The sequence below is a fragment of the Pimephales promelas genome, chromosome 7 (genome assembly GCF_988280905.1).
Source record: "Pimephales promelas chromosome 7, fPimPro1.hap1.1, whole genome shotgun sequence".
NCBI classification, from domain to species: Eukaryota; Metazoa; Chordata; class Actinopteri; order Cypriniformes; family Leuciscidae; genus Pimephales; species Pimephales promelas.
The window spans coordinates 25841902-25984247 of NC_142775.1; the positions used below are offsets into that span (position 1 = coordinate 25841902).

The window sequence follows — 142346 nt, forward strand, 5'->3', positions numbered from 1 at the left end:
CTAGTAGAATGGGCCCGAACAGCCATAGTTGAAAGCTGTTCAGCCGCTTCATAAGCTAATGATATAGCCTCGACTATCCATTTGCTCATAACCTGTTTAGATGCAGGGGACTCTTTCTTGAGTGACCCAAAGCAGACAAATAATTGTTCAGACTTACGCCACAGGGCAGCTCTGTGAACGTAGGCATCTAATGCCCGAACTGGACATAACAGGTTCAGTTGTTCCTGATCTGGGGTATTAAAAGGTGGAGGATAAAAGGTCTGCAGCACTATAAGGCCCCCCAAAATAAACTGGGACCTAAGGAGTATAACCTGGTCTAGGGTATAGAAATGCTTTCACCATTTCCGGTGCAGATTCCAGGCATAAAGGAGCAACCGACAGGGCATGCTAATCTCCAGTAAATGAAACAGCAAGGAGAAATGTTTTCAAAGCGAGGAATTTTTCTGAAACCTCTTCGGGCTTAAAGGGAGCCAAAGCCAGACCCTCAAGTACAATGGCCAAATCCCAAGCCGGTGCTCTGAGTGCAGTGCAGGTTTCAACCTCATGTACCACCGAGAAAAACTAGTAATTAGAGGATCTCTCCTGATAGAAGTACCCCCCAGAAGGGTGTGGTAGGCCGATATAGCCGCCACGTAAACCTTTAAGGTAGAAGGAGATAATCCAGCAGAGAAACAGTCTTGCAAGAAATCAAGAACTGTCCCAACAGGGCAGTTAACAGGATCTTGGTAATGTTCGCCACACCAGATGGAGAATAATTTCCATTTATAGTTTATCTCGTGGAAGTCAAGTCAAGTCAAGTCACATTTATATAGCGCTTTTCACAATACAGATTGTATCAAAGCAGCTTCACAGTGATAACATGAAAGTAGCACAACACAGATCAACAACATTGCTAAACACTAAATAACCCCAACTGAGCAAGCTCAAAGCAAGCCAAAAGCAAGGCGACAGTGGCAAGGAACCAAACTCCATCAGATTGGATGGAGAAAAAACCTTGGGAGAACCCAGGCTCAGTCGGGGGCCAGTTCTCCTCTGGCTTACATTCATATTGTTTAAATATAAATATTAAATATAAATATTGTTTATGAATCAAACGGCGCCATAACATATCGCAGGCGTTGAGTCGTCTCATCACAGGCGTTGAGTCGTCTCATCACAGGCGTTGGGGCATCCGAAATCCCCGTGAGAGGCTGGACACAAAACTGGACCTGACGAAAGCCATTTTTCTCGGGACAAGCGTCCCGAGATAACAGCAGAAAGGCAGATGGGAAATAATTAGCATAGCTGATGTTCATAATGATTTCCGTTATAACTCACAAACTCTCCGTAACCCGAACTCTCCGCAACCCAACCATACGCGCCGACCATACGCGCCGACCCGTTTGTCTAAAAGGCTGTCGAGCCCCACTGGTGCGTTAAGCAGTTTCAGTGGCAAACGGTTCCGTATGGCATAACAGAGGACTAGAAGGTAAGCATTATGTGAATGCTTGACTAAAGAGATGCGTCTTTAATCTAGTTTTAAACTGTGTCAGCGAGTCAGAGGCTCGGACCGTATCGGGAAGGCCATTCCAGAGTTTTGGAGCTAAATGCGAGAACGCCCTCCCTCCTTTACTGGACTTCGATATCCTAGGAATGACCAGAAGCCTTGAATTTAGTGATCTTAAGGAACGCGGTGGATTGTAGGGCGAAAGAAGGTCCGTTAAGTACATAGGTGCTAAACCATTTAGGGCTTTATAGGTCAGTAGTAGTATTTTGTAGTTGATGCGGAACTTAATAGGTAACCAGTGTAGAGATGATAAAATCGGTGTTATATGATCATATTTTCTTGACCTAGTAAGAACTCTAGCAGCTGCATTTTGTACTAACTGTAGCTTGTTTATTGAGGATGCAGGACAACCGGCTAATAAAGCATTACAGTAATCTAGTCTCGAGGTCATGAATGCGTGAACTAATTTTTCTGCATCAGAAATAGATAGCATGTTACGTAGCTTAGCAATGTTTCTAAGGTGGAAAAAGGCTGTTCTTGTAACATATGAAATATGATTTTCGAAAGACAAGTTGCGGTCTAGTATAACACCCAGGTCTTTTACTGTAGTGGATAAAGTAACAGGACATCCGTCTATATTAAAGTTGTATTGTGAGAGGTTTTGTGAGTAGTTTTTTGGACCAATAAGTAATACCTCCGTTTTATCTGAATTTAATAGCAGGAAATTACGCGTCATCCAGCATTTTATATCTTTGAGACACTCTGTCATTTTAGATGAGTTAGTGTTTTCATCTGGTCGTGATGAAATATATAATTGAGTGTCGTCAGCGTAACAGTGGAAATTAATTCCATGTTTTCTTATAATATTACCAAGTGGCAGCATATATATTGAGAATAGCAGAGGGCCTAAAACCGATCCTTGCGGTACTCCATAGTCTACTGACGTTATCTTTGATTTTTTCCCATTTAAACAGACAAAATGAGAACGGTCCGATAAGTACGATCTAAACCAGCTTAATGCCTGTCCCTGGACACCGGTGAAGTTTTGTAGTCGATCCAAGAGTATTATATGATCTATAGTGTCGAACGCAGCGCTAAGATCAAGTAGGACTAGTATTGAGATACAGCCTTGGTCAGAAGCTAAAAGTAAATCATTTGTAATTTTAACTAGCGCGGTTTCTGTACTATGATGCGGTCTGAATCCTGACTGGAATTTTTCATAGATATCATTTTCTTGCAAAAAAAGAGCAAAATTGAGCGGACACTACTTTTTCAAGTATTTTGGACATAAATGGAAGATTTGAAATGGGTCTGTAATTTGCCAAGTTATTTGGATCTAATTGCGGTTTCTTAATGAGCGGTTTTATTACAGCCAGCTTGTATATTTTTGGGACATGACCTAAAGATAAAGACGAGTTAATAATATTGAGGAGAGGCTCTTCCACTACAGGTAATAGTTCTTTCAGTAGTTTATTGGGTATTGGATCTAATAAACAAGTTGTTGGTTTAGATGCAATGATAAGTTTATTTAGCTCCTCCTGTCCTATCGTTGTAAAGCGGTTTAGTTGTTCTAGAGGGTCCATAATTGAAGCTGAATCATAAGACACCATAGCGGATTGTACATTTATAATTTTGTTTCGGATGCTTTCTATTTTCGCATTGAAGTAATTCATAAAATCATTACTACTAAACTGTAACGGTATATTTTGCTCTGGTGATGTCTGTTTATTTGTTAGTCTAGCCACGGTGTTAAATAAAAACCTTGGATTATTTTGGTTATTTTCGATTAGTTTGCGGAGATGCTCAGCCCTGGCTGTTTTTAGTGTCTTTTTATAACGTGACATACTGTCTTTCCACGCGATTCTAAAGACCTCTAAATTAGTTTGTTTCCATTTACGCTCTAAGTTGCGAGTTTCTCTCTTGATAGCATGCGTAGCACTGTTGTACCATGGTGCTTTAATTTTCTCTCGAACCTTTTTTAATCTAATTGGCGCAACAATATCTAATGTGCTAGTAAGAATGGTGCTTAAACTGCTAGTCATTTCCTCTAATTCATCTGTTTGTTTGGGTTCACTTTGCAGCTTAGATAGATCAGGTAAGCTATTTGAAAATCCATCTATAGTGGTTGGAAGGATTGTTCTGCCTGGTCTATAACGTGGCGCAACATGACATATTTCAGCAGTACGTATTATGCAAGTCACCATGTAATGATCAGTGACATCATCGCTTTGCGGAAGGAGCTCTGGATTGGAGAATGGTCTTAACGACCTCAGTCGAGAGACAGGATTCTATGAGCCGGGCACCCTCAGAGGCCAAGCCACAGTATCCAAACTCCAAATGAGGGTGAACTCCCAGGAGCAAAGATATCGGGAAATGCGTACCGGTGAAGTGATAACCACACCTAATACGTCACATCCAGTCCAAGCAGAGCTGGATGTGTGAGGGAGAACCAAATAGAGCAATGCATTGTACCAATGATGTGAAATGTTGACTGACTTTAGTTTGACTTTAGTTCTCCCTAAGAAGCTCCACCACCTCGGGGGTGAGTCTCCATTCCCTGGGCCTCAGCCCCTGCCTCAACAGGATATCTGCTCTGATATACGAGACCATCAGTGTTTTATCCAAAAGGACAAACACATAGTGACCTCTAGGGTCTGGCAGGAAGTATTGAGATTTTCGGGAATACTGCCATCACTTTTAGCCAATTATGTGCTAAAAGGTAGATGGTCCTGCCAAGTACCATTCGCCCAGCGACCACTCATGATCACCCCCATCTTGTCAGGGAAGCATCCGTAGATAGCATTATGCGTCGACAAGAAGCCCCCAAACTGGGCTTGGGCGAGGGACCAAGGTTCTTCGATATGACCGAAGCTTGATGCGAAACGTTTTTCTCCTCGGAGAAAACCCCTTGGTCCTGAGCCATCACTGCATGGGTCTCATGTACAAAAGGCCAAAAGTAACTACGTTGGACACAGCTGCCATGAGAGACACCAGTCTAAAAAGTGCTTGACAGTGAGTAACTGGCCTAGATATACCCCCCAACTTGTGAGGGAAGCATCCGTTGATAACATTATGCGTCGACAGGAAGCCCCTAACAGTGGGTCTGGGCAAGGAACCAAGGTTCTTCCTCAAGACCGAAGCACGAAGGCAAATCCGCGTGACCTTGATCTGGCGAAAAACGTTTTTCTCCTCAGAGAAAACCCCTTGGTCCTGAGCCATCACTGCATGGGTCTCATGTACAGAAGGCCAAAAGTAATTACGTTGGACGCAGCTGCCATGATACATACCCCATTTACTGCTGTAAAAGGCTACACCTAGAAAAGTGGTCCTCAGAGCACACTCTTCTTGGCGTTGAGCAACAACCCCCAACATCTTAAAATGAGACAGAACAACATCTCAATGCCAAACTGCCACAGGCTCAAATTGAGCTAGGATCAATCAATCATTGATAGTATAATACGCAAATGCCCTGGAGTCCAGAGGAGCCAGAGCTGCATCCACGCATATTGAAAACAAAGGTGTGGGGTGAGAACCTTGGCTGAATAGGAGAACCCGATATTGGTATTCTTCGCCCCCGAAAGCAAACCTCAGGAACCTCCTGTGATGAGGATGGAAAGATAAGTAAGCGTCCCTTAAGTTTATTGAGAGAAACCAGTCCTCGGACTGAATCTGTGACACAATCATATTTAAGCATATTGAACTTAAGATTCTGAAACCTGCTGTTTAATTGACACAGGTCCAGAGTAGTATGCAACACCTTATCCTCTTTCAGAAACAATGAAGTAATGGCTGTCTGCTGGGAGGAGGAATCCCTTCTACAGCTCCTTTTACAGAAGTGTCAATACTTCCTGCTCCATAACCAAAGCCTGCTCGGGTCCACCACTACGAGGAGGACCCCTAGAAATCTGGGCGGACAAGAACCGAACTGAATTCTGAAACCCTTTTCTATAGTGTGCAGGACCCACTGAGAAATGTGTGGCAGTAGTTTTTACGCTGCCAGAAATTCTACTAGGGGAACCAGTCTCTCAAGACTGGCCTCTGGATTTGCTTGAACAATCATTTCGGTGCCCTGAAGTGGCGAACCGACAGGAAGCAACTAAACTGACCGCTCTACGACCCTCCTCGGAGGATCGTATGGGGACGGCGACACCTCGGTGTCCTGAACGGCGAACCGACAGAAAACAACCAAACTGGCAGCGCTGCGACCCTCCTCAGAGAGTCGCACCCCAGAGGTTGCCGAGGAGAAGCGATTTCTCAAAATCGTTCCTGCCCCGGAGGAGCCCTCAGAAGCCTGATAGCCTCATTTTCTTGTCTAAGCTTTATTAGAGATGATGACAGTCCTCAGATCTTGCCTATCTCTTAACTAGCTTAGTTCCTACGACCCTCCTCAGAGGACCGTTGGATAAAGCAGGCACCTCGGCTCCCTGAAACGGCGAACCGGCAGGGAAACCTAACTGACTGCTCTTTTTTAAGGCTCGTTTGGGGACACTGAGACCTTGGTGCCCTGAAACGGCGAACCGGCAGGGAAACCGAACCGTCAGTGCTGCGACCCTCCTCAGAGAGTTGCGCCCCAAAAGGCACTGAGGAGAAACAATTTCTCAAAACCGTCCCTACCCCAGAGGGGACCACCCTTAGAAGCCTGACCGCCTCAGCGTTAGGGCTTCTCCTTTGTCCAAGCTTTTTTAGAGATAAAACAGTCCTCAGATCTTGCATTTCTCTAACTGGCTATAGACTGTTCTTTTTTGCACCTTGTGCTGCGAGGAGCTTAATAGGCCGAGACTGCTCTCGTCCAGCAGTCTCAGGAACATTGGTGAGGAAGAAACCTTTGGAACACCGCTGAATGGATTATTTCATAGTTTTCTTGAAAGCGGAGCGTCCAGAAGAACAGACATATTTATATCTTTATTTTCCCATTATCTTTATATCGGAAAAACATATACAGTATGTACATATAATTATGTGGCCACCAGCGGGAACAACCGAACTGGCAGCGCTGTGACCCTCCTCAGAGAGTCGCTCCTCACACTCATTCCATACCCACCAGGGCTGCCTAATAAAAATCTATTCATTATCTATGATGGCTGGTGGGTAACATCGGGGTTAAAAACGATGACACTGACTCGGGAGAGAGAAAGCTTGCAAGAGTCTCTTTAACCCGAGGCACTAAAATACCCAAATATTGCTATAATTAGACATCATGGGGATTAAACACATAAAATATAAACCCAGACGAGGAGGTGGAGATACAGAGTTTTCTAGTTTTTAAGATAAATTTAATCTAAAAACTCTTATTTATTTTTCAATCTCATAATATTCAGCTAGCCAGTAAATTTTTAACTGGCAAAAGCATAAATAAAACCTCCTTTTAAAAGCTCCTCTTTATTCAGCTGATATGAGCTGATATTTATTTATTCATTTAAAAGTCAAACATCTGCCTTTCTCTTAACATTTTTATTTGTTTTGTAGCCTACTGTTTCTTTTTAAAACAAACACTAACGATACCAATTCCTCGGAACTGGAAATCGCAGTCCACTAGATCTGGCATGTGAAAGCTGAGATAGAGATGAGCTCGTCCCAACCGCTGTCAGATCCATTTGCGAACCCCGAAATGCGAGTCGTCTCCGTGCCTCGGCAACAGAGAGACCGGCGCGGGGAACGCGAACCGTCCTCCTCGGAGAACGCCCGGCGGGAGCGGAGCGTCCTCGCGGACAGCTTCTCGCAATGCCCACAGTCAGCTACCTCGAGAACTGACTGCTGACATGCTCCACTCCCAAACAAATAGCTGATGTGTGTCCCCACCCCTGATGTAACGAGGGCAGGGAACCACACAGCGTCTATAATCTTGCTTGCCATAAATATAGATAGTGATATATATTTATTTTCTTGGCTTTGACAAACAACAATAAATAGACAAGGACATAGTACAGAGATTGCTTGCTGAAGGCTACAGAAGCTGTCGCGGTCTGATCTCAAGGGTGCTTTATAGTTTCCTGGTCGATGACGTCACCTGACGTCCTACTCTCTCATTGGACTGATTGTACAGACGCTTCACGACGCAATCACACAGAGCGTTCCCATCGCGTTTGACAACGCAGCTCGAAGTTCCCTTGAAAGGGAACCCTGGAATGCATTCTCATCCCAAGGAGATATTACTGACACTTTTGACCATGCTTCAACATCCGACGCTTTAGGCACCCTTTAGCGTCAGTCGGATGACGCTATTTTGGGGCGTCATCTAACTGACACTTTACCTTCAGCGTCAGTAAGATGACGTGGGTTGGTTTAGGTCTGGGGTAGGGTTAGACCACTAGGATAGCGTCATAAAACTGACGCTTTACCTTTAGCGTCAGTTATATGACGTGGGTTGGTTTAGGTTTGTTGTAGGGTTAGGGTTAGACCACTAGGATAGCGTCATCTAACTGACGCTAAATGGTGCCTAAAACGTCAGATGTTGACGCATGGTCAAAAGCGTCAGTTAGGTGACGCCTTGTGATGAGAACGGGCTGAAAACCTGGTTATGTTCACCTAACTCAAATAATTTTGAGGCAAATGATTGCCTCTATTTTTTAAGTTTGCAAACTCAAATCATCATCAGAAAGTATTGCTGTTTTTTAAAATAACTGTAAATTACAAATAAACATTTATTTAAATCAAAATGTATATTTTGTGTTTTGTTCATCTTAATTTAAAGCTACTCAAAGTGTTAAGTACTGACAACTTTAATTACTTTACTTGCGCAACTAAAAATATCCCTTTTAGGGTTAGGGTTATTTTGCTTTATCTAAACTTAGTTTTTTATCTAAATGTATTAAATCACTTTAAATGTAATAAAATTAAATTATATAATTTAATATAACTTAAATTGTAGTAGCAATGTTACTTAAATCATTTGTTTAGCATTTACATTTTAAGTGTCATGGCAACTTAAATCTATGATAGATGTTGAATTCACTCAAAAATAATAGTTGTACAATGTAAATATCAAATTAATCCTCAAGCCGTATTCGGGAAAAATCTTTTTTTTTAAGACTTTCCTTAAACTGAGAGGTACAAGACTTTGCTACTTTTCCTAAGTTTGCCACCTGATCACACAATTTTTTTGACTCGATTCTACAATATTAAGTTGAAAACTTGACAAAAATGGGCAAGAATGAACGGGAAAATAATAATTCAGTACATTTAGTTTTTTATTTGTCGAATAAAAATCAATAGATCCAACACAATGCAGATCATAGGATACTGGTTTATTCTTACCTTTTTGGTACCACTTATTTTTTTTTTGAGTTATTGAAATCTTATGGGGTTTTTTTTTGTTTGAAATAAATGATAAATGATCTACTACCTTTTCCTTAGCATGGTTAGATTTGTCTAAGCATATTTTGGCATCTTTGTATAGTCTCACCCAACACAAATGTTTTTTTTTTTTTGTTTTTTAATTACAATTTTTGCTTGAGATAAAATCAAAAACTTAAGAGGTTAAATTTGTTATAACAATGGTTTATAGAGTTCAGCCTATATGCACCCATTGAGTACTACAGTCGTCAAGTGGCAATTGATATTATAACATATGACACCAAAGTCACAACATTTTTAGGTTTTGGCTGCCTAAAGCTACTGGATTGATTTTTACAAGTTAAATAAATATTAAATATAAAATAAAAATAAGCATAATTTACGTATAAAATATGGTAGTTTTAGAGGTAAATACATTTTTAAAAAGGCATAAATTGATACTCTTTATTTTATCGGAGAGAGTGATATAACATTTATTTTCAGATCACACCTGAGACCTTCGTGCCCAAATTTGTCCATACTGCTATGTGAATACGGCTTGAGGGTTCAAAAGTTGAAAAAATCCAGTTAATTCTGTTATAGATGCTGACAATTCAGTAAAACAAGAGTACTTTTTTATTACAAATATCATTTATTTATTTTATATCCAGGCACAAGAAGTGAAAAATCAAAATGTTTATAAACAGTTATGCTTATAAACAGGATATTAACAGTTCGTAGAAATTAGTGCAAGCAGAATAATGGCAAATGGCTAATAATCATTGACTCGTCTGAAGGAGCCCACAATAGCACAGGTAGCACACCAGTCTCGGTATCTCCTGTATTCCCCAGGTTTTAAGAAGTACTGCCTCCCTCTGTAGTTGGGATATTCATAGAAGATCCAGTAGCCATTCATCACATTACAGGAGTACACATGCCGATGGTGGAAACGGTCAGACACACAGGGGCAGTCGTCCATGAATTCCATCATGTGACCTCCGTAATCAGCCTTCTCATAGATCCTCATTCTGTATTGTCCCCTGTACTGTTGACATCAATATGCAAAGGAACGATTTAGTACACTGGCATCAAAGAAACTGTCATGTATACCCACAAAAGCAGCACGTTCAGTGCACCTCACCATTGGTATCTGGCGACAGGATCGAATACAGCTACTGAAGCCCATCCATCTCTGGTAGTCAGAATACTCGCCTCGCTTCATAAAATACTGGTGGCCCATATAATTTGGACGTTCATAGATCATGAAACAGCCACTCTCTACTCTGATGGAGTTGCAGCGACTGAAGTAAGTGTGTAGGTCTGTGCAGTCGTTGCTGCACTCATAACTACGACCTTGAAAATTTTTGTCCTCGTAAAAAACAATCTGAAAAAGTTAACAAAATCAACACTTCATTATAGTGCCGCTATCAGGAGAGTAATCTGTTTGCAGCAAAGGTTAGTATAAATAGGTGAGGTGCAATTCAATGTAAAAGTCATGAAAGTGGTGCCAAAAACCCTACCTTGCCCATGGTCACCGTTGGAGAGATTCCATATGCTTCCCAAGCTTTTTATACTGCCTCTTGACAAACAAAGTATTGTTATTCAAATTATCACAGGAATATGTCAGGGTACTGGCACATGTTACCTTATTGTTGGAGCACAATATTGGGTTCAAAATATGGATTTTACTTGAAAAAGGATATATAATTACGCTTGGTGTTTTCTCTGGCATGGTCCAGGGAAATGACTGGTACGCACCCTCACATTCACAACACAATGCTCACAGAACAATATGGAACATCCCTTTTGCATTAAAGAAGTTGCTCAACAGAGGGAGCGGTTACTGAGATTCCATTCTCAATAGGATTTTCAAATGCACTGACATACTTTACAGTTTGTTTGTTTTTTCCAGTAAATTCTTTCAATATGAAAAAAATGCAGAAATTACATGGAGAATTTACTAACTGTGTTTTGGGAATGATTAAACAAAAGTGTTACGTGAGCATTGTCTCATTCAGATGTCAATTCGTCTCTAGAACTGGGGTGTCACATTCAGTTCCCGGAGGGCCACTATCCAGAAGAGTTTAGCTCCAACACTAAATAAACATGAAACAGCTAATCAAGATCTTTAGAATCACTAGAAACTTCCAGGGATGTGTTTCGTTGCTAAAACCATTGGTTAATAAAACTTTTTGAAAAACTAGTTTGTTTTAGCTGTTAGTAAGGTTAGCAATATTAGCAACAAGCAAAAGGCCCAATTAAAGTATAAATGAATGAATAAATTGTGGCATGTAAAATATGCATAAAGTTTTGTTTTGGTTATCAATATGATGGTCATTTTTTGCTAACACCTACAGCTGTGGATCCAGCATAATGCAAATGTCAAGTAGAAAAACTTAAATGTAAAAATTACAGCAATATATCTAATTATATAATTTTATGTATGTGCTTGTTGTAAATCTCTTCAATGTGGATAAATAGCCTACATTTTTTCAAAAGTAAAATGCAAAACTTTTCAAGTGAAAAAAAATGCAAACATATTTTAGAAGAAGGCCTAGGATACACAGTAAAAAGCAATCAAGCAAGCAGTTATTACATGTTCTTGTGATATCATAAACTACCAATTGACTATGTGTGCAAATAGTTTTTATCAGTCGCACAAAAGTTATTCGAAAATGAGAAAGATTAATTTTTAGAAAAAAAAGAAAAGAATAAATTATTCACAAACCTGTTAGCATGAGTATCCCAAGAATAAAAATAACCACATAGGCCTAATCTCAGCCATACTTTCATAAATACATGAAAAGAAGGACACTTTTTCATCTCCCATGTTGTGAATATTCTTCCATTAGTAAAAAAGTTGTATTAAATTATTAAAATAAAATAGCACTGCATGACATTGATAGTAGTTACTGTATTGGGATACCTTAAAAGAAGCAGCAGCAGATATTGTCTGAAATTTATATCCACCCAATCACAACTTAAATTACTTACTTTAAAAATCCAGAATGACTTAATTGATTGATTATTCAGTCTTCATATTCAGTCTTCTTCTTTACATTATAAAGCTGAATAGGAGTTTACGAGAAAAAAAAACGTTGTAATTTGGTAGTTTATAACCACGATAACTTGCATGTGTAATAAATACGCCCTCTAATTTCGTTCAGGTCAATGTGCATTTAAATAGAAGAGCTGCTTTTGAATTTTGTCATGGTAGTGAAAGATTTACAGTATCTACAATGAGGACAGTTAATCCAGACTGAGCCCCACATTGTTCAGCCAAAAGCATAAGCTGTGTGATCGACAGTTTGCTCTCAGTTTTGCTTCACTGAATTTTTCAATGAATATTTTCCAGTCTGGTAACCAGATCTGCACTGATAGGTCAGTGAAGGAAATTACGTTTAGAATAACTATAGTTACAGTTTAATTATTTAAATGATTTTAAGTTCATATTAAAACACTACACCAGAATAATAGCCAGGCAAGCAAATATTTCAGTCAAGAGAATTTATTTAGTGCATATATGTCTGCACAATTCATGTCGTCTAGTTGAAAGTGGTTATTCTCCTGAGGGATCCAATTCTCGGGGCCGTTCCTCCCCACTCGCTGTACTTCCTGTATTCACCTGGTCCAAGGTAGTACATTCGTCCCCTGTAGTTGGGATGCTCGTATAGAAGCCAGTGACCGTCCATTACATGGCAGGAGTGGATGTCAGATGTATGGAAGCGTTCCATGATGTTAGGACAGTCTTCTGTGAGTTCAATCATCTGACCTCCCATATCAGCCCGGTCATATAGTCTCATTCTGTAGTTACCATTATGCTACAAGAAAACATGCATTTGGGATATACTAAGCAACACATTTATAATTTCATGTGGCAAGAACGTCAAAGTGTGTTTCAGCAGTCAAAAGCATTTGAATTTATGAACTAGAGCATGGTTATTTTTTTAATCATTTAATATTTTTTCCTTTAAATCACTTACCATGGGAATCATACGGCATGATCTGATATAGTTACTGAACCCAATCATACGCTGACAGTCAGAATAATCCCCCCTTCGCAGGAAGTACTGCTGTCCCATATAATTTGGGTGCTCATACACCATGAAGCACCCACTCTCTACCCTGATAGAGTTGCATTGGGTAAAATAGGGGTGTAGGTCAGCACAGTCGCTGCTGCACTCATGATGGCGGCCTTGAAAGTTCCTGTCCTCGTAGAAGATAATCTATTAAAGAAAGTGGCACAGTAAATCTACTATTCAAGTTTGCAATAATATGAGCTTTAATACATGCTGTGAACTGGATTCATGCTATAGCGTTAAAAAACATATTAGTCTGAGAGTGAGAAAAGTTACAATCTTACTTTTCCGATAGTCATGTTGGCATCTGGCAGGGTTATACTGCTCAACACTAGCATCCAGTTTATCACTGTCTTTTATAAAACCTAGAAGCATATGTGATTACACAGCATAAAGTATTGTCATTCAAATAAATTTAGCCCATAGGGGCTACAATCAGGGGGGCAATGAAAAAAAAAACTGATTATGTTTGGCTTGGCCTGGTGCAGTTTTTCCTTATTCAACAAAATGCTCCTGTCCTGCAAGCAGAATCTTTAATCTGGCTATAATCAGCACAATAGATCGATGCAAAAGATCTTTTATTGAATCAGTTCAGTAGTCTGGATGAAAGCTGAAATATTGTTATATGATTCATCTTATATAATGAGCAAAAATGCCAGTAAACTAACATGAAAGTAGAATATGGAATCATTTTACGGAACTCCTTTTAAAACTGTATAAAGAAAACATTATAGTTATATATAAGCAGTTTTATTTTGATTGATTGGTCGTAGAAACAAAATTACGTTTTGAAAAATATACTGTCAAGTATGAAGTAAAACATGCTATAGCCTAATTTAAAAAAAAAAAATGAAAGATTCATACTTTATAAACATTTATTTTAAGGTAACATAAGAGTTTGTCAAGGCTGAATGAGTTACTCAACATGCTTGATTTTCATAATTATCATGGCTAATAAATGCATGAATATTGCTAATTTGAAGTCGTTTGATAGAACCCACACGGGCACTCATGCCTCCCCATTCAGTGAATCTGGTGTATTCTCCAGGCCTTATGAGGTACATCCTGCCTCTGAAGTTGGGATTTTCGAAGAAGAGCCAGTTTCCACCAATTACCTTGCAGGAGAATATGTGGTTTGTTTGGAACATGTGCATCAAATCTGGACAGTCTTCCACAAGAGCCATCATTTGACCTCCATACTCAATTCTCTCAAAAATGTTCACCTCATGAGAAGATCCCTATGCATGATAGATGAACAAAACGTGTATGTAAATCAGCTACTATCCCATTTTTTAATAAAAATGTCTGAAATTCAAAAGAACCATAGGAGTGATAAAAAGGTGAAGTTTGTAATTTCTTTCAACGTACAGTATCAAGCATATATAATCAAGCATAATAAAGCATATATAATAGCATATAATCACCATGGGAATTACACGGCAGGAGCAGACAGAATCATTTTTGCCCAACCAGCTTTCAAACTCTGGATACTCTCCTTTACGGACCAGGAAGTGCTGGCCGTTGTAATTTGGTTGTTCATAAATCATGAAGCATCCACTCTCAACCACGATAGAGTTACAGCGGTTAAGATAGCTGAGCATATCCGCACAATCACCACTGCATTCATATTGATGACCCCCAAAATATTTGTCTTCATAGAAAATTATCTGTTAAAAAAGAGATAGAAGGGGGAAAAAGAAAGTCCACATACATACACAATTTACTGTAAACCATCATACATGTCTTCAATATACAAAACAAAAGCCTATTTTTTGTGGGTTAATCCAAACCCTAAACCCTTTCTCAATTTCCTCACAGTATTACCTTCCCCATTTTTGACAGTGCAGTTGTACCATGGGAGTGTCACACTGTTCATTACTTTGAGGACACTCTTTGGTATATATAGTAGACACGAAGTGCCGACACAGTGTGTGTCATTCATATTACAATTGCACAAAAAAGGGGGGGAAAAGGAAAAAAATGGTTTAAAGTTACATTATAATTATTTGTTAAAAAATATTGCTGATAAAATAGAGACTTTTATCACATTCATTTTTTTATATATATAAGATATATATATATATATATATATATATATATTTCTCTTTAGTTCAGTAATTAATTTTACTTAAATAACAATTAATAGGTAATTATCATTGCCATTTAAGTGTAATTACTGAACTTAAATATACAAGTTTGATAAAAATCATCATTAAAGAAGAAAATTTCAAATGGCATTTAGAGGCTTTTGCATCTGAACTCTTCATATATATATATATATATATATATATATATATATATATATATATATATATATATATACTTTGTATATTCCAAACACACATACACTATACTACAGTGGGGCCAAAAAGTACTTAGTCAGCCAATGACTATACTCATTCTCCTACTTAGAATGAGTATAATAAGTAAAGAAGACTACATACTTTTTAGCCCCACTGTACACACACAGATCACTTACGCCGGGGACACACTTAATGGCTGTAAGGCCGATTATGAGTTGTTCAGTTGGTGTTTAAAATCTACTCCACTCTTTGGAAACAGTCTATAAGTGTGTTCAGTTCAGTCAGAATGTTTTAGCTAGTTGTAAATTGTTTCCCCTGCATTAGACTACTTCACCTGAACTAAACTGTTCAGTGTATTGCTCAAGAGCCACTAAGTCGCACTCTTCTATTTAGATTATATACAAACTTATATACACAATCCTATTTTTTAATGTTCATCTACATGATTTCCATTACATGAGAGTAGATGTTAAAATTTCATGCTGGTTTGTATTTGGCTTTCGCCAAGATAAGCACAAACTAAGACGTACTGTAGCTTTACAGTAACCTATGCTTCTCCATCCATTTACGCTACCCTATTGAGATGTGAATCTCCTTTTGTCCGGCGTTAATGGCTGCAGTGTACTTGGCTGCAACTACAGTGTGGTCTCCCCAGTGGACCAGCATGACAACCATCTGGATTGAGCCGAGTAGAGGACATCTCTAGGGTCTTCAAGTGGGCACCTTCCATCCTCAGTGTTTTGTTGACTAGCTCACGACACCTCAAGAGGGCTTGACAGTGACTCTGGCCCCCACTCAACTCAGCCCAGCTGACTGACCTTTACGTCCTTCGTGCTGCTGAGGTTGCTCCTTCCTCGTAGTTCACATGTGACCTAACCATAGTCTCACAATCTCTCCGCAAGCCAGCCATACGCGCCAATCCGTTTGACTAAGGCTGTCGACTCCCACTGTATTCGATAAAGTAGGTTCAGTGGCAACGGTTTTGTATGGCATACTACCTAAACTACTAAAACACCATATCTGCCCAAACACCAACCCTCATTCACGCAATATACACAGGAACGTAATAACTGTAATTACTATCCAAACTATACAAATAAACCAACACACTCTTCAGGTTTTTCAAGAATTCTACGAAACCGTAGCACCTGAATATTTCCGTCTCAACCACAGCCAGTTGCTGCTCCTCTCTACTGCTTCGGAAAAGTGTTTTACTTTGCGACACAACTCTTGGCCACTGAATCCGATGTCTCTGAGAATCCGACAACCCACTTCAACTAGATAAACCTGCACTCTCCATCCTCGCTGTTCTGCTTCCGTGGCCAGATGAGTATACCGCAGTTTCTTCCTCTCATATGCCATATCTACCGCATCCTCCCATGGCACTGTTAACTCTATCAGTTGGACTGCTGATCCAGACCACAAATTAATATCTGGTCGGAGGTTAGTGGTGGCAATCTCAGGTGAAAAAATAAAGCCGTTGATCAAGATCAGCCAGCATTTTACAGTCCCTAGCAGCTTACAGTAGTCCTGGGTGAGAATTGGTTTTACCACCTTGCTCGCCTGAGCGGGGGAATATTGTCTTCTGTGTGTAATGTTTTGCTAGAACAGGTGGCAACTTATTGCCTTCCAATGCTAAAGCTAAACATCACAGTACTTGGTCATGACCCCTGATCCTTATCACCTTGCATCAGCCACAGACACAAACTTGGAATTCAATGACTTTACTAACTGCAGATCTTAGATCTTACTAGTCTTACTCTCCATACTCGTATCTTTTTCCATCTGTTTCCAAGTCATTAACCATGTTGCCCAGCATTGAGTCATCTTGCGCCCCCGCAGACTCTAGGGGTATTTTTCTCTTTAATTTCTCAGAAGCTTTGGGTGGGTGTCTCCAGCATCCTGTAAACACGGAGCTGGATACTGCTGACAAGGGTAGCTAACCCTTACCGGCCTCAATGGGGTATCTTTCCTCCTGTCAGCTGTCTCTCCAGGCTGTCACAAGGTATTTCCCTTGTTACCAGCATCACTATTCACTGTAGTCACTGGACGTATCCAGATCTTCATGATTTCCATTACATGAGAGTAGATGTTAAAACTTCATGCTGATTTGTACTTGGCTTTCGCCAAGATAAGCACAAACTAAGATGTAGCTTTACAGTAACCTTTGCTTCTCCATCCATTTACGCTTCTTTCCTTTGGCGTAGACCAGGTCCTTAGCAAGCAATGTGACAGTAGCGGTGTCTGCATGTTCTGCCTGAAGGTGGTGGTGGGGAGGATGAAGGAGAACTTACGGTAGAACTCACACTAAAGCTTTCATTTTTTTCCTATTCATCTGTTTATCATAAGTTATTCACAATGAGTGAGTTTAATGTGCATTACAATCAAAAAGAACACTCAACACCTGTCTCATGGAGAAAATTGTCTTTATAATTTTATTCAGGTTACTGAACAGTGTAAAGTAGTCTGGAAGCCTGTAGCAAGTCTCATCTTCAGGCAGTGACCCCCTCAGGTAGAGGGTGCAAGAACAAAACTGAATACACTTGAGCACAGACACCATTTTATTTAGTGTGTGAAAAAGGGCATACAGCAGACATTTCAAAAGGACTCCTTTCATTAGAGATCCATGATTCGTCTGATGGAGCCTATCTTTGAACTCATGCCACCCCAGTCACTGTACTTCTTGTACTCCCCAGGCCTCATGTAGAAGTGCCTGCCCATATAGTTGGGCTGCTCATACCCAAGCCAGTGACCATCCATCACATGGCAGGAATGGAAGTCGGACGCATTAAAGCGTTCCATAAGATTAGGGCAATCATCCATGAGCTCCATCATCATGTCAGAGCGTTCATAGAGCCTCATTCTGAAGGACCCATGATGCTAAATGGGTAACAAAACAGGAGTTAAAGGGTTAGTTCACCCCAAAATAAAAATTCTGTCAGTATTTACTCACCCTCATGTTGTTTCAACCCCGTAAGACCTTCGTTCATCTTCGGAACACAAATTAAGATATTTAGGATATTAAGATCGCTCCTGCATACAGTCCATAGGCTTCTTGAGGGACTGGCTCTTGCTGTCCTCGAAAAGTCATTAAAGACATCGTTAAAATAGTCTAAGTGACTACAGAGGCTCAATCTTAAGTTTATCAAACGACGAGAACACTTTTGTGCGCAAAAAAACAACAAAAATAACGACTTTATTTCAACTATTCGTTTATTTCTCCCTCTGCACGAGTCAGGATACTAGTTTAATAGCGTAAGCTTCTGTTATTGTACGTCACACGCATCACACACACATGACCAGCGTCGGCCAATAGTGAGCCTACGTGTGACGTAGCTCTACGCAATCACACTACGTTAACTGACTTACAGGCTTATGGAGAAGGAAGTGAATAGTTTAAATAAAGTCGTTATTTTTGTTGTTTTTTTGCGCACAAAAGTGTTCTCGTCGTTTGATAAACTTAAGATTGAGCCCCTGTAGTCACTTGGACTATTTTAACGATGTCTTTAAGGACAGCAAGAGCCAGTCCCTCAAGAAGCCTATGGACTGTATGCAGGAGCGATCTTAATATCTTAAATATCTTAATTTGTGTTCAGAAGATGAACGAAGGTCTTACAGGGTTGGAACAACATGAGGGTGAGTAAATACTGACAGAATTTTCATTTTGGGGTGAACTAACCCTTTAAGGCTGATTACTTAACCTCAATGTATTAAAACACAGCCCATTCTCACTCCCAAGGCGTCACCTAACTGACGCCTTGGGAAGCATTTGACCATGCTTCAATATCTGACGCTTTAGGCACCCTTTAGCGTCAGTTAGATGACGCCCTAGGATCGCGTGTACCCTACCCCCACCCCATACCTAAACCTAACCGGTCCTCTAACTGACGCTTTCCTTTAGCGTCAGTTAGATGACGCCGTAGGATCGCGTCATGTAAGTGACGCTAAAGGGCGCCTAAAACGTCAAATATTGAAGCATGGTCAAAGGTGACGCCTTGGGGTGAGAATGTGTTGCAAAACAAGACCATTGAGAACTTTAGATAATGATTTGCTTCAGTCTTTACCATTGGGATCATACGACAGGATCTGATGCAATTATTCATTCCCATCATACGCATGTAATCGGGATACTCGCCCCTTCTCAGAAAGTACTGGTGTCCCATGAAGTTGCTTCGGTCATAGACCATGAAGCAACCACTTTCCACTCTAATGGAGTGACAGCGATTGAAGTAGGAATGCAGGTCAGCGCAGTCACTCACGCACTCATGGTGACGGCCACCGAAGTTCCTGTCCTCGTAAAAGATAATCTAGAGAAAACAATATGTAGATAAGGAGAGAAGCAAAATAATAATTAATTTATGACTCATATGTTATTGTAATTCATTCAGACCTTTCCCATGTTTACAAGGGCTTTGAGATCCTTCCTGTGCAGGTGCCAAGCTGGAACTATACTAATATATATCCAAGAAGATAATGGTACTACTGTTTGCGTTGTCATTTAAATCACAGTGTACTCATGTCAGCAGAAACTGTACAGGAAATCTGCAAACATGACTGTCTGTTTTAGCTTAAACAATCACTTTGATTGCCTCCATAACATTAGTTTTTCCAGCAAAAGCTGCTCTGTTGAAAGCTGCTGGAAAGGTCTAGGAAAACAACACAACAATGGTGTTAGTTTTAGAATTAGACATTTTAAATAAAATAATTGAATTTAAACTGATAGTTTTGCTTCTAATATTGTGAAATGCCTTAAGGATAGCTGATAGTGAATGTTTATATAGGTTTCATGAGGATATCTGTTGAAAAGAAAAAAAAATCCATATATGTACAGTTTGATGTCAATGGCAATCCCATTGCCATTAATCATCTCACTATGTATTGGACCAATTAATGTTTTGCAGTACCGTGCCAGTGTTACATGTGTGTCCTGTGGTCCCCCATTCTTTGTGTATTTGGTTCAGTCCTGTTTCTAGTTTCCCGCTCCTCGTTTGTATTCAGTCCCTTCACCTGTGTTTGGTTAATTTTGCCCCAGCTGTGCCTTGTTCCCCTAGTCTGTTCTAGTGTATTTAAACCCTGTGTTCTCCTCACTCCTGGTCCGTTCTCGTTGATGTATAGTGTGGTTACTGTTTCCCTGGATTATTTGATTAAATTCCTGTTGACCGGTTCTCCTTGTCTCCTTGTGCTTCCTGGGCACCACACTACCGTAACAGCCAGTGTAGGATGGCTACTTCATTCAAATAATTGTCAATGACTAATTATGTTACCAGCATGGTATGATCTACATGGTAGCCTGTAGTGACATTTAGTTTATCATTACAATACAATCGTTAAAATATATAACGTATAACTTGCTTGATTCCAAAAGCAAAAGTGCAATTTACATTGATTATAATGCCTTATTATTTCTAAATAATTCACATAGGTAAACATAAAGAAATACTAAACTTGGGAACACTTTTTCTCCCGATGGTCTACTTTTGACAATCTACTAACCAGAAGTAACTTTGCAACTATATGTCAACTAACTCTTATTAGAGTATTAGAAGACTGTCTGCTTAATATTTGCTAACAAATTATTATGATGTAATAAGTACTTTTGTAACTACATATCAAATTATTTTAGTTACCACACCCTAACACTTAACCCAGTCTACTAATTGTCACGGAGAGGCGGAAGCGTGCAGATCCATGTGCAGTTATATTTATTAAGAAGAGTCAGACAGGCAGAAGTCAACGATCAGCATTCAATATAGAGCAGGCAATCCAGATCATAAACAATACCAGGCAGAGGTCAGGACAGGCGGCAACAATCGTAATCCAGAGAGACAGGCAAGGGTCGGGGCAGGCAGCAAACAGAGAATCAAAGTCCAGGAACAGTCGAGGGTCGATAACCAGAGAATCCAGATAATCACAGGGAAACCGCTCAGAAATGTTGCCAGGGCAAAACAAGACTTCGCCCTGATTGAGAGTCAGAGAGCAGCTTATATGGAGGGGTAAATGAGGAACACCTGTGTTGGTGATTAGACCTAGGTACGGGGCATTATGGGAAATGGAGTTCGTGGGAACCCTAGTCTATCTGGAGTGCCCTCTGGTGGATAAATAGGGCACTCCAGCTGGTAACCGTTACACTAATACTCTGATGAGAGTTAGTTGACAAGTTATTTGTAGTTGTACCATTCGGGAGGCAAAATAACATAACAAGCATGCATTTATTAACAGCCCAGCAAGCAAGTATTGTGATAATAATGTTCTTTGGCATATAGGCCCCAATAGCTTGCAATTCCGAGGGTACGGAATCTGCTTTTCCTCCCTGAAGACGAAATAGGGGCGCAGCCGACTCCCTGGGATGTATAGGAAGGGACTATCCCGGTAATAGGTAATAAATGAATTACCTGACGCTTTCATTTACTAGAATGTCTAAAGTGGACAATCAAAATAAAGTGTATCCCTCTTCTCTTTTAAAAATTAAAGCATCCCCCACAGATGCCATAAGTCTGAAATCTTGATCATGTACAGCTGTAATAATAAACTTAAGTGTGTGAATGACAGATCTGCAGCATGAATACAATGAAAACAATATGGTTTTGTGACATTTTATTGTAAAGGCACAATTATTTTAATAATGTGGAATTTAAAAATCAGTGATTTTGCAGAAGGAGCCAATGGTGGCACACATGGCATCCAAGTTGCTGGACTTGCGATACTCGCTGGTTGGCATGAAATACTGGCGGCCTCGAAAACTGGGGTGCTCAGAGGGTCCAGTATCCCTCCATGATATTCCAAGAGTGAATGCTGCAGCACAGGAAGCTTTCATAGATGGACCTGCAGTCATCACTGAATTCCATCATCTGGCCTTCTACAAATCTGGCTGATTGTAGATTCTTGTGCAGAATGGATCCGCCACTTTTCTGCAAGTTTCCAATAGTTACAGTCAAGAGTGCCATGTTAATGTGTACAACAACAAAATACAACAAGAGGCTTACACACTGTGGGCACTGAGAACGTTTTTGTGAGTCAGAACAGGAAACTAAAGATGGAATAATCATCGTTCACACGCATTACTCACATTGGAAAATGTACGGTATGAGCGAATAGTGTCATTGTAGCCCATCCAGCGCTGATATTCAGGATACTCTCCCCTGGTTAGCACATACTGGAAACCAGAGTAGTTGGGTCTTTCATACAGGACCCAGCAGCCACTCTCCACTCTGATATAGTTGCATCGACTGAAATGAGGGTGCATGTCTGGGCAGTCTGTTCCACAGTCATAGGAGCGACCCGGGAAGTTTCTTACAGTTAAGTATAACAAGGATTTGGCTAACAATTGTTCATAGTCAAATGCAAACCTAAAGTTTCCTCAAAAATGTAAGTCTTTGACTGTCCCATTCACCTTACTCGTTATGATGTGAACCTCAGGAAACAATCCCAAACAAGAGAAACAAACTAGGGCATGATGTCTGCTTTTTAAACCTCCATCAACATGGTGGATCAAACTTTATTTGTCCTCTCAATGACTGGAATTTGACATTCTGATGCTAGTGCTTACCTCTTAATCCTATCCATAGATGTAAAAGCCATGATTCATCAAATCAAAATTCCTACATGGCAAATTACTGACCTTAGCTGCCCTCCTCTGTTTTGATCCAGGCACTAATGAGATTCTTTATGTGATGGAATTATTGCTTAGAAATGGAATGCACCAACAGAATGAAATAGATCTGCAATGGAACTTTATTGATTACTGCATATTTAACATTGTATCTTCATTCACACGTACTAAAAAATGAGAATGCATGGGCAAAATAATTATACACACTTTCCATTTCTAAAAGAGACTGTGTGAACATGTTGGATAAAGTCAGTAAATAAGTAATCTTGATAGTTGATATTTATCAAATGGATTACTCTAAATGAATCATCTCTCTTTATTATTCCCTGGCTGTGTACAAAGTATTGGGAAATAACCAAAATTTTAACCATATAAGACAAACCACCTGCAAGGATGGTACATGTGTAATCAGTGTTTAATAAACCACATGCAAATTAATATTTGCTTGTTGGACAGCTGCTGTTTTCAGTCCTGCAGAGATTCTTGTGAGCCCTCATAGTGAGCGGTTTCATCTTTTAAAGAGTCCTCACTGTCCTGTTTATGTCAAAAGACATGTACAACAATTACATAATCTGAGCACATGGTGGCAGTAATTTTCAACTTTATGAGTGCATTGTTTTTTTTTTTACTGAGTGTTATAACAGATTGTGGTAGAATGTATCCGAGGAAAAGAAGACTTACACTCACACTAAATGAGGAGCTGGAAGAGGAGGACTCCAGTGTCTCTGTTACTCCAGAGACTTTCTGTTTACTGTGTTCTTTGATCCCGCGTTTCAGCGCCTGGGCTGGTAAAGAGACAAAAGGCAATGATAAACAATCAACATAACCTTTTGTTCTATTTTTTTTGTGATCACTTTCAATGTATGCAATAACAAATGTTATTATTAAAATAAGTAAAAGGTCACATACTGTGTTTTCTTGAGTGCTCTACTGCTTTGAATGAACTAAGCATAGCAAATGGATGATAAGAGAGGGAGAATGGGTGAACAATGTTGCCCTGTTGAGCAAAAGACATTGAAATAATTTTAAAACTAAGCCTTTTCTCATTTTCTAAAGTGAAATTTGATGACATGAAACTCTTCAGTTAAAGCAATTAAAGAGGGATTCTTTTCATGACTTCATGTTTGTTCATATGTCTGTATAAGGTATAAAGTATAGCGGCTCTCAACCTGTCTCAATTTGAAGGCCCTCTATTTACTGCATGATAAAATATTGATTTTGGTATTTCTGTGGTCATTATGACTGCTCTTTTTCAAGCTTTTTTTTATTAACCTAAACTGATATGTCATTTTTAATAATGTTTCAGTTGGTAATTTCAGAAGTGTCAAGAACTATTGGCCTATATTTATCAAGAAAAGAAATTGAGGAAAAAAATATATCATTACTATTATTTTTTTATTTACTATTTGTATTACATTTTTAATAATGCAGTTAGATTAATACATACATACAACTATAAATAAATAAAAAATAGTTACCTTTTTATATATATGAAGAGTTCAGATGCAAAAGCCTCTAAATGCCAATTGAAATTTTCTTCTAGAATGATCATTTTTTTCAAGCTTGTATATTTAAGTTCAGTGATTTCACTTAAATGGCAATGAAGATTACCTATTAATTGTTATTTAAGTGAAATTACTGAACTTAAATATACAAGTTTGATAAAAATCATCATTAAAGAAGAAAATTTCAAATGGCATTTAGAGGCTTTTGCATCTGAACTCTTCATATATATATATATATATATATATATATATATATATATATATATATATATATATATATATTAATAAAAAAAAACTCTTAGGTTTGTTGAGGTCCTCTAGTGGCTCCTGACCTCCTGGTTGAGAAGTATAATGTGAAATGACAGACTAAATGACAGACTAAACAACAATTAAAGGCTTTCTATTTACAGATCATGGGCCAGTACCATGATGGAAGTTGAACAAACAGGGTTACAGGTTACAGGATTAGTTTTGAGTTGACAAAACCAAACCAATCCAGTCAGGCTTTGCTGGTACCATTATGTTGAAAATCAACTTTCTCTGTCAACTCAGGCTTTGATCCTGAGTTTGGGGGTTTAGATGTGACATCGCTAGAGAACAGCCAATCACATGCTGTGGAATAGTGAAACTGCGATTCACTTTTCTCACTTCACTGCAAATTACGAGATTGAAAAAAAAAATGCATTTAAACAAATTTGCACAGCAAGAAGAAAAGAGCTGTATATTAAAGGACGACTAAAAGAAAAAAAAATCGTGCTATATCAATGCAAAAGTTGTTAACTTTATCTGTTGATCCTAAAGCTTATTTATTTTACCTTTATATGTTTATAAGTTAATCATTTAAAATAAGAGCATAATAATAGTTGTTCAACTAAATTTGTACATGTGTAATGGATGGGTATAATTCCAGTATCTCCAATACCAGTATCTCTTTATAATATCTAAATCATACAATATTATTACCATAAATAAGCATTGCTAAAAGCCAGATGATTTTTTCTTTAAAAATAATTTATATCTATTGACCTTTCATTTGGAGTAGAAACGGGGGACTTATTTTGCTCACAGCTGATTTTGTTCCAATTTTGTTTAAAATATCTTACCTGGAGCATAAGTTGCCCCAGAGCAGGTTAGCCGTGAAGCATAAGTCACTATGGCGATGAGCACAGCTAAAAGCCAAACCACTTTCATTGTGCCTGGCAGTGTTGGCACAAGCTAAACTGAAACATACCTGGCTAGCCACCTAAACCGGCTTCATGGTATACACTCCCGTATATCCCTCCCACTTTTATCCTGCGTGACATCTGCTCACTTGTGTGACAAACACACTCTCAAATAATAAATAATCTCTAATACCTTATAAGATGCAGATGGTTTGCAACTGTACAGAGACAGAATGTCTTCTATAGGTAAGCTGTTCTGAAAATGAGAGGACATAAACTTGTCAAAAACAGAATTTCTGTTGAAAATGGAATTCCAAAGCTGACAAATTAATATATATATATTGTCTGCTTTTATTTCCTTATTTAATTATAATTGTATTTTTTCCCCAATTTATTTATTTATTCATGTATGATTAATTTATTTGTGGTTCATTTGGTCACACCATAAGGTGTCACTGTGGCCTCAAAACTTCAGCATTGCCACCAGCACCTCATTGCAGAACACGAGATCCAGGGGGCGGAGTTGGATCCAGATCTAAGGGATGGAGATGGGTAGGATTAGAGGTGGGGTTAGGATCAAGGGGTGGAGATGGGTAGGATTAGGGGTGTGGTTATGGATCAGGGGGCAGAGATGGGTAGGATTAGGATCAGGGGGTGGAGATGGGTAGGTTTACGTTTATAAGGTGGATTTCCTTACCCTGGATTTCGTGTTGTGCAGTGAGGACCATCTCACTGCCAGTTTGAGCTCTGGTCTGTCTGTATGCTAATGAGGGGGGCGTTTTACCTCCAAAAAATGTAGAAATAAATGTGAAAATAAATTAAAGTATAAATAAATAAATAAATAAATGAAAGAAAAAACACAATCATAGTTGCAATAGAAAGAATTAAACCTCCAAACCAAACCAAGCATTTTCAGTTGAATTTTGGGAAACCACTTGAAAATATTTGTCAAGCAATTTTAATTATTTTTGTTTATTTGTATATTCATTTATTATTTTGTCAGCTTTGGAATCACATAGAAACTGGCAAATAATACTCTCCTCTGAACCTTACCAGAAGCATTCCAGCAAAGGAAGAAAGGATCATTGCTTCTCTTTCCAGGCGATTAGGGTACTGGCTAATATGTTGTAAACTTCCAATTCCTCTACAAAGATAGTATGATCAAATGTGATTGTATGCAAACACTGCAAAATAGCATTAAACATACACACATTTCAGTTATATAAATTACTCACATGTAGTTGTTCTCAACTAAATTCTTCTCATCATTATTGAGCCTCCACAAAGCCACACTTATAGCCAAATCATAATGGGCCTACAGTATGTGTAAAAAAAAAAAAAAAAAAAAAAAAAAAAATATATATATATATATATATATATATATATATATATATATATTTAGCAATACACAAATTTTTTTTCCCCCAGAACATTTATGATTATAACATAAAAAAAACATCAACTCACAACTAAATTTTCATCTCAATAGGACAATATAACCTTTGAAATTAAACGGATGTTTTAAAATTGACTTACCAAATCATCTAACATTGTAAAAGTGCTTTTCCCTTTTGGATCAAAACCATTTTCTCTGAGTCGCTGTCCAATATATTCACCACTAAAAGATATTAAAATATATACAGACATTTTCAGCAACAGTTAAAAGGTTTACGATTTTTTTGTTCTTCCTTTAAATAAAGTAAACTTATATTTTTTCCGGATACATTTTAGTGAATTTATTTCACACTTACAGCAATGTTTTAACATCCCTCTTCAATCGCTTGGCCTCCATAATGTATACCCTCAGTTGAGACACTTAATTCTTTATGCCAAAATTCAGTCTGGAAAAATCGTTGAAATTCTATTATAACAGTAATGTGATAAATTCAAAAATAAGCATTATAAGGTTTAAAAACGATCCTTTACCTATAATATTAATAATAATCTTTATTTACAAAGCACTTATAAAATCAACAGTACAACATTAATCCTCTCCAGGGGCAACACTAAACACAGGAAGCAAACTGCAAACTTTGGCTTCCAATGAACAGGAAAACTGAGACGAAAATTTGACAGAGTATCTAACAGACTTGTGTTAGGTTACCTGAGGCATCTAATTAGACTACAATGTACAAAAACATTGGGTTGATCCAACAAGTTACAAATGCCTAATAAAAAAATTAAAAAAAGAAGTTCATAAATATAAACCAATTACATTTTAATGTAATGCATCTACTTATGCCTTGACACAAAAATACTGATATACAAAACACATACAAATTGTTGTAAACTAAGAAAACATCTAAACTTACCTCAAACTAACACTTCCCGATAGCATAATAAGACAGTATATCAGAAGCTTCCATCTGCTTTCAGACAGCATAAACCCCTACTCAAACTCGGAATCGTAGTCCTCTCATGTGAACAGTCCTCTAAATAATTCATTCAGTCCTTTAATCACTTTAACACTGTCGGCCAGTGCTCGGTTACATAACACAGATACAACGTTCATTTATATATAAAATGAGTTGGGAAAGAGATTGGAGATTACTTCCATATGATCAGTAGGAACACAACTTAGGGTTGGAAAGCAGAATCAACTTAATAATAAACAGCGAATAGAGCAGGTTCTCTTTATTAACCACATAAATAAATCAAATTTAAAATTCAAACGAAATTGCCTAAATGCACAAGAATAAAACTATGCTGAGATCTGAAGGCTTAGTTTAAAGGAGTAGTTCACTAGTTTTTTTCAAAAAAAAAAAAAAAAAAACTTTTACTGATAATTTACTCACCCCCATTTCATCCAAGATGTCTGTGTCTTTCTTTCTTCAGTCAAAAAGAAATTAAGGTTTTTGATGAAAACAGTCCAGCATTTTTCTCCATGTAATGCACTTTACTGGGAACCAAACGGTTTAAGGTCCAAAAGACACTTTCAGTGCAAACTTCAAACAGTTCAAAGGGCTTTAAATGATTCCAGACGACGAATAAGGGTCTTATCAAGCGAAATGATCGCTCATTTATTAAATAAATAACAAAGTTTTCGTTTTATAAGCACAAATGCTCGCCTTGCTCTGTTCTGCGATGCATGTTCGTGACTTTCCTGTTTGAACTCGTTCATCAAAACGTGCAAATCTTTTTCCGAGTCAATTCGTTCGTTTAGTTCGTTGAATTAACCAAATGACTCGGAAAAAGGTTTCGTTTGTTTTGATGAACACGTTCGAACAGGAGAGTCACAAACGTGTGTCACAGAACAGAGCAAGGAGAGCATTTGAGCTTATAAAAGTTAAACTTTGTTTAATTATTTATTAAATGAGCGATCGTTTCGCTTGATAAGACCCTTATTCATCGCCTGGAATCGTTTAAAGCCCTTTGAACAGTTTGAAGTTTGCACTGAAAGTGTCTTTTGGACCTTGAACCGTTTGGTTCCCAGTGAAGTGCATTATATGGAGAAAAATGCTGAAATGTTTTCATCAAAAACCTTATTTCTTTTCGACTGAAGAAAGAAAGATATGGACATCTTGGATGACAAGGGGGTGAGTAAATTATCAGCAAAAGTTTTTTTTTTTAAAGTGAACTACTCCTTTATGATCAATCCATTAAACATTTTAATTGCATAAAAAAAGTCAATAAAACAAAATAGCAAACATGAAGATTAAATAAAAGACTGAAATCAATCAATGGGAAATTCACTCCTAGGTTTGTTTCTTCTTCTTCTGCTTCTTATCTTTGAACACCGGAGAGTTTAAGAATTTTGTATCAGAGTACTTGTCCCCACGCCTCATTTTGCTGCAAACAAATATATAAATAAATCAATGAAAGAAAATACAAAAGTTATCCAAACTTATAACAGATTATTTATCATAGCAGAAATAAATCATATACTATGTTATATCATTATATTATTTAAGTGTGACTCACCAATTGAGAGTTGGCTCTCTGTAGGAGACTGGTGCTGCTCTTCTTCGAGTTCTGCCTATAGAGTTAACGTCTGTATTTGTTAGACTCTTCATAACCCTGCTATCTTCTGTTCACAGAATAAAAACGTATATAAAAAAATACAAATATGTGAAATGAAAAAAGGAATTATTTGATTCTCCTTGCAAAATATAATAATTTTAACACATAAGGATTACCTGGAGTTTGGTGCCTCAATTCCGAATCCTGGTCCTGGTAAATGTTCATAGTTTGAGAGCGGGCCTCTGGTTGAGGGCTGTGGGCAGAGCTTTCGACTGAGAGCATTTCAGCGTAACCATCTATGGTCTCCCATGGAGGCCTCTCCTCTGTGAGCTGAAGGTCTTTTGTGTGTCCACTGAAACGGCCTGAAGTTGCATTACATGTTTCTATGATTAACATGCTTGAGTTCATGACAGGTGAAACATCATCCGTTTCATTTGTGAGATGATGATGTTCAGAAGATGATGTTCTGCTGGAAGCACCAAGGTCAGTGATTTCTGTATTTGTAGATTCATGAGAAGACGAAATTACATAGGTTTTTCTGCACCTGCTCTCATGAGCTTTGTTGGTTTGGTCCAGATCTATGTTAAGAGCATCCATATTGATATGGTCAGCCTGATCAAGCTTGTCAACAGAGGAAGGGCAGCGTATTTCAGGAGTTTCTGCATTATGTTCATCCCTGAGGTCCACCTCTGAGCAATGAGATATCCTTGTTAGTTGTAAAGTATTAGATAAAGACCTGTATCCTGCTCCATTCTGAAGATCAATCACATCTTGCTTTTCAGTCGACACATTTTTATCCATACTCACAGCACAACTGTTTTGTTTCTTTGTTAATGCTTTGGATTTTTCTTTTCCTGTAGCATTCCATTTTTTTATTTTATTTGCCCCCTCTTTTCTGTGTTTCTTAGCTTTACTGGGAACTGATGATGGAAATTCAGAGGCTTCCTGTATAGAGCTGATATGCACATCTAGTGTACATTCTGGATGATAGATGTTTTCCTTCAATATCTCATAGGAAATATTTTCAGGCTCCGTGTGCTGTTGTGCAATAGTATCTAAACTAATATCTTGAGCTGTCATTTCGGTTCCTGGTACAACCTCCTGTGATACTTCTGGATTGTTGAATGATTTACTTGGCTGTATCACAAATGTTCCTCTGTTTTTTTGTGCCAGAGTTTTGTTTTTATGTTTTTGAACTTGAACTGCACTCTGACCTGCATGCACATCAGTACCAGCAGTTTCTGGCCATACAGTCCCAGCAGACTCAACAGTTTCATGCACATTCAATGTACTGTGATCCATCATAAGGGATGAGACTTTGGTCCTCCTGCTCTTCTGAGATCTTAGCTCATCTAGAACTATAAATGTTCTCCTAGGTTCCTGGGTAGCATGAGACTCTTTTGCTTTGTTTTGAGCAGCTTTACTTGACATATTTCCATCTAAAGAAACTGTATTTCTTTTTTCAGAATTCTGAAGATCAAGATCACTGAAACAATCATTAAAAATGTCATTAGAAGGATCTTGGGAGATAAGGTCAATTTTCCTTGGATCAGGGTTTGGTTCTTTCCGTTTACATGTGCGCCTGCTACTTTTAATGCAACGAGAGGTGACGTGAGTCTTCCTGCGTGCAGTTATTGATTCCGTTTCATGCTCATTCACCAACTCGTTCTGAACAGTGGGACAGCACTGCTGTGTCACAGTCGTCAACTCTTTTGGCACAGCTGATGTATAATCTGACCTACTACATTTAATTGGTAAGTCTTCCTCTGCACATACATGCTCACGATCTTCTCCTGGATGACACAAATCCTTCTTTTCCTGATGTTCTTCTGTAGACGTTCTTCTTGCATTTTTGTCAACTGTTACAATTTCAGCAGCAGTGTCAGTTACAGTCATCTCCATTTCAGAGTCATATAGAGTGTTTTGCTGTGCTGGACTGTTTCTCTCTTGGCTGAGAACATCACAGGCTGTAGGATCTTTAACTGTATCCACTGGTACAGACACAACACTGCCCTGCTGTGGACACAACGGTCTATCTGGCAAATTCTCAACCTCTTTTTCCATTTCAAACATTTGAACTGAAAAATAAATAAATAGCTAATTAAAATGTATACAACAGCAGCATCAATATATTGCATCAAGATACATTGAAAATGCATTGCTTTTCTAACAGTGCCAATCATTCAAACTTTAATATATTTTACAAATTAACCTTGACTGACATTATTAAGGAAACTTGTATATAGTGAACAACTTACACTGTGTTCTCCTTCCATTACTGGTATTGTGTTCAGTATCTCCTTTACTGGTGTTGTGTTCAGTGTCTATACTGTCTGGAACCTTTACAAATAATATTAATTATTATCATGATTCATGTCTTTCTTATTATTATCAACAACAAGAAAAATAGCCATATAACTTAATTATTAGAAAATGATATCTTACCTCATCATTACTAAAAATGTCAACAGCCTTTGTCATGCAGTTAAGAGAAGAGTCATAAAACTCTCGTATAATGGAAAACTAGGAAAAGAAAAGAAACTACATTAACTTCATCTACTGTAAAAATAATAATATTAATAATAGAAATAAAAACAATAAGTTATGCATGTTCTTTAAAGCGTTTTTAAGTATGGTTCTTTGTGCCTAACTAACCTACAAAACAAACCAGAATCATATGTATATGTTCTATATAACCAGAATCAATCTAACAGTCTCACCAACTGTTTGCTTTTATGACGCTGATAAGCAAGTTCGAAATTAGTGGCCTGCGCATCTTTCCTCAGCCGCACCACTTCTTCCTCCAGCTCCCTGCTCTTCTTCTTCTGGGCAACCAGAGCCAGGGCCAGAGCCTTGTTGTTGCTTTTCAAAGAGCACTTGAAGAATGATGAGGTATCTGGAAAACATTATTAATACCTTCATTGTCATAATACAAGTTATGGTCATCGGTCAACTTATAAAGACCACAAGTAACTTCCTACTGCAAACAGAACAGATTACCCTATTTGGCATTTCTGAGTAACTTAAGTTATTTCTTACTGTGTATTTTCGTCTTTATCTTGGCTGCGTATACAGACGGCGCCTGTTTGCCCAGTCGTATGTTTTCCTTTTTATCATTGGAGGCTGTAGAAAAGACATGACTGATTATACAATGAATGTCATAATAAAACACAGCCGTTAAGAATATGATCATCATGCTAGCTATATTCTGACTAACGTTAACTTTACTCACCAGCAATAAAAGAAGACGACAAACTCGAGGCTAGATGTGGTTTATCTTTATTCTTATTATAATGCATTTCTATTCGGATAATAAATGCTGCGCACACAAATCAAATCGGTTTATACAAATTTAAAACCAAACATTACCGCGGAATCTTAAAATTCTTCTTCGCTCGCGGTTAATAGGGTTTAAACACTCAACTGTTGAGAAAATATCGCCACCCACTGGACTAAATCTGTTGCGTGACAGCCTAAATACAACATCACAGGAATTAACCACCTAAACTTCTGACGGACCTGAAAAAGGTCATAATATCACTAACATAAAACTAGAGTAGCCTTATGAAAGAATAATAAGAAGTAAATGATTAAATAATTACAAAGTACAAAAAGAGAAGATTTCAGAATAAAGGTTTTACCATAATATCTACTTTAATAGAAAACGGATGTGCATGTAAGCGTGGTGAGACTATCAAACATATTCGTGATACTAAAACATGAATGATGCTGCATAAAGGCACGTTGTCCCTAATATAAAATATCGTTCCCATGGTGACTGTGACTTTTATTTTGGAATTTAAGCCTGCATGGTCAGTCGCTGAATTCACATAAACACACGCGCGTGCGCACATGTTCCATTGAACTTCCCCCTCAGCTGTCAAAGCGTTCACACCATTGCTCGTGGAAGCAATATCATCTTTTTTTAATTTAGGATATCAAACGGGCTTAATCTGAGATGGAGGGCCAACGCTGGTTACCACTGGAAGCAAACCCAGAGGTATGAATTTCTCCCCGATCTCACGGTGACGGTCCTTCGCTGGTCATTTAATTTTATATCGTTCGTGGGTTCATTTTAGCAGGAACGGTAACTAAGCTGCAATTCATGTCTTTTACATCATATTTTATATGATACTGTTTTGTGTTCTGTGTCTGCTTTACAGGTTATGAACCAAGTGAGTAGATGTCGACTATCTGGGTGTGTCTAGGATTCAAAACTTGTGCCAAATGAATGAATCAGGTTTATTAAAGCACGCTTGTGATCAAGCTAATTATCAACTTTGAGTTATTATGTTTATCAATATAATACCGCGCTTGGTATATTGTTTGTAACTTTATTGCATTTGTACTGATGTAAAATGTATTTCATGTTCCTCATTAGTTTATTATTTATATGTTTAAATCGAAATGCTTTTGGATTGTGTAGGCCCTTTGGTGCCTGTGTATGTTCATTCACTTCAAATCCCTTTACTAGTATTATATGATTTTGTATTTAATCTACGTGTTGTGTTTTACTTTTGTTAAGTTTTTACGGCAGCTTGGCTTGGTTCCCACCTGGCAGTTTGGGGATGTGTACGGTCTCGAGCCCGAAGTTCTCAGTTTGGTGCCAAGGCCTGTGTGCGCTGTACTTTTGCTCTTCCCTATAACAGAGAAGGTAGGACTGTACTTTACACTCATATAGACTCCATGTCTGTACACAAGCTCTGTACTTATAGTTAGTTGTCTGTTTGTAAATCATGGTGGACATGAAACTGGATATGGTTGTTTCTGGCATCAACACTTTCCCTTTATATATATATATATATATATATATATATATATATATGTGTGTGTGTGTGTGTGTGTGTGTGTGTGTGTGTGTGTGTGTGTGTGTGTGTGTTAGAGATGCACTGATATGACATTTCTCAGCCAACACCGAGTTTGTTTTTTCTTATGGATAAAAAAAAATCTCTCCCGTTTATCGCAAAAAAAGTTTTTACACTTGCATGAGGGGGTTTTTCAGGCAATTCCAAAAAGGAATATTTCACAAAACTGCAATGGAAACACTCACCAGACTTGGCACAATGTATTTGGACATAACACGAGACAGAGTTCATTTGTAAATTCATAAAATAAAATAGAATTACAGGAATACTGGATTTTAAACCTCAAAGAAATGCCACAATCAAGACCTCAGCCTCTGGACCAGGACAGGCTGATCGGACATTCCACTCTGAAACGTGTTTACACTTCTTTTCAATGTGTATGTGGACAACATCCGGATACGGGTCGCATGTTAATGCCAAGTGTAAACGCTGCCAATGACACTCAAAACTGTCTTGTTACTGTAGATCACATTATAACAACAGCATATCTTAGTTCTGTGAAACATAGCAAAACCAATGTTACTTGTTAATCAGTCAGTAGAATGAAGCATCTTCATCATTTTTTTTTTTACTACATAATATTTACTGTAGATTTATTTTTAGTAATCTAATTCTTTTCCTCTATATAGTATGAAACCTTTAGACAGGAAGAGGAGGCAAAAATTAAGGCACAAGGACAAGAGGTGTCCTCGGATGTTTACTTCATGAAACAAACCATCGGCAATGCTTGTGGTACAATAGGGCTGATTCATGCTGTGGCAAATAATCAAAGGCATCTGGAGTTTGGTAAATATATCAGTTGCTCATTTTCAGAATGATTTCCCATATTTTGAGAAGTATATTATTTGTCAGTTTATTTGTATGTTTAATATATTTGTTTATGGTATGTTCATGAAATTCTTCTTTTACAGAGCCAAATTCATCCCTTAAGACATTTTTACTGCAATCTGCAAATATGAGCCCAGAAGAAAAGGCAGCTTTCCTTGAAAAAGACGAGGTGATAAAATATTGTGTATTTTAGTGCATCAGCTTGCTACTGGAACTGTTTTTGGAAGTTAAAAAAAAACATCTGTTTTCAGCAAACCTCTGATATTTTTATGATTTCAGAGTATCCGAGTAACACATGAGTCAAGCGCTCAGGAAGGACAAACAGAGGTTTGTATTTGCTAAATATAGTAGTTGATTAGTTGTTAAAACAGCATTCAAAACGGTATCTACAGTTAGTATCTACAGTACTCACATTTTGAAGTTTTATCCCATTGCTGAATGTTCCATGTTATGTTTTTGTTTTGTTGTAGAAGTAGACATTTTGAAATGTAGACTATATTGGAAATATTGAAGTATTAGTCCTTGTTTCTTTTAAGAAACAGAGGCAAAGAGGCCAAGCCTCTATTTCATTTAGCTGACGCTTTTATCCAAAGTGACTTACAATTGCTATGTGTGTCAGAGGTTGCATGCCTCTGGAGCAACTAGAGGTTAAGTGTCTTGCTCAGGGACACATTGGTGTCTCACAGTGGATTCAAACCTGGGTCTCTCACACCAAAGGCATGTGTCTTATCCACTGTGCCATCGCCACCCCTCTGCACCTGTACATAGCTCATATTGCAGTGTTTATGTAGCCTGGCTATCGCCAGACCATGTATCATTGAGAAGGAGACGTGGTCTGGAAACCACATGTTAATTTTCTATTTATGGCGTGGTTTAAGAATGCCCAGAGCCGTATTATTGGGTGCTACAAATGTCTAAATCAAATGCGCCTGTACATAGCTCATAGCTAATCGGTTCAATGATACTAGATGACGTGAAGGTAACTTCGCATCCGCTGCCAAGATGGGTCCATAGATATAAACAAAGTAACTGCTTCGGTGTGTCGCATGTATGTCGTCATCGTCTTGCTTCTCCCTCCCCGTTCTGTGATTGGTTCCCTATCTAAGGCGAAAATTTGGTTCATGGTGTCCAGGCTGCCGAGCAGCGTGAATAAAATTGCGTTAACTTCCCCACTGGCTCAAGGGTGGAACAGTAGAGTGCTGCAATGATTACCTACTTTTGAAGGCTAACCTGAAAGTTAGCATCACACTTTTTACACAATTAGCACAAAATATAAGCCAAAATGCTATTGCTAGGAAAAAAAGAAGGGGAAAAAAACTAATAAAACATAACAGCTTATCACTGTTCTCATCTTCCACTTACTAAATCTTGTTTCTGCCTTTGTTCCTTTGAACATGAACATTCCTTCTGTCTTACATGTAAGAGACCTACTTAAATGTGTCTGAAATTGCACAGCCACAAATCTTTGCTGCAGTCACCTACAGTATAACCCTGAATTATGTTTTAAGTTTCTGAAAAATATGTATGTGGATCTATCCATCATAAAAGGGCATCTATCTATAAAAAAATAATATAAAATATGAAAAATATTCATGTTCAAGTTTACGCTTTATATTTAAGTCAAATCCGTATGTCCGTTTGGCCGTAAGCTAGTTATTTTACTTTATAAAGTTTTAAATACGGATATTTTTCTTACATCTCGATCTTCCTCATCACTCCACATAAAGACAACATCTGCGATATTTTCATCAGCTATAAGTTCAGTGCTGAGATATGATGTCCATGACCCCTTCCAATCTGGTTTCACGTCTTTTCAAATGACTGAGATGACATTCCTAATTTTGAATGACCTTATTGTCCTTTAGCATTCTCTTTGTGTTAGATCTCAGTTCTGCTTTTATGCCTTGTTACTACTCCAGTCCAGTGTTCTAGAAAAAAAGTCTAACCTGCTAACTTATTTGTTCTGTTCACCTTTATAGGCTCCAGGTTTAGATGAAAAAGTGGATTTGCATTTCATTGCCTTTGTAAACGTTGAGGGAAATTTATATGAACTGGGTAGGTAAAATTTAATAAATATATTTTTGTCATTTTGTTTTAGGTGCTTGTCACTTCTACGATAACGATTAACAGTATCAACACCTATTTAAAGGAATATACTTCATATTTTTATACATAATTATTACATGTGTTAATGTTTTGTTCATTTGTTTCAGATGGACGTAAACCTTTTCCAATTGTTCATGGGAAAACCACAGACGACACATTTCTTGAGGTGTGATGTTTCTCATTGACTTTCTATAGATATATAGACTCTCTCTGACAAGGTCGTATATGTGGAACTTGTTTTTGTTCGTAGGCATTGTTTAAATTGCATCTGATCCACAGGATTCTGCAGAGGTCTGCAAGAAGTTCATGGCACGTGATCCCCAGGAGCTCCGCTTCACTGTGGTGGCTCTTTCCAAAGCATAAATGTTCTTATTTCACCTGAAAAAAAAAAAAAACTGCCAATCATTCAAAAGTGCTGAATACTTTAAAACTTTAGCATTTATACAGTATAGGTTAAATGTTGACTGATTAAAATAAAAAAATGTTTGTTAAAAGTTTCGACCAGAAGGCAAACGAGAAGCAAATTAGAATCAGCCAATATCAAGAAATGTACATGCACACACATTTTTTTTTATCTTGTTGACACTGACTAAAATACTTTTTTTTGTGTTCATTTCTCCAAAATGATATGAAATGATATCATTCTGTTAATGATACAAATTGACCTAAGGGTGTTGTTTTTCTGCCAGAGAAGAAGCCATTTAAAATAAAAGTTGTCATGATGAATATTATGTTATCATATTTTGACAAAAATAAATGTACTGTTCTCACAGAAGTGCTAGACTTTCTCTAAAACACCAATGGTTTCCTACTTCTAAACACAGTTTTCTGAAGAATACAGGAAAAAAAAAATCTGTTAAGACTAAGAGAATAAAGAACAAATGTCCCAATGTTTTCATCTCATGGTGGCCTCATTTCTGCATTATCAGTGACAACAGTTTATTTGTGAATCCTCAAGCAATGATTAAGTTCTGTCCTTTTTACATCCATACATTTTCCCTTTCAAAAGAGCAATGTTATCTAAAAAAATAATTAAAATGTTGACCATTGTTGAAATGTTGAAATTTATCACTTATTTGTATATTAACTAATATGTACTTGCACTTTAAAAATCAAAATGATGAATAAGTTAAAAGTATTTTAATTGTAGTCTATTGTGATGAAAAAATAATAAATCAAAACTTGTATTTAAGTGATTAAAAGTCGCCACCCTCAGCTTAAATTATATAATGTTTACCATAATGTATGCACTTCTGATCTTTAACTGTTTTCACTCTGTTTTTACTCTGTAATTGTAAACATGCCATTAGCTTATGCTTTTCTCCGGTGGCGCTTAATCCTACATTTGGCACCTCTAACGTAACCTGACTGTAGTTTCTGGTGTGTATGGTGTATCCTGACGCACTAGGGGGCGTATAAAGTGCACAACGCAACTCTAAAGTTCCTCTCGAGTAGGTAAAAGAACAAGGTGAGATTTAAGAGTTTGTCCTGCGTCCTGTATACGGTCGTTGACGTTCAATTCAGTGATAGTTTTGAAACTGGTAGTCGAATAAGAAAAGGGTTTCACCTGCTGACTTCATTTTTTTTTTTTTTTTTTTTTTTTTTTTTTTAAGGAAGCAGGTAGTATTGAAAATATTTTCACGCGACGCTGTACCGAAGAACAGAACTCTCGCGTCTTGGCTCTTTGATTGTAGACGCCCGGTTTTTTTTACAGCTTTACTACGGTGATGGAGTGGCGAGCGCAGTCTGCAGGAGGTTACGAGGCTGCTTACTCAGAAACACAAAGATGGATTGAGGTAAGAACTGTTCTCACTTTTACACGCCGTGCCCTCATTTAAATAAATTTAGTTCGGGAAAATGACAATTGACACTAAAAAGACAAAGCACTGAATATATTAATTTCCTCATGTTGAATTATACCCAGACACACCTGTTGAATTCGTCGTTAACAATGATTAGAATTTATTAAAAATCTGACAAAAACAGAACATTTGTATGGCAATGTAATAACTAAGTATACCAAAGTATATCCAAAAATGTGATGGTGAATGGGTAGCTAAATCATTAATGATTTAATCATGTTTATGATTAGTTTGGAGTGGGGGTTCAATCTTCACCTGGCTGGCAGGTCTATATATATATATATATATATATATATATATATATATATATATATATATATATATATATATTATATATATATATTTGTGTGTTCCTTCCTCTCTAGCTCTTGCGAATTACATTAATTTTTTTTTTTTTGTGCATCTGTTGATAATTATGTTAAACATGATTGGTGAGTTAGAGAATTTTATTGTAATTAAAACAGTCCTGGTTGGTTTACAGACGCTTCTCTGGCCGCTCAATCCAGCCAGCAGCGGATTAGCGGACAAATATAATATAGGCCTATATATGTACAAAAATAAAAACATATATTCATTCATTTGTAATAAAAGAAAAAACTTTCCATGAGAATCAGATTAAAGTAGGCCTATGAAAGTGAAAGGCAAACACAGAACTCATCATAAGGCTTAAGGAATTCAGCACATGCTTGTTGGAGTTTGCATCTTGGCCTATTTTATTACAGGCGTAAAACACGAGTGGCTGAATGAGAGTGGGAGGAACATAAGACCAACCAGTAGGGATCACGACCATTTGACTGCTTTATTTGTGATGCACCTCTCTAAAATTTTGATTGTTTAAATGAATGTATTCATAAAAATATATAAATAAATTATAAAATAATACATTTCCTTGCTGCGAGAGTGATCAGGAATGCGTTGGCTGGATTGAGCATCCTATCTGACTAATTTTAATTAATATAAAATTCTCTAAAACACCAATCATGTAAAAGAACATAATCATATCAAGAGCCAGCTAGTGTGGGATGAATACAAAACACAAAATCTGCCAAAAAAAAAAAAAAAAAAAAAATCAAAGGTTGCTGAAACTTGCCACGGCTGACTTGCCAGCCACCAGCCAGCACTGGCAGGTCACGTGACTCCAGCCAGCCAGCTGAAGATTAAACCCCTACTGCAAGTTTGAGATAATTGTCTGTTCTCGTTTACTTTTATCTGAAATTTTATTTTAAGAAAAGAAAGATTTAAAAGATTTTCTTTTCTTATTAACCTTTAAAGGTCACACTCACAAGTAACATTTCTAGTATCCTGTCCCACTTCATATCATGGTCAAAACAGATGCTCTTTGGATTTTATTATTATATTATTCTAAAAATGTATAAATAAAATAATTATCTTATATTTATTCATGAAATTAATGTAACTTTTGTATTCATTATTTATAAAATCATAACATTATAAAAATCATATTTATTAATTATTATCTTCTTGTCCATCAACAACAAATTTTGGGAATGTAATTAAGAGTACATGACAATGCATTATTGTATCTTATTCCACAAACGATTCAATTAAACAGTATAGTTGTCCCAAAAATGTAAATTATGTCGTAAAGTTATGTTACCCTCTTGTCGTTCCAAACTTGTGCAACTTTCTTTGTTACACAAAAGAAGATATTTTAAAAAAATGTTAGTAATCAATTTGGTGACCATTGACCTCTATTGGGCATAAAACAGTGAGACGTTCCTCAAAATATGTTCTAAACAATAAAGAAAATCATACAGGTTTGAAACAACATGAGGGTGAGTATAAATTACAACAGCATTTTAATTTTTGGGTGGAACTATCCCTTAAATAACTTTTTAGAAGGAAAAAAAATATCTGTTTTATTTTTTCATCAATCTCACAGTGGGGAAAAATGCAGTTTTCACACGCTTTACCAGGTTTATTCTTCCAACCCCTCTGGAACCCACTTACTCCAGGGAACAAATGATTAGGACTTTCCAATCCTTGTGAATTCCCTTCTCAGCGGGAGATGGCAGGGCCAAAGTACTGGCTGTAACTGAACAAATATTGTTCTTAATTCATGAGGGGTGAATCTAAATGCTTTCAGTGTGACATCAGTCTCTCACACACGCACACTGGTTCATTGTCACAGGCAGTAGACCTTGGCAGGGCAGTTTCAGCCCCAAGCCGATTGCTCTCCTGCAAAGGAAGGTGATGTGCCGTTTAGCGTCCAATCTGAATGACTAACGGGTACACTGAGCAGTGCTGGAGTCTGAGTGTGTGAGTGTGTAGCAGGGTGTTATAGTCAGCTGAACGATCTGGAGTTTGTCACATGTGCTCATTCTTGCACCCGGTCTGTGAGCAGAGACATTCCTTCTTTTTTTTTTCTCCAGGGGAGTTCTCAGCTTGTTAAACTCAAACCTAAAATTAGCCACCCTTTTGAAAATGCTTGGTATATCTAAGTGTAGAAAGTTGCCTTTAGCCACTGTGGCTAAATCAGTATTGTAGTGAAATCATATTAAGTAGAAGTTTTGTTAAATCGCATCCATTATTGTTTAGGTAAATTAGGCTCATCTAATTTGAAGTTGAACGTTTTTTTGAAAATGTTTTACAGATTTAAATTGATTGTTCTTTTTAGCCTGAAATGACCCTAGAGATGTTGATTTATTTTCTCCCTATATTCCTTCTCGCTCAGCAGACTTTACTTGGGCAAAGGGATTAAAGCTCTTTGGCACAATTAACGATGTACGGCATTCCGTGTGTCCAAACAACTTGGAATGCCTCATTGCTCTTTCATGAATGAACAATCGCTGTGTGCAAAAGTGCAGCTGAATTAAAATGATGTCTTGCATGATCAAAATATACTATTTAAATGAGTATGTGATCACATTATGTGAGCTTGAATGACAAATAGTTAGTAATAAAACCTGTGAATAAAATCGTGAAATTTATTATTACAATTTTAATTAATTGTTTTCTATTTTAATATATTTCAAAATGCTATTTATTCCTTCGATGCTGAAGCGGGATTTCCATCATAATTACTCACAGGATGTCACACGATCCTTCTGAAATCCCTCTAATATGCTGATTTGCTGATCAATAAACATTTCTTGTTTTTATCATTGTCAGTTGTGCTGCTTAATATTTTTTGTTGAAACTTTTTTTTCAGCATTCTTTTATTACCGTCACTTTTGATCCATTGGATGGATTCTTGCTATATAAATTCTGTTTTTACCTTTTAAAATTAGTATAGAATTAATAGTAGCCTAGATTCATATTTTTGTTCAGTTGTTTATTGGTTATGTTAGTGATTTGTTCAAGCTCTCAAATCGTTCTCCACCTGCTACAGAGATCTGTTTAAAAACAGTAAGCCATCATGGACATTACAATGACAGGAACAGCAGGGGTCAGGGTTTCATATGTCATTGAACACTGATGTTTACTTCACCATGCTGTGTGAATATGCTTCATACTTAACCTCTTGTCTCTTTACACTATATTACATCTGTGAGGGTTTGTGCAATGGTTACATAAATCTACATGATAGGGACAGGAAGCTATTTGATATTTTATTCCAAAAACATTGATCTTTAATATTCTGACAATTTACAACTTTTTGGCTGTATTACAAGATTATCTTTTTTTTTTTTTTTTTTTTTTTTTGCTTTGAAAGATTTAGATCAGTGTGACACGGAATACAAAATTCCTGTTGAAATAATCTACCTTTAGTTTGTAACTTGTAGTGTAATTGGATCTAGTAGGATCATAATATTTGTCCACACATTATTTTTGTCCTTGGTTTGTTCAGCAGACATAGAAAGTGTCCTTTGAAGTTCTGCTTCTAAAAGAGAACAATTGCAGTTCAAATCCCGCAGTCAATGCTGATCTCAACACAACCAGTGTCCTTTTACATGTAAGGCCCTCCACACCCTCTGTCTGAATACATGCCATGTTTTTGAGTGACAGTCAAGTAGAAGCAGTTTAAGAGCATACTCTTCTACACTACAGACATCAATAAGTGGTAACCCTTTATTGACATCTCTAACTTTCATATCTTTTGCATGATTTGTTTTTGCAAAAAGACCGTTTTGGAGATTACAATACAGTGTGTCTGGCCTGATTGTTTGTAGTCAATTTCTTAAATTTAATGTTATACCAGTAGCATATTATAAAACTTACCTAGTCTGTTTACCTAATACATAGGAGTAAGTATTACTTATAATGACATTGTCTCTGAGCTGAACTCTATCAAATGTTTTTACTGGCGTTTAAACTTGGAAATTGAAAACATTTGCATCGGAAAAGGGGCTTTAGTCATAGATTATGTTATATGAGGTGTGGAGCAACAGGGTTCGCATTGTAACAGTGTAGTCTGAGGGAATAAACACCAACATAAATGCTTCCCTGTGTGCGAGAAAAAACAATGGGCTGCCTGCCTTCTGTATCCTGCAGGAGTAGTTTGAGATCATTGGAAAGGCATGAAGGCTGTGTGTAGAACTGTGACATTCCTCCAGATGCTCTCGTTCTCTGTGGTTTGGCCACTGGGCTCCAGCTCTGATTACTGAATAACCCACGATTCTCCAAAAGAGGCTGTGTTATTGTACTGGTGTGCTAGACGCTTGGACTCAAAGCTCGGAAGAACAACTTTCCTCTCCTTTCCCTGGACATACTTCCCACTCACTGGTTCTTAGTGCTTCCTGTGTTTGTCCATGTCTCGCAGGCAGTCACTAAGAAGAAGTTTGGGAGCAGTAATTTCCGGAGTTCTCTGGAGAATGGACTTCTGTTGTGTGAGTAAGTAAAGCTATGTTTATTTGTACTTTTTAATTTTTTTTACTGTTTTTTTTTCTTTTTCTTGTTTAAACCATTAAAAAGGGTTTCTGCTATAAGTTTGTGGCTTAGGCTATCGTTTTGTAATGGTTTTTAATAATTATTGCACTTTTTGTGCACCACAAACATACTATAAAGGACAGTTCATTCAAATAGGGAACATTCAGTCTTCATTTACTTTAATTTGAAGAAAGTCTGATTTATTTCCCCTTACTATTAAATTCAAAGGGGTCCAAAAGTTTTGATGTACATTAAGGTAACGGAAAAGTAAACTGGTTTAAAGAAGTCTCGTGAATCAAAAATGACTTTGCTTAATATTATGACACAAGCACCATGGTTTGAATAACCACTTAATTCTTGCTCTGTTGATCATGCAATGACATTCACATATGTTACCTTTATGCCCTTTTTGGATTTAGATTTTTGGACCACTGACCTATGGCTCATTGTATGGAGTTATGGAGATAAACAAAAATAAACACCTAAACTAAACCATACTCTAAACCTAAGCAATAGTGTTAACAAAAACAAGTGTGAGTTGGGGAAAGTTACTTTTAATGCATTACAATATTGCATTACATTTACTTCCTAAAAAAGTAACAAATTGCGTTACTTATGGTGCTTTTCCACGTCATATAGTATGGCTTGGCATGCTTTGCTTTTCCACTGCGTGGTACGATTTGGCTCGAATCGATTTGATTTTCCACTGCAGTTTAGCACCTCTTCAAAGTGGGTGGGATTATAGACTGCTCATTAAAGTTTATTAAGAACTTTCCTGGTCGCTATATCCAATTTTCGTTGGATCTGCTCCTCGGCTAACAACCAGAGGAACGTCTGCCCCTCACCTAATGACCAGTCACCACGATTCAGCCATTACTTTTCACAAGTTTATTTTTTCAAGCAAGTCGTTTATAAAAATATTGCAAACAAATAAGACTTGGGTGGTTGTTGCTGACTATTTAAATCTAGCGAGTTTGCTGTCCCGTTTTGCAAATCTTTGGATCTCTCTGACCAATCAGTGATCTGTAGTGTTTTCACGTCACATTTTGTATATCGGTATGGTATGCTTGGAACCTCAACAGAGGTGGCTGTACAGTGGAAAAGTGCCATTAGTTACTTTTTATGGAGTAGTAACTTAGTTAATTTTTATAGTTACTTGCATTTTTGCATTACCTTTTCTCACCTGGGCTGGACTTATTTTTGGCAAATGTAAAGGCCAAAAGTGAAATGAATAAGCCTCAGGCTGAAGAAAATGCAAATTCACTCCTGTACAATTCAACACTCTTACTTCAGCAATAAAAGAAAAAGAAATAAATGTGATGTTTATCTAAAGTCATTTTGGTTATTAGTATGGTTGAATTTGATCATCGAGGGTCAGTTGCAAAGGCATTGGTTTATACATTAATTTGTGTTATTTAACATATTTAATTATTGCAGCTTTGTAACGTATTCTGAGTTTAAAATGCATTTCACTGTTTTTATTCATTTTGAGGAATAATACATTTGCTTTTATTTGTGCAAGTCACAATTGAGAAGAGTAAATGCCTGCTCGTAGTCTAGAACTACAAAACCCATCATGTTACACAACACCTCTGCACTTACTCCCGATTTCTCTCAACATAGTAACAGTCAATGAATGGGAGAACAAAGTAAATTTCAAAACTTTTTTGAAAAAGTAATTGTGTTAAACACAATATGTGGTTATTGTTTAGTTAACTTGTGTTAAACTGAGGTCACACTGGACTTTATTATGGAAAATTTCTTTAGAAATTTCTTTTTTTATATATAAGCATGAATTCAACATAAATCAAATAGTAATGCATTCAAAATGTAAAATATACAATCTACTAGGATTTACTGCAAAAATATAGTTCTTTTAGTTCAGTCAGCCAAGACGAGGTCACTGAGATATAGACCTATCAATTTTCTACTGGTCACGTGTCTTCAAGTGATGTGAATTTGCAGGTCAGAGTTCACCAAACTTGAACTTTAAAACTGTTTGTGAATAATGGAAGTCAATTGGACAGAAAGTGTAGAGTGACCGTCCATTTATTTTACTAGTTGCTTGAAAAAAAGTTATCCTTACTTAAATCACATTACTTGTAATGCATCACTGTCAAGACAGTAACCATTTAGCCTGCTTCTACAAGCTCTTTTATAAGTTATGTTTCACTGCACTCATACACTCTGCATTGCAAATGAAATGCAGATACCAGGTAAGTTACCAAGCAAGTTTACCTCATATAAGCCAAACATTTGGAGCTTAAAATTATGTAGGCCTACAGTAGTTTACAGATCATGCAGCATAGTAAAAGTGTTTGAGAACCGTGCAAAAATAAGTCTATCAATCAAAAATCTGTCGCTGTAATCGTAATTTGAAATGCGAGAAGGAATAAAGTTGTAAATGTGGTTAGAGGCACATTTTCCCAGTGAGCATATGTTGGTACTATCCCTTTAACTACTTTTCTATTATGCACTGAAACTGAAATGCACCTTTTAGCTGGTTTGCCAATCTCCATAAAACTCCAAAAGAAGAAGCACTGAAACTATATTTTAGCTGTTTGGCTGAAATGTGCTGCAAGCTAACACTACCTGAACTTTCTCATTTGGAATTTGCATTTAATTCCAGCTGGATGATAACGTGCATGATCCCATGCAGCTATTTTTAAAACAAATAATTTGTACCCTGCTGTCATAATCAGAGACTCTTCCATCCCAGGAAGCATTAGTAAGCCCAGCAGAGGAAAACATGGATGGCAGAGCATTTAAAAGGACAGCTGGGAAGAGGTGATCCATAGTGCCAGCTACTCTAGCCAGTTTCAGAAACCTGAGCAGAGGGCAGGCACACGGGGAGAACAGCTCTCAGCTCTCGGGCCTCTTGTGCTGTTTATGTAAAGAGAGCGTTGGATCGGTGGACAGGGCGTAACATGCTGCAAGCTCAGGGTTTTCAGTACATTTCTGAAACTGCCTGGATGGTTTTGGGGCAGTGCGTGGGCCAGTTTGACACGCTGGTGTCAGTTGAGTGATTCAGCAGACTAATTACCACAGTGCAGTGCAGAATGTCATCATCCTTCTCCTGTGCTCTCATGCTGGCTGCTTTCAGTCTGTATGCCGAGCCATTAGCTTAGCTATTTCCACATGAACTAACAAAAGCCATTACCTGAGGAGACTGTCACTCTGGATTTCACGTCTAAACAAAGAGTCCTGTGAAGCTACTGCTGGGGTCAGTCCAGCAAAGGCTTGACTGTAGCTTAAACTAAGAGTGTCAAAATACTTCTTAGACATGTGAATGGGTATGTGTTTTAGTGATTACAGACAGAGAAGAAATGGCCAACGCTATATATTCTTTAGATACTGTAGGCCTCTATACTTTTTTATTTATTTTTTTTCTCTCACACACACACACAATTTTTTTTTAATAAATAGCCTAAATAAATAACATTTTTGGGCCACCAATCTAATTTTAAAAAGTCTATTAGTCTATATACTGGTGTTAAAGTCGTTTTTTAACCCTTTAAGTGTCAATGTGAAGATCAATCACCAAATATGAAAACTACTACTAAAACTTTCAAATGATATCAATATAATTTTAGGTTTGTCAATATAATTTTTGTCAATAGTTTGTCAATATAAATATAGTTTGTCAATATAATTTTAGGTTTAGTATTACTGTTTTAAATAATGCCTATGGGCCCATCAGTGGGCCGGTGACACTTTTAAACAGGTGCACACATCATGTTATGACACAACTTTTTGAATGCTGCTGCTTCATTAACCAATCAGATTCCACATTTTAATTGCCTTTAATTGTAAATGTTACTGTTCAATTCAGCATTCAACCAATCACACATTTGCACATTATTTTGTTATTTTTTGCATGTTATTAAATGCACTACATTTGATATTGGTTCTAAAACATGTATTGACCTGTAACAAAAATGGCAGCTAATTTATTCTCTTAAAGGTTTTTCCCAGTTTTTTACTCGGTCTTTCTTCTACCACAGAAGGAATTGCGCATCACTACATGAGAGAAAATACACTGTATGAGATGAGTCATAAAACTGTTAAAGGATACTCCATCGTTTTTTTTTTTTTTTTTTTTTTTTTTCATATTAATTCCCTTAACTAAAACGAGTTGATACCTCTCTCGTCTCAGTGCATGCACTCAATCACTCTGGCGCGCGAGACACTCCTATTCATTCAATAGCAGCCAAGCAGACAAGCGACCAAACACCTCCACGTTTTCCCTATTTAAATACAGTTACACGAGTAGTGTAACTCGACCAAGAATGGTGACACAAAATAAAATGTTGCACTTTTCTAAGCGTGTTAAGTGTATAACTATAATGTATGGTGGAATATCACAGGAAGTGATTGCGAACTATCCCTTTAATGACTGCCTCTCCCTTTAATGCACATCAGTCAGAAATCAAGTTCCTCACATTTCACATACCTCACATTATTATTTCATGCTCATCACTCAGTCAGCCGCATGCCTTGTATTTTGCACTTCAATATTCCTGTGTATTTCCCCAAACCAGTTTTACACACAAAACTAGACTTGGAGGCTATTGTCTGTTTCCACTGAGAGCCGTTTTTTTTTTTTTTTTTTTTTTTTCTCAGGGCATAGATGGCTTTGTAAACTGAAGCCAGATGGTCAGAATAAAAAAAATAAAAAAAAAACTGGCAACTGACACGCAATGTAATTGTTTGTTGACTTTTGTTCTGTTTTTCTTTTTCTAGACTGATCAACAAGATCAAGCCTGGCATTATCAAGAAATTAAACAGATTATCCACACCTATTGCTGGCTTGGTAAGTTGTTGTTGTTTTGTACTTTGACATGCATACAGGATTTTTGCTGTAGTATGGGCTATATGCACGCATAAGTTCCGCATTTGACGTAAGGATGCTCGTCCATTTCCGGTTGTGTAGATTAAAGCGGAGGAAAACCAGAGAAAACGGGATTATGGCAGAGTCTTCAATATTTACTGTCCTCCCGTCTTTGAAACGAAACGTACATACGTTTAGATGTAATTTTATATATAGTTATGTTTATTTAATATAATTTTAAAAAGAAGCATAAACACAACGAGGGGTGTCTGTTTTATCTGTTTTTGTGACTAACGTTTCATTAGTATAACCATGGAGTATAAAATTCAATATAAATTCTCGGTATTGCATTGGACTCTATGATCGGCGGAAGTTATCGAGCATCCTTAATCCTTCACCGGAAATAACGCCGTGCATAGAGCCCATTCCTTCCTGATAATAACTTTAACTCTTAAAAAGAAGTTTGAATGATTTACTAAATGGTTAACATTTACATGGGTATTTAGTGTGAATTGCAAAAAGTTGATTTACTTCTGTCTGTTATTTAATAGAAATCATTTGTCACCATTTTCCAAACAGGAAACATTGAAATTTTCTATCATGAACGATCAATGCGCATGCATGAATAGAAGGGGAAATTAGATTTTGAAATAATATAAAATATTACTCGGACAGTACAAAAACCCGTGCTCTTTGCTCTTGCTATGGTCTATGCTTTTGCTTTTTTATGCAAGATCACTGACAAGTATCATTTGGGCCTGAATTAAGCTGTTTTGATTGAAACTTTTTGGCCTAATCTATGCAAAACATGCTAATTTAGTTTGCCCTTTGCCATTTAAAACTCTTGACCCAGGTAAGCTTACATGAGCATCTGCATGTCCAACAGCATCACAGCGGTATTTCCATAAAATGCTTCCAACCCCAAAACCTATCGAGCCTAAACTCACGATTGAGGGCTTACATGGCAAGGGCCAGGCAAAGGCATGCAAAGAAAAACACATAGTTTGGACTTTATTTTAGTTTTGCTAAATACTGCCGAGTCTGTAAAATATGTCCATAAGAGAGCTGTTTCTGAGCTACCAGCAAATCGTAAGATGCAAAAGAACATAATGCACTTATCCAACTATGTTTATAACTGATGAAAGATTTCTTTTTCCAAAGAATGAAAAGGCTCATTCAAGCCTCTGAAATTTTCCCAGCACCATTATTGTTCCCTCTGGCTGCTTGGCTTTTGTTAAACGCAGTTTTATTCTAATACTTTTTTATATTTTATATTTTGAGGTTTTATATTTTGTTCAATCAAGGCTCATTAGTGTAAGAGTTGAAATCTCTGGTTTTCTGGACTGTGTAGCGACTCTGGCTTTGGATCACTAAACTCCTACTCAAGGTTTTGGCTTTGGTTGATCTCTGGATCACTTTCCCATAGTTCCATCAAATCCGGAGCCGTGGTTTACCCTTGTGTTTCCCCGGATAGCTGATCCTCCTTTTAACAATTTGAAGAGAGGAAGCCTACACTTGTGTGGCACACTGGTCGGCCACATTAGAAAAGTCATTCTGGCAGGGCTTTGGCCTGAGGTTTAGCAGAGAGATGACTCTGTGGAGCACAGCCCTTCATAAAGCCCCCTATAATTGAGCTGGATGGATATATTTGCAATGAGTCTCACCACTGTGAAAAGAGAATTGGCAGAACTGATTATTTGAATAGAATTTTCCACAGGCCACCAGGCTTGTTTGCTCTTAAAAGTGTGCATTTAAGCATTTATATTTTATTATTTACTTCAATTAAACCCATAATTTCCAATTGTTAACTTGTAATTTCGTTTAGCATTATTCACATGTACTGAAAATAACATGATTCATATTTAGAAGCTTGATCTATGCTGACACGGTTTATCACAATAATGAACTTTAGCTTACCTCAGATTACATGCGTATCACCAGTAATGCCTGTGCAACAAACCAACAACCAGCAGTTACAATGAGTATTTCTGACAGGATTACTGTAAGTGCCCTAGCTGTAAAATTAGAGATTCAGTTTCACTGTCTCAAAGTTTATCTGTGCAAAATTATTTTATTAACAAAGATTAGTGTTTTAACAAGCCTTGTTGAGTAATTGTAGGTCATTTAAAATTCCAAGTAAAGGTTAAACATAGAAGGAGGCAGGAACCGGAGAACAATCAAATAAAACTTTATTTAAATGAAATAAACAAAATACCTGCCAGCAGTCCTATAAGAAAATAGAAACAAAAGCAGGCATGTTCCTCTCTGGATCATCCACGTCGTCGCTCCCTCTTTATGCTTCTGCTCCTCCGTGAGAGATGCGAGACCGGTGTGCCTCACGCCATTCTCTCAAGTCCCGCGGCCGTCCTGTTCGCCACAAACATGTAATAGTGTATTTGTTCCCAACCACCTGCTTCAAGAAATTTAGCATTCAGGTAAACAGGTGACTAGTTGGACCTTTTCACATCTCAGACATTTTGCATAAGTCTAGATTAAAGGTTAAGGACACAGGTCAAGCTGTTGGAGTGTGAGAATTTGGTTGAGGAGCAGAACAAGAGAAATGAACAGCACCTCGAGAAATTATTTAAACGGTAGACGAGGAGGTGATTCAGAAGTAGAGCTTCTCATTGCCATCTGCTAATAACCATGTTTGCTGTTTAAATATAGGCCAAAGAACCCTGTGATTATTTCAGAGCAAGTGGTAAAGCAGGAAAGGGTGGGCTGCAAGCTCTGAACTATCATCCAGATGGTTGATCAAGTCTAATTGAAATAATGTCATAACACGACTTCCTTCCCCACCCACCGAGCTATTTTAACAGTTGCTTGGGGGAAATACTTTGTCGTTTCAGTCACCTGTGTTTCATGGCAACCCCGTCTCCAAAATAATCCACCGCCCTGAAGATTCCTCAAATATTCTGCTGATTTGTGTGGCGGTTTCTGGGTGTGAAAAGTGAGAGTATGCTTTAGTTTATATGTTTGTTCACATGCAGGTATGTGTTTGGGTTAGTCTAGAGGGAATGCAAAGAAAGTGCGTGTGTGTTTGTGCCTGCCGTACATGTGCGGGGGAGGGTACTAGTGGCTTTGACACTCTGTGTCATACTTTTGCACCTCCCCGAGGCCAAACTGCTGCTCTTACAGGTACATTCACAGGTCAATCAGTGATATCCTGCCTTTATTCTTTGCTCTTGTGGTGTCACTTTTTATTTGCCACCTGCCCTCTTTTGTCTCCTCCCACTGCTTCAGCTCACTGGACTGAACTTTGGAAGCAATGATTTCTGGACTGTGTGTGCCAAATAATTCCTGTATGAGTGCTGTCTAACTCAGAAGGTGGACACATATTCTCTGTCGACAGGACAACATCAACCTCTTCCTAAAAGCCTGTTCAGAGCTTGGACTAATAGAAGCCCAACTTTTCCACCCAGGAGACCTGCAAGACTTCTCCACACGTGTGACTGTCAAGTAAGTTCTGCTTTTCTCAACTTACAATGTTCGGTAATATACTTGACCTTCCGCCAATGTGAAAATAGCTGTGGTTTAGCTATAACAGAATGTGTCCAACCACTGTTTATGGCTCACTAGATGGTGATTTTGGCAGATCTTATTGTCCTCTGGTCTCATATCCACATATTTTTGTAAAACAGGCTTGTATTACTAAACCAGTCATTTAAATTCAACTGAGCCAGTGTGAAACTCAATGTGAATGGCTATTTTAAAAAAAGATTCATGGACATGTTGTTGACATAATAGCTTAATAACATTTATCATACAGTCATGCCTGGCTTGAATATGAATTTGTCTCGTTTGTGAAAATGCATTGAATAATAAAATCATGAATTAGCAATGCACTCTTTGTCAAGTGACAAATAAAAGTTAGAGAAGACCCAATAAATGAAGAAAGAGCAGAGGTGAGTTACAATGAAACTAAAATCTGATCTTTAAAAAGGCAGAATCACCCGCATGAGTGAAGCATAAACTCTCATTATCACTGAAACACAAGCTGACTATGATGAAGAAGAGAGATTAAAGACTTAAAATGTGTGTGCGCTAAGGGTAAATTTGCCACTTGCAGATGTGCTGTGCATGCTGTAATCATGCTATATTGTTGTAGTTTCAGTGTTTCGCATCAGCCTATACCTGTGAAAAGGGTGGAAAAACATGGTATGTTGATCAACCTGTTCAGTATTGTCACAGGTGTGTCTTTGGGAGGTAGTGACGTTGTGAGATCTGTCAGTCCAGCTCTAACATGTTCATCACCACAAACACTTTAATATTTGTGAACAAAAACACAAGAAGTCCTGTGCTATTTTCTTTTCTTTGTGACTTAATTTAACTTGACCGATTCATAATTAATTGCAAAAGTTCACAGAAAAATGATATTTCTGTCATCATTTACTTTATCCTCATATCATTCAAAACCTGACTTTATAGTCTATGAAGCACAGAAGGAGAAATGTTGATAAATTTGCTGGTTGTTTTTTCTTTTTTTTTACCCGGTGAAGTTGAATAGGGACTGAAGCTGTCAAGCTTCAGAAAAAAGGAAGTAAAAGCACCATAAAAGTATAATAAAAGTAGTTTGTTTGAATTGTGCGCAATTTTCCAAGTCTTCTGAAGTCATTTAATAGCTGTGACTGACAATCTTTGCTGTGAGTGAATTATCTAGATCATTGAGTCAGTGAGTTGAACTTGAAAAGTTTAATTGGATCAGTTCAATTGTAAAATAATAATAATAATAATAATTCCGACTTTTATTATGTTTAATCAAATTCACTGAAAAGATCAATCACTACTACTCTCATAAGCTCGCATGATGAATTCGCATGACCTTGTTTTCCGATTGTTGATCCTTTTGTGAGCTTCATTTGACTAGGTTTGTTCAGCTCTGTCTTGAACTGGTCCAGCACAACATATTAGTGTGTGTTGGGGCATTGTGACATAGCTGTATTACGTCACATACAAATTAGTAACTATTCAAATATGTGAAATCAACCTGACCATATTGATAAGACTGCTTTGAATAGGGGAAGGGGAGGGCTTTGTGTTTCTGCCCGTCCTGTCATTGTCACCTCAACAGAAGTGACAGTACTGTCAGACTCTAACCTGTGGGCCGAGATTAAACAAAGCAAGCCTTGCTGCATGACGGTTACCATGCCACACCCGTACTGTCATGGAAACTGTACAGAGGCTCTGATTAAACAGGACTCATCCAATCCCTATAGGCTATAATTATAATCACTTACGCCACTTGTATATGTCTGTGGTTGTGTGTCTGTCAGCATGAGGTGCGGGTTTATCTGTGTCCACTCTGTCAGGTATTTGTCGGAAGAGTTCCAGGCCGGGTTCCTAATTTTAGAATTGAAAGGTCACTTTTTGACACTGTGCAGGGCATGCAGTGATATGATTCCTGACTGTTACTATTTTTAGCTTGTTTTCTCCTTCATTCTCCTGGTGTAACTTTACATCCTTCAGAAACATGTTTGTGTTTACATCAAGACCACCAGAAGATTCGGCTTTGCCATTTTTGCTTGTATTTCGTGAGCTTAGAATTATAAGGTTCTATCTCCACTTTTGGTCGAAATTGAGTTTTTGACATAATCTGATCCATTAGGTGTTTATTAATGCCTGTGTGGTGTTATTTTTGTAAAAAAAAGATTAATAGATAAAGCTATAATATAAAATTTTACTACATTACAGTTTTGCCAGGTGGGATGTAAAAACTTTGATGCTCAATATCTCAGAACTACCCTAAACGGAGATAGAACCTTATAATTCTAAGCTCACGATTTTCTGTTCTGGGATTGTGTAGACCATGCAATTTGCATATACTAACTGTAAGCTGGCCAAGAATTAGAATTAGACACCCTATCAACACTGTCCAACACCGATATATGGTAGGGCTTATTTTTTAAATGTTTTTATAATGACCCCCCCTGCCAAATCATTCTAGAAAATGTTATTTTAGTGTTTTAAAACAATACATACAAGCAGTAAACGATACATGGCAGTAAATCAGCTGTAATATGAGGGCAGAGTCCGCACGCCACATTTAAAGTTTTCAGATCTCTCACTCTGATCTGAAGTTTACAGCCCTTGTGGAGTTTGATGCCGACTGTTCATAGTCACACAGAAGGCGACGTGAGCAGATATTGCAGCCTGTAGCCGGCAGGCTTGAGATAAGCAGGGCCTACATTCATTATTACTCATCAGTCCATGAAAAACAAGTGTCTCAGAGAGGGAAACAACTCCAGGTCATCTGTCCCACTGGCAGCCTCTTCCAGCATGACAGCTGCTCTGTTTCATGGCCTCTATACATGTGCCAATAAACATGATCAACATTACTTTTACACACACACACACATACATGTATATGTGTGTCCTTATATTATATCATTTATTATATATATATATATATATATATATATATGTGTGTGTGTGTGTGTGTGTAAGCAATAAGGTACAAGAGGTTGTGCTGTATCGTGAATAAGTAATGGCTGAAGGGCATTGCTAGGCACGATTCGAACCCCTGCAACCCCTTCAACCGTTACTTATTCACAATACAGCACTTGCCTCGAATACCTTATTGCTTTTATAAAATGGTTACCAGACAATAAAAAATATAAAATAAAAAATTTTGTATTAGTGAAACATTCATGAAATAAAATCACTAAAATAGTTCCTCCCTCTAGAAAAAAATAGTCTCTGACCTTGAACAGCAACAATGTTCCAATAATATGAAAAATAAAAACAACATAGGAACTGCAGTGTTGCGCAGTAATAAATAGAACCGTTGGGTGAAGCGGTCATAGCCGGGTTTTATCATGAATAAAGCACAGCTATTGACCAATCAGAATCAAGGATTGGAACTAATATATATATATATATATATATATATATAGCAAGGTTAGATGTTGAAGATGGTTAGATGTTAGATGGGAAGGAGGAAGTGGGAATCAGCGAACATTCAAAGAGTTTTATAAACCTAAAATAAGCAAATACAAAACGAAAGGAAAGGCTGCTGCCACATAAAAACAAAACATCTAATGAAGTCCAGGCCTGGCCTATCTCAATCTTCACTGTCGTCGCTCCTCCGTGAGAGATTTGAGACCGGTGCATTGCGCAGGTTTCGCTCATAATCAATCACGCCACCGGCCTCGCGCCGTTCCCCCACGGCCCCCGGGTTCGTCCTTGTCACCAACACCAACATACATGCATACAATTGTCATTGTAAATGGTGAAATATAGTTCCTGTGTGAACTTTGTCTCTGTGTTTTATTATTGTCTCGTACAGTGAACATACTGTATTGCCATGTTACTAGCACTTACAAAATGTTAATGATAAAGAATTTTATCTCTTCCTGCATTCCAGTAGTTTATAGAGTTGTGCATTTGAACTGATTGGGAGTCTTGATAGCACTTCACTTTTCAATTTCAAACCATATTAATAATTATGGACAATCATCAGTTATTGACTTTTAAGAGAAGCCATACACATTGCTCCAAATACGAGAGCCAAATTATTCATAAAAGAAATGTGATCACATTTGCTTTCATGTCATTAATACAACCTGCTAAAACTGTAAGAGATATTGGGATGTCAATGCAACCAAACACAAGAGCAACACAACCTGGCTGTTTAGACCTTATTGGTTGTTTGCTTGTCAATGGTAGCACGCTGATTTATCGAAAAATCTGATAGGCTGTTATAAGATCTATGGGCGATGCGCATTCATTTTAATGAAAATAAGCGCAATATCTAACATTTTAGTGGTGACAATGGTGTACCATGGATAAATAGTACAGATACCGTTTTATTGCCCAGCCCGATTCTTTATCCGCTTCAGAGGTTTTTTTTTCAGCAGCAATACAGTGTGACAGTATTGTTCTCATTGACTGCAGATGCCATCATCTCATGCCCAAGCACCAAACTGATTGACCGAAATCACTTTTAAAGCAGTTCTCCTAGCACATGTAAATGTACTCTGGGGTTGGGTACGTTTAGCTGTTGAAAAATACTTGAAAATAGATGTGCTGAATGTTATACACCTTATTAGATTTAAATACACTACCGTTCATCATTATCGACAATCATCACAGCTTGTTTATTTTAACTCCCTCTAGTATATTGGAATAAGTAATCAAATATAAATCATCTTCAGATGGTTCAAAATGCAACTGCCAGACTTCTGACTGGCATCCACAAATTTGATTACATCTCCTCTGCATTATGCTCTTTGCATTTACTCTTTGAGTTAAATTTTTGGTGTGCTTTTTTCAACAAAAGAAAATCTTTAAAGCTCTTAGTGGAATGGCTCCTGAATATCTCTGTGATCTTTTAAATCCAAATTCATTGGTTAGATCTCTGAGGTACCTCTTCTGAGCAAAGAGTGTTAATGGTCCCAAGATTCTGATTAAAGTCGAAGGGTGACCGTGTCTTTTCTATTGTTGTTAAACTTTTAGCAAGGTTTTGTACAGCACAGTGGTCAACAACTGTTTTTTATTATTATTATTATTATTGTGCTTTATAAATCAATTTTTGATTTAATTTCATTTTGAATACCATTCAAATTTCAGTATGTGACATTTATAAAGTTAAAGTAAATATACATATACAGTAAATTCTGCTCTTTCGACATTCATTAAATTCTGGGGTGGAAAAAAATGTCCACAAAAATATTAAGGAGCACAGCTGTGAGTATAATATTATTTGCTGTGTGATAAGACACGTTTCTTGAGCAGCAAATCATCATATTAAAGTGATTGCTGAAGGATCTTGTGACTATGAAGTCTATGAAGTGTCTGAAAATACAGCTTTGCCATTACAGGAATTACATTTCTTTCAAAAACAGTAAATAATCATATCTACCACAAACTTTTAAGCGGTAGTGTACTGTAAGTCTGTTTGGTTCAGTGAAAAGTATTGGGTGGACTGTTTGTTTATATTATTTAAAATATCCACTTTTCTAGTGTTGTTGTGAATTGTAATATAATGTTTTCATTATAAGTGCTGTGGGAGAATGAACATGTCATTTGCTCAATGGTGTATGGCACTGGATGGCATCAGTGGTCTCTATGACAGGGACACTGGTATATTGTGAATTGCTCAATTGTCCATACCTTAAGCAGACAAACAAGAGCTGCATTTGTGGAACGCTCGGTCATCCGACTAGTGAAAATTATTCCTTACAGTGTTTTACTTGGGGGATTATAGCTGGTGAATTGGATAAGAATGAAACAAGCCTTTTGGGAGACATTAAATCAATCACAGCCAATGCCTCTATTTAAATGTACATGTTGTATCATAGAGCGGAGTAAAAACAAATAGAGTGATTGATGCAAGCTGGCATGACTAATTAGTGGCATTCGTTCATAAAAACAGGAACATTCTTTACCCGCTGAATGTTACTGAACTGGGCTGTGAGGTCTTACTCTCCCAGCTATGCACACACACCCGCTTTATAAATGAGGGGTGTTGATGTCATGAACCTGCCCATCCATTGTCACTGTGTCATTTTATTGCATTGCCCAAATGGGTATGGCAGGCCTTTTATGGAGTTTAAGTATTTCGAAATCGAGAACGGATATACAACTTGAAAATTCCAGAAATATGCTGTGGATATTGTGTAACTGGAGACTAGACTAGTGTCCTTGTGCAAGTATTTTACATTATGTGTAGGTGATATTCTATCTCTGTTATAGACTATCCTACTATTTTTTCACTCAGAACATCTTTGTGAGCCACTGTGGTTTGGACCTTTTTTAAAGGGGAAACAGCACAGTGCCATTTGGAAATTTCCATTGTGTTTTATTTTGAAATGTTCCAACTCAATCATACATACAGAAATGGTTTGGTTTCTAGTGAGAGACAAATCCTAATTGTGACACTGACTTTCCCACAGACTGGCACAATACTTGTTTATGACATTGACCTGCTCAGACAGTATCTTCAGGCTTAGGGCAAAAGAATACAGTTTTGGGGAATGTGACTTCGTTTCTGAGTTCATTACACATGAATATTAAAGAATGCAGCCGGTTGATGTCACCTTTTGTGAGAATGTAACAGTGCAAACATTATTCTCACAAATGGTCATTAGCGTAAACAACATTTTTTGCCTTGGGAACAGACGGGTGATTATAAGCAATTTAACGCAGTCTTGTACTTATTTAAACATTAGTTCAAAGCGTTTAAAGCCTGATGTGTGAATAGAGACCCTATTGAAAAGCATTTGTGCTCTGATTTTGTCTGACAGTGTTTTGAGTAGAAAAATGAGCTGTTGTAATTGGAATGTTCCTGTTCTCTTACTAAAAGATGGAGAATTAGGAGTGGCAAGAGCGGCTGGTTGGCTAGGAGTGGCATAAATACTTTAGTTGGATATGGGTTCGTTCACCCAAAAAAGAAAATACCATTAATATTTATTATTTATGTGGAACACAATAATGATTTTTTTTTTTTTTAAATAAATATTCTGCCCACTCTTTTTAATATAATGAATGAGGACAGGGGCTGTCAAGCTCCAAAATTATTTTAAAAAGCACCATAAAAGTATTAGAAAAGTGGTCTGTGCTTTACTGCATGTCTTACAATACATATTATAGCTTTCTGTGAGGAACAAAACCAAAATTGAAATATTACTGACTACTTTTATGATACCTTTTATGGTGTCTTTGCGTCCTTTTTGATGTTTGAAAGTTTAAGTCCTGATTTATTGTAATTGCAAGGAAACGAGGGCCAGTACATTTTTCAAAATGTCTTCTTTTGAATTTTGCAAGGAAGCCATATAAGTTTATGACAACATGAGAGTGAGTTAATACCACAATTTTCATTTTTGATAAACATTCTCTTTAATCAGATTGGATCATAAATGTTGATTTACTGTAGCTGATTTATCTTTCCCTTTCAAGATCAGTACATTCTCCATAAGATAACATCTCAAGAATTTTTTTTTTCAAATCTCAAGATTTGCTGTTAAATAAACGCCTCATATTCATGTGAGTGAACAGCTGATCAAAATACACCCTAGAGGTTCCCCTCCATCTCTTCTCACCCCAACAAAGAGTCCTTTTGCTTTTTCATGGATCATAAATTATCATTTGGTAACAAGCATTAGAATGTTCATGACTTTTTTTCTAACAGCTTTATAAATGTGGACTTTGTTCTGATGGCAGACACAGACCCTTTTTTTTTACCTCTCGCATCTTTTATTGGAGCAATAAATTGCTGTTATCGTGAGCAGGGAACGCCTTCATTCAGCTAGTTGAACATGTCATACAGGTTCACCAGCTTGAAAAACACAGGTTGCTGACTAGCATAATCCCTCTTTAACCTCTCAGCTGTTGAACTCTATGTCAAAACTCTTGCATCATGGCTGTCACAGCTAAAAATGTATTTGTATTTTGAAAGTGTATTGTTAGTACTGTAAGTTACAGTTAGACCAGTGTTGCTAAACTCTTTTGGAAATTGATAGGATTGCTAGATTGTTGTGGTTTGCTACTGCTGTGATGTCATGTGAGTTACAGGTGGTCCCGCCCTTGTGCCAGTAGTCATCAGAGAGGTGTCATTGCAAGTGGGAGGGGAAATCATTTTGAATTTAAAAATTAATTAAAAAAAAAATATGTGCAAGGGACAAATCATTTATAAAAAATAATCCAATATTCCATAAAAAAAAATAAGAATTGTTCATTTGTGATGTGATGTGCGAAAACCCACCACATGGTGAAATTTGACATATTACAGGTTTTGAGACCATATTAAAGCTGGATTCAAGCCCTTTCCAAATCTGTTTTTATTTATTTTATTGTTTGTCTGTAACAAAATTTGTTGTTAACTTGTTTTTATTTCTTTTATCGTTTGTCTGTAACAAAAGTTGTTGTTATCTGAAGTCGGCTGATCGCTACGATTTTCAGAAACGGAATTTTGAGAAAAAAACGGTTTAATTAACGGTCACATCCTGTTAGCGGGACGACTGGCACTCTTTATTTATTGCCTTTTTTCATATCACATATTTTAGTAATAATCATAGATTAGGTATCATTCGAAAGCTTAAAAACTCAAAATTCATCCTGTGAAAACCATTTTGAAATTGGACTATTGAGAGGCGAGCAAGATCTTTTAAGCGAGCAGCTTCAGACTTTTTTGTTATCTTGTGCTTCGCATCACACCACTCGATAATGCTGGATAAAAATACATAAATAAATAAAAACTTGTGTGCAGCCTTTGTAGTTCACCCAGGACTGGACTTTATTCTGTTATGTGGTTTTTTTTTGATAGGTGAACTGTCTTTTTAGTTTGTAGAGTTAAAAGGAGAGCTAAACAGGAGATATTGTCTTCTTGGCCCTCCGCTCCGCCTGTGTGTTCTTAAAGAGAAACACATTCTTTTCAGCTGGCCATTATACATCGCTATTTTTCTGCACTAAACTAGTGAATTTTCCCAAGATATATTCGGAGATGATAAACAAGATGTTATAGAATAATAATTTAATAAAAACACAATTTTGACAAAAAACTGACATTCAATCTATATTTAGACTTTACTGAAAACGTACCAGCGCGACATCCAACGGGTTTTCCCAGATCGCATCACATTTTGATTTCATGATGACTTTAAATAGCACCTATTATGGCATTTAAAATGTTCCTAATATTGTTCTGGGAGTCCCCAACAACAGTTTTACATGAATGCAATGACAAAATACACTTTTGTTGTCTCATAATATGCATTTCTTTTAATTCCAAAACAGTAATGTAGGCCACATACAGTATCTCACAAAAGTGTACAACCCTCATCTTTCAGCAAACATTAATATATATTCTCAAGGGACAATACTATAGAAATGGAACTTAGATATATTTTTGAATAGTTATTGTGTTGCTTGTATAGCAGTGTGTATCTACTGTCCTCTAAAAATAACTCAACATACAGCCATTATTTTCCAAATAGCTGGCAACAAAGTGAACATGTCAAAACAGTGTTCGTAGTGTCAATATTTTGTGTGAGCACCATTGTTATTTTGCACTGCCTTAATCCTCCTGGCCATGGAGTTCACCAGAGCTGCACAGGTTGTTGCTGGGATCCTCTTCCGCTCCTCCAAAATGATCTCACGGAGCTGCTGGATGTTAGACACATGGTGCTTCTCCACTTTCCGCTTTAGGATGCCCCACAGGTGCTCGATGGGGTTCAGGTCTAGAGCAGTGGTGGAGGAAACACTGAATCTCAGTACTTAAGTAAAAGTACAAATACAAAGATAAATATTTACTTTAGTAAAAGTAGAAGTAACACAATGACAACCATACTTAAGTAAAAAGTAAAAAGTACTTTATTTTAAATGTACTTTAAGTATTAAAAGTAAAAGTACTTGCATAACAATTTATTATCTTAATGTCTATTTTCTTATGATTAATAAAACATTTAATTCTAACTCATTCAACCTAATAGCCTACTCCTATAATGATGTTCAATAATGATGGAAAAAAAATGTCACCATTTCTGAAACAAGCTTGCAATTAGGCAATATCATGCTTATCCTTACTATATGTTAATAACTATGTTTGGCAGTAAACGCGATTCATTAATGGTGTAATTCTGAACCTCTTGGCTTGCCATAATCCTAACCAAACCAAACATATATTACACACGGTGTGTTTCCTATGCACGTAAAAACAAATTTTTGCGTATGAGTTGCATGATAAACACACTGCGTGTGAGACGCATTTAGTGTGACCGGGTTGATATAGGCTACTGTATCTATGGCAACCAAACGTCACTGGTGAGACAAACGTGCAACGAACGGACGGTCAGATTACGTTTTAGCAGGGGAAAAACTGATCAGAAAATGTAACGAAAATGTAACAGAAGTTGTAGAAATGTAGTGGAGTAGAAAGTATAATAATTGCTGCAAAATGTAACGAAGTAAAAGTAAAAAGTAGGCACTATTTATTGTACTTAAGTAAAGTAAAGATACGTGAAAAATGTACTTAAGTAAAGTAACGAAGTATTTGTACTTCGTTACATTCCACCACTGGTCTAGAGACATACTTGGCCACTCTATCTCCTTCATCTTCCACTTCCTCAGCACGGTTGTTGTCATCTTGGTGGTGTGTTTGGGGTTGTTATGCCGTTCAGCACAGTTTCTGAAGGGAGGGCATCATGTTCTGCTTCAGTATGTCACAGTACATACATGAATCCTTGTTTACCTCAATGAAGCTCAGCTCCCCAGTACTAGCAGCCCCAGACCATGATGCTTGATCGTAGGCAAGACACAATTTTCTTGGTACTCCTCACCAGGTGTCGCCCGCCATACATGCTGGACACCATCTGAGCCAAACAAGTTTATCTTTGTCCCATCAGACAACTGGACATGGTTCCAGTAATTCATGCTCTTGGACAGGTTGCTTTCAGCAAACTGTTTACAGGCTTTTTTGTGAGCCAGCTTCAGAAGAGGCTTCATTCTGGGGTGACGGCCATGCAAACCGACTTGTTGCAGAAATGGAAGGTCAGCTTGTCAGTGCTCAGACCATACACCACGCCACACAATGAAACATCTAAAGCAGTGCTGGCAGGACTCATACTGTACGTCTGTTTTTTGAAGCCCGCTTCTGCACCTGACGCACGGCACAAAGACTCCACTTCTTTGATTGACCCTCGTGAGGCCTGTCAAGCAGACAAAAACATGAACATGAGGAATAGGACATGTGGATTTGCATGGTTAAACGACGTACAGCTTTTATCACTTGGGGTGTTTTCACTTTTTTTGCCAGATATTTTGACAATAATGGCTGTATGTGAAGTTATTTTCAGAGAACAGTAAATATATACTGCTAAACAAGCAGCACATTGACTACTCTAAAATATATAATTTATTTATTTACTTTACATGCAAAGGGATGCCAAGAATCTTAAGTGCAAAATGCCATAGATATTTTACATCAATGAATGTGGTATTTTTATTGTGATCCTATTTAGGTTTTAACCTTAGGTGACAGTGCTCCTAAATAACAAGTCAAGGACAAGATAAGTGACATAAAAGTAGAACATACACAGTACGTATCTAATTTTTCTTCCGCTTATTTAGCTTGTTGCATTTACAAAATAAAATAATATTGTCAATTTAGAGTGGAGCTATACTGTTAATAGGGTTCTTTGGCCGTTGTTTTTCTGGTCTTTATATCTGCTGTCAACCGTCCCTATGTCGTAGGGTTTGTCAGTGTATTTGAGTGAACGTGTTTTTAGTGTGTAGCCTTTTGTATAGAGCTGCTGGGAGCCGGCCTGATGGGATTTTGCTCACACCTTCTAGCTCATTCACTAGGGCACACAGAAACCCAAAACACTGTTCTGTTATTGTCCTTTTCCCAGACTGTGAGTGATTAACCAAACACCTCTTCTCCCCTACAGACGCCAGGAGAGCAGCAGGAGGCTCAAAAATGTAAGTGAATTATTTGGGTTGATGTGAAATCATGTTTAACCCCTAATTTGCTCAATTGAAATGTGCTGTGGGCTTTTGGAATTTTTGCTTCATTACTGTGGTGTCAAACAAAATGCTCACTTAACAGATCCCATATTGCGGTTAGTGTTTGTCTGTTTATCTCTTAAAGTATCACAGTAGCATATGTCATAGTAACATTTCAAGATGTTTCATCTAAAACTCAAGGCCACCGATCAAGACATCTCTGTCCTCTATAGAGAACAACTGCAGTGGCCCAAAGAGTATCTGGACACAAGTGTGAATATCTGAACAAAATATCTAGGCAACCCTGTAATGAATTAAACAAAAATAAGTTAGATTTAAAGTTATAAAACAATAGATAAAGTACACTCCCATTCAAAAGTTTGAGGTCTGTATACATTTTTTAATGATTTAGTTTAGAAATAAGTTTATTATGCTCACCAAGCCTGTATTTACTTGATAAATATTTATATTGTAAAATATTATTATAATTTAAAATGTTATAATTGTACTGTTTTCAAATATAATTCACTCCTGTTTTCAGCATCATTACAGTGTCACATGATCCTTCTAGAATCTTTCTAATATGTTGATTTGCTGCACAAGAAACATGTCTTATTGTTATCAATGTTGAGAACAGTTGTACTGCTTAATATTTTTGTGGAAACCATGATAAAAAAAAATAAAACATTCTGGATTTGAATATAAAGATAAAAAGAACAAAATCTGTAAAATTCTTTACTGTCACTTTTGATCATTTTAATGCATCCTTGCTGAATAAGAGTATTATTTAAAAAAAAAAAATCTTACTGATCTTTGAATGGTAGTGTATGTTATTTACAATTAGGACAAACATAAATAAATAAATAAATATGTTTTATATGTTTTTCCTAATTGTAAAGAATGAAAAACTAGAATGACCACATGAGTAATTAGGGAACTTCTCAAAAAGAAAAAAAGTTCAATACTTTTTAGAGCTAGTGTATATAATATATTAAACTTGTGCAATGTGATTTATCTAGTTCCTGTTGATATCTCATGGTTTATTGGCATATACAGTACAATTTTGTTTCAACAAGTACTTATACAATTGTGTTGATTTGTCTCACAGGTTCTGATCACCATATATTGGCTGGGCAGAAAGGCACATGCTGATCCTTTTTACAATGGACCTTACTTAAAACTAAAGGCTTTTGAGGAATTACTTGGCACAGCACTATATAAGGTAAGATTATGCAGTATTTGACTAGTATTTACACTTAGATGTTACTGTACAGAGGAGTGTGTGAATAGTGGATTCTTCTAGGCTAGCTGACCATGTACAGTACATTTTTATTTTACATCCATTCTGTAATTTAAAATATGCAGCATGCTAGTCTCATGGTATGGAACACAGTCAGCCAATTAAAGGTGCAGTGTGTGATTTTTAGCGACATCTAGCGGTTCAGTTGCAAGTCGCACTAAGCAAGGGCTCAGCCCACTGCTCGCCCTTGCCTTTCAAAGAAGGGGAGTCTGAGACAGCAGAGAATAACCAGAGTAAGCCAAGAGTGTGTAACATTGTCACTGTTTTTGCACCACAGTCCAGTATAAACCACATCATGGATAAAGTTTACAAAGCCATTGTCAGGTGAGGATCAAGGGTCTTAATATACAATATAATGTAATAATAGTATCAGCTGATTGTGTCTTGTCTCACGAACGTTACCAGCACATTTCTCCCCACATAGCAAACCCATAATACAGCGAGGGAGAAGGACCACATGAAACTATGCAACTATATATTTTTTTCTAACAGGGTAGTAAAGGTTTAACTGGCTAATATGAGCTGTTACTGTGGCTGAGCTGGTTAAAGCACAAAGCCTTGTTTAAACTCTATGTGTCCGCGTGAGCCCAAAGGTGTGCTACAAAAATTACATGATTACCTACATCCCCTAGACACCATTTACTACACAAAAGGCTTTTTTTCTCTGATTTTGATTCTCTGATCGGCGAAGACCGATCTTCGCGATCGTCTTAAAATGCTTCCAAGATCGACTTGTTAACCGCGATCGACGGGTTGGTGATTCCTGTTACATACTGTTTTACGGTCGTTTTACGGTACTAATCACGAACGAACGAACGTAACCAACACATTTATCCCCACATAGCAAAGCCATAACACAATGAAGGAGAAGAACTAAGTTACAAGAAACAATCCAACTACATATTTCACACCACTGACAAGGGAAAAGTCACTGCTCATGGTGTCTATGGCTAGCTTCTAGCTTTCTGCTGCTTCTCTTTCAAGGTAGTGACGAAATACGCTCTTTAGTGCTGTTTGTTCACGTTCGGCTACGGTAGAAACATGATGTCACAATGTATCGGCCTTCATAGAAGGGGGTGCCTCATTCTGAGGTATTAAAGACATTACGGTTTATTAAGTAAGTTCTTTATACAACACTGAAAACATTGAACACTGAAAAGTTATTGTTGTCAAGAATCATCTGTGTAAAAAAAAAAACAGTTTGAACACTTCAGTGTAGCCGATTGGCTTCAATGGTATGACTTTCAATGGAAGAGACGGCAGATTCTCACGAGCAAGACTGTTTCTGGACTGAAAGAGGCTGTATGCTGTGTTTGTTGTTTGTGTTTTTCCCTTGTGCATGCTGTGTGTCGGCCTGTCTCCCTCACACTCACACCCTTGTGCTCGACAGACACTAGAGGATTGCACATCACTGCGGGGCAGTGCACGAAACGGCACTTGTAGAGATAGCTGTTACTCAGAGAAAGAAGAGCTCTTCCCGCTAAGGGCCGGACACAGGAGAGAAGACTCTCTAGATAGCCTCGATTCGCTGGGCTCCAGAACTTACAGCACATCATCAGACGCTACACTCAAAGGAAGCAGCGAGGGTAAGACTCTTCAATCTTGTGCATTCTAGCTTGACTTTGAGAGTCAGAGATGAGTAGTTGTACAAAAGGTGGAGGTGGTGGATATCTCATTTTGTGTCTTATTAAACAAAACATTATCCACCAGTGCAAGAAAAATATGCAGTCAAGTTTAAAAACCTGACCACAGATAGCTTTGGCTCAAATGTAGTTAATTGATTAAAGGATTAGTTAACCCCAGAATTAAAATGTCCTGATAATTTACTCGCCTCCATGTCATCCAAGATATTCATGTCTGTCTTTCTTTAGTGGAGTTTTTGGAGGAAAACATTCCAGGATTTTCTCCATATAGTGGACTTCAATAGGGTTTGAAGGTCCAAATTGCAGTTTCAATGCAGCTTTAAAGGGCTCTACATGATCCCAGCTGAGAAAAATGATCTTATCTAGTGAAATAATCGGTCTTAAAGCTACACTGTGTGATTTTTACCCCCATCTAGCGGTGTAAAGATATATGAGCATCCAGTGAATATTAGTTTCTGTTCCTCTCTATTCCGATTGCGTTTTAACTCCTACGGTGGCCAGTGTAGTCCAAGATTAACATGGCTTCCAGTTCGACCTCGTCCATGAGTGTTTTGGCGTCCATGAGTGGCGAAGCTTTAATTAACGGGTATGTCCCTCTTTGGCTAATGTACTTTCAAGATGGAGAGTCAACATGGCGACCAACATTAGAACCCCTTACGTGTATGTATTTTCAATGGCATATTATACACTCACGAGAATACTTGATATTACTTGAACAAAGTAAATATACATTAATGAGCACATATTTTTGAAAGAACTAAGTGTTTTTAGTTAAGAATACACTAAAAGAGTTACACAGTGTAGCTTTAAAAAAAAGTATATACTTTATGCTCATTTATGCTCAACCACAAATGCTCATCTCAACAAAGCAAATGTGCCAAGACAAAAAAAAAAGTAAAACAATGAGGTCAGAGATGGAGTTTTTCACCATACCCTACCCTTTTGAACTAGAACACACTTGACCTTTCCAACGTAATGTGTGGCGCATCGCAGAGCGCAAGACGAGCTTTTGTGGATTAAAAAGTATATTTTACAATTATTTTTTTAGAAAATGACAGATTGTTTTGCTAGATGATACCCTTATTTCTTGGCTGGGATCGTGTAGAGCCCTTTGGACATGGGGGTGAGTAAATTATCAGGAAATTAGAATTCTGGAGTGAACTCTTGCTTGTCAAAACAAATGCCTAGTGCCCTCTAGTGGTACTCGAACTATATACCTTTTAATGCTTTTAATGTTTTAATGAGCTATATTTTGTTGTCTGTGACTGTCAGCACAGCAGATACGGTTTTGATGGAAAGTGCAAACTCCCATCAATTCATCCTCTTCCACATGTTTGCATTTCAATGACATTAGCATCTTTTTACTCAGTCATGGTCCCAGGGGCTCAATTGCAGCTCATGAGGAAGGTGCTGATGTAATTAGCTGCTGATATAATTAGCCTGCTGGACTGTCTACACGTTCACCCCAGTGAGACATTTTTTTCTTATTCCCCACTGACCTGCCAATGAGTCAGACGCATCCCACTATCATGTTTACTACAGAGAAGTGTGTTAAAAAAGCTGTCATCTTTCCGTTTAAAAAATTTACTACAAAACATATATTGTGTAAATTATATTAGGATGATAAAATCTGACCTACCCCAATCTTTTGAATGGAATTCTCTGAAAATGTCTTTATCTTTTGAAAGAAGTATTTAATGCTCATAGAGCCTGCATTTGTTTGATCAAAAATACGGTAAAAACAGTAATATTGTGAAATAAAATTAGAATTTAAAATAACCGTTTTCTATTTTTTTTTAATAAATATAAAATTCAATTTCTTCCTGTGATGGCAAAGTTGAATTTTCAGTGTCACATGATCCTTCAGAAATTATTTTCTGCACAAGAAACATTTATATCACAATTGTGCTGCTTAATATATATATTTTTTTTCTAAGTTAGTTTTCTAAGTTAAAATAAAAACTTTTTTTTAAGTATTCTTTAAAAAAAAAAAAAAATCTTACTGCCACCAAACTTTTGAACAGTATTATATTACAGTGTATGGATTACATGTGTTTTCTTAACCATCAGCAAAGAGATTTTTTTTCTTGCTTAAAATGTTCTTAAAATCTAAATTCTAGTGAAGAAAATAAATTTTTACTCTGCATATTTTGTGTGAATTAAATTTAGTCTCAGAATAGAAAAGTGTGAATTAATCTAAGGGGACCATCCAGCAGTCCCTGTAAGAAAAATGAAAAACAAAATTCAAAAAGATTATTAAACTGTTACATTCTATAAGGTTTAGGGTTATGGGTTACAAAAACATCATTAGCTCAGTAAAAAAACAATAAAAGTCAATGGAAAGTCCCCACCAGGAAAGAAAAACAATCATGCATGCGTGTTCATACGCTCACACTTCTGGCTCTCTGTGCTGTTTCTCCAGGTTGTGGTAGTGACCCCGAAGCAGATCTGAGCTTCATGATGTCAGAACATAAGGAATACCGCCGTTCGTTGGTCTTAACACCTAAGACCAACACTCCGTTCAATCAGTTCCTGCCGTCAAAGGATAAGCAGTCGGGCTATGTTCCAGCACCATTACGCAAGAAACGTGCAGAGCGAAATGAAGACAACAGAAGAAGCTGGGCTAGCCCTATGTTCACAGAAGATGACGGCACTTTTACTAGGTAATGCAAGTCTACACTTTAAAGATTCAATGGGGGTTTTCATTGGATGGTATATTTACCTACTCTGGTGAAAGATGACCATCTGATCATTGATTTATGATGTAATATAGACCATTATTGCCATTTTTTTTTTCTTTCTTTCTTTGATGAAAACACCCACATAATAGAAAAGTCACAAATGAGGTCTCAGTAGTTTCTCCTAGGCAGCAATAAAATTAAAAAAGAGCTTTTCAGATTTTTCTCCAGACAAAAGACCCTAGTAATCTTAAACCTGTCTCTTCTAAAAATATTCAAAAGATCTCAATGTGAACTCAAAACAATTCTCAACATTTCTCTTGATCATTTGCTTTGCTTCCTGGAAATGTTTATCATTATATTCCTCCTTTGTTGGGTGAGATGTTTGCTATGAAACATTCTCGATGTTTGAATGCCAGTGCTTATTATTCCCACTATTTCTTGGCATTTTGTGCTTTCGTGACCATCATTGGTGGTGTGTCCCAGTCATGAGAGGGCTGGTTCAGACCCTTCATCTATCACAGTGTTGAAATCGCAGACAACTGCCCACCAGTCTTTGGCCTATGAGTATGAGAGCAGTGATTCAGATACAGATCGACCGGATCCCGACATGGTTCTAGATGACTTCGCTAGCCGTAGATTTCACAGCCCGTCCCCTGTCATTCCGACCAACTTTGCCTTACCCATGAGCCCGCTGGAGGGAGCTGCTGTCTTGTGTACCACCAGGCCACAGGTGGCTGTCAGTAATGTGCCCCGGCATTCATTGACCCATCTCAGGTCAGAAACTGGCTCCTTTGACACGCATCTGTTTGCTATTTTTATCAGTGTTAACTTTGGGTTTTCTCCAGAAACCTTGGTTTTGAGTTGCTGTGATGTCATTATTTCGCTTGATTTTCAACCCATAGCGTGGACTTTTTGAAACAACATTTTGTTTTCAATGTTTGATTTTCATTTGGTTTGGTATGCTTGATAACCATGGATGGTTTGATGTGCAGTGATCGTTGGTGGTATGTAACAAAAATGGCTGTCTTTTGAGCAGCGGTCAGTCACAGCCTCTTCAGGGGACTTACAGGAGGCCTGTATCAGCTGACGCCTGCATTTACGATGACTCTGAAGAAGAGGATGATGAGTTTGGCTATGCTGACCCTGTTCAAGATGACCTTTATGCCCGTAAAGTAGGCCTGATGCCACAAACATCTGCCACAGTGCCTTTTGATAAATTTCTTCCTAAGTTCTGGACGGCTGAGGAGGATGCACACGTGAAGAAGATCAAACTGGGCTCCCAGCGCCGCCCTTGGTACAGGAAGATCCAAGGTTTCAGGTCTGTCCAGTGCTGAGGCAAAAAAATAAAAAATAAAATAACGTAAATTAAGAAAAGAACATAAATAATTCTGAAAAATGATCCTGTACATAACTCCAGGAATACTTAATTTTTCAAGACATGCTTGGTATTTCAAAAAAATATGTAAATAAATCAGCTGCCCCATATTTATTATAATTGGCAACTGTAAAGTTGGAAATTAAAATTAAAAGAAAATACACTTACTGATTCTTTTTTATTTTTTTATGCAATCTGACTAAGAACCTGCTTTCAATTGTAAGCCCTATTGATCAGTCCATCAGGTGTTTTTCAATTTCTAATTTTGCTACCCAGTGGCTCCAAAAAAGTACAGAAAAGTACATAAATATACCTGTCAAATGAACGTTTCATAAAATTTGATAACCAGGATAGATGTCCAAATTTTGTATTAGTTTTTTATCTTGATATATATAGTACTATATATATTTTCAGCCACTGTAAATCCTGAGGTTTTCTTTCTGCTTATGTACTTGCTAAGGCTTCTCTGTTACCTCCCTCTGTTTTCTCTCTGATGATGGTTACTAACTTTTCTCCATTTTCTTTCTCTGTGCTCTTTCACCTCACATTTTCCAGTCACAAGAAGTCAGGTTCGTCCTCTGAAGAATCAGATGGTGACGCCAATCCCTGGCTCTCTCTACCTGCTTTCTCTCGCACTCAATCTGAACCCCCTCCCTCTCACTTCCATGCACCTGAAGGCCTCTCTCAGTCCCGCCTCACTTCCACACCCAGGTCCTTATCACAGCCCCATATGCAGTAGGACCGGGCATCCACTCACTTCCCTTGATCAGCTTCTCTACATATTCTAATAAATCTATCAACTGATGCATATTAATAGAATTTTTTTTTTTTTTGTCATAATCATCATTGTGAATGTTAATGGTTTCAACAGACAAGTGCACATAAGTGATTGAAATGGTGAGAAGGTCGAAATGACTCATGCCTAACATTACAAGTTTTCTGAAGCTATAAATGATGTGCGAGGAGACAAAGCCATCCAATAAGCTGTTCATTTGAGTCAGTGAGTTGAATTCAAAAACCGGTTCATTGAAAAAGTCTTGAGTTTGTGAGTCTGAGTCTGATCTTTTAAATGAATACAGCTGATTCAGAAATCTATCTGATCAATTCCTTTACAAACACACTGATTTCATGTAACTTAATTTCAACTCAATTAATGCTCTTTGAGCTCTTGAATTATGTGCCACAACTGATTTAACGGTAATATCAGTGAATAATTACATTTTGGTCTGTTCCCCAAACAAAGCTATCATATCTTCAGAAAATGTGGAATATTACAAGTTGTATGGACCATTTTACAGATTTGTTGGTGCATTTTTAGGGCTTCAAGGCCCGCTTACACCAAGAACGATAACTACAGAGAAAAAAATAACTACATATATTAGCGCCCACACCAATGCACCATAACGTCCTGTTTATTATAAGCTTGCGCTGCAGTTACTGTATGTCGTCTGCCACTTTAAAGGGTTAGTTCACCCAAAAGTATTTACTCACCTTCACATTGTTCCAAACCACTATGTGTTTATTTGTTCTGCTGAACACAAAGGAAGATATTTGGAAGAGTGTTTTAATCAAACAGATCTCATTCCCCATTGACTACCATAGTATGTATTTTTTCCATGGTAGTCAATGGGGAATGAAATCTGTTTGATTAAAACATTATTCCAAATATCTTCCTTTGTGTTCAGCAGAACAAATAAATACATAGAGGTTTGGAACAACATGAGGGTGAGTAAATAATGACAGAATTTTCATTTTTGGGTGAACTAACCCTTTTAATGCTCAATCTCTTTAAAACAAGATATTCTGATTACTGTCAATGTTTTCATTATTCATCAGCTGGGAAAAAAAATCTATCTGAAAGTGATTCCCACAATATCATTCATCTGTCAAAATTAAATTTGAAGAAACATTTAGTATTTTGAGGCAGAACACTCACTGTTGTTTTTCCAAAATTTAGAGCAAAATGAGTCCACATTATATATTGCATGGTTAGTTGCATCCCTCTGCATACACTACTTGTGCTAGCTGGTCTTAACTGATTTCTACTCTTTTTACTGTCCCCTTGCATGTTCTGAATCCTTTCTTTACTCTTTTCTCCTTTGATTCACCCACAGTTCTCAGACACAGCACCTCACTATTGCTCAGCAGAGTGCTGGGCTCTCTAAGTCAAAGCCCCCTGATTTTTGGCCCAGACCAGATCCCACCTCTGGCCCCAGACTCATAAAATGCGAAAAGCACCCACTCCTTGGGCGTGAACACCCTAACGACCCATACAACGTTTCTGCCGACATCCTGCCTGATTTGGAAAATGACGATATGTTTACACGTCGTACGAAAACCTTCCACTCGAGTGATGATCTGGCCAAGTTGAAGTACGGTAACTTCCTGGTGCCTCGCCACAGATCGGAGGCTGAAGTCACGGTGGTAATTCAGCCCCGCCATGAGAGTGAACCCATTTATCCTGACATTGAAAAAGACGACGTGGTTTTTCGAAGGGCTCAACATCGAATGAGTCATTACCCTCTGTCTGGGGCCCCTGATAACTATCACCCTGTTCCTATTCCAGAGACATGGGCTTTGCCACCAAAACTGCAGGCCAAGCTAATGTTTGGCCCAGTTGAACCCAGACAGAACGAACCAAAGTCGGAGATTAAACACGGAGCAGAGCAGCACGTGAAAACAGATGATATGCTGCTTAGGAAGCTAAAAGCTTTAAATACCCAAGGGGTAGAGGAAAAGGGATCTCCCCATGTTTCTTTGTCTTGCAATGAAGAAGATATGCAGAAATGGCAAGCCATCAGAGAGGCCAGCCGTGTGCGATACAGGAAGAGGCTGATGGTTGAGAGGTTAGGTTTCTGAGCCTGCAGAAATACCTGTGTGCGCTTGTCATCATGATCTCATCTGCAGTGTACTTTTCTCATTCTCGTGTTAACTATGATCTTACACTGGCAATGGCAAATGTTTGTGAGTCTGACATGGGTTTGACTTTGATTGCTTGGGAATGATTGTAACAGGTAGATATTTGGTTTTCTTAAGCCTAGTTCACACTACATGATTTGAAAATCGTTGAGCTCGCCAACAGGTCAGGGTGTTATCGCGTACAAATCATGGGGGATTAGAGGGCGATGAACGCTCCCCAATCTTTTAGTACGAAAGAGCCAACAACGAATCAAAGACGCTCGCAGGCAGACACCTTGCAGACATGCTAGATATCCAGAGCTGTCACACGACTCAACCTCACGTGATGTCATGAGCTACAGCCAATTGGAGCAAGGCATGGGTTGAGGTCACCAGGTAAATTTTATATTTTTATTTTTTTTGCATTTTTTCTCAGAGTAAATCATCGCTCAAACAGTGTGCAGCACTATTTTCTGTCTGACGTCCATATTCGTGTGTTGTGTTCTTCTCTTCTTCACTGGGTATTGGCGCGCGTGCTGTTTCGTGTCATTTCCAGTAAGTTTTATAGCGTGATTTTTAATGACAAAATGTGGTTTGTGGACAAGATAGAATCGTTGGGTGACAGAGTTGTTGTCAACTCCTGTAGTGCATTACCTCCTGTTGCGGATCAATCAAGTTGTGTTGTGTGAACAGCTCAACAACTTGAACACTTTTCACAGAGTCCAAGTCATGTAGTTTGAACCGCACAGTTCAGCCCGACGTTTTAAAATCATGTAGTGTGAACTAGGCTTTAGTGTTTTTCTCTTAAATAATTTTTGACCAGCTTCAAATTTTGCACTAATTGAGATAAGTTTGTGCATGAAGTGATGAGGTCAAAATGGTTTTCAGCATTGAAATTAGTTGTTTTATGTAATCTTATTTTCTTGAATGTGCAAGGCTTTCATTGTCAGCCGCTTCCAATTATTTTAGCTTCACAAACACAGTCAGTTATGCTGGTTGATATTACAAACTGGTATTTATCATATTATTTTAATTTATTGTCATAATCATAAACACACTGTTATAACACATAGGTTTGTACAGTTTAATGCACTTTCTTGTTATTTACCTATAGTGGCTAATGAGTCAAAAGTCTGTTTTCTTAGGTTCACTTTCCTGACTTATATAAATTGAAAAGCATTTTTACTGATTAGCTGGAACACCAAATAATGTGACATTACAAATACACTTTGTTTGAGTTTGGACAGACTGACCAATTGCCTGTGAAATGCATTTTGCTTGTGTTTAATAAAAGACTGAAAGTTTTGATCATGAAAGCATTTAAGAAACTGATAGATCAAGTACAGACTCAACTGCTTTGACTTTCGTTTAAGTCCCATAGTCCTAACAGACTTTATAAGGTGTGGGTGTATCCAGCTAAGCTGTGGTGGAATTTTAAAACCTGAGCAATGTCTAAAAATAATCCAGTCAGACACATTCACTCTTTACAAAGTAACTTACAAAGCACTCTAGCTCCAAATTCCCCACACCCTTGTGATCCTGTGAAAGCTGGAACTTGCACATATGTGACCGTGGAAACACACCTAGCACTTGAACTCAAGTACAACATTGCATTTGATCAGAGTCCATGTAATGTCGGGGCATTAAAATGAGCAAACGCACTGGGATTGGTGGGGAATTCTACAAGTTTCCAATGATGTCATTCTACCTGAACCTAAACTAAATTACAACTGACAGTTAATATTACGTTTGCACATTTTAAATGTCAGACAGCCTGGTCTGTAATCACCAAATTAACTGAATGCTGAAGCTTGACTTTGTACTGTAAAAAAAAAAAAAAAAAAAATCATTATGCACTTGATCATAGCTGGAGTGGTGTGGCTAGGCTATTGACATGTACAATACCGTTCGAAAGTTTGGGGTCAGTACCGTGATTTTTTTTTTTTTTTTTATTATTATTTTTTTTTAGTTAATATTTTTTTTTTCTGCAAGTATGCATTGAAGACATTTATAATGTTACAAACATTTTCTATTTCAAATAAATGCTGATCTTTTGTTCTTTCTATTCATCGAAGAATCCTGAAAAATATATTAATTTCCACAATAATGTGAAGCAGCACTAACTGTTTTCAACATTGATAATAATAATAATAAATGTTTTTTGATCATCAAATCAGCATGTTAGAAAGATTTTTGAAGGGTCATGTGACACTGATGACTGGCTGCGGAAAATTCAGCTTTGCCATCACAGAAATAAATTATATTTTTATACATATTAACATAAATATCAAAATAATTTATTTAAATTATAATAATAATTCACGATATTACTGTTTTGCTGGGGTTTTTTTTTTTTTGTTTGTTTTTTTAATCAAGTAAATGCAGCCTTAGTCTTGAATCTTAAATCTTACCGACCCAGAACCTTTGAACAACAGTGAATGTTACTTTATTGGTCATTCAATAAAAACTGTCAATCAACACACCAAATTATGACTATTTTGTTGCTGTTGTTCTCTTTGGTTTCTAGACTGTTCCAGAAATGCTCTGATAGTAAAGGGTGAGTTGTGGCCTTGTGCAGTAACAGCATGTTTTTGTGTGTTCACGCTGCTAGGCCTCTGCCCTACACTATATTAAGCACTGACACTCACAATGTACTCAGTGCTATGATCCCCATGGGCTGCTGTAAAAACGTTTAACTGCAAAAAAAAAAAAAAAAAAATGTGTCAACTACAGATATGCTCACTGCTGGCTAATTTAATCTGTTCAAACGTGTCTTTCTGGAAAGATCCAGAGCATGAGAAGCACAGATGTACTTCTGCAATGCAGAAGTACTGTGCTCTCATAGGTAAGTCACATGAATGGAAGTGATTGAATGCGCAACTCATTCTTAACCAATTGAGACTTCCCACATAAGATAATTTGTTAGTTGTCATGATAACTAATTGTTGTCATGATAACTAATTGTGGCTTGAATAATATTCAGGACATACTGTTTTACTAACCCTTCAATACTTTGTCTTGTATGCTTTGTCAAAATGCTGAATGGCTAAACTCCATTAAATATTTTTTTTTCCATCCTAATGGATTTTTTTAAGGAATTAATTGGACTACTAACATTTTTTGAAAAACATGTTTACAGGAGCAAATCAGTGAGTGACATCACCGATAGTAAGACGAACCTCGGCACCTCGGCGGTGGAGTTGCGCTTCGAAGAACTGCAGAAGATGCGTAATCGGATTAAGGAGAATGAAGATAAGTGGCAAGATGTGAGTATCGGATCACATGGTTTTGTTATTGATAATATTCATAGCTGCAGATGTTCGGCCTGTGAAAGTTGTGACTAGTAATATGTCCTCATAAGGACCTTGACTACTTCGAGTCACATCAATAATAAGTAGTCTGTAACTGTTCAGTGATACTTCGTAGTGTGAATGTGGTTGGACTTAGCTTCAATACAGCATCTAGGTCATATACGTCCCTCTAATTCACACGGGAAAAGAAGTCGGGTGGAGCCAAAAAGGCAAAATAGGACACCGGCAAAATCTAGTCCTCCCTCACTCCTCAATCTGTCCCTCGTATCTCTCCACCCTTCCCCTACTCTGTCCCTCCTACCATTACTGCTTATGAATAAGCACCTGTGCTCCAGTTATGGAGGCTGAGCGTCTTTCTCCTCATCCCTGCAGGATCTTTCAAGGTGGAAGAATAAGCGCAGGAGTGTGAATTCTGATATTGTGAAGAAGAAAGAAGAGAGAGAACAGATCGAGCAGATCACTTCAAGCGACACCAGGAAATCAAAGACCTTGAAGGAAATGCATGATGAGAGGTGAACATACATTCCTTCAAATCAAGCTGTAGTTGTGTGTCTCTAAAGCTTAAACAGCACAAAACTGTATATTTAATTGAGTATTTAATTTAAATTATTATTTGATTTCGGTTTATTTTATTTTCCTAGTTGTATTTTATTTTTGAAATTGTGTGTGTGTGGTGAACTATGATGAAATGTTGCTGTCACTGTTTGTCATTTCTGTTGTCTGTTGTTAGTGCGGAGAGTGTAGTGTGTTCTACTTTCTCTGATACGTTGTCCGCTCATTGTAAAAGTGTAATCTAATCGTGGTTCTTGTCCTGCCTCCCTCCTGCTCCTTTTCAGAGAGAGCCGTGAGCAAAGCAACTACAGGGACGTCTTTAACTCTGTCAATGATGATGTCTTTGAAGAACCTGCACCCCAAACCAGAACTCTGCCAGCACGTAGCTACACCATTGACACCCCTTATGCCCCCACGGAAAAACCTTCACTACCCTCCATACCATCTATGAGAGAAAAGGAACCTGTGGCTGGCACCCTGGCATCACATCAGCCAGATTTGCCTGATCGCTCTAGCCCAGATATCCCACTTACAATGAATAACAGCATTCTGGAGAGCAAAACAACAACCCAAAACCTTCTGGATGATCCAGTTCCTGATTTCTCCTACAGCAACATCAGCCTGATTAAGCCCACCAGCATGATCAAGCCCATCAGCGTCAGTAAACCCAGCAGCGTTCTCAACAGCTCAGACTCGATTAGCAAAACTAAGCCAATCGAAAACTACAGCGGCACTAGCTCATTGTATAAGCCCAATTCAATGGATACAAAGCAGTCGGGCCTGGATCAAGTTTCTGCCTCCCTCCCCAGGAGCTACCAGAGATCAGATAGCGCAAGACTCACCTCTGTAGTTACGCCCAGGCCATTCGGCACACAGGCCACCCGAATAAGCTCTCTTCCCAGAGCATTCACGGTGAGTTGGTCCTGTTTGGTCTCAAAAAAAAAAAAAAAAATCATGATGCCGTTTGTCTTTTTTATTAAATGAAGGTCTTTGAGAACATTATGCTACCTAATCGATACAGTGAAGTTCTGATGTAATTAGAGCTCATAGGAATTATAAAAAATCTGAATGAGTTACAACACTAGAATAAAACTGTACGCTTTGCCCAAAAATCTGGCTTCCACATTACAGTGTCATTAAAGAGTGCAGTGGTTCTGCAAGTAAAAAATATTTTTCTCCATAGATTTTTTTTTATGATAACTTATAAACTGTTAAATACCTTCTATGTGTGACAAGGTTGTTACTTGTTTTATTAGTTATAATTGATGGTATTTGCTTTTGTTGAAGCCATCAGCTTATAACTCATTAACAGACACTTTTTTAATTCCTATGGGCAAAAAAAATGTATTTGAATACCTCCAGAATCAATCCAACTGAACAGTGGACTGTTGCACTCTATTCCTCTGATTGACTTTTCCCATAGTTAAAATGATCAGTCATGATCTCTTCTGTTTTATTCACTATAACTGTAAGTAATGAATACATCTAAAACAGTGAAGAGTTCAAATCGGTTATGAAAATACTTACAGTATATGGCATCAAACCTTTTAGATGAATGACTCACTTAAGCGCACCAATGGAGAGACAGACAGCCTCAAGAAACCTACAGTTTTCAACCGCTATGCTCAGTATGTGAAAGAAGATGAGGATATGTCCCAGGAAAGCCCTAAGCAGAGCAGTGACGAAGAGGAGAGATCAGAGGAGAGAACCCCGTCTCCTGTCCCTCCGATCAGCAAGGTATTGCCCCTGTCTAAATCTTCATCCCCGCTCATCTCTCCTATTGAGGCAAGACATTCCCGAGCAACTACAAATTACAATAACATTACATTTTCTAAAGCAAAAGCAAATTTCACATGCAGAGAAAGACACACAAGCACTTTATATTCAGTAAATCTGACTAAATCCAGAGCATTTAAAAAGTTTATAGCGACATTTTGTGGTCTGGGTAGATTAATGGCATTTTGGATGTCAAGTTCCTACTCCTCAAAGTAATTATTACAATAAATCTCAATGGCACACTCCCGAAACCCAGAAATCACTTCATGTGAAATCCCTTCACTTTCTGTGTATAGCTAACCTGTCTGTGTCTTCCAGGTGGACTACAGCGAGATGAGGATCAGTCTAAACCAGAAACCCAACAGTAGCCGGGACTTTGGCTTCCAGAACGACTGGGACTCCACTGGAGTCCGTGTCAAATCTGTAGTTCCAGGTAAAATAAACTGTTTAAGTCCTCTGAAATAGAAGTGATGTCAAAAGTGATCTCATGTGCTGGCAGTGTATTAATGAAGCACCAAGGTCATGCTCTTCCTCCAGCTTCAGACAACGTCTGCTAATCATAAAACACACACATGTACTGTCCTGCTACAGTATATAGAGCAGATTTTTTTCTAGGTTAAATCTGATGAGCCTCTAGTTGCCCAAGATAGCAATGGAACAAAATGTGCATGAAACAAAATGTATTGTCACAGTTGGGGCATCATTGTCATTCCTATCATTGTTGTGTGGATTTTTTTTTTTACATTTGTTTTGTGTATCATGCATGTGTGCAATGCAGGCAGCACAGCGGAGCTCGGTCAGGTTAAGGTTGGAGATGAGATCCTTGCGGTGAACGGGCACCGGGTGGCAGACATGAGCTATAATGAGTGGAAGAGCAGTATGGAGGAGGCCTTGCAGCAGGGAAGTCTGCTTATGGACATCCGCAGACATGGCAAGAATAGTAAGTCCCCGCCATCTCATCGAGTGCAGCACTGACTACATCAAGCCTTGGTAAAGCTTTTAACAAAACAAAACATCGCCAGACTTCTTATTGTAACATTTTGCTACATTTATTGCAGACTAAGATCCTCTGTTCTTGGTTGACCCTGTAGTTAAAGTCTATATAGTAGCAACACAAAGTGTGTATCATCTATGTTCAAACTTGAAAATGTTTGTCAGTTGTGTGTTTGGCTTTTTTGTTGCTGATATTCTTTTTTTCTGGGTTTTTTTTTTCCCATTTAAAGGAAAAGTTCACTCAAAAAAAATTTAAATACTATTCATATTTTCAGACCTGTATGCTGCTGTTTTTGTGTGTGATTTTTTAAAAAAAGACAATTTTATTAAAAATATATTTGTATGCTTAAATTAGGTATAGTGGACTGTGTCAAGTTCCAAAAAGGACAAAACTTGAAAATAGTCCATATGACATTTGTTCACTATATCCTGACTTTTTATTTTGTTTTGTTTTATTTTATTTTATTTTATTTAAGTTTATTTTAAATGGAGCACATATTTTAGTTATATAAAATAACCGTTTTTCATTTTTGGGTGAACTATTCCTTTGTCTACCTTTCCCTGGTGTGGTTCTTCAGTATAAATGTAGTGTGTTTGTATTTTTCCTGAACAGTGCATTATCTTAGTTTCTAAAGTAAGTATTTTCAGTGTTTACTAACAGACTTATAGTTTGTGACTGAAGGCAGATCAGAGGGCATCTGTAAGCTTGTCTGTAAACATGATGTCTGTGTGGAGCTCATTCTGATTGCATGGCAGGGGAAGGTGGTCTGTCTTTCATCCCAACATTTTAGAAGTATTTACCAGACACATTCAGTTTTTACTATCTGTCAGTAGTCATAAATCTCTTTTCATAGTTTGCTAATTCTGTGTTTTTGAAATGGATGGTTTTGTTGACATGCCACAATCAGACTGGGGCAGAGACCTACCTTCCCTTCCATTTAAAAGCCATAAGACCATCAATCTGACCAGTCTGGATCCTCTAGGTCCCTCTGAGTCATACCTCAGCACCAACCTGGATTTCACATCCCAACAAACCAAGGACAACGTTGTGAAAACCATGAATGTCAGCTCACAGCCAGGCAATGTGAGCAGACTAATTAATCACCTACTATATATATGGCACTTTATTTGTTTATTTATTTAGTTTTTTTGTTGGTATTTGAATGTATTTTAAAGCTTCTTTCATAATGTTAAACTGGTTACTTTTTTCCACAGAATAATGGTTCAAATGGAATAAATGGTGGTTTCTATGAGGATTCAGAGAATATGAATAATAAAGGTAAATTACTATTTCAGCTAATTGCTTGGAAATATTCTGTAAAGTTTTTTGTTGTTGTTGTTGTTGTTGTATGGTTGTTTTAATAAACGCATGTTTGCAGAAAATTTGCAAATTTTGCTCTGAGGTTGTTTAATAGCTTGACAAGAATGCTTGTTTTTGATTAACTTAAAACATTGTGATAAAGATTGTTTAAAATGAGATCAGCTATCCAATTCTATGTACGTACTGTGTATATATATATATATATATATATATATGTATGAACTTAGTATGTGCATAGAATTTGGATGGCTGATCTCCTATATAGTGCCATTTTTTTCTACCAAACATTTTTAATATACTGCCCCAGGACAAATTCATCTTCTTCTAACATTTTTATCTCCCGTGTAGAATCTGAATCCATTTCTGTGAAAAACTTAAAAAGGAGATCAGAGTTTTTTGAACAAGGTAACAGAACAGCATCAGTGCAGTGCTGATGCGTTCAGGCTTTGTGTTTCGGGGGCTGTGGGTAAACCGCTAAGTCTTCATCCTGCCATCCTCCTCTCCTCTCTCTAGCAGGAGCCCCTCATAACCTCTGTGCTCTTCCCTCAGGCTCTGCAGGGCTCACAGTCAGTTCTCTGGTCTACCTCTGTGGTAAAGGGGGGTTGAGTGTGCAGTGTCCACTTCCATCTTGTGCACTGCTGACATGCTGTCTACAGGAGCCAGAGTACTTTAAAAAGTAGAGAACAAACTAGTTTATCTAAAAGTGGCAGCTCTGCCATCGTTCATCACCGATAATCTTCCCTCCAATAGACTGTGAACCAAAGACAGAGTCAGTGATTTTAACTGGATCATTTGTAAATCTGATTCATTAATTAAACTTGTGAACCAGATCCACTAATTCATCAAAAAGATTCTACTCGCGCTGACAGTGTGAACAAACCTTAACCTTTGTAAATTGTTTTTAAAATATTATCTTCATTAGTCATTCTCTGAGGGCTCTGAAAAACAGCATGTCAGGACCATACCAACAACATACAAAGCACTTTAAATAAAAGTAGGAAAGTTATCTTGCTGATACCTTACTTACAGTCCCATATTAATACAATTTCAGAGATTTTCCCCACAGGTATACATGAAAGAATTTAGGATATGAGACATTCTTGAGACATGATTCTATGAGACATTCTCAAGTCATTCTTGCTGTATATTCTTGATTGTAGAAGCAGCTCAGGAAAATAAATCAGTAATCAGTGTGGAGTGTGTTGGTATTGTGTTGTGAATGCCAATAGTGCATGCTGTGCTGGGCATGGATGTGGGGTTTGGTTTTACTAATAGCCAGTGCTTCTGCATGTAGCATTGCATATGGGGAGGGGACTGGCCAAAGGTGTTTATCTACGAGATGTGTTTTTGCATTATTCATTTGGCTTGTTCATTGAAGTCTTTGCATGCATTTGTTTATCTGAGTCTGCATGTGGTTCTAATTTAACATTTATTTATGGTACTGTTGGGTTATGTGTTTCTTATTTTAATAGATTATATGTTATCAGATATTGGGAAGGAATGCAGTTCATGTGTTCTCTTCATGCTTTGATGAAGCTTTTGTTTTTAATGTAGGCCTAAGAAGCATCTAATTGTAGCTCTTTTTTACAGGTGGATCTGATACAGCAATATCGAATGTAAGTTGAGTTCCAATGTTTTTCTTTTAATCCAGCCACTGTTGCTTAAACGCATATGATCTGATTAATTAGGGTTTTGGATCTGTGACATGCCAAGATATTGTAAAGGTTATCTGGCATATTTTATTTGACCAGTGGTTGGCTCCAATAATTCAAAGCTTTTTCTGTGTGTGTAGCTTCCCATGCCCTCTATCTCTACATCCACTACACGCTGGTCCTGGGACCCAGAAGAAGAGCGCAGACGCCAGGAGAAGTGGCAGAAAGAGCAGGAGCTTTTGCTGCAGGTGAATTTTATATGAGCTCAACCGTTGTGCTTTTAGAGTTGTGGCCTAAATATGGGTTATGTTGTCGGGTAAAAGAAATATATATAGCATTTAAATGAATAGTTGAGATTATTTTTTTCCTAAAGTTATAGAAACTAGTTTTGGAAGAAGATATCTATTGTGCTGCTGATCTTGCAAACTCAAACTGTTTTTCTCTTGTTCTCCTTGTGCAGGAGAAATACAGAAAAGACCAAGAAAAACTTGATGAAGAGTGGAAAAAGGCACAGCAAGATCTTGTCAAAGAGGGTCCCAAAGATTATGAGGAGGTATGTTATTTATGTCATGTCATAGGTCAGTATTTTATTTTATGGATGCCTCGTCAATAAGTAGACCATGTTCACGGGAGAAAGTATATTCCAAAAGAAATATAACAGAATTTATAAAAATAATTACACATATATGCCGTAATTTCACATAGCTACATAAGGGCATGCAAACAAGACATGCATTTTTTTTTCCTTCAGATTTTGTAAGCGGTATGTAAATATATGTTATTGTTAATGTCCAAAAATTCTTTGATTGTTGTTGAACAGGAGATGGAGCTGAACAGACACAACCTCTACTCCCCTCTTCCCTCCATCAGACAACCTACTGTTTCATGGGAAGCGCAAGAGGCCTCCAGATTGGCCCAGAAAGAGGAGGAAAGAAAGAAAATAGAGGAGGAAAGGCTCCGTTTAGAGGAAGAGAGGAGAAAAAGTGAGGAAGAGAGGAGAAAAAGAGAGGAAGAGAGGCTGCGGTTAGAGGAAGAGAGTAGAAAACGAGAGGAACAACAGCGTCTTGAGGAAAAGAAGAGAGAAGAAGAGAGGAGGAGAAGAGAAGAGGAGAGGCAGCGTTTAGAGGAAGAGAGGAGGACGAAAGAACAAGAGCGCCTTGGGGAACAGAGGAAGAAGAGAGAAGAAGAGCGCCTCCTTCAGGAAAAAGAGAGGAACAGAAGAGAGGAGGAATGGAGGCAACAGGAAGAGCAGAAGAGTTTGCAGGATCAAGAGTGAGTTTCTGCGTTTCAACAATCATTTGCTGTTTTCTCGTTTTAATTTTATGTCCCATCTTTCATTATATGTGTCATGCTAATATGAATGTATAATTTTCTCAAGCATGCAGTTTAAACAGGTTTTGTTTTTGTTTTTTTACTTCCAGAACAATAACATAAAGGAATGGCATTGAATAGCATGCTTGATAAATATATCTATTAGTCCTGCTTTAAATACCAAAGTAACCTGACTAAACTAACATTGTCTGTGTTAGGGCTGGGCGGTATGACACTGTAATACATTCTATGCAATGGTAGATACTGTATCTATATATTATGAGCATGTCTGCTTTGCATTATTTACACATTAAGAGCAATGAAGAAACATGGAATAATGCGAAAATACACAGTGAAATTAGTTAGAAATTAGTGGAATTAGTCTTTGATGAATTAACATTAATAGGAACAGCATTTATGTAACTGAAATTATTTTACTGTCAACGTATTAACCCCAAACTTTTGAACACTATAGTATAATAAATCCGTAAGATTATAGAATCTTTTTTTTTTACAGCAATAATAAATATATTGTGATGAATGCTGTTGCTGCGATACATGGCACGATTTAAGATTTTAGTCCTGCTTCCCAGCCCTAGTATGGATTTTACTCATGCATTAATAATCACACTAATTTATCTTCTATTAATGACTGTGTGAACATCTGCTTGTCTGTGCTGATTCTGCTGTTTGGCCACAGTAAGGTGGACTCCTTTGGCTATACCAATGTTTACCCTGAGTTATCCTACTCGCACAGGTAAATTGGACTCTGCTGTTTGCACTACCATTTTTATTTAACAAAGTTGTAAATGAATGCAATGCTTTCAGGCTATGTGTCCATACAGAAGTTATACATTGATAAGGTCTTTCATCTTAATGTTTATCGGACTGAGTAATCGTATTCTCTCTTTCGGTTTGGTTTCCAGGTCCATTTCCAAATCTACTCCAGAACTTGATGAGGTCGCAAAACCCGATATTAAAGGTCAGTGCAGCTTTTATCTTTTCCTCTAACCTTTTATGCGCGTCTATTGTTGGTTTGACAAATAAGGAGCCGCTGAGACAGCATTCCTGAAGAGCGTGTTGTCAGTGTGCCACATGTTGTAAGGGCTGGAGTTAAATCACACAGACAGTACAGTGCTGTAGAGTCTGTGGCTCTCTTCAGGTGTGTACAGCAGACACAGGGGGTTGGCAGGATGGCTGCTGGAGGAGGAATTGAGGCGGAAGAAAAACCCTCAGATCCAGAAAAAGGAGGCAGCGAGTGAGCTAGAGCTTGAGAGGAGGAGCATCCTCAATGCCATGAAATACAGAGACCCAGAGAGAGGTGCGGCGGCTCGGACCAACGCCAATCAATCAGCTCAACCAATCAGCTTGGCCTTATTTTCTGCAAATTTGACAGATGCAATGTCATCAAAATCAGATGTAATCGAGTCTGTGTCCACGTGATCAGTGTGCATTTGATTAAAAACTCTAATAGAAAAACAGTGGGGTCAAACAGCCTGAGAGAAATGTTTCTATTTTTAAATTGTTTTAATGAAATGACTTTTTTCAAATGATCTAATACCATTTTAAAAGTGTGGTGTTAGTAAGTTTGTTTGTTTTTTTGTTTACAAAAAAAGAATACATTTATTCTCCAAGATTGCATTGTTAAAATATTCTATATCAAATAAATAATTTTTTTTAAACTTTCTATAATCATTAAAAAATGGTCACAGTTTTCTCGAAAATATTAAGATGCACAGTTTTCACCTTTGATAATTATAAGAAATGTTTCTTGAGCTCCAAATCGTCATATTAGAATGATTTCTGAAGGATGATGTGACACTGAAGACTGTAGTAATAGTAATTGTAGAACTGTAGAACATAGTAATTTTGAAATTGTAATAATATTTAACAATATTGAATGTGTTTGATCAAAACAGAAAAGCAGAAAAGTCTTAGTAAGCTAAGATCTTTGAAACATTTTTTTGAAAAAAATCGTACCAACCCCAGACTTTTGAAAGGTTGTGTATATTATCAGTAAAAAAAATAAAATAAAAAAAATGCTAAGTTAAAATGCCAGTTTAAGGATGTCTTAATTTTGGTTATCCTCGTTTTGCTTTAATAACAGCAACACCAGCTGCGTGAACTTTATGTAAAAAAAAAACCTGATGATCTTGTTTTTCAGCATAATTTGAAATGATTCTGTCTGTGACTTTTTTTTTATTATTATTGCCAGGCTTGCATTTATATTCAATATACATTTATATTGAATCCCAGATTTTCACTGTGATCTTTCTAAGGAAATTCAGACCCCACTATATATATATATATATATATATATATATATATATATATAAATAATCAATTGAAGATTATCTGAAATCAATTGCTCTTGATGTGAAATTACACACATTGATGTTTATCTATTACAACTTGTCACTATGTTATTAATGGTAATTTTTGTCTGAGCAGCAAGCGGTGGTCTGGGTGAGGTCAGCAGGGACTATAAGAAAGAGCCTCTATCTCGGGCTGAATTGGAAAGGCAGCAGATCCTTCAGGAAATGAAGAAGAAAACTTCCTTGAACACAGACAACAGCTGGATTCGCCAGCAGAGCTCTGCCAGTGTCACTGCAAAAGAACCGGTCGATCTTCCCATTAGGAGGTTAGTATTTGCAAATTTTTCTTACTTTGTAAAACAATGAGGGAAAAAAAACTGTCTCAGTGCTCCTGTAAAGATACAACTGATATTACTTGCGAGCTATAAACATTGACAAACTCCCTTTGCTTGCAGGGGCGAGTCTCTTGACAACCTTGATATGCCTCGTTCCTCCTGGAGATCATCATGGAGCACATCTAACAGCACCTCGTCCATACCAGACTACAGCCGTCCTCATTCTGCCCTCTCTGGCTCCTCGTCGTACCATAGTGGACGTCCCGGGTCTGCCAATCTAGAGGCTTCTCAGTCCATGAGTTCCCTTAAGCAATCCTGGTCTTCATCCACAACCACACCAGAGCCAGAGCCTCGAGCTACACCACGAAATAGGTATTCTTCGCTAAAAGAGATTGTTATTGGTTTCTAAATACTCTAAAACAGTGGTTCTCAACTAGTGGACTGATGACAGCAGAATAATAAAATGCAAATAATTCTGGATAGCAAAACTACAGACTTCAGCTTTTAAAGGATATAGGAGAAAAAAAAACTTCCATCATTTTTTTTTTGTTGACATCAAACATTGACATTGCGTTTCGGAAAATAGCAATGGTGAAAAACTGTTTAACTCCACAATTTAGTACCTCACAGTTCACAGTCTTTGAAATATGTTTTAGCAATACATTTTTAACATTTATAATGTTGAGAATTGTTTTGTAGAATTGTCTTTACAGGGACTTTAAACTGCAAGTGCATTAGTACAAAATACATATTTACTTTGTTTTAAGGAAAATTCTGTAATTTTCTCCCCCTCATGTCATTCTAAATCTGTATTTCTTTTCTTCCGTGGAAGACAAAAGAAAATAGGTGTTAATTAAACAGTTTTAGTTCCCATTTACGTCCATTGTAAGGACAAAAATATAATGAAAGTCAATATTCATATTTAATATATAATTTGTCCTCAGTGCTAATAGGCTGATAAATGAAATGGATATCATAAAGGTACACTCAACTTGTTATGACACACCTTAAGAATGTTTTGTTGACATGATGAACAGTTTAGATACTATGTTGGGCTGCCACTTGATGTCATCAAGCCAAACCATTTGATAACCACGGACCTAAACAATTCCATCCACCCCCATGTGTCTCCCATATTTTTATTGTCTTCAAAATGTGTTTGGACCCACATAAGCCATGGGATGTGTGCAAGTGTGTTGCTTGGCCCTCAGATCATGTTTTGTGTAATCTAGGTCAGTGAGTGGCAGGAAAATCTGTTCGGTCTGTAGTACACCACTGGGCAAAGGAGCAGCCATGATCATCGAGTCCCTGGGGCTCTGTTTTCATTTGAATTGTTTCAAGGTGAGCTTTCAGCTACTCCGAGCTCAGGTCCAGCCTGGCTTCATCAGTGACTAACCTGACTAATCTGCCCTGCCTGCTTTTACGATTATTCTAATCAGTTGATGTGTGCACATATAAACTCAGCCATCAAAATATCAACCCAGAGAATCAAAAGGCCAATTCTAACTCTTGCTGATTTGTGGATATCGGCACTGACATCTCTGCCCTGTGACTTTCCTTTCTTTCTGAAAAGACTGTATTTTGTTTCTCTCAAATGTAAAGAAACCATCAAGAAGAAACCATGTGCATTTTTAAAAGGCTGGACTACACAAATCCATGTCTGCCATGATGGAATAATTGTGATTTTATAAACGCCAGAGGAGAACTGGCACCCGACTGAGCCTGGGTGGAGCTGCTTTGATGCAATCTACATTGAGAAAGAGTTATATAAATATACTTGCCTTGATTTGGCTTCAATAATAGTTGTACTATGAAGATTTTGATTGCAACTGTGTCGAAAAATCCCATGACAAAAACGCACCTTATTCACTAACCACATATAGTCTTAACTTTACCAGTTACCCTTTATGTGCTGGATTAGCACTACACCGTGGCATATTTAAATAAAAACTAAATTGTGTAAACACACCTAATTTATATGCAAATTAGAATAGAACAATAAATTGCACCGTTTTCACTAAATTCTATGTACTATTTGACTGGTGCAGTAAACATTGTGCTATTATAAAGTTGTACCGGGATTTAAAAGGCATGTTTGCGTATGTGTACAATTTGCAAGGGTAATTCATCAAATGATGATGAAACATGTATTATGATGGGGGACATGTATCCAAAAATGTTGTGTAATCAACCATACTTTCTGTGTGCTATTTAACTGTCACAGTGGCCCAGTTAAGAACTCCAGATTGCAGTAATCTGCTGCATCTTCCATAATTTAGCACTCAAAAAATGGTCTGCAAGACTGCGCATAGTGCATTTTGCACATTTCTGTAGAAAAATCGGGTGCTAAAACGGCACATGCAAGTGTGTGTAAATAAACAGCGCTATTAGTAGGCATTCCTTTTTAATTCCCTTTACCTTCAGAGCAGCCATATGGCTCATCTAGAGCTTTATCATACCTCGCTCATACTCGTCATTCTCCAAATGTCAGTCATATGTATTTCCGCTCATCCTTTTATTCACACTGCATTGTCCTCTTTCTAATCTTGTTGCCGGGTTATTTCTGGTTCTTTGAGCTGGTGTTACAACTTCAGTTTCATATCCTCTTATGCTGCTGCCTTTGACCTCAAGCTAGGATTCTCTCTCTCACTCTTAGATGGAGGTGAGTGTATGATATGGCAGTGCATTGAGAATTCTCACCGTCTAATAGTGTGTTCTTTCATCTTGCGTTTACAGTGCTCTGTCTGCAAGTCTGATTTGGGAGGCTCAGAAGCAGGTGCAGAAGTCAGAATACGAAACCAACAGCTCTATTGTAACTCCTGCTATGTGCGACTCAAAAGTAGGCCAGATATCTCTACAGTATGATTTCTCTACAGTAGTGATTTCTGATCTTCTTTATGACTATATTTGTTCTTTTTCTAGCTGGGCAGCCTACAGCCATGTGATCTTGCTGTACTGCAGCAGATTGAGGAAGAACCAATCACAGACAAGGAACTGTAAACGCTAAAGAGTGTGTTGGAGATGTGATAACCATTGAGTGATTCAGCCAGCCTTGATAATTCAATGAACTTCTATTCTTCCTTTTTTACTTATGAGAGGGTGAGATTCCTAAGGTTATGTTTATTTGAAAGTATTAGTAATTGTTTGTACAAAAGGGACATGCATGTACCTGAATGTGAACTATGCATTTGAAAAGATGAATCATACACTGTCTTTTTCATCATCACTGATCGAAAGATTCTTATGATTTCTGGCTGGTTAACAAATATTTGTAAGGTCCTAAAAGTGTTTATATTAATTAATAGCAATATGCTATTTTATTGTTTTTCCTTGTCTTGGTTTCTCCTGCAGTATGTGTTATATAAGGGTTTGCTGACTAAAATATCCTGTTAATATTCCACTTCATCTGTGTGCCTTTTTGTTATTTGATGGGGAAAGATAATTAAGTATAAATGTATTAAGAATTTATTTAAAATGGCATGGTTAGTAAGCAGCACTCATTAGTTATATACTGGTAGCATCTATTTTATGTATCTGAGCAATTTCTCTGCTGGGGGAAAAAAATAATCTAGAACAAAAGCAGTGTACTCACTAATAATTGTAAATAAAATTTACCAAACTATGTCATTCCTGGGTGTTATTTAGTTGACTAATCTCTCATTAAAGGGATAGTTCTCCCAAAAATGAAAATTCTGTCAGTATTTACTCACCCTCATGTTGTTCCAACCGCGCGAGACCTTCGTTTATCTTCAGAACATGGATTAAGATATTTTTGATGAAATCTGAGAGCTGGATCACTCCTCCATACTAGTCCATAGGCTTCTTAAGGGATCGAAACTTGCCGACCTCGAAAAGTTATTAAAGACATTGTTAAAATAGTCCAAGTGACTACAGTGGCTCAATCTTAAATTTATTAAATGACGAGAACACTTACGAAGTTTGTTTTGGCCTGATTCTTGTTTGTAACCGATTTTGTTTTGTTTGTAATGACTTCACATAAGTTCGTTCTTCGTTTTCGCTTAAAGTTTATCAAGACCTCATGTTTCTATAAGCAAATAAATACAATAATAATGAAAATAATCAACTTAAAGAGCGCTAAACGCATAAATTCATAAATTCACCATAAATTTTATGGTGCTACCACAGACCATAATTTATATATATTGAGAAAATTGTGTGTATGTATGTGTATATATAGTGTGTGTGTGTGTGTGTGTGTATATATATATATATATATATATATATATATATATTACGGATGGAGCTGAACCTGAATACGGTATTCGGAAAGGCACAAATAAAGTGTTTATTACAAATACTAATTTCGAAAAAATACTTTAAAAATATTTGAATTCGGGAACAAGAAATACTTCATCATAAAGCTTCCTCATGAGACTGCAGTGAGTGAGTGACGTTCAGGAAGAGGTGACTGACACAGGCTGCTCCACATAGCAACAGAGAGGTCTCAGCTGAGCAAAAAAACACTTAAGTGATGACTATTTTTGTTGAATAGATTTTTGTACCTTAAATGGGTTCCGGAGGCAGTTTATAACTTTCGGTAAGCGGAGTTTGATCGGGAGATGCACGTCAGAGGCACCAGCACCATTAGATGTGCACTTGCCGCAGCACAGCCTATGAGTGAACCAGACACTCAATGTTAGCTGTGCAGCTGCAAATGTGTTTTACATAAAAGCTTCAGTAAATCGGGGAAAAGGAGTTATTCCTTTTCAGTAAATCGAGGAAAAGAAAGCTTTTGTGTAAAATGCATTTGCAGCTAGCACATTAAGTGTCTGGCTCACTCATCCAATGGCGCTTGTGCCTTTGACATCCAACCAATGAGAGAGCCCTATGTAAAGATAAGGGGGCGTGGCCTCGAATACAAATATTTTTCCCCCCTCAACAAATACAGATACAAATACCGGCTGCTTTGCACACCCCTAATATATATATATATATATATATATATATATATATATATAAGACCACTTAACTTAGTGATTGTTATCAGGATGTAAAGAGACTTTCAACCTGCACTTTCAACAAATTGCCTACCCTGCCTTTAAGTATGCGTGAAAGCATACTTAAGACTGTTTCTGATTTCCCTCCCACATCGTGTTGTTTCTAATCGAAGCGTAGTCAGCTCCAGGAGGCGCTGTTAGACTAGATTAACAGTTTTTACTGACCTGTGGAACATGCATAAAGAGATCTTTGAAATTCATTTGAAGAGGTGATACAGATGTCCGATCTCATTGTCTGAGTGGTTGGCAGGATAGAGGGTTTCCTCCACCTCCAAGCTGGCCCACCTGCTATCTGGACTGATGCTAATTTTAGTCCACATGATTGATGTCAGCCTTGTCTTGTTGCCATGGTTTTAGTTTCTCACTGAACATCACCTGCAAGGTGCTACACTTCTCATCTGACATGTTTGGTAACATTTACAGATAAAGGAAAAAATCATTCGTACCTGCATCTAAAAATGCTATTTTTTCTTGTTAGGCTAATTAATTTAAGAAATGTACTTTTTTATTGTTTATTTATAATTAATTGTTCCATGTCCTCTGTTTCATCAAAGACATTAGTTTGATGCATTTATTTGTATACTATTATAGTCTGTATTAATAATGCAAATTTCTTTTAAAAATGATCATCTTTAGTAATTTTGTGCTTTTTTTCTTTTCTTTTTTTTCTTTTTTTTTCTTTTTTCTGCATGAATTGGAAGCTGTGATAGTCTTTTATTCCCAAATGTATATCTAAGTGAAACAGCTTGTTGAACAAGAGAAAATGTTATTGGATGGTTGTGGTTGCTATAGCTGTGATGCCATGTGAGTGTTGGCTTTTTTCAACTTTAATGTGTTTTTGGCTTACTACTTTTAATACTTACCAATATTTTTTTGTATAAAGCTTCTTTAAATAAAGCTTCTTCCAGCAATTTGAAAAGGATTGTTGGAGGACCTTTTGATCAATTAGATCTGATGTGTCCCAGACTGTAGCTCTAGGCAATACTTTGGGTCGATTAAGAATAAAGAATGTTCCCATTTTGTTCTAGCGCTGTGGAGGTGAATGTACACTTGCTTTTTTTATGCAGCTCACATTTAGTTTTTCAACACTGAGTTTCCTAAAGGTCTCCCATTTAATGCAGAGGTCTGTTTGGATTATAGTGGTCCAGTTTTAGTTAATTGGACAGGTAGTTGAGTTGTATCCCCCTTTTCTAGTGTTTTGTCATGGCTTGTTGTTATCAGTCTCTCTGGAGGCTTCTGTTGTTTTGTGGAGGTGGGTAATACGCTTATTGACTAAAGTGGCCATTAAACCAGCACTTAGTAACCTGGCAGTGACATGCAGCACAACACTCAATACTGCATCGTTTCTCCTCCGCACTTTAGAGGAAAGCACACACATGAGAAGCGAGTGGCTAGCTGACTGAAGTGGATGAGGGAAGGATTCTTGCAGGTGTGAGAATCAAAGGGACTTCTTTAAAGAGGGGCAAAGCATCCACTCTTCAGTCAAATGGAGATTTGGTGTGGGGGTAGAAAGTGATTAATTTTTTATATCAGGACCTAAGCCGAGTCCTATCACTCCAGGCGCTGATTTCTAATTTCCCTTGAATGGCATACTTCAAAGATCCAATCTGCCTTCTATCATACTGTACTGGTCAGTCTAACGCTTGGCCTCCAATGAAATGTCCTGGCCCTTCATTGTCAGTGACATGGAAAATGTTTCACTGCTCATAAATGCTAAGATGGCCACAGTTGGAGGAAGCAGATGTGCTTGAAGTTATTATTGTTTTGTTTTTTTAGCCTTCAGTGATTTCAGCTGCCATTGTGCTGAGCTGGGCATGGAGGTGAACATATAAATCACAAGTTATACTTAAATGATGTTGACGAGCTCAGGAGATCAAGTATGGTGTGAAGTTTAGGGTGTATTGGCAAATTAGATTTGCGGCAGATTAATCACACTTTTAAAGTTTCCCTGCGGTTTGGCCTCTCATTTACATGAAAACCCTGTTTTTTATCACAGAAAATAATTATTTCTAAAAACTCTGGCAAAGTGGAGATTTCTGATAACGCCGGTTATGTGTTGACGTGTCCACTGGGAGCAACAGAGTCTTAGGATCTGAAACGTCACAATATGCGCCAGAATATGCTTAACGTCATGTGAGCACCCAAAGACCCGGTCCAGGCACGATTCGTCGACGGAAAATGCTTGCTGATCCCCTACCCTCTTAAGAGGCCAGAGCCAACAGGAGAGCTGTCTTCATAGCCACGATATTTAACTCTGTTGTATTTAAGGGCTAAGCACTCTGAACACTAGAGTTAAGTCCCAAGAAGGTACAGGGTGTGGATTACGAGGTGGATTTAGCCTCCTAGCACCCTTAAGGAATCTGATGACCAGGTCATGCTTTCCTAAAGACTTACCATCTACTGTATCGTGATGAGCGGCTATTGCGGCAACACACACTGTGAGGGTGGAGGAAGACAGCCTTAAGTCCAGGGGTCTTCCCGGGAAGAACACCAATCGACGAACAGGTTCCACTTCAACGCATAGAGGCGCCTCTTAGAGGGGCCTCTAGTGGAAGTGACGGTGTCTACCACAGCCTGTGGTAGGCCACCTAGAACCAGAGTCTCCAGAGGTCTGGACGCGTATGGGCCAAGGAGCATTCCTCTGTTGCTCACCTTTTGCTTTGATTCGCCCTCAAAGAACAGTTGGGTTAGTGAATTTGGGATTTCAGGGGAATATACCATATCAGTTTTTTGCTGCAAGGGCCAAAAAAATAAAAAAAATAAAAAAAATAATGGGCATTCAATTTGCCAAATATGTATAATATATGTATAATAAGTATGAGAAAAATATTCTTTTTTTAACTTTAAATTATGTAAGTTTAGTCTAGCACACTCTAAAAAATGCTGGGTTGTTTTAACCCAACTTTGGGTCAAATATGGACTAACCCAGCCGTTGGGTTAAATTTTTACATTACATTTTTAACCCAACATTTCGGGTTTGTCCATATTTGACCCAAAATTGGGTTAAAACAACCCAGCATTTTTTAGAGTGCAGACTTCAAAAATGTAAATATAGACTTATATGGCCACTTTAATGAAGTTAAAAGATTAAAAGTTGAAACAAACTACTGTAACTAGCATATAGCCTACTGTCAAATAACTTTCATTTAATTTTCTCAGTATGGGGGAAAAAAATAGGATTGGAATTTTTTGTTGGATTTTGAACTGTTGTTCTCTGTTACCAGATATAAATGCATTTGCAGATAATACTAATAGCTAATACTTTATACAAAAAAAAGTTAGTACTTTGCTGGAAAAAAAAACACTATTGCTGGTCGAAAAAAAAAATACTGTTACTATTCCATGGTAAAAATAAATGAATAAATAAAAAATACTATGGAAGTCAATGGTGCCCCACAACTATTTGGTTCTAATCGTTCTTCAAAATACCTTCCTTTGTGTTCAGCAGAAGAAAGAAACTCATACAGGTTTGCAACAACTTGAGGGTGAATAAATGATAACATAATTTACATGTAAGCTACTGTGTTGACAACCATACTTTAAACAAGGCAAATCAAATAAAAAACATGCTCTCATTATTTCTCGTTATTACTTAATTATTTAGAATGAAGCTAATAAAAGCGCAGTTTAGTCCCACTGAGAACCAGCACTCCATGACTTCAACTAGACAAATGTTAACAGCTGTGTGAGAAGGGCAATGTACTGTAGTGGTAGATGACCTTAAATCAGATGTTTTTTGGCATTGTGCCTGAATGACATCTAATATGAGCAGGGAAGAGCAAGGACAAATGTAGGCATAGGGAGAGCCTTATTCCATAAATTAACAAGTCAGTCTAAACCGAAGAAATACTAATTTCCCAGTGACAAATGCAAGCACTTTGGGATGGGTTGAGCAACACAAGGCCAAACCTGCATTTTTATGACTAGAATGAACCATTTGGCCTCTAAACTTGATGACAGTTAAAAGATTGTAGATGTGAGATCAATATTGGGGATCAATCTTTAATGAAAATGTGTGGAAGATTATTCCATTTACTTACATCAGTACATATAAGCAATATTGATAATATAAGTTTGATGTTTGAACAACGTACCGACTGCTGCATTGATGTAACTGAATCACTTTGAATGTGTTTAAAACCTCAGTTCATACATTGGAAGGTTTATTTTTTTTTATCCAAGCTTTAAGGAGTGACCTCAGATCTTCTAAAGATGTCAGTACGTTGATCAAATGTTCTCTGGGTTCGGTGACGCAGCTGTTGTCATAGAAACAAATGCCTGGGCTTATAATGGGGGTGAGCCAAGGTATTATTTGTAACTGGATTAAAAGACAGAGGCTTCCCGTGCTCCGTAAACCACTGTGGAATTACGGAAACATTTAAAGCCCATTATCATAACTCAAAGTGGGTTTTGAGGCTGTATTATTCCTCTTTGCAGTGTTTTACACTTTGTTTCAACTTTGTTTCAATTTCTCCTCACAGCAGTACAGAACTGATTCCTCTCTGAACTCTCTCTAGTCAAGCAGTATTCCTTTTCAACTGTTCATCAACATTTTTGTAACCACCTTCCTGTGACATGTGACTTTTTTTTAAAGCAAAAAATGTATAACCCCACTTGATTTACTCACCCTCAAGTCAGGTTTATATGACATTCTTCTTTCCATCGAATACAATCAGAGTTATATTAAAAAATGTCCTGGCTCTTCCAAGCTTCATAATGGTTACTCTTTAATAAAATCAATGGATTACACTAATCAACATTAAAAGACTTAATTTTCCTTAAAAAGGAATCTACAGTGACCCAAAGATCTTTAGAGGATCTGTACATGTATTTTTATATGTATACGCGTCTCTTAGTTACTGAAAGGCCTACACCAATAATAGCATTTATTTAGTTGCATCCTTTTCTGATGATGAAAGCTAGAGGCAGTAGACGCTTGAGGGATGAATCAGACCGCTGCAGTGGAAGAGTCTTTTGATTACACAGTGCTTGATGAATTTCAAGGTTATTGTTTGTTCTCACAAAATCAATTTTTGTGATTTTGCGTTTGCATTTGCATTTGCAGTTTACTCTGAACTCAGTTTCGTACTGGCGTTTGCTTTCTGAATCACACAATGCAGATGTTAATTATTTTGTGACTTAGTGCGGTATAAGATCCATCAAAATTACATCTGGGGAGTACCTGTAATAGAATATAAAACTTGTTTTATGTATTTTTCAAAGGAAAGACAAAAAATAAGCCATGCCAGATCTTAACTAATCCCAGCATTAAAATTCAGTTGTGAAAGCCTAATTGATTTGTATTATGCATTGTTGTTTACTGTTTTAAAAATGTGCACTTTTGGGGATTCCATTACTAGCTTAGCAACTGCCAATGGTATGAATGGGAGTATAGCTTTATAATTATAGACCTCCTTCGAGATCACTGATGTTAGTGACAGATGTTACTGTTCGTTATCAATATAAATCTCTCATGATGCATTTCCAATGAGAAGGATAGGTCATCAGCATGTAATTCTCAATTAAATGGCTACCAACTGCTTCCACAGCTGTACAGGTTGCACCTTATTGACAAAACCACCCCCTACCAAGTCCGTTGGCCAAACCAGATCAATAAACTTGCCTGTGCTGGTTCAGGAACAGTGCACTCATGCTGCCATTTACAGACCCCAGCATGGGGAAACCCATGCTGCTTAAGCGAGATAAGCTGATGAGGTAGAGGATGATGGGGTACTTGGCAGGACCATCCTGTGGAAGTGTGCCTTGTGACCATGTTTACTGATTAAACCAGACTTCCTTTTGAGAAACTAACAGAAGAGACGATTCCTTTAACTTTGTTTAAGATGCTAAACTGAGCTTCTCTGGAACACATCTTTGTAATTTTTTTTCATTCTCTTAGAGTAAGATCACAAGACATGGATTAAGAACATTGATATATTTACTGGTTTGCATATTATATCGTCGCTGTCGGGCGGAAACCTCGTATGTCCAAATTTGGTCAATTTCATATTTTTTCACAAATCGATGTTATTGGTCAGTCTCCACGTGGGTCTGTTATTTTTACAAATTATTACCCAATCGAAAGTGTTGAAAATAGCTTGTGAGCAAACCTCTTAACTCCATTGGACACTTCAACTGTGTGTCAAACCTCGTAACTCCACCCCTTCTTCACTTGGCGCCGCTGCACTGCCTGGGAGCTTTGCGGCATTTTTTCTCCTCAAGATTGGAAGTCGCTGAGCAACACGTCCTCTGAGGTAAATGTCCTTATTCATGATTTAGTTATATCAATTATATAATAACAGTTTATATATTATATAACAGTTTTATCTCGATCGAAGTAATGGTAGTGCAAGTGTAATGTAGTCTAATTATGTTGATTTCTGAGGATGCTAGATTTTTCTTTCTGCTATGTCTTTGCATTAGACGGTAAGTTAGCTAAGTTAACTTATCATGTTGATTGAAATCTTCCATGGTATTGTTTCTGACGAGGAAATTTAATTTAAACCGCAAAAATTGCCTGTCGTTGACTTAGTTAGCCGCTATGTCACGTTATTGGTTTTGTCATCATGTTAGCTGCTAGGTGAGATAGGCAGCTGTGATTTTCGTGGGGCTTAAATAAAAATCTCTCGACCCCTGCTAACGCTAGTTCTGGCACTCATTTGAGGAACAACATAATAATTTAATGTGCTATGTCAGGATTGTAGCTTACAATGTCAAGGCATTCCGTCATGTTCATCACTTTAAGCAAGCTAGCTGGCCTCTTGCCTTGTTATCATACGTAAACATGCCGTATAACTTAGTGAAACGATCATTTGACCTTTATTTTATTTTTTGCAGCAACCATGTCTGTGTCCTTAAAGGAGCTCTGTCAGATGGTCAATGTGCCATATGATCAGGCAATGGCCCTAATATGACAGTGAGAGCTCTGATGGAGATAGTGTAACGTTAGAGAGAGAGGAAGCAACAGTGGTGGAGGATACAGTGGTGCATGCTGGTAGAGTGAATTTCTGAGAGATAATCATGATTTCACATGCCAAAATGAATGAGTTTTAATGCAGATGTATTTCACAACAATATAAATAAAAACAATCACACTAATTGTACGATGTGTTTGAAAAGATTTATCTGGTGGTCTGGAGGAAGAGGAGGCCTCACTCCTGGCTCCAGAGCAGGTGCAGTTTGACACGGGTAGGTTTGATGCTTTTCTACATTTTGCTTTTCTGCTTTCTGCTTTTCTACATGGATTTCACAACCATAGAGGTAACACTTTACAATAAGGTTCATTAGTTAACATTAGTTAATGTATTAACTAACATGAACTAACCATGAGCAATACATTTGTTACTGTATTTGTTCATCTTTGTTAACGTTAGTTAATAAAAATACAGCTGTTCATTGTGTGTTCATGTTAGTTCACGGTGCATTAACTAATGTTAACAAGATTTAAATAAAATATTAGTAAATGTTGAAATTAACATTAACAAAGATCAATAAATGCTGTATATGTGCAGTTCATATTAACTAATGTAGTTAACTAATGTTAACTAACGGACCTTATTGTAAAGTGTTACCACAATGTAAAATAAATAAAAATGACACTAATTGTACAATGTGTTTGAAAAGATTTCTCTGGTGGTCTGGAGGAAGAGGAGGCCTCACTGCTGGCTCCAGAGCAGGTGCAGTTTGACACGGGTAGGTTTGATCCTTTTCTACATTTTCTCATTAAATTGGATACGGTCCTTCAACTATAGCCCTTACTGTTGACAGTTTATAAAGATGTAACTCATTCATGCATGTTTGGTTTGTGTGTGTATTTTGAAGTTTTCCATGGTGCAGGCGATGAGGACTCGGATGCACAGCATTCATGCTCAGATGCTGAGGAAGACGCACCTCCAAGGAAAAGACTGAGAGCTTACAGATCTTACACCGTGTCCTAACTACACGCGATGTGACGCGACGCCGCGTCACGTAATAAAAGGTATCTTTTCCATGTTAATCAGAGTTTTTGTCCTAACCAGACGCGACGGCGACACGCAAAGTTTCTAATTTAGAAACGGTTCCTATTTCTGCGACGTCGTGGCTGACAGAATGAAGAAATTACACTGGTTATGAGTACACATTATTTATTTTTAGTTAAAAATTGGTCACTGTGCCACAAGATAACGGATAATTTACCTCAGATTTTGAAAACAGATAATATAGCGTTCAAAATGACTTCTATGCAAACATATACAACTGTACTTCATCACAAAATTAGTCAATGAGTATGTTTTGTTAATGTTTTGATTTTTAATAATGTTATTTCTTGATTTGATTATGTAACTTCTTACCCATTTCCAATGCGAGTGCGGGCCAGCAGTGTGCTTTCACGCACACGCTGTTCTGCGTGGCTGTGATTTTTGAGTGTGGCATCTCACAGTCGCGTCCCGTCTAGTGTGGACAGACACACTTGCTGTCGCTGGAATTTTATCGCGTCGCGTGTAGTTAGGACACGGTGTTACAGTGATTATGTTGTTGTGTTATATTTTGTGCTATTAGGTACAACAACAATGGAACGATGGACTTCAAAATCAACCACTCTGATTACTGGCATTCACATCCAAGTCACCAACTCCGAAACTCCACCTCAGACAGCCACACAGTCACCCCCACTCTATTCAGGCCGCCTGAAGATCACAGTGCTGAAATTCAAGACCTGAAGGAAGTCATCCCAAAGGACTTTCACAGCTTTTACGACAATTTACTTCACTAGCTTAATATAGGATGCAGTATTAAAGGAGAACTGGCAAAATGATCCTGGGGTGTAATAACACATTGGTATCGAGTTTTATCTCTAAAAACTGTTTAGCTTATAAAGCTAGTATATGTTGGCATATAATAAGTAAAAAGAAATCAATGCTAACAATGCTCAAAATAGCCCCACACTAACACGGTAGTATAATGAGGGTCTCTACATACAAACCGAAGCACTGAGAACTTTGTAAGTGTACAGACAGTTTAATAATAATATACTTTATAAAGACAGTAGCATCCCGGCGCCATCTTTGGAAAACAGTCTCGACCAATCAAACCACTAACGCCACACTAAGTGAGCTGAACTAAGTTCCAAGTCACAGTTTAGCTCGTAGCACAGCGTTCGTGGTTCGATTGGTCGAGACCGTTTTCCAAAGATGGCTCCGGGATGGTACTGTCTTTATAAAGTATTATTATTAAACTGTCTGTACACTTATAAAGTTCTCAGTGCTTCGGTTTGTATGTAGGGACCCTCATTAAGCTACCGTGTTAGTGTGGGGCTATCTTGAGCATTGTTAGTGGTATTAACTAGTGATTTCTTTTTACTTATTATATGCCAACATAACATTATAAGCTAAACAGTTTTTAGAGATAAAACTCTTTACACTCGATTATCATGAAAACAAATCCCAGAGAAAAGTCGACTCGGTACCAATGTGTTATTACACCCCAGGTTCATTTTACGCAGGAGTTCTCCTTTAATACAGTCAATATAATGGCAATGTAACCACACACAGGGTCTCACAGATACATGCACACAAACAAGGGCTAACCATACTCACAAACACAAATACACAAGCCTTAACTGTGATTTTATTATATTATAAATATTATTTTATATTAATATTATATTTATTTTATTGTTAAACTATGATATTAGTTATTGATGTATTTTAAATGTCTACTTTTTACTAGGCTTATTATAAATGTGCATTGAAGTTTTTAAATGTATAATAATACTTGAATTGAATGTTTTGGATACCACCATTAAATTATTGTTTTTATTATTATTATACTGACTCAAAGTTTCCTCTCGTGGCACTGTGCATGTAAAATAGCCCAACTATTGTTTTTATGGGAGAAAAAACTGAAAAAAACGTCTACTGGCGTCGAGTAAGCCTATCTTTGGATAACTCTGTCTCTGTCTGTTTTTTAGGTAATAACGAGTGAAAATAGTTAGGTTAGATACATTTGAGTAGGCCTGTTTTGTTAAAAATCGAAAGCTGCAATGCTTAGATGCAGAAGGAAGCCCGTAAGCCACAAAGGTAAGTTTGTGTGCAGATTAGGCTCATTTCCGCCTATTAGACAGCCTAGTCAGCTCGTTTTTTGTGTGTATTGCATCACTTATAGATCATAACCTTTTAAAATAGAGTTTATGAAGATATATGTAACCACAACCATAAGCTTAGATTAGCTCTTAAAACCTTGTCTCGTCAAAAGGCTCAACGCGACCGCGGACTTGCATGAACACTGCTGGCAGCAGCAAGTCTGCGTCGTTCCACAGCGAGTCTCGTATCTCCCTGCTCCCAAGTCATAAACCTCGGATCTCCGATTAAACATGATTTTGGGGAAATGTTATGTTAATGTTGGTACACAACTGTATATAACAGCAATATAAGGTATAATACCAACTTTAACGATACAATGTTTAATAACTCAAAAAATACGCAGTTTTGTTTATTTCCTGAAAAATGATGGTTTTGGAGATACGAGGATTCCGCCCGACAGCGACGATATGTAGCCTATATATTTAGAGAAATCATTATTGGTACTGTTAACTAAACTGGTACCTAATTCAATAAGAATTTTGGTAACACTTTACTTGACGTGGTGTCCATAAGACTGACATGACACCATAACAGCCTACAGGGCTGTTTGTTTCACTCTGGTTTATGTTTGCTTGTTTCAGAGTCTGTGATTAGTGGAGTATTCAGAGACTCTTTCTGCAAGTTCTGCAAGTAGGTGGCAACAATTGACTGATTAGTGAAACATTTACTCAACCAACTTGTTCAAAAACATTGATTCATTCATAAACAAAAAGGGGTGTCTTCTTCAGTAGCGAGTCATTGAATTGTTCACACTGACTCATTCAGTAACACCACTCTTTAATAGAAATTAAGCTTTTTCGAAACTACAAATCATCAAATACCATCTAGCTTTAAAGGGATAGTTCACCCAAAAAATTAAATTAGCCAATGATTTAGTCACCCTGTAGCCATCCTAGGTGTATGACATTCTTCTTTCAGACAAATACAATCAGAGTTATATAAAAAAAAATGTCCTGGCTGTAAGAAAAATATCCATATTTAAAATTTTATCAACTAAAATAATTAGCTTCCAGCAGACAACAGTACGCATAAATTTATGCCAAAAGAGTAACCCTTGAACTTGACGCACAACTTAATGATGCAATTGACGCCTCTCGCGGTTCAAACAAACAGGGCTGGGCAACCACATTAATCATTACAATTGTGCGACAAGTTCAAGGACGGTGACACAGGGGTTAATCAGATAATAATCAGTCTGTTCGGTAAACTAATAACTAGTATGATGTTAAGCTGCGTTAGGCCTTAGTTAAGTTGCTTAAAATAGCATGTGTGTGTGATAATTATATATGAGATAAACTGATGTTATCATAAATGTCTTTTTTTAGTTCTTTTACTGGCCATTACAGGATCATAACACCACATTTATTGCATTACATTTGACCATAAAGCAAGATCACTGAACACGGTCCTTTTCTCTCAAATAGACTTTCCAAGAGTAGGCTAATACAAAAAAAAAAAAAAAAAACTACTCACAAATAGTGGCTACTCACAAATCAGGTAACCAACTGGACCTTATGCTGCTCTATGGACAATACACTGGTCACTCCACTCCACACCTCAGATCACTTCCTCCTCACTCTCAACCTCAGAACACAACACACACTCCTCCACAGGTCACCTTTCGACGGAACCTACGCTTACTTTCACCCTCTCACCTATCGTCTTTGGTCTCATCGACACTTCCTCCACCTGATCAGCTCTCACTAGATACCAACAGTGCAACTGATACTCTTTCCTCCACTTTACCATCCTTCTTTGACAACTTCTGTCCCTTTTCCTCCAGGCCAGCCCACGCCACACCCTCTGCCCCCTGATCTCCGTGAACATCGTACTAAACTCAGGGGTGCAGAGAGGAAGTGGCGCAAATCGAAAGATCCAAATAACAACAAAATTTTCAGTTCTTCTGACTCTCGTATGCTTTTCAAAATCTTCTCCTCTTCTTAACCCTCCTCCTCCTCCTCCTCCTTCATCAACCCTAACAGCTGATGACTTTGCCACATTCTTCATAGAAAAAACAACCACCATCAGCGGCCAATTTACCAATCCACAAACTGACAAACACATTTTACCAACAAACACACTCTACCCTCCTTTTCTCTACTTTCAGAGGCAGAAGTCTCTAAACTCCTCCTTTCCAATTGCCCTACTATATATGCCACTAGTGTAAGTCCAAATTTATATTTAAGTACAACAAGAGACATGACATGACATGACATGCTTTCCCATATGTTGGTAGCTAGTCTGCAGTTCATGATGAGCATAAGATCATTAGGGTTGGGTATCGAGAATCGAGTATCGATTGGAACCGGGACTAACTTTTCGTTTTTCCCGGAATCGTTCAAAAGTTAAAATTTCGATTCCTAGTTTCGATATTCACAGTCCGCCGAGCGGAAGAAGAAACCAACGAAGAAGCGTCTACCGGAAGTCTAGCTTCAATTTTCTAAAAATAACGAAATCTCGGCAAAATGCAAAATTTGTGACAAAAGGAGTATTTTTACAGAAGGAGTATTTCCTTCAGAAAGGCCGTTGGTTCGCAAGGTTAGCTAAACTTTTTTGACCCCACCTCTTAAAAGAATCGGAATCGAGAATCGTTAGGAACCGGAATCGAAACAAGGAATCGGAATCGGAATCAGAATCGTTCAAATTCAAACGATACCCAACCCTAAAGATCATCATAAGTCTTCTCTTTATGGCTACTCCTCATACTGTATGTGCAACGCATTCTCATCCTTTAACGTCATATAGAACACACACACACACACAGTGACTATGAGTAGAATAACTTGTTAAAGTAAATTGCTATATTATACTTGTTTAATTCATATTATGATTATAATTCTTCCATAGTGGCACCCGCAGCACTCTTGCTGTTTCACCAAATTTGATCACATTAAAGAGGGACTAAGTGATTTTTATTTTTGGAGCAAACCAACCAGGAAATCACAGTCCAGGTCACTGCCGTGAAATATTTCACGCTCCAAAAACAAATTGTGCTAGCATAAAACAGCTGAACTGTGTTTAAATGTGGAAGCAATATTTTTGCTATTTTGATATACTGAAGTTGTGCCCTCTTAATAACACGAGAAGTTAGGAGCAGCCATCTGGTGATAGTATAATAATGAACAGATGTGTCTTTCCCAAATCATGTTGCCTTTGTGACTGCACATATTATAGTGCTTGTTATCCAATGAGTAATTCAACGAAAATATAAAAACAAACATTTACCACCATTCAAAACTTTGGAGTTTGTTTTTTAAGTTAAGTCTCTTATGTTCACCAATGCTGCATTTATTTGGTTACAAATACAATAAAAACGGTAATATTGTGAAATAGTATTACAATGTTTTATATTTTAATATGTTATTTATTCTTGTGGCAAAGCTGAATTAGTCATTTTAATATGCTGATTTAGTGCTCAAAAACATTTCTTAAATTATTTATCTAAATTATGTATCTATTTGGAAGAGTGACTTGTAATTTAATGCAAAGGCAAACGCCTGTAAAAGCTTCTAGAGTTATTTCAAATTAAAATGATTACAAATGCACAAAATTTCCCCTTAAGATGTGCTTAGCCTTCTCGTCTTTGAAGACGGACCAGACCATCTGTTGTGTAATTTGTACTGTTTGTCTGTTACATGGCCATACTGACAGAGTGATATTGTTGTTCATTCAAACCTTTGTCACTCGTTTCTTCAGCAAATTATGCATTGGATTTGGCAGAGCTTAAGGCCAACAGATTCCAATTGCCTATTAATGTTTTAGGCCAAACAGCCTCCAAATGTTTTGCATAACACCTGTGTTAAGTGTTTATTATAAGGAGTTGATTAAAGATGGGACTAGGGTCATGTTTTTTTAGAAGCAACTGGGGATGTGGAAGGAAAGCAGGTGACAAGTGACAAAGCTTTTTAATACTGAATTAGTGTCCTTACACTAAATACTTTTCTAAGTTACTAAAAATCAAGCATGTATTCTGCGAGGAGAGCCTTGCAAGTCAAACTACATTTGCGTATTCTTATGTTTGTACAGGTCACTGCACTGTACCTTGTTGGAATTTTCATTTTAAAACTCTAGACAGCTTGTTTTGGTGAACTCAACATAATAGTTTTCAGTATGCACTTTTTACAAAACAATAGTACCTCATTTTTAAATGTTGTTTCCTTTGATTTAACTTCATTTGAGCTTACTTCAATGAGAAAACAATGCAATTGCATTAGATGTGATCACATTTCATTGCAGATTTAAAGGTGTGATTTAAAAAACAGACTCTCTCACAACCATGGCAACCACCCTTTTGCCACACAAGATGGCAGAATTTTTTCAATAAACAGAACTTTTGCAGGCTTAAAATGTTATGTTAAAAATGGGAAAGCTTATTGTTTTTGCACATGAGAGGACTAACTGACTAACAGTTATAATCCTGGTGTATGGATAAACAAGGCTGGGATGGGAAAACAGATGCTTATTATAGACCAAATATTTTATTGGTGATAAAATGAAGATGATGATGCAAAACTCGACGCGGGTCCTCTTGTCCAAGAAGTGCTCGTTGACCTCCTCGGCCTCTACTTCCTCGGACCCTATTTGCACAGCCTCTTGCGCGACCTCCTCTGCTTCGCCTTCGACCCCGGATCTGTCCTCGAGCTGACGATGTGGTACTTGTCTCTGGAGTGTGGTCCTCATTAGAGTCAACAATGCTTTCATCATCATGGAAACTCTTACATGCAGAACACCGTATATGTTGTGAATCTTGCACGAGATTCATCTTCATCAAAGTGTAAATGATGGCAATGGAAAAACGTGTATCATGCAACGTGTTTTTAGCTTTGCTTTGTAGATAACTCGCTCGTTAGCGAATCAATACGTATATATTTTAAACTTTACCAATATCAATATGGTATCTTGACAGTGAGTACTAAAATACATCTTATTTGTTAATCTTCATAATGATACTACTAAAATAACTACATCATAAACCGGTTTTCATGCGTCAAGGAGTGTTCAAGGCAACGAACAACTAAACTGTTAATGTCTGTTCCCATGGGACTCCATTCCATAGTTGTAAGGTAATGGAGTTGTCAGTGGTTTGTTTCAAAATGCTTTCAAAGATGTCAAAAATCCACTGCCTTCCCTCCCCTAATGAGTCTACATAACAAATCACCCTGCATTTAGCTGTAATTAAGTTGCAGTTTATACATCTATTCCAAAAAGAAGAATAAAATAATACAGCCCATTCTCACTCCCAAGGCGTCACCTAACTGACGCCTTGGGAAGCATTTGGACAAGCTTCAATATCTGACGCTTTAGGCGCCCTTTAGTGTCAGTTAGATGACGCCCTAGGATCGTGTGTACGCTACCCCCACCCCAGACCTAAACCTAACCGCGTCCTCTAACTGACGCTTTCCTTTAGCGTCAGTTAGATGACGCCGTAGGATCGCGTCATGTAAGTGACGCTAAAGGGCGCCTAAAACGTCAAATATTGAAGCATGGTCAAAGGTGACGCCTTGGGGTGAGAATGCGTTGAATAATAGCACATCATGCAAGTGCTGCACAACCATGCCTGCAAATGTGATGCTGATTAAGATGCATTTTTTGTAGCTTTATAATGCCTACCAATTTGTTCAGTTAGCTTAAAAAGCCCCTATCATAGCATTTGAAATGTTCCTTTTTTGTTTTGGGAGTTCCCAAAAACAGTTTAACGTGCATACAAGGATAACAAACACTTTATTTGTCTTATAATACGCAGTTATTTTTACCTGATTTGCTCAACGACTCCCAAATGATTCGTTCGATGATTCATTTTCCCAAACACCTTCTTTGAGTGATGCGAATCTGCGGCGATTGGTCAAATGACCCAGTCAATTGTTATTGGTAAACCGTAGGAAGAGATTGTCGAAAACACCCATCACCATTAATGGATTATAGCTTGTGAAGTATTGTATACAGTGTTTGAACAAACGTGTCAGAAAAAGTACACTTTCCACGGTCCCTTACTCGCGTGTCTGTCAAGAAAAAGCTTTCCCGGCGAAACTCACATTGCGGCGGCTTTTGAGGGGCAGTGCTTATTATATAGAGCGACGTCATATTTGGCTAAGTCGTTTAGGAGGTAATTGCCATTTTTCAGTGAATGTCTGGTGAATATCAAAAACAAAACTAACTTTACCCCGCTTAGAAGCTGCGCGGAGTGTACAAAACACTCACAACAGAATATAATATTGAGCATGCTACAAAAAAACATAACAGCAAACATTATTAGTAATACTTACAGATTGTGATTCGGAGGAGGACGAACCTGATCCATATACACTGGATACTGAGCCCTCCTTCGGGAACAACCGGCTTGCGAATCCACATTTGAATTTATTTATGTTTTTGAATGATTCATCATTAAAATGATTAGAATACAAGGTTCGGGCTATACTGTTGTGGTATCGTTGCAAAATGAACTCTAACCACTGATTCTTCACATGCTCGTCCCTGGACAATGAAATCAAGTGGCTGAACTGTCTTTGCAATGTAGAACACAGCGTCTTTTCGACATGATGCGATTTAGCTGAAGTATTTGAATGTGTTCTAATCTAGACTTCATGTTCCGTCTGCGCGCACAGTTGTTGGGAGCGGCCAAGGGGTTTCTACGTCACGATGTAACAGCTAATGACTCGTTTCAAAAACAATTCATTTCATAGACTCAGAGTCGACTCTCACTTTTGAAAGACAATAACTTTATATACGGTGCACTTTCAGATATAAATCTTTGCAGGATGTTTTCATTCCATTAGAGCTATAGTCCACACTACATGAACAGTCATCAAAAATCCATGATAGGGGCTCTTTAAAGAGCAATATGAGTCTTGCTCACGGGAGTCTGTTAGCACCAGCAACAGGAATGTTGAACATACTCTCAAATTAAATTCTTTTGAGTCAACGAGGGACAAGTAATGATCACCTCATTAGGCCTCTTATACGTACACACATCGATTGGGAAACATTTATGAATGCAAGATTGAGTGTGTGTGCACAATGGTGTTGATAAGGATGCTGACATTTAATTCTACTTTGATTAATATGGAATCTTATTAAAGTATAGGCTACCATTTTTTTGGAGATTGAAACTTCAAAATACATTAAATTTGCACTTCACTTAATGCTCTCCTTGAGAAAGAACTTAGTTGTGCAATTAGTGCATAGACCATTAATACATTTCTCAGCTGAGAGTATTGGTTATTTTTAGCAATGAATTGAACTGGAATGATCACGGTTGTTGTTTTCTTTAAGTCTGCAGTCAGTCTTGTGGTATGTTTTGTTATGCAATGCTTTGATCTGATTTTCGCAGAAAATAAAGGTTTTCTAGGAGAACAGAGAGTATGCTGTAAGCTGAAACAGCAAGAATAGAGATATATACAAATATTCAGAAATGGTCATCTGTCTGAGGCAATGATTTGATCGGATTCTGAGTTGATATTAACTGAATACTTTTTTTTTCTTCTAGCTATTCCACTTATCATCCGAAGTTTCTCTGAACTTTAGGGTTTTATGCAACTTTATGTACCTCACTGCTACCTTTTAGATGGTGAACCACCATATTCTCCCCTGATCCGAGCTTCACAACAACTGCAATTTACTAGTTTGAGTCTTACCTCACAAGCAAGACAAAATTAACTTTCCCCATAGAGAGAACAGCTGCCAAATCACATCAAATGACCAATGGTGTGCCTCATGGTTCGGTTCTTGGTCCCCTTCTTTTCACAGTCACTGCAATGCAGACAATATGCTGCTTGATATTGCAAACTGGTATTCGTTATATATATTTTTTTTTTCCATAAATACTCTGGACATTCGTATAGTTATTTACAGAGCTAATGAATCACAAGTCTTGCACATTCACAGCCTAATTCTGCTTTGAAAAATAAGGTGGATACACTTATATCCAGAAGTGTATTGATTATAATGTGTCCACCCCACAATTTTCAGATCATTTTTACTCCCATTTATATGTAATGAACTGAAAATGTTTAATACATTTTGTAGAATGCTAATAGAACTCACGACTTTCATTGCAAGCTAACAGAGAGACCCGTCCTGTAACCCTAACCTTGCAGCTGGATCCATTCATTATTTGCACTCGAAATGATAATGCCACGTATATTTGTGCACAGCTGCGCCATCTGCATTTCAGGAACATTTGTGTCACAATAAAAATGGAAAAGGAGCTATAGTACATTGGTACAAAAAGGAACTATAGTACATTGGTACAATAATTGTATTCATTAAAACTGGCAATGATCCATGATTAAGCCAAAGAAAAAAACTGGCTGACCCCCAAACCTCTTGGGAGCACAGTTAATAATGCTCCATCCAAAAAGCAAACCCGAGGACAGATTTATTAATCCCAGTTATTTCCATGTAATTCATTTTCTCCCTGAATCTCTATCACTGCTTGAAGAGTTTAGAAAAAGTTCTGCAAAAAAATAAATGATTGTTTTGTTATAGCTAAAACAATTTGAACATTCCATTTAAATTCAAATTCTTTTTTTTTCAGTGATTCCATTTCTATATCCATGCCACAAAGGTATTTTAAAAATAGAATGCACTTAAAGCATGGGTGCACCAAACAGAAGAGAAAATCTGGGTTGTTCAGCAGCTGGTTAGACATGTTCTTGTTTAGCCCTCCAGAATTTAGAGCTGCACAAGACACACAGAAATCTGACTAGGGCTGAAAGATTATAACAGATTGTAATTTATTGAATGATTGACTCATTGAACAAACAACGGATAGAGAATGTTTACAATGTTGGAATAAAAGGACACACTCGGTAGTAATATAGGCATAGAAACCTCAAACTTTAGAGATACACACAGACCAGAAACTATTCCCATTCTTTGCTCAAACAAAAAAGTGTGCAACATTTAATACAATGCTATACAATTGTAAGCCTCACTTTTAAGATGTTGTAATTGATTTAATTTATAACAAATTTATTTTTCTTCATTTTCTGTTAAGAGGTTCTACTATTTCCTAAATACCTAATGAAATTCAAAAAAAAAAAGTGCAATAAATCACTGCAGGCAACTTTGGCACAACTTTAATTTTAGAAAAGAAAGGCAGCAATTATATTTACAGTTTTCGTTTTAGTGGATTATTTATTTACAGTGAAAAGATAAAGCTAAACTTATTAAGTGTCACTGAGACCTGATCTGGTGCACACAAAGTAATCCATCAGATTGTTGCCTAGAATGACGGAGTATCCCATTTCCTGAAAGTGGAACTGTCCAAGAAAAACACCATTATGGACAATCATCAAAATCGTATAACTTAATGTGTTCGACATATTAAATGAAGAAATATTTTACATAGGCTATTCATTTAAAATACATGCATAAAGAATAGCAAGTAGCCTATTTAAACACATCTGGGACTTTTAACAAATAGGCCCTCAAATCAGGATTAAAAAACGTCTTTATCTTCAAACAAAATTAAACTACAACGGGAAATGCAATAATAGCTAGCCTTGTTATTCTGCGTTCGTTAATTATTTCAATACATATGTAATAGGCTTTAAAAGTCTCAGAGTAAACAGCCGATATAACGATGATGCAAAAAAAAAAAAAAAAAAAAAAAACGAAACAAGTGCCTATAGCCCATGTGAATGAGGCGAACTCCCAGTTGCACCTCTAAAAAAGACGGATGAAACTTTACTCTTGTAATCGAATGGCTATACACACAATTAAATGCAACATATTTGGGCTCATTCGCGACAGAAAACATACTCTGTGTAGCTTGTCCAGATTTTGTCCTCGTTTGGGTCACTGCTGGAATAAGCGCAAGTGCCAGTGGAGCTGCACGCGACCATGTGGAAGCCAAACTCTGACAGTTTGTCAAAAGCCTGCTCGAGAAAATTATATTTCAGATAATAGCGTGACGTGTACCTCTCCGGAGGTCGGTCCGGGTCTCTGCTCTCGTTTAAAGTGTCTCCGAACACCTCCTTAGCAAGAGAAGTTTTCCCGCACACCGTGATCCTCGCGACCCGTCTGAATTTGGCGTCTGTTTGTATGTCTCTTCCGATTGTATAAGAGCCCCGGTAACCGACTGTGATGTAGCCCGACTTTTTGGATTCCAGGGAAGGAGAATGAGCGGTGCTGGCGACGGACAGCGTGCGAGAGGTGTCGGGTCCGACCAACGGAGTCGCAGTTGCGCTCGGCTCCTCCGAGTCACTCTGGCAGATCTCATCGGTGATGGAGTTGTCTTTACTCATTTTGGGACACACGAGCTTGGACAGGTCCCTCAGCTGAAAAAACTCAGCCTCTCGCTGTAATCTGTTCTTTTCTGGAAAATAGTCAGGCAGAACCAGATGTAGATCCCGTAGATAGTCTAAAATGTAACGAAAAAGAAAGCCGTCCCTGTCCAGAAAAAAGCGACCTTTGCTGTCCCGTGCCAGTTCTGTCGGTGTCTTCTTACTGAACATGACCCACAGGAGAGAATCCGGTACGGCTGTTAAAGTCGTATGCCGTGTCACATACACTTGTCCTCCTACATTTAGTTCAATAATGTCAGAAAACGGGGGCCTGGAATCCGCGCCGTTTGATATTCCACAATCGGGATCTGCCAAAGCCATAACGTCTCTTCAACTGAAGATGACAGTTATTCGCGATTGTGTGCTACGGGTTTCCCGAAGACCCAAGCTAAGGGCAGATGCTTGTTTAAATAGGTTGTGGGAGGGGAGAGAATACGGATGATGTTAACGCTTCATTGGCTAATGTCGTGCCTCCTGCTGTCAGTGAGATGCTACACTGACTCTTAGTTGACACTCTTCCTAATCACAAGGAAACAAAAGTTCAAGACATATAACTTACACTTAAATGTAAATAATACAATTAGGAAAAGCAAATGAATATGGCAAAACGAATCTTCTCACACACAACAGTCTTATAATGAATTAGTGTTAATTGAATTTTCTTACATGCCCTTTCAAGACAAAGGGTTGTAGTGGCATCTAGTGGTAGAAAGTCTAAATTATGGTACTCTTCTCCACAAGCACTCTCAGCTGACACTAAACTAGAAGAAAATTGGCAGATAAAATGTGAAGTCAATCATTATGTTCCCACGGGTTAATCAAAACTATCTGACCCAGTGTCACATGGAGTACGGAGTCTCCATCACGACCAAAATACTCTAGGCTATATTGTATTTTAGAGTAGCCTAAAGTAGAGTTTGTGGAGCAAGTTTTATTTTGTACAGTAAGTTCTAGTTTGTAGAGTAAGTTTTATTTTGTACAGTATACGTTTTGTACATTATTGTGTGTAGGCTAAGTGTTGTGTTGTTTTTGGTGATTGTCATTGTGTTGATAAGGTTCCATAGCATTTTTAGCACTTCGCTTCGTGGATGTCAGGTTATGTTGGGTGTTTTATTTCCTGTGCATTGACTTGCATTAGCCAATGTTTTCTGTGTGGTTGTTATGTTTTAAGGTCTTAGTTGATATTAGTTTTAAACAGGTGGTTATGGTAGGTAATGTTCCCTCACACAGTTTGCATTGTGCAATAGCCCATTGATCTACACCTATGGAAGTAAAAAAATGTAAAATGCTTTTGAAACAAAAAGCATGTTGAATTGCACCAATTGAAAAACATGCATTGTGTTAAACATGCTTGCATTTTAATCCATTATATTTTTTAAACACACACGCAGGTATCTGATGCAGATGTACAGTTAGGACAGGTATCTCGAGTGAAACCCCTGTAAACACACACACACAGTTATCTGAGATGTACAGTTAGGACAGTTATCTCGCGTGAAACCCATGTAAACACGCACACACACAGGTATCTGAAGCAGAAGATATACAGTTACAGGTATCTCGCGTGAAACCCCTGTAAACACACACAGGTATCTGATGCACATGTACAGTTAGGACAAGTATCTGACATGAAACCCCTGAAAACACAGACAGGTATCTGATGCAGATGTACAGTTTGGACAGGTATCTCGAAACCCCTGTAAACACACACACAGGTATCTGATGCAGATGTACAGTTAGGACAGGTATCTCACATCAACCAGGTATCGTGACAAGACGTGAAATAATCAGGTCCACTTCTGAAAACGTGTAGATGTCACGGTTTAAACCCCCTCAAACGTGAAACATACACTTAAAACATCACGACTTATTGGTTTTCATTAAACCGAAAAAAATTTAATTTTCTTTTATTCACTGAGAAATGTTCTATTATTTAAAATGCAAAAAAAAAAAAAAAAATTTATTATTTTCAAGGTAAAAATGATTCATTTGCATGGATCCACGCCGAAGAAAACGTCTAAATGTCACGTTTTTTAATGAAGCAGCCTAATGAGTAAAATGTCTATTTTTTCCGGCGTCCCCCCAGCTCCTCGTTTGAGCAAAAGGTACGCTAAAAACAACGTATTATATCGACGTTAAACCACGTTAACCGTGTTAACCATAACCTTTTAAATACTCGACATAGTTTGCTTAGCAACGGGAAGAAACTGTAACTTCAGTGCCCAACCCGTATCACGACAAGACGTGAAATAATCACGTTGGTCCACTTTGGAAAACGTGTAGATGTCACGGTTTAGTTTAAACTCAAAACCATAAATAGGGCTATACTGCCCTCTTGTGTCAAATTATATTTCTACATTTATTTTTCCAACAAATAAAGCCAAACCTGCAATAAAACCCCGTCCAAAATACCCTTGAACTTAACAGATGCAGTGGCTCAGTTGATAAAGCGTTGGGTTTTAATCAAGAAGACCTGAGTTCAATTCCCATACTTTGTTAAATTGTTGTGATTATATCAAACAAAGTGGCCTAAACAATATTTCTTCAACCCGGTACGTGAAATAATCACTTTGGTGCTCTTTTGAAAACACAGATGTCACGGTTTAAACCCGTGAAACTTACACTTAAACTGAAACTTACCTATTGGTTTTCATTAAACTGAGAAAAATGGATTTTTCTTTTATTGACGATGAGAAATGGTCTAATATTTAAGATGCAAAAAACATTTATTATTTTCAAGGTGAACAGGATTCATTTGCCTCGATCCACGCTGAAAAAAACGTCTAAATGTCACATTTTTAATGAAGCAGCCTCAATAGTCCACTTTGGAAAATGTGTAGATGTCACGGTTTAACCCCCGCAAACGTGAAACTTACACGTTTGCGTTAACACGCTCCATTGGAGAGATATCCTGATAGAGCCTCCATTTTTGCAATCAGGTTAAAGTCTCATGGCCCTCTATCAGAAATGCAGAGTTTTGAGAAGATTGGAGAAACTTAATTTTTCGCCCAAAAAAAAAAACGTAAGGGGTACCACTGTCGTTTTTTTTTTTCGGGCCGAATTTTTGAGTTTCGATATCTCAGCTCTGGAAGGGGCTAGAGCCTCCATTTTTGCACTCAGGTACAAGTCCCATGGCCCTCTATCAGAATCCAGAGTTTTGGGAAGTTTGGAGAAACTTAATTTTTCGCCCAAAAAAAAAAACGTAAGGGGTACCACTGTCGTTTTTTTTCGGGCCGAATTTTTGAGTTTCGATATCTCAGCTCTGGAAGGGGCTAGAGCCTCAATTTTTGCACTCAGGTCTAAGTCTCATGGCCCTCTATCAGAATCCAGAGTTTTGGGAAGATTGGAGAAACTTAATTTTTCGCCCAAAAAAAAAAAACGTAAGGGGTACCACTGTCGTTTTTTTTTCGGGCCGAATTTTTGAGTTTCGATATCTCACCTCTGGAAGGGGCTAGAGCCTCCATTTTTGCACTCAGGTCTAAGTCTCATGGCCCTCTATCAGAATCCAGAGTTTTGGGAAGATTGGAGAAACTTAATTTTTCACCCAAAAAAAAAAAACGTAAGGGGTACCACTGTCGTTTTTTTTTTCGGGCCGAATTTTTGAGTTTCGATATCTCAGCTCTGGAAGGGGCTAGAGCCTCCATTTTTGCACTCAGGTCTAAGTCTCATGGCCCTCTATCAGAATCCAGAGTTTTGGGAAGATTGGAGAAACTTAATTTTTCGCCCAAAAAAAAAACACGAAAGGGGTACCACTGTCGTTTTTTTTTTTTTTCGGGTCGAATTTTTGAGTTTCGATATCTCAGCTCTGGAAGGGTCTAGAGCCTCCATTTTTGCACTCAGGTTAAAGTCTCGTGGCCCCTATCAGAATCCAGAGTTTTGAGAAGATTGGAGAAACTTAATTTTTCGCCCGAAAAAAAAAAAAAAACGAAAGGGGTACCACTGTCGTTTTTTTTTTTCGGGTCAAATTTTTGAGTTTCGATATCTCAGCTCTGGAAGGGTCTAGAGCCTCCATTTTTGCACTCAGGTACAAGTCCCATGGCCCTCTATCAGAATCCAGAGTTTTGGGAAGTTTGGAGAAACTTAATTTTTCGCCCAAAAAAAAAAACGTAAGGGGTACCACTGTCGTTTTTTTTTTTCGGGCCGAATTTTTGAGTTTCGATATCTCAGCTCTGGAAGGGGCTAGAGCCTCAATTTTTGCACTCAGGTCTAAGTCTCATGGCCCTCTATCAGAATCCAGAGTTTTGGGAAGATTGGAGAAACTTAATTTTTCACCCAAAAAAAAAAACGTAAGGGGTACCACTGTCGTTTTTTTTTCGGGCCGAATTTTTGAGTTTCGATATCTCACCTCTGGAAGGGGCTAGAGCCTCCATTTTTGCACTCAGGTCTAAGTCTCATGGCCCTCTATCAGAATCCAGAGTTTTGGGAAGATTGGAGAAACTTAATTTTTCGCCCAAAAAAAAAAAACGTAAGGGGTACCACTGTCGTTTTTTTTTTCGGGCCGAATTTTTGAGTTTCGATATCTCAGCTCTGGAAGGGGCTAGAGCCTCCATTTTTGCACTCAGGTCTAAGTCTCATGGCCCTCTATCAGAATCCAGAGTTTTGGGAAGATTGGAGAAACTTAATTTTTCGCCCAAAAAAAAAAACGTAAGGGGTACCACTGTCGTTTTTTTTTCGGGCCGAATTTTTGAGTTTCGATATCTCAGCTCTGGAAGGGGCTAGAGCCTCCATTTTTGCACTCAGGTCTAAGTCTCATGGCCCTCTATCAGAATCCAGAGTTTTGGGAAGATTGGAGAAACTTAATTTTTCGCCCAAAAAAAAAAAAACGTAAGGGGTACCACTGTCGTTTTTTTTTTCGGGCCGAATTTTTGAGTTTCGATATCTCAGCTCTGGAAGGGGCTAGAGCCTCCATTTTTGCACTCAGGTCTAAGTCTAATGGCCCTCTATCAGAATCCAGAGTTTTGGGAAGATTGGAGAAACTTAATTTTTCACCCAAAAAAAAACGTAAGGGGTACCATTGTCGTTTTTTTTTTTTCGGGCCGAATTTTTGAGTTTCGATATCTCAGCTCTGGAAGGGGCTAGAGCCTCCATTTTTGCACTCAGGTCTAAGTCTCATGGCCCTCTATCAGAATCCAGAGTTTTGGGAAGATTGGAGAAACTTAATTTTTCGCCCAAAAAAAAAAACGTAAGGGGTACCACTGTCGTTTTTTTTTTCGGGCCGAATTTTTGAGTTTCGATATCTCAGCTCTGGAAGGGGCTAGAGCCTCCATTTTTGCACTCAGGTCTAAGTCTCATGGCCCTCTATCAGAATCCAGAGTTTTGGGAAGATTGGAGAAACTTAATTTTTCGCCCAAAAAAAAAAACGTAAGGGGTACCACTGTCGTTTTTTTTTTCGGGCCGAATTTTTGAGTTTCGATATCTCAGCTCTGGAAGGGGCTAGAGCCTCCATTTTTGCACTCAGGTCTAAGTCTAATGGCTCTCTATCAGAATCCAGAGTTTTGGGAAGATTGGAGAAACTTAATTTTTCGCCCAAAAAAAAAAACGTAAGGGGTACCACTGTCGTTTTTTTTTTTCGGGCCGAATTTTTGAGTTTCGATATCTCAGCTCTGGAAGGGGCTAGAGCCTCCATTTTTGCACTCAGGTACAAGTCCCATGGCCCTCTATCAGAATCCAGAGTTTTGGGAAGATTGGAGAAACTTAATTTTTCGCCCCCCAAAAAAAACGTAAGGGGTACCACTGTCGTTTTTTTTTTCGGGCCGAATTTTGGAGTTTCGATATCTCAGCTCTGGAAGGGGCTAGAGCCTCCATTTTTGCACTCAGGTACAAGTCACATGGCCCTCTATCAGAATCCAGAGTTTTGGGAAGATTGGAGAAACTTAATTTTTCGCCCCCCAAAAAAACGTAAGGGGTACCACTGTCGTTTTTTTTTCGGGCCGAATTTTTGAGTTTTGATATCTCAGCTCTGGAAGGGGCTAGAGCCTCCATTTTTGCACTCAGGTCTAAGGGCCAATCCCAATTCTACCCCTTACCCCTTCCCTTTCCCCTAGCCCTACCCCTTCGCCTTCCCCTTGACCCTTGAAACAGAGTGGCAATGCGTAGGGGTGAAAATATTCCCCTAAGAAATGGGACACCACTACGCCTCCGTTAAACGTCATTATAAGTCGTCGCTAGCGCCTACGTCACAGGAGATGCGCCGATGTTTATCACAACTTCCAAGATCCCGTCGACAGCTGCAGTTCAGTCGCGTGGGTTACAGCTATTTTCTTGCATCTTGTGAAGTTCGCAGGAAACAACGGAGACGACGAAAATATGTTGCGGGACTATCGTTAGCAAACTACAGTAATTTTAGCGATTTTTTTTTTTTTTTAACAAACGTTTCTGTGAAGAAACTGACCGTAAATATGAACACAATATTGAATGTAACATAAAGCAAATCATTATTTGTCGTTATAATACTTATTAAAGCCACAAATACTTAAATTTATGGGTCTCCTTTGTCGCTTGGGCAGCCAGCCTGGGTTAGCAGTGACACTTCTCATACCCCTTCGTTTAAAGTGGGCTCCCGAAAAATCTTCGTTTGAAGGGCTATCTGGCCCTTCACCCTAGCCCTCCCCCTCCAACCAAAAGAGAATTGGGACAGCCCTACCCCTTCACGTGGACGCGCAAAACGGAGGGGAAGGGGAAAGTGAAGGGGTAAGGGGTAGAATTGGGATTGGCCCTAAGTCTAATGGCCCTCTATCAGAATCCAGAGTTTTGGGAAGATTGGAGAAACTTAATTTTTCGCCAAAAAAATAAAAAAACGTAAGGGGTACCACTGTCGTTTTTTTTTTCAGGCCGAATTTTTGAGTTTCGATATCTCAGCTCTGGAAGGGGCTAGAGCCTCCATTTTTGCACTCAGGTCTAAGTCTCATGGCCCTCTATCAGAATCCAGAGTTTTGGGAAGATTGGAGAAACTTAATTTTTCGCCCAAAAAAAAAAACCGTAAGGGGTACCACTGTCGTTTTTTTTTTCGGGCCGAATTTTTGAGTTTCGATATCTCAGCTCTGGAAGTGGCTAGAGCCTCCATTTTTGCACTCAGGTACAAGTCCCATGGCCCTCTATCAGAATCCAGAGTTTTGGGAAGATTGGAGAAACTTAATTTTTCGCCCCCCCAAAAAAACGTAAGGGGTACCACTGTCGTTTTTTTTTTCGGGCCGAATTTTTGAGTTTCGATATCTCAGCTCTGGAAGGGGCTAGAGCCTCCATTTTTGCACTCAGGTCTAAGTCTCATGGCCCTCTATCAGAATCCAGAGTTTTGGGAAGATTGGAGAAACTTAATTTTTCGCCCAAAAAAAAAAACGTAAGGGGTACCACTGTCGTTTTTTTTTCGGGCCGAATTTTTGAGTTTCGATATCTCAGCTCTGGAAGGGGCTAGAGCCTCCATTTTTGCACTCAGGTCTAAGTCTCATGGCCCTCTATCAGAATCCAGAGTTTTGGGAAGATTGGAGAAACTTATTTTTTCCCCCAGAAAAAAAAAATGTAAGGGGTACCACTGTCGTTTTTTTTTCGGGCCGAATTTTTGAGTTTCGATATCTCAGCTCTGGAAGGGGCTAGAGCCTCCATTTTTGCACTCAGGTCTAAGTCTCATGGCCCTCTATCAGAATCCAGAGTTTTGGGAAGATTGGAGAAACTTAATTTTTCGCCCAAAAAAAAAAAACCGTAAGGGGTACCACTGTCGTTTTTTTTTTTCGGGCCGAATTTTTGAGTTTCGATATCTCAGCTCTGGAAGGGGCTAGAGCCTCCATTTTTGCACTCAGGTACAAGTCCCGTGGCCCTCTATCAGAATCCAGAGTTTTGGGAAGATTGGAGAAACTTAATTTTTCGCCCCCCCAAAAAAACGTAAGGGGTACCACTGTCGTTTTTTTTTTCGGGCCGAATTTTTGAGTTTCGATATCTCAGCTCTGGAAGGGGCTAGAGCCTCCATTTTTGCACTCAGGTCTAAGTCTCATGGCCCTCTATCAGAATCCAGAGTTTTGGGAAGATTGGAGAAACTTAATTTTTCGCCCAAAAAAAAAAACGTAAGGGGTACCACTGTCGTTTTTTTTTCGGGCCGAATTTTTGAGTTTCGATATCTCAGCTCTGGAAGGGGATAGAGCCTCCATTTTTGCACTCAGGTCTAAGTCTAATGGCCCTCTATCAGAATCCAGAGTTTTGGGAAGATTGGAGAAACTTAATTTTTCGCCCAAAAAAAAAAACGTAAGGGGTACCACTGTCGTTTTTTTTTTCGGGCCGGATTTTTGAGTTTCGATATCTCAGCTCTGGAAGGGGCTAGAGCCTCCATTTTTGCACTCAGGTCTAAGTCTCATGGCCCTCTATCAGAATCCAGAGTTTTGGGAAGATTGGAGAAACTTATTTTTTCCCCCAGAAAAAAAAAAATGTAAGGGGTACCACTGTCGTTTTTTTTTCGGGCCGAATTTTTGAGTTTCGATATCTCAGCTCTGGAAGGGGCTAGAGCCTCCATTTTTGCACTCAGGTCTAAGTCTCATGGCCCTCTATCAGAATCCAGAGTTTTGGGAAGATTGGAGAAACTTAATTTTTCGCCCCAAAAAAAAAAACCGTAAGGGGTACCACTGTCGTTTTTTTTTTCGGGCCGAATTTTTGAGTTTCGATATCTCAGCTCTGGAAGGGGCTAGAGCCTCCATTTTTGCACTCAGGTACAAGTCCCATGGCCCTCTATCAGAATCCAGAGTTTTGGGAAGATTGGAGAAACTTAATTTTTCGCCCCCCCCAAAAAAACGTAAGGGGTACCACTGTCGTTTTTTTTTTCGGGCCGAATTTTTGAGTTTCGATATCTCAGCTCTGGAAGGGGCTAGAGCCTCCATTTTTGCACTCAGGTCTAAGTCTCATGGCCCTCTATCAGAATCCAGAGTTTTGGGAAGATTGGAGAAACTTAATTTTTCGCCCAAAAAAAAAACGTAAGGGGTACCACTGTCGTTTTTTTTTCGGGCCGAATTTTTGAGTTTCGATATCTCAGCTCTGGAAGGGGATAGAGCCTCCATTTTTGCACTCAGGTCTAAGTCTAATGGCCCTCTATCAGAATCCAGAGTTTTGGGAAGATTGGAGAAACTTAATTTTTCGCCCAAAAAAAAAAAAAAAACGTAAGGGGTACCACTGTCGTTTTTTTTTTCAGGCCGAATTTTTGAGTTTCGATATCTCAGCTCTGGAAGGGGCTAGAGCCTCCATTTTTGCACTCAGGTCTAAGTCTCATGGCCCTCTATCAGAATCCAGAGTTTTGGGAAGATTGGAGAAACTTAATTTTTCGCCCAAAAAAAAAACCGTAAGGGGTACCACTGTCGTTTTTTTTTTCGGGCCGAATTTTTGAGTTTCGATATCTCAGCTCTGGAAGGGGCTAGAGCCTCCATTTTTGCACTCAGGTACAAGTCCCATGGCCCTCTATCAGAATCCAGAGTTTTGGGAAGATTGGAGAAACTTAATTTTTCGCCCCCCAAAAAAAACGTAAGGGGTACCACTGTCGTTTTTTTTTCGGGCCGAATTTTTGAGTTTCGATATCTCAGCTCTGGAAGGGGCTAGAGCCTCCATTTTTACACTCAGGTCTAAGTCTCATGGCCCTCTATCAGAATCCAGAGTTTTGGGAAGATTGGAGAAACTTAATTTTTCGCCCAAAAAAAAAAACGTAAGGGGTACCACTGTCGTTTTTTTTTCGGGCCGAATTTTTGAGTTTCGATATCTCAGCTCTGGAAGGGGCTAGAGCCTCCATTTTTGCACTCAGGTCTAAGTCTCATGGCCCTCTATCAGAATCCAGAGTTTTGGGAAGATTGGAGAAACTTAATTTTTCACCCAAAAAAAAAAACGTAAGGGGTACCACTGTCGTTTTTTTTTCGGGCCGAATTTTTGAGTTTCGATATCTCAGCTCTGGAAGGGGCTAGAGCCTCCATTTTTGCACTCAGGTCTAAGTCTAATGGCTCTCTATCAGAATCCAGAGTTTTGGGAAGATTGGAGAAACTTAATTTTTCGCCCAAAAAAAAAAACGTAAGGGGTACCACTGTCGTTTTTTTTTCGGGCCGAATTTTTGAGTTTCGATATCTCAGCTCTGAAAGGGGCTAGAGCCTCCATTTTTGCACTCAGGTCTAAGTCTCATGGCCCTCTATCAGAATCCAGAGTTTTGGGAAGATTGGAGAAACTTAATTTTTCGCCCAAAAAAAAAAAACGTAAGGGGTACCACTGTCGTTTTTTTTTCGGGTCGAATTTTGGAGTTTCGATATCTCAGCTCTGGAAGGGGATAGAGCCTCCATTTTTGCACTCAGGTCTAAGTCTAATGGCCCTCTATCAGAATGCAGAGTTTTGGGAAGATTGGAGAAACTTAATTTTTCGCCCAAAAAAAAAAAAAACGTAAGGGGTACCACTGTCGTTTTTTTTTTTCAGGCCGAATTTTTGAGTTTCGATATCTCAGCTCTGGAAGGGGCTAGAGCCTCCATTTTTGCACTCAGGTCTAAGTCTCATGGCCCTCTATCAGAATCCAGAGTTTTGGGAAGATTGGAGAAACTTAATTTTTCGCCCAAAAAAAAAAACCGTAAGGGGTACCACTGTCGTTTTTTTTTTCGGGCCGAATTTTTGAGTTTCGATATCTCAGCTCTGGAAGGGGCTAGAGCCTCCACTTTTTGCACTCAGGTACAAGTCCCATGGCCCTCTATCAGAATCCAGAGTTTTGGGAAGATTGGAGAAACTTAATTTTTCGCCCCCCAAAAAAAACGTAAGGGGTACCACTGTCGTTTTTTTTTTCGGGCCGAATTTTTGAGTTTCGATATCTCAGCTCTGGAAGGGGCTAGAGCCTCCATTTTTGCACTCAGGTCTAAGTCTCATGGCCCTCTATCAGTATCCAGAGTTTTGGGAAGATTGGAGAAACTTAATTTTTCGCTCAAAAAAAAAAACGTAAGGGGTACCACTGTCGTTTTTTTTTTTCGGGCCAAATTTTTGAGTTTCGATATCTCAGCTCTGGAAGGGGATAGAGCCTCCATTTTTGCACTCAGGTCTAAGTCTCATGGCCCTCTATCAGAATCCAGAGTTTTGGGAAGATTGGAGAAACTTAATTTTTCGCCCCCAAAAAAAAAACGTAAGGGGTACCACTGTCGTTTTTTTTTTCGGGCCGAATTTTTGAGTTTCGATATCTCAGCTCTGGAAGGGGCTAGAGCCTCCATTTTTGCACTCAGGTACAAGTCCCATGGCCCTCTATCAGAATCCAGAGTTTTGGGAAGATTGGAGAAACTTAATTTTTCGCCCCCCAAAAAAAACGTAAGGGGTACCACTGTCGTTTTTTTTTCGGGCCGAATTTTTGAGTTTCGATATCTCAGCTCTGGAAGGGGCTAGAGCCTCCATTTTTGCACTCAGGTCTAAGTCTCATGGCCCTCTATAAGTATCCAGAGTTTTGGGAAGATTGGAGAAACTTAATTTTTCGCTCAAAAAAAAAAACGTAAGGGGTACCACTGTCGTTTTTTTTTTCGGGCCAAATTTTTGAGTTTCGATATCTCAGCTCTGGAAGGGGATAGAGCCTCCATTTTTGCACTCAGGTCTAAGTCTCATGGCCCTCTATCAGAATCCAGAGTTTTGGGAAGATTGGAGAAACTTAATTTTTCGCCCCCAAAAAAAAAACGTAAGGGGTACCACTGTCGTTTTTTTTTTCGGGCCGAATTTTTGAGTTTCGATATCTCAGCTCTGGAAGGGGCTAGAGCCTCCATTTTTGCACTCAGGTACAAGTCCCATGGCCCTCTATCAGAATCCAGAGTTTTGGGAAGATTGGAGAAACTTAATTTTTCGCCCAAAAAAAAAAAAAACGTAAGGGGTACCACTGTCGGTTTTTTTTTCGGGCCGAATTTTTGAGTTTCGATATCTCAGCTCTGGAAGGGGATAGAGCCTCCATTTTTGCACTCAGGTCTAAGTCTCATGGCCCTCTATCAGAATCCAGAGTTTTGGGAAGATTGGAGAAACTTAATTTTTCGCCCAAAAAAAAAAACATAAGGGGTACCACTGTCGTTTTTTTTTTCGGGCCGAATTTTTGAGTTTCGATATCTCAGCTCTGGAAGGGGCTAGAGCCTCCATTTTTGCACTCAGGTCTAAGTCTCATGGCCCTCTATCAGAATCCAGAGTTTTGGGAAGATTGGAGAAACTTAATTTTTCACCCAAAAAAAAAAAACGTAAGGGGTACCACTGTCGTTTTTTTTTTCGGGCCAAATTTTTGAGTTTCGATATCTCAGCTCTGGAAGGGGCTAGAGCCTCCATTTTTGCACTCAGGTCTAAGTCTCATGGCCCTCTATCAGAATCCAGAGTTTTGGGAAGATTGGAGAAACGTAATTTTTCGCCCCAAAAAAAAAACGTAAGGGGTACCACTGTCGTTTTTTTTTCGGGCCGAATTTTTGAGTTTCGATATCTCAGCTCTGGAAGGGGCTAGAGCCTCCATTTTTGCACTCAGGTCTAAGTCTCATGGCCCTCTATCAGAATCCAGAGTTTTGGGAAGATTGGAGAAACTTAATTTTTCACCCAAAAAAAAAAACGTAAGGGGTACCACTGTCGTTTTTTTTTCGGGCCGAATTTTTGAGTTTCGATATCTCAGCTCTGGAAGGGGCTAGAGCCTCCATTTTTGCACTCAGGTCTAAGTCTAATGGCTCTCTATCAGAATCCAGAGTTTTGGGAAGATTGGAGAAACTTAATTTTTCGCCCAAAAAAAAAAACGTAAGGGGTACCACTGTCGTTTTTTTTTTTCGGGCCGAATTTTTGAGTTTCGATATCTCAGCTCTGGAAGGGGCTAGAGCCTCCATTTTTGCACTCAGGTACAAGTCCCATGGCCCTCTATCAGAATCCAGAGTTTTGGGAAGATTGGAGAAACTTAATTTTTCGCCCCCCAAAAAAAACGTAAGGGGTACCACTGTCGTTTTTTTTTCGGGCCGAATTTTTGAGTTTCGATATCTCAGCTCTGAAAGGGGCTAGAGCCTCCATTTTTGCACTCAGGTCTAAGTCTCATGGCCCTCTATCAGAATCCAGAGTTTTGGGAAGATTGGAGAAACTTAATTTTTCGCCTAAAAAAAAAAACGTAAGGGGTACCACTGTCGTTTTTTTTTCGGGCCGAATTTTGGAGTTTCGATATCTCAGCTCTGGAAGGGGATAGAGCCTCCATTTTTGCACTCAGGTCTAAGTCTAATGGCCCTCTATCAGAATCCAGAGTTTTGGGAAGATTGGAGAAACTTAATTTTTCGCCCAAAAAAAAAAAAAACGTAAGGGGTACCACTGTCGTTTTTTTTTTTCAGGCCGAATTTTTGAGTTTCGATATCTCAGCTCTGGAAGGGGCTAGAGCCTCCATTTTTGCACTCAGGTCTAAGTCTCATGGCCCTCTATCAGAATCCAGAGTTTTGGGAAGATTGGAGAAACTTAATTTTTCGCCCAAAAAAAAAAACCGTAAGGGGTACCACTGTCGTTTTTTTTTTCGGGCCGAATTTTTGAGTTTCGATATCTCAGCTCTGGAAGGGGCTAGAGCCTCCATTTTTGCACTCAGGTACAAGTCCCATGGCCCTCTATCAGAATCCAGAGTTTTGGGAAGATTGGAGAAACTTAATTTTTCGCCCCCCAAAAAAAACGTAAGGGGTACCACTGTCGTTTTTTTTTTCGGGCCGAATTTTTGAGTTTCGATATCTCAGCTCTGGAAGGGGCTAGAGCCTCCATTTTTGCACTCAGGTCTAAGTCTCATGGCCCTCTATCAGTATCCAGAGTTTTGGGAAGATTGGAGAAACTTAATTTTTCGCTCAAAAAAAAAAACGTAAGGGGTACCACTGTCGTTTTTTTTTTTCGGGCCAAATTTTTGAGTTTCGATATCTCAGCTCTGGAAGGGGATAGAGCCTCCATTTTTGCACTCAGGTCTAAGTCTCATGGCCCTCTATCAGAATCCAGAGTTTTGGGAAGATTGGAGAAACTTAATTTTTCGCCCCCAAAAAAAAAACGTAAGGGGTACCACTGTCGTTTTTTTTTTCGGGCCGAATTTTTGAGTTTCGATATCTCAGCTCTGGAAGGGGCTAGAGCCTCCATTTTTGCACTCAGGTACAAGTCCCATGGCCCTCTATCAGAATCCAGAGTTTTGGGAAGATTGGAGAAACTTAATTTTTCGCCCAAAAAAAAAAAAACGTAAGGGGTACCACTGTCGGTTTTTTTTTCGGGCCGAATTTTTGAGTTTCGATATCTCAGCTCTGGAAGGGGATAGAGCCTCCATTTTTGCACTCAGGTCTAAGTCTCATGGCCCTCTATCAGAATCCAGAGTTTTGGGAAGATTGGAGAAACTTAATTTTTCGCCCAAAAAAAAAAAACGTAAGGGGTACCACTGTCGTTTTTTTTTTCGGGCCGAATTTTTGAGTTTCGATATCTCAGCTCTGGAAGGGGCTAGAGCCTCCATTTTTGCACTCAGGTCTAAGTCTCATGGCCCTCTATCAGAATCCAGAGTTTTGGGAAGATTGGAGAAACTTAATTTTTCACCCAAAAAAAAAAACGTAAGGGGTACCACTGTCGTTTTTTTTTTCGGGCCAAATTTTTGAGTTTCGATATCTCAGCTCTGGAAGGGGCTAGAGCCTCCATTTTTGCACTCAGGTCTAAGTCTCATGGCCCTCTATCAGAATCCAGAGTTTTGGGAAGATTGGAGAAACTTAATTTTTCGCCCAAAAAAAAAAAAACGTAAGGGGTACCACTGTCGGTTTTTTTTCGGGCCGAATTTTTGAGTTTCGATATCTCAGCTCTGGAAGGGGCTAGAGCCTCCATTTTTGCACTCAGGTCTAAGTCTCATGGCCCTCTATCAGAATCCAGAGTTTTGGGAAGATTGGAGAAACTTAATTTTTCGCCCAAAAAAAAAAAACGTAAGGGGTACCACTGTCGTTTTTTTTTTCGGGCCGAATTTTTGAGTTTCGATATCTCAGCTCTGGAAGGGGCTAGAGCCTCCATTTTTGCACTCAGGTCTAAGTCTCATGGCCCTCTATCAGAATCCAGAGTTTTGGGAAGATTGGAGAAACTTAATTTTTCACCCAAAAAAAAAAAACGTAAGGGGTACCACTGTCGTTTTTTTTTCGGGCCAAATTTTTGAGTTTCGATATCTCAGCTCTGGAAGGGGATAGAGCCTCCATTTTTGCACTCAGGTCTAAGTCTCATGGCCCTCTATCAGAATCCAGAGTTTTGGGAAGATTGGAGAAACTTAATTTTTCGCCCCAAAAAAAAAAACGTAAGGGGTACCACTGTCGGTTTTTTTTCGGGCAGAATTTTTGAGTTTCGATATCTCAGCTCTGGAAGGGGCTAGAGCCTCCATTTTTGCACTCAGGTACAAGTCCCATGGCCCTCCATCAGAATCCAGAGTTTTGGGAAGATTGGAGAAACTTAATTTTTCGCCCAAAAAAAAAAAAACGTAAGGGGTACCACTGTCGGTTTTTTTTCGGGCCGAATTTTTGAGTTTCGATATCTCAGCTCTGGAAGGGGCTAGAGCCTCCATTTTTGCACTCAGGTCTAAGTCTCATGGCCCTCTATCAGAATCCAGAGTTTTGGGAAGATTGGAGAAACTTAATTTTTCGCCCAAAAAAAAAAACGTAAGGGGTACCACTGTCGTTTTTTTTTTTCGGGCCGAATTTTTGAGTTTCGATATCTCAGCTCTGGAAGGGGCTAGAGCCTCCATTTTTGCACTCAGGTCTAAGTCTCATGGCCCTCTATCAGAATCCAGAGTTTTGGGAAGATTGGAGAAACTTAATTTTTCACCCAAAAAAAAAAAAACCGTAAGGGGTACCACTGTCGTTTTTTTTTCGGGCCGAATTTTTGAGTTTCGATATCTCAGCTCTGGAAGGGGCTAGAGCCTCCATTTTTGCACTCAGGTACAAGTCCCATGGCCCTCTATCAGAATCCAGAGTTTTGGGAAGATTGGAGAAACTTAATTTTTCGCCCCCAAAAAAAAAACGTAAGGGGTACCACTGTCGTTTTTTTTTCGGGCAGAATTTTTGAGTTTCGATATCTCAGCTCTGGAAGGGGCTAGAGCCTCCATTTTTGCACTCAGGTACAAGTCCCATGGCCCTCCATCAGAATCCAGAGTTTTGGGAAGATTGGAGAAACTTAATTTTTCGCCCAAAAAAAAAAAACGTAAGGGGTACCACTGTCGGTTTTTTTTCGGGCCGAATTTTTGAGTTTCGATATCTCAGCTCTGGAAGGGGCTAGAGCCTCCATTTTTGCACTCAGGTCTAAGTCTCATGGCCCTCTATCAGAATCCAGAGTTTTGGGAAGATTGGAGAAACTTAATTTTTCGCCCAAAAAAAAAAAAAACGTAAGGGGTACCACTGTCGTTTTTTTTTTCGGGCCGAATTTTTGAGTTTCGATATCTCAGCTCTGGAAGGGGCTAGAGCCTCCATTTTTGCACTCAGGTCTAAGTCTCATGGCCCTCTATCAGAATCCAGAGTTTTGGGAAGATTGGAGAAACTTAATTTTTCACCCAAAAAAAAAAAACCGTAAGGGGTACCACTGTCGTTTTTTTTTCGGGCCGAATTTTTGAGTTTCGATATCTCAGCTCTGGAAGGGGCTAGAGCCTCCATTTTTGCACTCAGGTACAAGTCCCATGGCCCTCTATCAGAATCCAGAGTTTTGGGAAGATTGGAGAAACTTAATTTTTCGCCCAAAAAAAAAAAAACGTAAGGGGTACCACTGTCGGTTTTTTTTCGGGCCGAATTTTTGAGTTTCGATATCTCAGCTCTGGAAGGGGCTAGAGCCTCCATTTTTGCACTCAGGTACAAGTCCCATGGCCCTCTATCAGAATCCAGAGTTTTGGGAAGATTGGAGAAACTTAATTTTTCGCCCCCCAAAAAAAACGTAAGGGGTACCACTGTCGTTTTTTTTTCGGGCCGAATTTTTGAGTTTCGATATCTCAGCTCTGGAAGGGGCTAGAGCCTCCATTTTTGCACTCAGGTCTAAGTCTCATGGCCCTCTATCAGAATCCAGAGTTTTGGGAAGATTGGAGAAACTTAATTTTTCGCCCAAAAAAAAAAAAAAAACGTAAGGGGTACCACTGTCGTTTTTTTTTTCAGGCCGAATTTTTGAGTTTCGATATCTCAGCTCTGGAAGGGGCTAGAGCCTCCATTTTTGCACTCAGGTCTAAGTCTCATGGCCCTCTATCAGAATCCAGAGTTTTGGGAAGATTGGAGAAACTTAATTTTTCGCCCAAAAAAAAAAAACCGTAAGGGGTACCACTGTCGTTTTTTTTTTTCGGGCCGAATTTTTGAGTTTCGATATCTCAGCTCTGGAAGGGGCTAGAGCCTCCATTTTTGCACTCAGGTACAAGTCCCATGGCCCTCTATCAGAATCCAGAGTTTTGGGAAGATTGGAGAAACTTAATTTTTCGCCCCCCAAAAAAAATGTAAGGGGTACCACTGTCGTTTTTTTTTCGGGCCGAATTTTTGAGTTTCGATATCTCAGCTCTGGAAGGGGCTAGAGCCTCCATTTTTGCACTCAGGTACAAGTCCCATGGCCCTCTATCAGAATCCAGAGTTTTGGGAAGATTGGAGAAACTTAATTTTTCGCCCAAAAAAAAAAAAAAACGTAAGGGGTACCACTGTCGTTTTTTTTTTCGGGCCGAATTTTTGAGTTTCGATATCTCAGCTCTGGAAGGGGCTAGAGCCTCCATTTTTGCACTCAGGTCTAAGTCTCATGGCCCTCTATCAGAATCTAGAGTTTTGGGAAGATTGGAGAAACTTAATTTTTCACCCAAAAAAAAAAAACGTAAGGGGTACCACTGTCGTTTTTTTTTTCGGGCCAAATTTTTGAGTTTCGATATCTCAGCTCTGGAAGGGGATAGAGCCTCCATTTTTGCACTCAGGTCTAAGTCTCATGGCCCTCTATCAGAATCCAGAGTTTTGGGAAGATTGGAGAAACTTAATTTTTCGCCCAAAAAAAAAAAACGTAAGGGGTACCACTGTCGTTTTTTTTTTCGGGCCGAATTTTTGAGTTTCGATATCTCAGCTCTGGAAGGGGCTAGAGCCTCCATTTTTGCACTCAGGTCTAAGTCTCATGGCCCTCTATCAGAATCCAGAGTTTTGGGAAGATTGGAGAAACTTAATTTTTCACCCAAAAAAAAAAACGTAAGGGGTACCACTGTCGTTTTTTTTTTCGGGCCAAATTTTTGAGTTTCGATATCTCAGCTCTGGAAGGGGCTAGAGCCTCCATTTTTGCACTCAGGTCTAAGTCTCATGGCCCTCTATCAGAATCCAGAGTTTTGGGAAGATTGGAGAAACTTAATTTTTCGCCCAAAAAAAAAAAAACGTAAGGGGTACCACTGTCGGTTTTTTTTCGGGCCGAATTTTTGAGTTTCGATATCTCAGCTCTGGAAGGGGCTAGAGCCTCCATTTTTGCACTCAGGTCTAAGTCTCATGGCCCTCTATCAGAATCCAGAGTTTTGGGAAGATTGGAGAAACTTAATTTTTCGCCCAAAAAAAAAAACGTAAGGGGTACCACTGTCGTTTTTTTTTTCGGGCCGAATTTTTGAGTTTCGATATCTCAGCTCTGGAAGGGGCTAGAGCCTCCATTTTTGCACTCAGGTCTAAGTCTCATGGCCCTCTATCAGAATCCAGAGTTTTGGGAAGATTGGAGAAACTTAATTTTTCACCCAAAAAAAAAAAACGTAAGGGGTACCACTGTCGTTTTTTTTTCGGGCCAAATTTTTGAGTTTCGATATCTCAGCTCTGGAAGGGGATAGAGCCTCCATTTTTGCACTCAGGTCTAAGTCTCATGGCCCTCTATCAGAATCCAGAGTTTTGGGAAGATTGGAGAAACTTAATTTTTCGCCCCAAAAAAAAAAACGTAAGGGGTACCACTGTCGGTTTTTTTTCGGGCAGAATTTTTGAGTTTCGATATCTCAGCTCTGGAAGGGGCTAGAGCCTCCATTTTTGCACTCAGGTACAAGTCCCATGGCCCTCCATCAGAATCCAGAGTTTTGGGAAGATTGGAGAAACTTAATTTTTCGCCCAAAAAAAAAAAAACGTAAGGGGTACCACTGTCGGTTTTTTTTCGGGCCGAATTTTTGAGTTTCGATATCTCAGCTCTGGAAGGGGCTAGAGCCTCCATTTTTGCACTCAGGTCTAAGTCTCATGGCCCTCTATCAGAATCCAGAGTTTTGGGAAGATTGGAGAAACTTAATTTTTCGCCCAAAAAAAAAAACGTAAGGGGTACCACTGTCGTTTTTTTTTTTCGGGCCGAATTTTTGAGTTTCGATATCTCAGCTCTGGAAGGGGCTAGAGCCTCCATTTTTGCACTCAGGTCTAAGTCTCATGGCCCTCTATCAGAATCCAGAGTTTTGGGAAGATTGGAGAAACTTAATTTTTCACCCAAAAAAAAAAAACCGTAAGGGGTACCACTGTCGTTTTTTTTTCGGGCCGAATTTTTGAGTTTCGATATCTCAGCTCTGGAAGGGGCTAGAGCCTCCATTTTTGCACTCAGGTACAAGTCCCATGGCCCTCTATCAGAATCCAGAGTTTTGGGAAGATTGGAGAAACTTAATTTTTCGCCCCAAAAAAAAAAACGTAAGGGGTACCACTGTCGTTTTTTTTTCGGGCAGAATTTTTGAGTTTCGATATCTCAGCTCTGGAAGGGGCTAGAGCCTCCATTTTTGCACTCAGGTACAAGTCCCATGGCCCTCCATCAGAATCCAGAGTTTTGGGAAGATTGGAGAAACTTAATTTTTCGCCCAAAAAAAAAAAACGTAAGGGGTACCACTGTCGGTTTTTTTTCGGGCCGAATTTTTGAGTTTCGATATCTCAGCTCTGGAAGGGGCTAGAGCCTCCATTTTTGCACTCAGGTCTAAGTCTCATGGCCCTCTATCAGAATCCAGAGTTTTGGGAAGATTGGAGAAACTTAATTTTTCGCCCAAAAAAAAAAAAAACGTAAGGGGTACCACTGTCGTTTTTTTTTTCGGGCCGAATTTTTGAGTTTCGATATCTCAGCTCTGGAAGGGGCTAGAGCCTCCATTTTTGCACTCAGGTCTAAGTCTCATGGCCCTCTATCAGAATCCAGAGTTTTGGGAAGATTGGAGAAACTTAATTTTTCACCCAAAAAAAAAAAACCGTAAGGGGTACCACTGTCGTTTTTTTTTCGGGCCGAATTTTTGAGTTTCGATATCTCAGCTCTGGAAGGGGCTAGAGCCTCCATTTTTGCACTCAGGTACAAGTCCCATGGCCCTCTATCAGAATCCAGAGTTTTGGGAAGATTGGAGAAACTTAATTTTTCGCCCAAAAAAAAAAAAAACGTAAGGGGTACCACTGTCGGTTTTTTTTCGGGCCGAATTTTTGAGTTTCGATATCTCAGCTCTGGAAGGGGCTAGAGCCTCCATTTTTGCACTCAGGTACAAGTCCCATGGCCCTCTATCAGAATCCAGAGTTTTGGGAAGATTGGAGAAACTTAATTTTTCGCCCCCCAAAAAAAACGTAAGGGGTACCACTGTCGTTTTTTTTTCGGGCCGAATTTTTGAGTTTCGATATCTCAGCTCTGGAAGGGGCTAGAGCCTCCATTTTTGCACTCAGGTCTAAGTCTCATGGCCCTCTATCAGAATCCAGAGTTTTGGGAAGATTGGAGAAACTTAATTTTTCGCCCAAAAAAAAAAAAAAAACGTAAGGGGTACCACTGTCGTTTTTTTTTTCAGGCCGAATTTTTGAGTTTCGATATCTCAGCTCTGGAAGGGGCTAGAGCCTCCATTTTTGCACTCAGGTCTAAGTCTCATGGCCCTCTATCAGAATCCAGAGTTTTGGGAAGATTGGAGAAACTTAATTTTTCGCCCAAAAAAAAAAACCGTAAGGGGTACCACTGTCGTTTTTTTTTTCGGGCCGAATTTTTGAGTTTCGATATCTCAGCTCTGGAAGGGGCTAGAGCCTCCATTTTTGCACTCAGGTACAAGTCCCATGGCCCTCTATCAGAATCCAGAGTTTTGGGAAGATTGGAGAAACTTAATTTTTCGCCCCCCAAAAAAAATGTAAGGGGTACCACTGTCGTTTTTTTTTCGGGCCGAATTTTTGAGTTTCGATATCTCAGCTCTGGAAGGGGCTAGAGCCTCCATTTTTGCACTCAGGTACAAGTCCCATGGCCCTCTATCAGAATCCAGAGTTTTGGGAAGATTGGAGAAACTTAATTTTTCGCCCAAAAAAAAAAAAAAACGTAAGGGGTACCACTGTCGTTTTTTTTTTCGGGCCGAATTTTTGAGTTTCGATATCTCAGCTCTGGAAGGGGCTAGAGCCTCCATTTTTGCACTCAGGTCTAAGTCTCATGGCCCTCTATCAGAATCCAGAGTTTTGGGAAGATTGGAGAAACTTAATTTTTCACCCAAAAAAAAAAAAACGTAAGGGGTACCACTGTCGTTTTTTTTTTCGGGCCAAATTTTTGAGTTTCGATATCTCAGCTCTGGAAGGGGATAGAGCCTCCATTTTTGCACTCAGGTCTAAGTCTCATGGCCCTCTATCAGAATCCAGAGTTTTGGGAAGATTGGAGAAACTTAATTTTTCGCCCCACAAAAAAAACGTAAGGGGTACCACTGTCGTTTTTTTTTCGGGCCGAATTTTTGAGTTTCGATATCTCAGCTCTGGAAGGGGCTAGAGCCTCCATTTTTGCACTCAGGTACAAGTCCCATGGCCCTCTATCAGAATCCAGAGTTTTGGGAAGATTGGAGAAACTTAATTTTTCGCCCAAAAAAAAAAAAAAACGTAAGGGGTACCACTGTCGGTTTTTTTTCAGGCCGAATTTTTGAGTTTCGATATCTCAGCTCTGGAAGGGGCTAGAGCCTCCATTTTTGCACTCAGGTCTAAGTCTCATGGCCCTCTATCAGAATCCAGAGTTTTGGGAAGATTGGAGAAACTTAATTTTTCGCCCAAAAAAAAAACCGTAAGGGGTACCACTGTCGTTTTTTTTTCGGGCCGAATTTTTGAGTTTCGATATCTCAGCTCTGGAAGGGGATAGAGCCTCCATTTTTGCACTCAGGTCTAAGTCTCATGGCCCTCTACCAGAATCCAGAGTTTTGGGAAGATTGGAGAAACTTAAGTTTTCGCCCAAAAAAAAAAACGTAAGGGGTACCACTGTCGTTTTTTTTTCGGGCCGAATTTTTGAGTTTCGATATCTCAGCTCTGGAAGGGGCTAGAGCCTCCATTTTTGCACTCAGGTACAAGTCCCATGGCCCTCTATCAGAATCCAGAGTTTTGGGAAGATTGGAGAAACTTAATTTTTCGCCCCAAAAAAAAAAACGTAAGGGGTACCACTGTCGTTTTTTTTTTTTGGGGCCGAATTTTTGAGTTTCGATATCTCAGCTCTGGAAGGGGCTAGAGCCTCCATTTTTGCACTCAGGTCTAAGTCTCATGGCCCTCTATCAGAATCCAGAGTTTTGGGAAGATTGGAGAAACTTAATTTTTCGCCCCAAAAAAAAAAAAAAACGTAAGGGGTACCACTGTCGTTTTTTTTTTCAGGCCGAATTTTTGAGTTTCGATATCTCAGCTCTGGAAGGGGCTAGAGCCTCCATTTTTGCACTCAGGTCTAAGTCTCATGGCCCTCTATCAGAATCCAGAGTTTTGGGAAGATTGGAGAAACTTAATTTTTCGCCCAAAAAAAAAAAACCGTAAGGGGTACCACTGTCGTTTTTTTTTTCGGGCCGAATTTTTGAGTTTCGATATCTCAGCTCTGGAAGGGGCTAGAGCCTCCATTTTTGCACTCAGGTACAAGTCCCATGGCCCTCTATCAGAATCCAGAGTTTTGGGAAGATTGGAGAAACTTAATTTTTCGCCCCCCAAAAAAAACGTAAGGGGTACCACTGTCGTTTTTTTTTCGGGCCGAATTTTTGAGTTTCGATATCTCAGCTCTGGAAGGGGCTAGAGCCTCCATTTTTGCACTCAGGTCTAAGTCTCATGGCCCTCTATCAGAATCCAGAGTTTTGGGAAGATTGGAGAAACTTAATTTTTCGCCCAAAAAAAAAAACGTAAGGGGTACCACTGTCGTTTTTTTTTTCGGGCCAAATTTTTGAGTTTCGATATCTCAGCTCTGGAAGGGGATAGAGCCTCCATTTTTGCACTCAGGTCTAAGTCTCATGGCCCTCTATCAGAATCCAGAGTTTTGGGAAGATTGGAGAAACTTAATTTTTCGCCCCCAAAAAAAAAACGTAAGGGGTACCACTGTCGTTTTTTTTTCGGGCCGAATTTTTGAGTTTCGATATCTCAGCTCTGGAAGGGGCTAGAGCCTCCATTTTTGCACTCAGGTACAAGTCCCATGGCCCTCTATCAGAATCCAGAGTTTTGGGAAGATTGGAGAAACTTAATGTTTCGCCCAAAAAAAAAAAACGTAAGGGGTACCACTGTCGTTTTTTTTTTTCGGGCCGAATTTTTGAGTTTCGATATCTCAGCTCTGGAAGGGGCTAGAGCCTCCATTTTTGCACTCAGGTCTAAGTCTCATGGCCCTCTATCAGAATCCAGAGTTTTGGGAAGATTGGAGAAACTTAATTTTTCACCCAAAAAAAAAAAACGTAAGGGGTACCACTGTCGTTTTTTTTTTCGGGCCAAATTTTTGAGTTTCGATATCTCAGCTCTGGAAGGGGATAGAGCCTCCATTTTTGCACTCAGGTCTAAGTCTCATGGCCCTCTATCAGAATCCAGAGTTTTGGGAAGATTGGAGAAACTTAATTTTTCGCCTTACAAAAAAAACGTAAGGGGTACCACTGTCGTTTTTTTTTCGGGCCGAATTTTTGAGTTTCGATATCTCAGCTCTGGAAGGGGCTAGAGCCTCCATTTTTGCACTCAGGTACAAGTCCCATGGCCCTCTATCAGAATCCAGAGTTTTGGGAAGATTGGAGAAACTTAATTTTTCGACCAAAAAAAAAAAAAAACGTAAGGGGTACCACTGTCGGTTTTTTTTCAGGCCGAATTTTTGAGTTTCGATATCTCAGCTCTGGAAGGGGCTAGAGCCTCCATTTTTGCACTCAGGTCTAAGTCTCATGGCCCTCTATCAGAATCCAGAGTTTTGGGAAGATTGGAGAAACTTAATTTTTCGCCCAAAAAAAAAAACGTAAGGGGTACCACTGTCGTTTTTTTTTTCGGGCCGAATTTTTGAGTTTCGATATCTCAGTTCTGGAAGGGGCTAGAGCCTCCATTTTTGCACTCAGGTCTAAGTCTCATGGCCCTCTATCAGAATCCAGAGTTTTGGGAAGATTGGAGAAACTTAATTTTTTACCCAAAAAAAAAAAAACGTAAGGGGTACCACTGTCGTTTTTTTTTTCGGGCCAAATTTTTGAGTTTCGATATCTCAGCTCTGGAAGGGGATAGAGCCTCCATTTTTGCACTCAGGTCTAAGTCTCATGGCCCTCTATCAGAATCCAGAGTTTTGGGAAGATTGGAGAAACTTAATTTTTCGCCCCAAAAAAAAAAACGTAAGGGGTACCACTGTCGTTTTTTTTTCGGGCCGAATTTTTGAGTTTCGATATCTCAGCTCTGGAAGGGGCTAGAGCCTCCATTTTTGCACTCAGGTCTAAGTCTCATGGCCCTCTATCAGAATCCAGAGTTTTGGGAAGATTGGAGAAACTTAATTTTTCGCCCAAAAAAAAAAAACGTAAGGGGTACCACTGTCGTTTTTTTTTCGGGCCGAATTTTTGAGTTTCGATATCTCAGCTCTGGAAGGGGCTAGAGCCTCCATTTTTGCACTCAGGTCTAAGTCTCATGGCCCTCTATCAGAATCCAGAGTTTTGGGAAGATTGGAGAAACTTAATTTTTCGCCCAAAAAAAAAAACGTAAGGGGTACCACTGTCGTTTTTTTTTTTCGGGCCGAATTTTTGAGTTTCGATATCTCAGCTCTGGAAGGGGCTAGAGCCTCCATTTTTGCACTCAGGTACAAGTCCCATGGCCCTCTATCAGAATCCAGAGTTTTGGGAAGATTGGAGAAACTTAATTTTTCGCCCCCCAAAAAAAACGTAAGGGGTACCACTGTCGTTTTTTTTTCGGGCCGAATTTTTGAGTTTCGATATCTCAGCTCTGGAAGGGGCTAGAGCCTCCATTTTTGCACTCAGGTCTAAGTCTCATGGCCCTCTATCAGAATCCAGAGTTTTGGGAAGATTGGAGAAACTTAATTTTTCGCCCCCAAAAAAAAAACGTAAGGGGTACCACTGTCGTTTTTTTTTTCGGGCCGAATTTTTGAGTTTCGATATCTCAGCTCTGGAAGGGGCTAGAGCCTGCATTTTTGCACTCAGGTACAAGTCCCATGGCCCTCTATCAGAATCCAGAGTTTTGGGAAGATTGGAGAAACTTAATTTTTCGCCCAAAAAAAAAACCGTAAGGGGTACCACTGTCGTTTTTTTTTTTCGGGCCAAATTTTTGAGTTTCGATATCTCAGCTCTGGAAGGGGCTAGAGCCTCCATTTTTGCACTCAGGTCTAAGTCTCATGGCCCTCTATCAGAATCCAGAGTTTTGGGAAGATTGGAGAAACTTAATTTTTCGCCCAAAAAAAAAACCGTAAGGGGTACCACTGTCGGTTTTTTTTTCGGGCCGAATTTTTGAGTTTCGATATCTCAGCTCTGGAAGGGGCTAGAGCCTCCATTTTTGCACTCAGGTACAAGTCCCATGGCCCTCTATCAGAATCCAGAGTTTTGGGAAGATTGGAGAAACTTAATTTTTCGCCCAAAAAAAAAACCGTAAGGGGTACCACTGTCGTTTTTTTTTCGGGCCGAATTTTTGAGTTTCTATATCTCAGCTCTGGAAGGGGATAGAGCCTCCATTTTTGCACTCAGGTCTAAGTCTCATGGCCCTCTATCAGAATCCAGAGTTTTGGGAAGATTGGAGAAACTTAAGTTTTCGCCCAAAAAAAAAAAACGTAAGGGGTACCACTGTCGTTTTTTTTTCGGGCCGAATTTTTGAGTTTCGATATCTCAGCTCTGGAAGGGGCTAGAGCCTCCATTTTTGCACTCAGGTACAAGTCCCATGGCCCTCTATCAGAATCCAGAGTTTTGGGAAGATTGGAGAAACTTAATTTTTCGCCCCAAAAAAAAAAACGTAAGGGGTACCACTGTCGTTTTTTTTTTTTGGGGCCGAATTTTTGAGTTTCGATATCTCAGCTCTGGAAGGGGCTAGAGCCTCCATTTTTGCACTCAGGTACAAGTCCCATGGCCCTCTATCAGAATCCAGAGTTTTGGGAAGATTGGAGAAACTTAATTTTTCGCCCCAAAAAAAAACATAAGGGGTACCACTGTCATTTTTTTTTTCGGGCCGAATTTTTGAGTTTCGATATCTCATCTCTGGAAGGGGCTAGAGCCTCCATTTTTGCACTCAGGTCTAAGTCTCATGGCCCTCTATCAGAATCCAGAGTTTTGGGAAGATTGGAGAAACTTAATTTTTCGCCCCCCAAAAAAAACGTAAGGGGTACCACTGTCGTTTTTTTTTTCGGGCCGAATTTTTGAGTTTCGATATCTCAGCTCTGGAAGGGGATAGAGCCTCCATTTTTGCACTCAAGTCTAAGTCTCATGGCCCTCTATCAGAATCCAGAGTTTTGGGAAGATTGGAGAAACTTAATTTTTCGCCCAAAAAAAAAAAACGTAAGGGGTACCACTGTCGTTTTTTTTTCGGGCCGAATTTTTGAGTTTCGATATCTCAGCTCTGGAAGGGGCTAGAGCCTCCATTTTTGCACTCAGGTCTAAGTCTCATGGCCCTCTATCAGAATCCAGAGTTTTGGGAAGATTGGAGAAACTTAATTTTTCGCCCAAAAAAAAAAACGTAAGGGGTACCACTGTCGTTTTTTTTTTTCGGGCCGAATTTTTGAGTTTCGATATCTCAGCTCTGGAAGGGGCTAGAGCCTCCATTTTTGCACTCAGGTACAAGTCCCATGGCCCACTATCAGAATCCAGAGTTTTGGGAAGATTGGAGAAACTTAATTTTTCGCCCCCCAAAAAAAACGTAAGGGGTACCACTGTCGTTTTTTTTTCGGGCCGAATTTTTGAGTTTCGATATCTCAGCTCTGGAAGGGGCTAGAGCCTCCATTTTTGCACTCAGGTCTAAGTCTCATGGCCCTCTATCAGAATCCAGAGTTTTGGGAAGATTGGAGAAACTTAATTTTTCGCCCCCCAAAAAAAAACGTAAGGGGTACCACTGTCGTTTTTTTTTCGGGCCGAATTTTTGAGTTTCGATATCTCAGCTCTGGAAGGGGCTAGAGCCTGCATTTTTGCACTCAGGTACAAGTCCCATGGCCCTCTATCAGAATCCAGAGTTTTGGGAAGATTGGAGAAACTTAATTTTTCGCCCAAAAAAAAAAAAAAAACGTAAGGGGTACCACTGTCGTTTTTTTTTTCAGGCCGAATTTTTGAGTTTCGATATCTCAGCTCTGGAAGGGGCTAGAGCCTCCATTTTTGCACTCAGGTCTAAGTCTCATGGCCCTCTATCAGAATCCAGAGTTTTGGGAAGATTGGAGAAACTTAATTTTTCGCCCAAAAAAAAAACCGTAAGGGGTACCACTGTCGTTTTTTTTTTCGGGCCGAATTTTTGAGTTTCGATATCTCAGCTCTGGAAGGGGCTAGAGCCTCCATTTTTGCACTCAGGTACAAGTCCCATGGCCCTCTATCAGAATCCAGAGTTTTGGGAAGATTGGAGAAACTTAATTTTTCGCCCCACTGTCGTTTTTTTTTCGGGCCGAATTTTTGAGTTTCGATATCTCAGCTCTGGAAGGGGCTAGAGCCTCCATTTTTGCACTCAGGTCTAAGTCTCATGGCCCTCTATCAGAATCCAGAGTTTTGGGAAGATTGGAGAAACTTAATTTTTCGCCCAAAAAAAAAAACGTAAGGGGTACCACTGTCGTTTTTTTTTTTCGGGCCGAATTTTTGAGTTTCGATATCTCAGCTCTGGAAGGGGCTAGAGCCTCCATTTTTGCACTCAGGTACAAGTCCCATGGCCCTCTATCAGAATCCAGAGTTTTGGGAAGATTGGAGAAACTTAATTTTTCGCCCCCCAAAAAAAACGTAAGGGGTACCACTGTCGTTTTTTTTTCGGGCCGAATTTTTGAGTTTCGATATCTCAGCTCTGGAAGGGGCTAGAGCCTCCATTTTTGCACTCAGGTCTAAGTCTCATGGCCCTCTATCAGAATCCAGAGTTTTGGGAAGATTGGAGAAACTTAATTTTTCGCCCCCCAAAAAAAAACGTAAGGGGTACCACTGTCGTTTTTTTTTTTCGGGCCGAATTTTTGAGTTTCGATATCTCAGCTCTGGAAGGGGCTAGAGCCTGCATTTTTGCACTCAGGTACAAGTCCCATGGCCCTCTATCAGAATCCAGAGTTTTGGGAAGATTGGAGAAACTTAATTTTTCGCCCAAAAAAAAAAAAAAAACGTAAGGGGTACCACTGTCGTTTTTTTTTTCAGGCCGAATTTTTGAGTTTCGATATCTCAGCTCTGGAAGGGGCTAGAGCCTCCATTTTTGCACTCAGGTCTAAGTCTCATGGCCCTCTATCAGAATCAAGAGTTTTGGGAAGATTGGAGAAACTTAATTTTTCGCCCAAAAAAAAAACCGTAAGGGGTACCACTGTCGTTTTTTTTTTCGGGCCGAATTTTTGAGTTTCGATATCTCAGCTCTGGAAGGGGCTAGAGCCTCCATTTTTGCACTCAGGTACAAGTCCCATGGCCCTCTATCAGAATCCAGAGTTTTGGGAAGATTGGAGAAACTTAATTTTTCGCCCCACTGTCGTTTTTTTTTCGGGCCGAATTTTTGAGTTTCGATATCTCAGCTCTGGAAGGGGCTAGAGCCTCCATTTTTGCACTCAGGTCTAAGTCTCATGGCCCTCTATCAGAATCCAGAGTTTTGGGAAGATTGGAGAAACTTAATTTTTCGCCCAAAAAAAAAACGTAAGGGGTACCACTGTCGTTTTTTTTTTCAGGCCGAATTTTTGAGTTTCGATATCTCAGCTCTGGAAGGGGCTAGAGCCTCCATTTTTGCACTCAGGTCTAAGTCTCATGGCCCTCTATCAGAATCCAGAGTTTTGGGAAGATTGGAGAAACTTAATTTTTCGCCCAAAAAAAAAAACCGTAAGGGGTACCACTGTCGTTTTTTTTTTCGGGCCGAATTTTTGAGTTTCGATATCTCAGCTCTGGAAGGGGCTAGAGCCTCCATTTTTGCACTCAGGTACAAGTCCCATGGCCCTCTATCAGAATCCAGAGTTTTGGGAAGATTGGAGAAACTTAATTTTTCGCCCCCAAAAAAAAAAACGTAAGGGGTACCACTGTCGTTTTTTTTTCGGGCCGAATTTTTGAGTTTCGATATCTCAACTCTGGAAGGGGCTAGAGCCTCCATTTTTGCACT

General features: G+C 38.5%; 9 protein-coding genes, 1 long non-coding RNA gene and 1 pseudogene across 20 annotated transcripts; 3 read left to right on the plus strand and 8 right to left on the minus strand.

The window, feature by feature from the left end:
• Window positions 1-9530: 9530 nt before the first annotated feature.
• Window positions 9531-10290, minus strand: LOC120466720 (gamma-crystallin M2). 2 transcript variants are annotated; one of them, XM_039655304.2, is made up of 3 exons: window positions 10279-10290; window positions 9900-10142; window positions 9531-9803 (listed from the first exon to the last, which is right to left on the minus strand). In XM_039655304.2, the coding sequence occupies exons 1-3, from the start codon at window positions 10285-10287 to the stop codon at window positions 9531-9533; spliced, it is 525 nt and encodes a 174-aa protein (XP_039511238.1). In that variant the 5' UTR covers window positions 10288-10290. The 2 variants fall into 2 exon arrangements, with proteins under 2 accessions (XP_039511238.1, XP_088989400.1); XM_089133274.1 differs by having other exon boundaries at window positions 9531-9798; window positions 9895-10142; window positions 10279-10287.
• Window positions 10291-12303: 2013 nt separating this feature from the next.
• On the minus strand, window positions 12304-13136 carry LOC148978354 (gamma-crystallin M2-like). The gene is made up of 3 exons (XM_039655290.2): window positions 13122-13136; window positions 12742-12984; window positions 12304-12579 (listed from the first exon to the last, which is right to left on the minus strand). Exons 1-3 carry the CDS (start codon window positions 13134-13136, stop codon window positions 12304-12306), a joined length of 534 nt encoding a protein of 177 aa, XP_039511224.2.
• A 621-nt stretch (window positions 13137-13757) lies between these two features.
• On the minus strand, window positions 13758-14670 carry LOC120466708 (gamma-crystallin D). Its single transcript, XM_039655289.2, has 3 exons — window positions 14662-14670; window positions 14262-14504; window positions 13758-14075 (listed from the first exon to the last, which is right to left on the minus strand). The coding sequence occupies exons 1-3, from the start codon at window positions 14668-14670 to the stop codon at window positions 13758-13760; spliced, it is 570 nt and encodes a 189-aa protein (XP_039511223.2).
• A 3086-nt stretch (window positions 14671-17756) lies between these two features.
• Window positions 17757-19539, minus strand: LOC120466719 (gamma-crystallin M2). Its single transcript, XM_039655303.2, has 3 exons — window positions 19531-19539; window positions 19205-19447; window positions 17757-18020 (listed from the first exon to the last, which is right to left on the minus strand). Exons 1-3 carry the CDS (start codon window positions 19537-19539, stop codon window positions 17757-17759), a joined length of 516 nt encoding a protein of 171 aa, XP_039511237.2.
• A 2232-nt stretch (window positions 19540-21771) lies between these two features.
• On the minus strand, window positions 21772-22718 carry LOC120467195 (gamma-crystallin M2 pseudogene; annotated as a pseudogene).
• Window positions 22719-22896: 178 nt separating this feature from the next.
• Window positions 22897-28227, minus strand: c9h2orf80 (chromosome 9 C2orf80 homolog). The gene is made up of 8 exons (XM_089133631.1): window positions 27169-28227; window positions 26954-27035; window positions 26653-26732; window positions 26471-26561; window positions 25611-25673; window positions 23659-23746; window positions 23431-23534; window positions 22897-23283 (listed from the first exon to the last, which is right to left on the minus strand). Exons 1-8 carry the CDS (start codon window positions 27207-27209, stop codon window positions 23215-23217), a joined length of 618 nt encoding a protein of 205 aa, XP_088989757.1. The 5' UTR covers window positions 27210-28227; the 3' UTR covers window positions 22897-23214.
• Window positions 28228-28946: 719 nt separating this feature from the next.
• On the minus strand, window positions 28947-33062 carry sgo2 (shugoshin 2). Of its 3 annotated transcripts, none has more exons than XM_039655314.2 (8): window positions 32610-33062; window positions 32417-32500; window positions 32098-32273; window positions 31823-31900; window positions 31636-31717; window positions 29554-31455; window positions 29339-29393; window positions 28947-29206 (listed from the first exon to the last, which is right to left on the minus strand). In XM_039655314.2, the coding sequence occupies exons 1-8, from the start codon at window positions 32674-32676 to the stop codon at window positions 29113-29115; spliced, it is 2538 nt and encodes an 845-aa protein (XP_039511248.2). In that variant the 5' UTR covers window positions 32677-33062; the 3' UTR covers window positions 28947-29112. The 3 variants fall into 3 exon arrangements, with proteins under 3 accessions (XP_039511248.2, XP_039511247.2, XP_039511246.2); XM_039655313.2 differs by having other exon boundaries at window positions 29339-29441; window positions 32610-33061; XM_039655312.2 differs by having other exon boundaries at window positions 29339-29444; window positions 32610-32912.
• A 162-nt stretch (window positions 33063-33224) lies between these two features.
• uchl3 (ubiquitin carboxyl-terminal esterase L3 (ubiquitin thiolesterase)) lies at window positions 33225-38066 on the plus strand. 4 transcript variants are annotated; one of them, XM_039655976.2, is made up of 9 exons: window positions 33225-33377; window positions 33541-33552; window positions 33903-34031; window positions 34872-35028; window positions 35154-35239; window positions 35350-35397; window positions 37050-37125; window positions 37284-37342; window positions 37456-38066. In XM_039655976.2, exons 1-9 carry the CDS (start codon window positions 33336-33338, stop codon window positions 37537-37539), a joined length of 693 nt encoding a protein of 230 aa, XP_039511910.2. In that variant the 5' UTR covers window positions 33225-33335; the 3' UTR covers window positions 37540-38066. The 4 variants fall into 4 exon arrangements, with proteins under 4 accessions (XP_039511910.2, XP_088989404.1, XP_088989405.1 ...); XM_089133279.1 differs by having other exon boundaries at window positions 33227-33377; window positions 33541-33575; XM_089133278.1 differs by lacking the exon at window positions 33541-33552.
• Window positions 38067-38829: 763 nt separating this feature from the next.
• On the plus strand, window positions 38830-91227 carry lmo7a (LIM domain 7a). 3 transcript variants are annotated; one of them, XM_089133277.1, is made up of 35 exons: window positions 38830-38972; window positions 43762-43832; window positions 48612-48681; window positions 52052-52158; window positions 64083-64113; window positions 65246-65359; window positions 66828-67023; window positions 69503-69743; window positions 70245-70535; window positions 70798-71079; window positions 71692-71847; window positions 73251-73982; window positions 76562-76591; window positions 77174-77300; window positions 77718-77857; window positions 78182-78809; window positions 79449-79634; window positions 79992-80106; window positions 80452-80613; window positions 81575-81750; window positions 81882-81945; window positions 82336-82392; window positions 82537-82578; window positions 83578-83603; window positions 83780-83887; window positions 84100-84192; window positions 84460-84911; window positions 85651-85707; window positions 85877-85932; window positions 86113-86271; window positions 87402-87591; window positions 87721-87972; window positions 88833-88941; window positions 90337-90439; window positions 90523-91227. In XM_089133277.1, exons 1-35 carry the CDS (start codon window positions 38904-38906, stop codon window positions 90543-90545), a joined length of 5715 nt encoding a protein of 1904 aa, XP_088989403.1. In that variant the 5' UTR covers window positions 38830-38903; the 3' UTR covers window positions 90546-91227. The 3 variants fall into 3 exon arrangements, with proteins under 3 accessions (XP_088989403.1, XP_088989401.1, XP_088989402.1); XM_089133275.1 differs by lacking the exons at window positions 70245-70535; window positions 70798-71079; window positions 71692-71847; window positions 73251-73982 and having other exon boundaries at window positions 38837-38972; XM_089133276.1 differs by lacking the exons at window positions 70245-70535; window positions 70798-71079; window positions 71692-71847; window positions 73251-73982; window positions 76562-76591 and having other exon boundaries at window positions 38837-38972.
• A 7351-nt stretch (window positions 91228-98578) lies between these two features.
• On the plus strand, window positions 98579-101547 carry LOC120462639 (uncharacterized). Of its 3 annotated transcripts, none has more exons than XR_005618394.2 (5): window positions 98579-99612; window positions 99738-99806; window positions 100242-100310; window positions 100440-100596; window positions 101157-101547. It is a non-coding gene; the product is annotated as an uncharacterized LOC120462639 (long non-coding RNA). The 3 variants fall into 3 exon arrangements; XR_016169297.1 differs by having other exon boundaries at window positions 98579-98872; XR_016169296.1 differs by having other exon boundaries at window positions 98579-99806.
• A 9903-nt stretch (window positions 101548-111450) lies between these two features.
• Window positions 111451-114255, minus strand: kctd12.1 (potassium channel tetramerisation domain containing 12.1). Its single transcript, XM_089133280.1, has one exon. It carries the CDS (start codon window positions 113347-113349, stop codon window positions 112483-112485), a length of 867 nt encoding a protein of 288 aa, XP_088989406.1. The 5' UTR covers window positions 113350-114255; the 3' UTR covers window positions 111451-112482.
• Between the last annotated feature and the right edge of the window lie 28091 nt (window positions 114256-142346).

Coding starts and splice junctions, on each gene's coding strand:
- LOC120466720 (XM_039655304.2), bottom strand. Junction 9,804..9,899: donor CCTGTCGCCAGATACCAATG/GTGAGGTGCACT, acceptor TGATGTCAACAG/TACAGGGGACAATACAGAAT.
- LOC148978354 (XM_039655290.2), bottom strand. Junction 12,580..12,741: donor CATGCCGTATGATTCCCATG/GTAAGTGATTTA, acceptor GTTTTCTTGTAG/CATAATGGTAACTACAGAAT.
- LOC120466708 (XM_039655289.2), bottom strand. Junction 14,076..14,261: donor CCTGCCGTGTAATTCCCATG/GTGATTATATGC, acceptor TATCATGCATAG/GGATCTTCTCATGAGGTGAA.
- LOC120466719 (XM_039655303.2), bottom strand. Junction 18,021..19,204: donor CCTGTCGTATGATCCCAATG/GTAAAGACTGAA, acceptor TTACCCATTTAG/CATCATGGGTCCTTCAGAAT.
- c9h2orf80 (XM_089133631.1), bottom strand. CDS start 27,209: ATGGAGGCCAAGCGATTGAAGAGGGATGTTAAAACATTGCT. Junction 25,674..26,470: donor CCTTTGCTGGAATGCTTCTG/GTAAGGTTCAGA, acceptor TCTCATTTTCAG/AACAGCTTACCTATAGAAGA. Junction 23,535..23,658: donor AGAGCACTCAAGAAAACACA/GTATGTGACCTT, acceptor TCTCTTTACCAG/CCCAGGCGCTGAAACGCGGG.
- sgo2 (XM_039655312.2), bottom strand. CDS start 32,676: ATGCATTATAATAAGAATAAAGATAAACCACATCTAGCCTCGAGTTTG. Junction 32,501..32,609: donor GTCGTCTTCTTTTATTGCTG/GTGAGTAAAGTT, acceptor TCTTTTCTACAG/CCTCCAATGATAAAAAGGAA. Junction 31,901..32,097: donor GTCATAAAAGCAAACAGTTG/GTGAGACTGTTA, acceptor TTCTTTTCCTAG/TTTTCCATTATACGAGAGTT.
- uchl3 (XM_039655976.2), top strand. CDS start 33,336: ATGGAGGGCCAACGCTGGTTACCACTGGAAGCAAACCCAGAG. Junction 34,032..34,871: donor TCTTCCCTATAACAGAGAAG/GTAGGACTGTAC, acceptor TCCTCTATATAG/TATGAAACCTTTAGACAGGA. Junction 35,398..37,049: donor CTCAGGAAGGACAAACAGAG/GTTTGTATTTGC, acceptor TCACCTTTATAG/GCTCCAGGTTTAGATGAAAA.
- lmo7a (XM_089133277.1), top strand. CDS start 38,904: ATGGAGTGGCGAGCGCAGTCTGCAGGAGGTTACGAGGCTGCTTACTCA. Junction 71,848..73,250: donor CGCCTCACTTCCACACCCAG/GTCCTTATCACA, acceptor ATTCACCCACAG/TTCTCAGACACAGCACCTCA. Junction 81,751..81,881: donor TCAGCTCACAGCCAGGCAAT/GTGAGCAGACTA, acceptor TTTTTTCCACAG/AATAATGGTTCAAATGGAAT.
- kctd12.1 (XM_089133280.1), bottom strand. CDS start 113,349: ATGGCTTTGGCAGATCCCGATTGTGGAATATCAAACGGCGCGGATTCC.